Source organism: Ictalurus furcatus, chromosome 11, assembly GCF_023375685.1.
Source record: "Ictalurus furcatus strain D&B chromosome 11, Billie_1.0, whole genome shotgun sequence".
NCBI lineage: Eukaryota > Metazoa > Chordata > Actinopteri > Siluriformes > Ictaluridae > Ictalurus > Ictalurus furcatus.
Genome location: NC_071265.1, coordinates 16,025,171 through 16,155,853, shown reverse-complemented (window position 1 = coordinate 16,155,853; position 130,683 = coordinate 16,025,171). Strand labels below are relative to the sequence as shown.

The following is a 130,683-nucleotide window of genomic DNA, read 5'->3' as shown; positions in this document are numbered from 1 at the left end:
GTGACTTTCTGAACGTGATATATACATACGTTCTACTGAGACAAACGTGAATCAGACATGTGACTAGGTGCAGTGGCTGATGGGAATCATAGTTTTAGTCCTTTTCCCGCTATTTACATCACAGTCATGCCTGCTCTGTCACAGAGAGGTTGCCACTAGCCCTGAATGTCCCATTATGGCTGGTGCAAAGTGTATATAGAAACAAATTAAAACTATATGACATTCCATTGGAGCGCAGAGCACAGTGGCTTAGTGGTTAACGCATTTGCCTCCCAGGGTCAGGGGTTCGATTCCCACCGTGGGGATGTGTGTGCGGAGTTTGTATGTTCTCCCCGTGCTGCGGGGGTTTCCTCTGGGTACTCCGGTTTTCTCCCCCAGTCCAAAGACATGCATGGTAGGCTGATTGGCATGTCTAAAGTGTCCATAGTGTGTGAATGTATATGTGATTGTGCCCTGCGATGGATTGGCACCCCGTCCAGGGTGTACCCCGCCTTGTGCCCGATGCTCCCTGGGATAGGCTCCAGGTTTCCCTGTGACCCTGAAGGAAGGAAGATTAATGGATGGATGGACATTCCATTGGTGTTTTACATCCTACTATAAGCACTCATACTGTACATCAGAGATATCTGTCTGTACTGTTAACTGGAATACATACAAAATATAGGCCATGTTAAGACAAATTGAACACATATCATTTAACTAATACAGCCAATAATGTCACATTTATATATTACTACACTGGATGTATTATAAACCAAGTAGGGTGTAGAGACCTTCACTACTGGGAAGACATCTACAATGTACATTTCTCAACTGTGTCCAATGTGAAATATGCTTCTATGTTTGTAAACTACATTCAAGCTTGTATACTGTAATAGTTTGGATATGAATGTCATGCAAGTAAATGAATGCAGATTTACGGCTGACATGTCTAACCGTATTTGAATAGATAGACCAATTACCCACTCTTGTGGTTTTGCACTCATATTCTATTTTCAAACACACACCCCACCCACACACACACACACACACACGCTTCAAAAGCGAAGAGTAACACAGTATCCTATAGATGACAAGTACCTGCAGTGCCAAGCTCTGTGCTTAGAGCACTAAGTGCACTTGGAACTAAGATTCATTATCTTTTGTAGTTACTTCCCTGGAGTTTAGATTTAATTAGTTTCTCTATGTCCAGCCCAATAAAGTCACACTTTAATTGCAAGTAAAGAGTTTGGATCGTTTAACAGTCAAAAGGGGTTTCCTATGATATGCCTTCTGCATTATACATATTTTTCTGGCAAAATGTCAAGCAAAAACATTAACAAAGTATACACTCACTAACCACTTTGTAAGGAACATCATACTAATACTGGGTAGGGCCCTTTTTTATGAATAGCCTCAATTTTTCTTGGCATGGATTCCACAAGGTGTTGGAAACATTTCTTTAATATTCTGGTCCATGTTGACATGATTTCATTACATAATTGCTACAGATTTGTCAGCTGCATATTCATGCTATGAATCTCTTGTTCTACTACATATCAAAGATGCTCTACTGGATTTAGATCTGGTGACTGGGGAGGTCACTGAAGTACACTGAGCTCACTGTCATGTTCATGGAACCACTTGTGGTTTGTCACATAATGCATTATCATACTGGAAGTAGCTAATATAAGATGGATAAATTGTGGCTATAAAGGGATACAGATGTTCACCACCTGTACTGAGATAGGCTGTGGCATTTAAATAATGCTTGATTAGTATTAAGGGACCCAGTGTGTGCCAAGAAAACATTCCCCACACCATTATACCACCACCAGCCTGAATTGTTGATACAAGGCAGGTTGGGTCCACGGATTCATGCTGTTGATGCCTATATATTCATTCATCCATTCACGTTCATTTACCAGTTTATCTTGGTCATCTTATCTATTTTGATATAATAATGTAGTTCTTACGGACAGCAAAGTCACCTTCGGAAAATTAACAGCACAATGGCAGTGGCACAAATGGAAAAGTCAGGGGGTGGGGGATGGGCACTACTGTGTGAGATCTCACGAGATCCTGCAAAAAGTTTTGCAAGATCTCACAATAGTCTTTTTTTGAAGCCTTTGTTTGTAGTGACAGCTTCAAGATGCTTCCTGTATGAAGAAATTAATCAGCTGCAGTATTCATGTGTGGTTTTGGCCCATTGTTTTAAACATATTGTCTTTAAATCTGAATATTGTTCTCAAGATTCTCCCGGTAAAGGGCTCCATGCATCGTTCCTTCAATTATATGAAGTCTGCCAGTACCGTGCGATGAAAAACAGCCGAACACCATGATGCTTTCACCTCCAAACTTGGAGGTGAAAGCAAGAAATGGCATTGCACATAACCCTTAAAACAAAAAAGTGTTTTAAGGGTGATGTGCAGTGCCATTTCTTCTCCAAACATGGTGTGTAGTATGACAGCCAAAAAGTTACATTTTGCTCTCATCTGACCAGACTACACTCTCCCAGTATTTCATAGGCTTGTCCAAATGAGTTGTAGCAAACTTTAAACAAGCTTCGACATGCCTTTTCTTTCGTAATGTAGTCTTGCGGGGTGAGCGTGAACAGTGGAGTGCATTACCTATTGTTTTCTCTGTGACAATGGCACCTGCTGCCTCCAAGTGTTTCTGGAGCTCTTTCCGAGTGGTCCTTGGCTCTTGGGCTACTCTTCTGACTATTCTTCTGACTCCCTGGTCAGAAATCTTGCGAGGAGCTCCTGTGTGTTGTCGGTTGATGACGGAGTGATGTTGCTTCCACTTGCCCCAATGGTGCTTACTGGAAGATTCTGAAGTTTTGCATCAATATGTTTTGCAACAATAAGGTTCCGAAGATCTTGGGAGAGCTCTTTGCTTTTACCCATCATGACATGATTCTTGTGTGACACCTTGGTAATGAAAAGCCTTTTTATAGACCATCAATTTACTAACCCAGCTGATATTAATTTGCACAGATAGGAGGTATAATTACTTACGGATTTCAGCTGGATCCTTTCCTTACCTTGCCTTGGAGAACTGCTTTTTCTTAGCGTGTTCAATACTTTTTTCCTGTGTCCTTCCATTTTATTACACATAACTTTATTTATGGACTTTAATGTTGTGAATTCTTTATATTTCCAGATTTCTTGAGTTAATACCAAAGTCTGGTGAAAATTTCATGTGAATATCCTCATTGGAAATATATTTACTGGATATTGACGCTTCCAATACTTATTTGCCCCACTGTGTAGCATTTGAACATTAGTCCAAGCATCAAAACAACAACAAAAACTCCAACAATAAAAAAAAAAACATTTAAACTGTGCATATTTGTTTACTATCTCGACCCCATGTAATCAGCCTATATGGGACTTATTGTGTTTGCACTGGTCTAACCCATTTGGTAAACCAAAACGTGCCCTATTTGTCTTTCCCATTTTGAATCCATGCACTCATTACCATTAGTGACCCAACTAGGAGCCACATAGGGAGCCCACCTGTGTACTCCCATGAGGGACCTACTTAGTTGATCCAAGTGGGCCCCAGATAAGATGCTCAGTTTGGACTCGCCCAATCTGTACCCCTGTAGCTCAAGTGTAACCAATGTGGGGCCCACATAAACATGTTGTCTAGGTTTAGTGAACACTGGCGTGTTTCCTGCCGTTGCTCTCTGATTTGGTGTTTAGTTTAAAATTACTCTTTGGAACGAGATCCCACAAAACCATTTTTTTGCTGTAACTAAACAGATTATTATCAGGGATCAATTTATTGATGCTTTTAATAATGATATGGATACTGTGAAGCTGGTTGAAGTTTTTAATAATACTTGCTCTCTTACCTTAGACATTATCGCTCCATTCAAGTCCAGGACAATTACTCTTCAGCCACGGCTTAATGATTGTACCCATGTTCTTAGACAACAGTGCAGGAAAATGGAGCTTAAGTGGAAGCAAGATAAACTGCCTATGATGTCTCTTATGATATTTTTAAGACATGTTTAATAAATTATCAGAGGTCATTGAAAGAGGCAAAATCAAATTATCTCTCCAAATTAATAGCTGTGAATGCAAATAGGCTTAAAGTATTGTTTAATACTATTGATTCTGTGATAAATCATTCTCGGGCTGTTGGACCTGACTAGAGATCAACTGATATTGTTTTTTAATAACCGATACCGGTTATTTGCATGTTTATGTGCTCGATAACCGATATGCAGAACCGATATTTATTTATTGTTTTACTTCTGTTTTTGAAACAATGATAACAACACCACTGAACGGAACAAACCATTTTTTTAATAACAATTTTGTCAATTTCACTTCCTCCTTGCATACAAAACAATACAAAACCCTCTTATTTACACACCAATAAATAGAAGGCTCTGAAAAAGTGCAAAAAAAAAAAAAAAAAAACACAGAGTGCACTGTTGCTAAACTGTCTTAAAAAAAATAAAAGCTTTGATGAGATAAACAGATTACGTGACTCTGTGAGTTTGTCTCTATTTCTTAGTGCCAAGCTGCTTAAACTACATATGAAGCATTTATGTAACACATCTCATTTGTGCATTAATGGCTAATGGCTGTTTAATGGCTCTTAAATAAAGCGCAATTCTCAGAATGGCTGGTGGAATTATCGGTGGATCTGATATTTCAGAACCGATATCCAATTATGGAAAAATGCTTAAATATAGGGAAAAACATGGGTAAAACCGATTATCGGTCGGTCTCTAGACCTGACCCATCTACTGAGTCCTGTGACGAATTTCTTAATTTTTTCATCAGCAACATTGAAGTGATCAGTTCTTGTATTATGCCTCCAAGATTTGATCCTCTAGAGGATACACCTCCGCTCAGGTATTTAACTAACTTTCAACCGGTCTCCTCAGCCCAGCTTTCTGATTTAATCTCACAGAGGAAGTGTTCAAGTTGTATGATGGACGCTCTTCCTGCACATCTTTTCAGAGAGATTTTTGAAACTGTCAGTCCAGTTGTGACAACCATTATTAATAGCTCTTTAGCTACTGGATTTGTACCAGCCAGCCTCAAACAATGCAATCGTGCAGCCTTTGCTTAAAAGACCTTATCTTGGTCCAACTTTACACAACAACTATAGGCCTATATCCATATGGCCTGTTATCTTGAAGCTGCTGGAGAAAGTTGTTTATGCACAGTTATATTCTCATTTGAAATTTTCAAATATTTTAGACAAGTTCCAGTCAGGTTTTTATATCTTTACACAGCACTAAATCTGCCCTGGTAAATGTTACTAATGATATTTTTGTCATGTCTGTCACAGATTTCCCCTCGTGCTAACCACTGGAGCGAGCAGCGCGCTCAACTGCCCGAAGCTCACGTACTTCCAGGTTTTCAGTGACACATGTTTCGTTTTGGTTTATGCCTTGTCTCTGCCCCTTTCTTGTCATTGGTTGTCTTCCTCATGTGTAGTCATTATTCACAGCTGTTTTTGTTTTACCCTTGATTACGTTAAGTATTTAAACCCCTCGTGTGTCTTTGTTCAATGCGAAATATTGCGTGTTTCTTTTTGCATTACCAAGCCTTTGTTCTGTGTTGTCATTTCCAGTTCTTTGATTTTGTTCCCAGTTTCTTGGTTTTCATATTCTGCCTTTGTCCTGTCTACCTGGTTTGCTGATCACCTGACCTTTTGCCTGTTTTATGACCACGTATTTTTAATTTTGATTTGGATTTGTCTACCCATCTCTTCAATAAACCTCTTACTGCACTTGCATCCTTCTCCTATTATCCATTACATGACAATTTTAATGTCACTTGACTCTGGCACTTGTGCTGTGTTGGTCTTATTGGATCTTAGTGCTGCCTTTGATACTATTGACCATAGTATTCTTTTAAATTGCTTAGAGTCTGTGGTTGGTATCGAGGGTCTGGCTTTGCAGTGGTTTGTGTCTTATCTGAAAGATAGGACATTCGCAGTAAACATAGAGAATTTATCTTCGTCATCTGCCCCCTTATCGTGTGGTGTTCCTCAGGGCTCCATATTGGGTCCTCTATTGTTTTCTCTTTATATGCTTCACCTGGGTTCTATTTTTGAGAAATATGATTTTCCTTTCACTGCTGTGCTGATGATACCCAATTATATTTGCTAGTTAGGTCAAATGGCATCAGTCCTTTTGGGTCCCTTTTTAAATGTCTTGAAGACATTAAATGTTGGATGGCTAACAATTGTCTGCAGTTAAATGAAAGTAAAACTGAAGTCATTATTTTGGGCTCCCCTACTGTTTCTTCTGCTCTTGAGGCCCAGTTAGGTGCTCTATCTGTTAACAAATATGTCAAAAATCTTGGTTATTTTTGACTAAAACTTGCACTTTGATAAACAAATCGGTGCTGTTGTTAAGGGAGGCTTCTTTCATCTAAGATCTACTGCAAAGTTAAAACAGTTTCTCTCTAGATAAGACCTAGAAACCGTGATTCATGCTCTTGTTACATCACGGTTGGACTACTGCAATTCTTTGTGTGTTGGCCTTCCTCAAGCGGCCTTATGTCATCTGCAGCTTGTGCAAGATGCAGCAGCTAGATAGGGACCAAAAAGAGGGATCATATTTCCCCTATTCTGGCATCTCTTCACTGGCTTCCCATCAAGTTTAGAATCGATTTTAAAATTCTAATTTATGTATAAAAAAAAGCTCTTTCTGGTTCTGCTCCACAGTACATCACTGACTTTCGTACGATTGTGCGCATACGCTATCGTTAGTAAATGAAGTATACCCGAGGTTTTACTCTCGTACTAGAACATTGAGATCATGTAATCAACTTCTTTTATCTGTCCCCCATTGTCGTACTAAGACAAACGGTGAGCGAGCCTTTTCTGTGGCTGGTCCCAAACTTTGGAACAGTCTCCTTTTTCACGTGAGGTCTGCTCCATCTTTAGCAATTTTTAAATCTTCTCATAAAACTTATTTTTATTCATTGTGTTATAATGTTATTTAATGTGATGTATTTTTAATGTTTTGTACAGCTCTTTGGATAAACTGCTGTTGTATTTAAATGTGCTTTATAAATAAATTTGACTTGACTACCCATATAACCACATAATGTTATAAAACATGAAATGAACTAAATTTCCTGTTCTGCAGTTCACCAGCATCTGCAGAGTAGGCTATTTATGTAATAAAGACATTAACTATGAATTAAGCAAAAGCCTACCCTGGAGAACTGCTGTCAGCAGTATCCTCGCCTGCGTCATTTTGAAACATACTCAAAAGATCACCAGAATACACAGTACAACTACAAAGCATTTTCTGGAAAATGCCTTAGTTGACACTAAATGTAGGAAATTGTCTACAGCAGAAAGCTTTCCCCATTCAGATGTCCAAGTTATGACAAAAATGAAAAATGGAATAATAATATTAAGTAGAAGAAGAAGCATGTTCCTATAGTCAGGATATGATATACTACAATTCCATGCCCACACAATATTATCATTAAAACATGGCCAGTAATTGATGACATTGTATATGTGCACTGGATTTTCAAGGTTTTCACTATTTTTTAATCCTACACACTGCACTCCACTCCACTGGTCAGTGCTTTCATACTTCAGAGCTCACTAGCGCACCAGTTCTTTAATACTTCAGAACTCACTGTGTTTTCTGCTACTTTATGTCAAGTCAAGTATGACTTGTCATTATTAAATCAGAGAAATTTTACATTTTTAAATTACTGATCTTACATGGTTCAGAAATACCAATATCATTACTTAGTAGATTTAGCCTTAAATCACATATATAAATAAATCCAGTTGTGATAAAAGAAAATCTAAAAAATAATCATTAACAAATATTAGCATGACCAAACGACAATGCTTCTAAGACCTTGTTCGATGTACTATGTACAGTGAGGGAAAAAAGTATTTGATCCCCTGCTGATTTTGTACGTTTGCCCACTGACAAAGAAATGATCAGTCTATAATTTTAATGGTAGTTGTATTTGAACAGTGAGAGACAGAATAACAACAAAAAAATCCAGAAAAACGCATGTCAAAAATTTTATAAATTAATTTGCATTTTAATGAGGGAAAAAAGTATTTGACCCCCTCTCAATCAGAAAGATTTCTGGCTCCCAGGTGTCTTTTATACAGGTAACGAGCTGAGATTAGGAGCACACTCTTAAAAGGAGTGCTCCTAATATCAGTTTGTTACCTGTATAAAAGACACCTGTCCACAGAAGCAATCAATCAGTCATATTCCAAACTCTCCACCATGGCCAAGACCAAAGAGCTCTCCAAGGATGTCAGGGACAAGACTGTAGACCTACACAAGTCTGGAATGGGCTACAAGACCATTGCCAAGCATACTGGTGAGAAGGGGACAACAGTTGGTGCGATTATTCGCAAATGGAAGAAGCACAAAAGAACTGTCAATCTCCCTCGGCCTGGGGCTCCATGCAAGATCTCACCTCGTGGAGTTGCATTGATCATGAGAACAGTGAGGAATCAGCCCAGAACTACACGGGAGGATCTTGTCAATGATCTCAAGGCAGCTGGGACCATAGTCACCAAGAAAACAATTGGTAACACACTACGCCGTGAAGGACTGAAATCCTGCAGCGCGCGCAAGGTCCGCTGCTCAAGAAAACACATATACATGCCCGTCTGAAGTTTGCCAATGAACATCTGAATGATTCTGAGGACAACTGGGTGAAAGCGTTGAGGTCAGATGAGACCAAAATGGAGCTCTTTGGCATCAACTCAACTCGCCGTGTTTGGAGGAGGAGGAATGCTGCCTATGACCCCTGGAACACCATCCCCACCGTCAAACATGGAGGTGGAAACATTATGCTTTGGGGTTTTTTTTCTGCTAAGGGGACAGGACAACTTCACCGCATCAAAGGGACGATGGACGGGGCCATGTACCGTCAAATCTTGGGTGAAAACCTCCTTCCCTCAGCCAGGGCATTGAAAATGGGTCGTGGATGGATATTCCAGCATGACAATGACCCAAAACACATGGCCAAGGCAACAAAGGAGTGGCTCGGGAAGAAGCACATTAAGGTCCTGGAGTGACCTAGGCAGTCTCCAGACCTTAATCCCATAGAAAATCTGTGGAGAGAGCTGAAGGTTCGAGTTGCCAAACGTCAGCCTCGAAACCTTAATGATTTGGAGAAGATCTGCAAAGACGAGTGGGACAAAATCCCTCCTGAGATGTGTGCAAACCTGGTGGCCAACTACAAGAAACGTCTGACCTCTGTGATTGCCAACAAGGGTTTTTAAACCAAGTACTAAGTCATGTTTTGCAGAGGGATCAAATACTTATTTCCCTCATTAAAATGCAAATCAATTTATAACATTTTTGATGTGCGTTTTTCTGGATTTTTTTGTTGTTATTCTGTCTCTCACTGTTCAAATAAATCTACCATTAAAGTTATAGACTGATCATTTCTTTGTCAGTGGGTAAACATACAAAATCAGCAGGGGATCAAATACTTTTTTCCCTCACTGTACATATAGAGATAATACAACGCGCTTAACACTCACATTGTTTAGGCTATACTGACCTCTGTTGGTGCTTAGAACGAAGATGTGTACAAACAGAATTCCTCAATGTAGATTACTTCAAGTTTTGAAAAAAAAGATGAATGTTTTTGGTAAAAAAGGAGAATGTTTTCTGTTTATTGTAATTCCTAGTAAATACAAATTAGATAATGCAAAAGATCTCCTCATTCCATTTACACTATTTTGAATTTGTCAAAGCTTTTATAGTAATTAGGCCCAGTGTATCCTACCACATTGCATCTACCTGTCCAATAAAAGACACATTTTTGTATTTTCTCTGCTATATCAGACTAAACTCATCAGATAATACTGAAGATCATGAAGTGAGTCGGGAGCACTGCAGTAGGGAACGTACATTTTTAACATTTGTAATGTATGGAAACCTAGAACTGTATTTAAAAAAAACACATAGCATAGCACATGACATAGCAGCAATATGGGCAACAGTTTGGTGATGTCAGTGGGTTGCCAGATTGATGCAGTTAATGAAAGCAAGGGATATGTGTATATATAACCAAATAATAAGAATTATTTATTTTAAGATGGTTACGATCTGTTCCAATACTTTTGCTTACCTAAAAAGGGATGGTTTTTCACCAAAGTTGTCAGGTTCTAAGTTGGTTAACATCTATTTACCTCTAGATTTAAATATTAGGAAATGAAAGCTGAAATTCTGATCTATTTTCTCATATTCATCTTTTGATCTCAAACCCAAATGTCTTCAGTGTATGGCAAGGACAAAAGAATTGGCCTTGCCATTTCAATACTTTTGGAGGGGACTGTCTTTTGGTTTTGAGATGCCTAAAGCTGCAGTGAAAAGTTTACATAGACCCCGGCGAAAGAAATTTAAACTTTTTTTTTTTCATGTCACCATACATTTCCTGTGTTAAGTCAATTACTACAAAACTGGTGTAACTGTAAGGTTTGTGGGCCTCGTTACTCAGACATGCTTTTTCCTTTCACAAATTGTATATGGGATTCAGGCCAGGACTTTGTGATGGCCACTCCAGTACTTTGTTTTCTTTAAGCCATTTATTTACATCTTTGGAGGTATGCTCAGGATCATTGTCCTCCTGGAAGACCCAGTTGTTTAAACATTTTGGCTGATATTGAGGGTTTGTGTCAGGATTTCTAGATAATTATCCTTCATCTCTTTTCTAAAGTGCACCAGGCCCTTTTTGAGGAAAGCACCCCTACAACATGCTTCACAGTTGGGATGGTGTTCTTCAGAATAAAAGCTTGTATGCCAATCTTTCAAGACATGACGATGTAGGACTCTTTTGATAGTGGATGTACATATTTTGATACCAGATGCCTCCAATTCCGTCACCAGTTTTTTTTGTTGTTTATTTGTTCCTCCTTACTGCATGATGCAGCGTCTATGTAATCCCAAGATTTTTATATTTGCACACAATTGTTTGCACAGCTTCTCATGGTACCTTGAGTTGTTTGTAAATCGCTCCTGTGATTTGTGAATTTGTTTTCTGAGGTCCTGGCTGAATTTCCCATAGTATCAAGGGCAAAATTGCACTGGCTCTAAAGGTAGGCCCTTTTCAGACACAAGTATGAACCCAAATAACTCCTAATCATGTGAACTGCTCAATTAGAAGCCTCTAAAAGTCATTACATCAATTTCTGGAATCTTCCTGACTGTTTAAAGAGAAAGTCAACCTGATGTATGTAAACTTTTGCCCCACTGGAATTGCGATATAGTGAATTTAAGCTGAAATAAATCAGTTGTTTAAAAATTGCCTCTGATTTGAAAAAAGTAAATGCATTAATTGCTTGGCCAAAAGAAATGTATGGTAACATGAAACATGTGGAGTTGTGAAAAACTGATTGCATATTTTTAGCTTAAGTGTATGTAAACCGTTGGCGTCAACTGTCATTTTTTCAAGGAATCCAAGGTTAGGAATAACCTCAAATAACCATACATAATTTTGCAAGCTTATTTTAATTTGCCCATGTTTTCACTTAATTCTTTGGAACAACGTTTAATCGATTTGTTCCCTACATCATCAGATAATTAGAACTGGCCCAGGTAAAAAAATGAAGGTAAAAGACACATGGTCTATTTTAGAAAGAACAGTAGTCTCATCATATTTTGAGTAAACATCAGGATCATGTAATCACTGGCTATTTCAGTATACTGTAACTGCTCTACATTCAATAAACATAGACTCTCTTTGAACATTTTTGGTATGTGGGATAATGAAAAGCATGAAGAGAGACATGTAAGGCATTTGTTCAAACTCAAAACAAGTAACAATACAATGCTAATGCTAATGCAAAGTAGCAATATAAAACAAATGAACTACAGTTCAGTGCAAAATAAGATTACATATGTGTTCCGAATACAGTAAACATCTAGTCCAGAATGACTAGAGCAAACCTGAGATTAAAGGTGGTACCAGATTCCAGTTTCATAGTCATCACATAGAGTGTGACGGCTCGCGCATGTGATGTTACTGTAAACTGTAAAGTGGAGTTAATCTTGTTACAAAAGTGGAAGTTGCAGTCAAAAATGACACAGCAGCGAATTAAATATTATCAAAATCATTAACATCAAAATCTGGCAACATCTTGAAAATTCAACAAAGAATTCATTCTAACTTACAAAATAAAATAAAATAATTAGCTCCCTTAACTATTGTTTCTCTCATTTTCTTTTTTTTTGGTCAGTGGATTTTTTTTTTAACTTCCTGAATCCTTTACATCTGAAATTCATCCTTTGCTTCTAACGTTTGGCACATTTTACACAGGTGTGATTGTCTATGAGCAAGGCACTATAAATGTCTAATGAGCAGATAGAGTTTGGAGTGACAAGTCTTCTGAACCTTAGCCATGCCCATTCAAGGGACTGTGGCATTTCACCTAACATGATGGATTAATGTTGGGTGTTTTAATGTGGGTATTTAATACTTTTGGCAGAATAGTAACTCCATACTGTAAACTGCCAAACTGCCAGTTGTCTTAGTGCCCCAAACTCTGTCCAAATGACATTCTGATTCATACATTCCACAAGTGTCTTTAAATGAACCCCTCAGTGATGTTGGCTGAAGGTTAAGTTTCTCCACTATTCTCCAACCGGTCCAGTGTTTCAGTGCTGTGGCACTCAGGTAGTGATGGAGATGCCCAAGCAATAGAGGGGTATGGGCGTCCTTGCTCCAGGTTAACGTAAGTTACCTGTAGATTAACATAGTGTTCTCCTTCCAACATAGAGTGAATCTCCTGTAAATTCTTCACCAGCATGGAGAAGGTTGGCCTGCAATCAGGCTCGGGGCTCCAACACTTCAACAGGATAAACCAACTGCAATGATCCAAGAAATAGCAATTTACACAGAGCCAGTAAAACAGTTTTTGTTTACATATTGAAAGTACGTTATGCAGAGACACATGGCAATGATTGCTGACGTTATGATGGTTTAAGAAACACAAACTGACTTCTAATCCTGCCCTGAACCTGAACTGACAGCTATTTAATGTAATAACTGAAGAGGTTTTCTATAAATTTTGATAAATGGCAGTCCATGCAAACATTTGGAGCCAAGAAGATAATACAATAGCCCATATGAACAGCATCCTCAGTTAAATTATTATTAATAATAATAGTTCCCTATTCTCTTACAGGGAGTCGAGGCAGTACTGAGGCTGTGGCAGTCGCCGTCCTTGTAAAAGATAAGGTGTCATATCATATGGGTCAACGTCAGGATATGGACTTGCTCCTCTGGTCAGCATCTCCCACATTAACACACCAAATGACCACTAGAGAACACATGAGAAACAAGGTGTCAGATTTATGAAATAAGATAATGTTGTTCACGAATAATAAGATGATCACTATACACCGAACATATGTAAAATAAATAAATAAATAAATAAATGTACTAATTCTTTTTTTTTTAAAGTGCATTAATCACAATTACTTACAAAACCATTACAATTACTTACTACATCAGATTTGGTGGTAAATTTTTGAGTCTGTAAACTCTCAATGGCCATCCATTTGATAGGTAGTTTGGCTCTTTTGTGGTCTTGAATGCTGTAATACTCTTTATCTAAGATGTCCCGTGCCATGCCAAAGTCAGCCACCTTGACTGTAAACGTCTCATCCAGCCTGAAACAACAATTTTGTGAGACTTTAAATATGCAGCTCTGCAGTAGTGTCTGTTTAGTGTATCTGTGCATCATCTACTCTATAACTGTCTACATTTTCATATATATATATATATATATATATATATATATATATATATATATAAAATTATTTTTCATTTTAAGTTCTCTAATTCTCCCAAAGTCTCACATTTTATCGTATTACATTTGAAAAACAAAAAACAAAAAAAGGATTTTTTTTATCCCTTATTTTTTCCTGTCTTAAAGGCAAGTGCTTTTGTTTAAAGATGATGTTCTAGATCAGTGGTCACCAACCTGCGTCCTTGAGTCTACCGCCCTGCAGGTTTAATCTCCAACCAAAATCTAACACCTGTTTTAGCTGATCAAGAACCTCTTAAGGCAATGATTACATTGTCAGGTGGGCATGATTATGGTTGAAGCTAAAGTCTTCAGGAAGGTAGATCACCCAGAACAGGGTTGGTAACCACTGGCCTAGATGCTATTGACACTATACACCAAAAATGTGCAAAATTTTAGTATTTGCATAACTAAATTTGAGAATGCATGCAAATTTCCCCAAATAAATATTAATATCACTTTTGGACTTAAGTCACCGAGATATATATATATATATATATATATATATAAAAGGTTTCAACAGGAGACTGAACAGCACCTTATGTACACCAGTTACGCCTTAACAAACAATCCTTCTTGGTGCCACATTGATAACAATAATATGCACTCACATGCAGTTGCGTGCTGCCAGGTCTCTGTGCACAAACTTCTTCTGTGCTAAATACTCCATTCCCTTAGCAACCTGAAGCCCAAAACCAATCAGGTCCTTTACTGTGGGACTCTAAAAAAAACAAAAAAAAAAACAAAAAAAAAACATAAACATAAAATTGTGTGGATATATTTACAGTATCAACCACTTAAGCAAAATATGTTAAACTGTCTACTATACCTGTATTTACACGAGAGGTCATTTCAAAATAATAGCTAAGAGATAGATTTATTTCAGCTTTTATTAACTAGATCATATTTTCAGTGGGTCAGAAGTTTACATACACTTTGTTAGTGTTTGGTGCAATTGCCTTTTAATTGCTTGAACTTGAATCAAATGCTTGGGGTAGCCTTTCACAAGCTTCTCACAATACAAAAAAAAAAAAAAGAAAAAAAAGAAGAAGAATTTTTGCATATTCCTCCTGACATGACTCAGTCATGTTTGTGAGCCTCCTTGCTCAAATGTGCTTTTTCAGTACAGTCCACACATGTTCAATGGGATTTAGGTCAGTGCTTTGTGGAGGCCACTCTGTTGTCTTAAACCATTTTGTTACAACTTTTTTTTTACAGTATTTTTTCAGGATAATCCTCCTTCCTCATGATGCCATCTCCCGTTTCAGCAAAACATCCCCACAACATGATGCTGCCACCCCCATACTTCACAGTTCGTATAGTGTGCTACAGATCTTCCTCCATAAATAGTGTTGACCACTGTTGGGCCCTTGAGCAAGGCCCTTAACCCTCTCTGCTCCAGGGGCGCTGTATCATGGCTGACACCAGTGCTCAGACCCCAACTTCCTAACATGCTGGGGTATGTGAAGAAAAGAATTTCACTGTGCTCTAATGTATATGTGACCAATAAAGACTCGTTATCATTATCACTATCGCCAAACTGGTTAGTTTATATCATCTGACTAGAAGACACTCCTCCAAAAAGCTGATGATCACTTGAAAACTTCAGTCTGGTTTTTTATGCCAACCTTAGCAAAGGGACTTATTCCTTACACAACAGCCTTTCAGGCCATGGCAATGTAGGACTCTCTGGTAGATGTACATACTTTGATGCCTGATGCCACTAGCTTCTTCACCAGTTCCCTTGTTGTTCTCTTGGAGTTCAATTGAACATACCGTTTATCCCTGGGAGTATCCTTCCTTCCCGCACAATGCAGTATATGTCTGGTCCCAAGATTTTTATATTTGCATACTATTTCTTTTAAAGATGCTAATGGTACCTTCCGTTGTTTGGAAATTACTCCTAACGTGGGAGAGAACTTGTGGAGGTCTACAATTCTTGGAGGTCTTGTTTGAGTGGCTTGGATTTACCCATGGTATCAAGGGTAAAAAGGCACTAGGTCATTTTACAGCCACAGGTGCACTCCCAATTAATCCCTAATTATGACAGTTGGCCAATCAAAAGTTTCTACAAGACATTACATCAATTGCTGGAATCTTCCAGACTGTTTAAAGAGAAAGTTAACTTGGTGTACCTTTGGTAAACTTTTAACCCATTGGAATTATGATATAGTGAATTTAAACTGAAGTAAATCTGTCTTTAATCCATCGTTTTAACATTACCTCTGATGTTAACAAAGTACATGCCATAATTGACTTGCCAAAAGAAATGTATGGTAACATGAAATGTGTGGAGTTGTAAACGTTTGGCTTCAACTGTATCTCAACCAGATGTAAAGGTATAGCAATTTAAGAGTGGAAAAAGGAGAAATTCTAGAAGAGACACATGAAACACATTCACATTTTAGGGATCCTTTGAAGGCAGGAATGTGTGGGATCAAATAATAACTGGAGGACATGTATCGGGGACTTAAATAAATGTTCATAGGTTGTAACACATGCATACCACTTGCTTCAACTTAAAGCTACCTGTGCATGCTGTTAATTTACATTCTTACTGTCCATGGATTGGAGAACTACAGCTGGGCTGAAGAAGTAAAAAATAATCATTTAAAAGCTTGCCATCCCTACCCTTTCTTTAGAGCGGATAAAGTGCCGGAGGTCTCCGTGTTTCATGTATGGCAGGACCACAAGAGGAAGGCCATCAGCAGGTAACAGGATTCCAAGCAATGAGAGAACATGAGGGTGGTGAAAGGCTTTCATAAGGATGCCCTCTTTCAAGAAGAGCTCCACCTCCTCCACATCTGTAATCCCTGTCAGTACAGAGCAAAATCCCTTATACCCCGTACATTATCACTGATCAAGCTATCATCAGTTATCAACAACTAAAAATAAACTTTTACTTGGTTGATATTTATACATTTATAAGATTGATAAGAGGGCAGTGTTAGCTCAGTGGTCTACTGCTCAGAAGGTCATGAGTTCAAACTCCAGCACTGTCAAGCTGCCTTTGAGCAATGCTGTTAACCCTCAATTACTCAGATGTATGAATGAGATAAATGTAAGTCGTTCTGGATAAGGTTGTCTAACAAATAACATAAATGTAAATAAATCAGTAACGGATTTATTACCTTAAATTGTGTATTACTGTTGTTACCTAATTCAGCAAATAAGAAAATTTGTTTTCTTCATGTGTATTATATTGATTAGTATTATAGAAGTGAACGATTTTGAAACCTACTGTAAAACTAATACAAAAAATATAGTTATGGATCATCTGAAGCCGTAAGGTCTGAATTCACTCACTGTTTAATGACTTCACTGCACAGTGAATTTCATGGTTCTCGTTATCTTTAAGGTGGCCATGATAAACTGTTCCAAAATGACCTGCAGATATCAGAGAAATAAAGAGATGGGAAAGGATGTCAAAAGAACATTTAGCATGACAGAAAACTGAAAAAGAATGATGAATCAATACAGTTAGATAAACTGGGGAGAGAGGTCCTAAAATGTTACATACAGATATGTAGACATGTACCTTTCCCAATGATGTCATCCTGCTGAATACTCAGCTGCTCAGGAGAGATCAGCACATCCTTTACCTCCTCCAGCAGCTCAGGCCGCAGGGCTGACAGGGATATGGTCTGAGTTGACACCAGAGGAATAGCAGCAGGGTCTACACCACTGGCATACACCAACCCGTTGAATGCCATGCCCGATCCACGCAAGGTACCAAAGGAGAACTCTACATGGCAGAAGAAACTGTTAACTTCTAAAGTTATGGCTGTAGTCCTCATGTACTGATATTTGTGCTAACGTATATACTAAATCTTAAAATGACAATGTAATGTACTGTTTAAAATTCTAACGTTTCTAACAGTTATTTTAATCATATGTTTGGCAATTTTATTCCACCTTACTCTCATGCCAAAGTGATCCTAACATATTGTATCATTATAAAATCTTTTTGAAAATGATGAGAAATATACTTTTTAGCATTGTGTCAGAATCATGTTCAATTGACTATGAATTCATTATTCACTATGAAATCTAGCAAGTTGTAGCTGAGATCTGAATGACCATCATAATAATGTCTGCTTTACCTCGTCTGTAGTCTCCCTCAGGTGAAATTTCCCCAATGTGAGAGGAATACCTTGACAACCGCTGCTCTGCCTGCATAGCTACAAGTTTTTATATTCTAATTAATATTATCATTATTTATTTGTATAGGTTTGTTATATTTCAATTATTACGTGAAAAAGTTACAAGGCAAACTTGTTAACTTGACTAACAATAACTCCAGCTAGCTGATTTCATTCACTGATTGAAATTTTATGTCAACATTAACTTTTAAATGCATATCTTGGGTCACATGCATATGACCAAAGCAAAAAAAATCGATTTTTTAACATTTTTATATTGGATGGCTAAAAAGCCATACAATTAATAATAACAAAACATGCTCAGAAGATTATTTAACATCATGCAGTAATCACAAGTATGCTGCAGATCCATACATAATTCACCTAAAATCATTAGTAGTTACCAACTCTATAGCCGCACCTTTCTTCCTCTTGCGCAGATGGGTCATTACTATGAATGCGAAAGCAGCCCCTACTGCCAGTGCTGTAAGAATACCCAACACGATGCCAACATGGAGGTTGCTGCTGGAATATATCACCCGGCCAACTTCATATATCTCCCCGTTCACTGACACCTGGGATGACGAGAACAATTATTTTAGAATGAAATAGTAATGTGTTTTTACTTTGGGTTGAATTCAACTGAATGAAAGTAACATGAATCAAGCTAACCATTATGTTCTGTACAGACTGATCCAATTGGTGCAATTTCAGTTACTAACTACTTACTTGACTTTACCGTACTAAAAGAAGAACAATATTGAAAAGTCGTTTTCCAACATGACACTTCATATGCTTCGTTCAGTTTCTCTATTGAATACTTAAATCATTGTGAAGGTTAGAAAATTACTCAAATGGATGAAACATGAATCTAACAAGTGCTGTTTAGTCCCGATCATATGATCATCTATAATTTGCACATATACCTGCTATAGGAAGATGCCCATGTATGTGAAGGGGATTTATATGTCTATTTCCATACATACTGTTTACATTACTAATACTTTGGTTATTACATTTCATATTGTAAACTCTTACAACTGCACTACTGTACAATTAATAGATATGGCCTAAGTCAGTGGGACATCTGTTGCTAAACAGTGAAGAGAGGATTAAAGCTAAATACAGCAGAAGACTAATAGCAGTTTAAGTTGGTTCTCTCACCCTGACTGGTGCCCCCTCTTTGGGGATCTGAATATTTTTAGGGATTCTGCAGAAGATTTCATTTTCCCGAACATGAGCATTGCAGTTCATGCCGTTTATTGTCATGATGATGTCCATGCAATGGCTCACCCTATACAGTCTCTCGTGCTGAGGTCAATAACAACAATCATATTCAGTCATAAGCACTCTTAACAAATAATGGACATGACATTATTCATTACTACAATATACAAACTTGTGCGATTGCTGCCTAATTTAACAAACATTCATAAACAGAAAATAGATGCAAATGGAGACACACATGCAGTGAGACTCTGTCCGTCCCAGGTTCAAGATGAAGCACGTTGTCATCATGTTCAAAGGGGATAGGCTTGCCATTGGGGTAGCAGAAAAAAGGCAGTGAAATAAGATTTTTAGCTCCATCCATGTCCACTGAGAGGACACCACTTGAATCCTCACATGCTGGACTCACACACTCCATCTGCGTTGGGCTCACAGGACCCACACACACCTGAGGGATTTCAGCTGAGTCAATATTGGTGGCAGCATACACAGAACATTATGTAAAACAGGCAATGTGCTAAAACACTTACACTTTGGACAGGATTCGAGTTATTGGGTTTGTAATAAATTGTAGTCTGGGATGCGGTGTCCAGATTTTCCCCCAGTATGATGATTTTGGAACCTCTGCATAAGACAGACAAAAACATATTTAAGAACCTAAAACTCTATGCATTTCAGAGGGCTACTTGATACACTTTTGTGTACACCTGACCACCACAATGATGTGTGGTTCTTCCCCCAAGCTGTTGCCATAAAGTTGGAAGCACACAATTGTATGGAATGTCTTTGTATGCCGAGGTCCATAAAGACACAGTTTGCCAAGGTTGGATTGGCAGAATGCAAGTGGTCTGCACAGAGCCCTGACCTCCACCCCACTGAACACCTTTGGGATGAACTGGAATGCTGACTGCGAACCAGGACTTCACACCTGACATCAGTGCCCGACCTCACTAATGCTCTTGTGGCTGAATGAGCACAAATCCCCACAGCCACACTCCAAAATCTAGTGGAAATCCTTTCAGGAAGAGTGGAAGTTATTATAACCACAAAAGGAGGACTAAATCTGGAATGGGATGTTCAAAAAGCATATATGAATGTAATGGTCAAGAGAGATGCTCAAGTGTCCACATACTTTTGGCCATATATTGTACAATGTATATGATTGAAAATTGTTTTTCTACATACAGTTGCATGCCAAATTAACATTGTTACCCCTTCATGTTGTGGATCCTATGGCAACAAGTACTTATGTGCTTAAGGCTGTTTTGGTTTATGTTTTAGTCTAGTCCCCACCCCATCTTGTCATTAGTTTGTTCATCTGTTTTTAATTTGTATTTGTTTCAAGTATTTGAAACCTCTGGAGCCCTACGTCTTTACCAAATCTTACTGCAGATTGGTATCATGACGTTCTAGCCTTGTTCCTAGACTGTGTTCTGTATCTAGTTCCATGTTGTTGGTTTAGATCCTCTTTGTTAGGGGACCAAGGACCAAATGTGCTGGAATCCTATAAGTTTTTCTTATTCTTATTTTTGTTCCATAAAAGACATAGAGATGTGAAACTTGGTCAATACGTAGTACTACCTCCTGCTACTCCTCTACCCAATCAACTTAATTGGTGGTGCTATAGCTCAACATTTTTTGGCCCTATCTAGAGAACCTTGAGACCTAGCAACAAAAATATTTTTTTTTTTGTCTGAATCGGTGGTTTCCCACTTAAATTTTGAAATTATTTAGTTAACATGGGCAGTGGTGGCTTGACGGTTAAGGCTCTGGGTTACTGATTGAAAGGTTGGGGGTTCAAGCCCCAGCACTACCAAGCTGCCACTGTTGGGCCCTTGAGCAAGGTTCGTAACCCTCTTTGCTCCAGGGGCGCCATATCATGTCTGACCCTAACATGCTGGGATATGCAAAGAAAAAAGAATTTCACTGTGTTGCAATGTATATGTGACCAATATAGACTCATTATGATGTCAAACTTACTTTAGCAAAATAGTCTTTTAGATTTTTGCCATATATATTCAAAAAAAAGTAGTAAAGTATTCAGGAGAATCTGAAAATTAATCATTATGAAAAACATGACAATATTCATAAAATCTTATTTTACTCAAACAGATTTAACTAAGGACCGGTTGCATGGATTGCACAACATTGGAAAGACATACTTAGGAGAAATTCAAGCTAAAATTTGGTTTACTGCATCACAGTGTTAAACTGTAACTGGATTTTTTGATGACTGGGTTACTTCAAAAACATGGCCACCATCAGCCAGTAAGATTTCATTGGGCATTTCACATAATAAACTGAATTTACATATACAATTTATGCAAATATACAGTATAAAAGGCTCAAAATGTACATATGTGTATTTTAAGAACAGCAATATGCAGCATATGAATAGGGAATGATTAGCTATGATATCACATACATTAACACAATACACATACATACATACATACATACACACATACATACATACATATATACATGCATACATACATATATACATACATTCATACACATACACATACATACATACATACATATATACATACATACATACATACATACATACACAATGTTAATCTGGGCCTCACCTGCTGAAGCTGCAGTTAGGCTTCAGCTCTTTCACCTTAGGATTCTTCCTGTAGCTGAATTGTTTGGTTGCAAATATAACTGATTTGTCAATTAGAAGTTTCACATTCACCTCTGTCAGATCATCCACTCCCTCAGACACGAACACTACAGAGGACCAGGTCCCATTGTTGGATGTGCTGTAAAAATGCTTCAGTTCATGATAGAAGGCCAAGAGTAAGGTAAATTCCATAATCATTAACATACTGCATTACTAAAAACCTTTCAACAGGGCAGCTCTTGTCCCCCATAAAGACTGTTCTTGTTTGTCCAGCATCCAGATGTTTCCCTGACAGTGTAATCCTGGTGCCTCCAATCTTGGGCCCAAAGTTGGGACTGATATCGGTGACGACTGGTGTCTGAATATGAGATTTGTATAATACATTTTTTTAACTCAACATCTGAGACACACTGCAAGCTTTGAACAGACTCACAATCATATGAACAAGCGGTAGCACAGTGAATAAAAAAATTCAGCTAGATCTGATTTACTTTCCATTGCATTTTTGTATGGTTTGGGTTACACAGCCTTAAAAAGTCCCTCTCCTTACCACAAAACTGAATCCTTGCACGCGTGCCTGTCCAGAGATGAAGTAACCACGCTCCATTCTCTCCTCATTCACATTAATGTTAATGTCCACATTTTGCGTTACATCTGAGGACTGAGGAAGGATCCTGCATACCACCCTGAAAAGAAAAAAATTATTTTGGATTTATTGTTGTGTGTGCGTGTTTTACTTTAAAAAACAGGAAGTTCATCATAGGTTCAACTAGTTCATTTCCCCCGCCATGTTCACCTGCTGTGAACTTTTCACCTTCCTGGTTAGGGATTTTTGGTGAGACGATAGCAACAGAGCTACTAAGCCACGTGTGACTTTCACTGTTATATCCGATCTTGATACATCAGTGTTTGATTTCTTTTTTTGTATGTACATGTATGTACATGTATGTACATGTGTGTGTGTGTGTGTGTGTGCTACACACTGGGTGCTTTTACTCTTTTCTGGAATTACGATGCAGCTGGTCTGTCCCACAGTGACTTGGTGAGTAGATGTAGTGATGGCAGGTTTCATGGGAGACTGTAAATCGTAGCCACACAACGTAATCTCTGTTTCACCATCAGGTGGTGCCGTGTCTGGAAAAAACTAAACAGGCATGGTAGAAAACTGTTAAAGACAGAATAACAGATTTCGGGATAATTAAGCTGTAGTCCTCACAGCAAAATCCCTAAATAAGAGGAAACATAAACACCAAGGATTGGAATCACAATGACTATCATTGACCATCCTCTGAATTCAAGAATCAATAGCTTCAACTTTAACAACAAAAAAACTTTTATTGTCTTTATACTGTTTTATAAGAGCAACTTCAATTTTGAGCCCTGATACTATATCGCTGAACCAAATTGACTTAGCCATATGATACGATTCACTCCCACCCAACAAGAGCATGATTTTGCAATGCGATGACAACATGGTTCCACCCACTCAATAAGAGCATGAGTCTCTACTGTACCACCAAGTGAATACTTGATTCCCTTTCACTCAGTGAGAACATGATTTCTTCCCCCCAGTAAGAACAACTTTTCCCAATGAGAGCATGATTACTACCCAAGGAAAGCATGATTCCCTCCTAACCAATGAGAACATAATTCCATGCTACATAGACAGTATGATTCCAAGTGAGTTTGATTCCTGTAATCCGCACCCTTCCTAGCCAGTAACACCATAATATACAAATTCGTGGCACCCCTAATGCTGACAGTAACTGTTTTATACTATGCTAAATAGTGCCTCATCAATCGTCTAGTGGTTTAATGCAAATGCATTTTAAGTATCTACATTTATCTATGTGTGAGATGATATGATGAAAGAAGCTACAGGAACAGGACATTTCAACTTCATTGAAATTTAAATACTGTCCTCTTAAACCTGACACTTGGGAGTCAATGAAAGACAATCTTTCTTTGTGTTTCTGTCCCAAACTTAAAAATGTTGGTGCGTATTCTATAAATTTACCATTTATAAATATATCAATGGATGTGGATTTAATACTAATAATAATTACCTATGCTATGTACCATGTATTAACAGCATGATTTCTTTATGTATGAATTCATCTAATATACAGTATCTCACAAAAGTGAGTACACCCCTCACATTTTTGTAAATATTTGATTATATCTTTTAATGTGACAACACCTGAAGAAATGACACTTTGCTAGAATATAAAGTAGTGAGTGTACAGCTTGTATAACAGTGTAAATTTGCTGTCCCCTCAAAATAACTCAACACACAGCCATTAATGTCTAAACTGCTGGCAACAAAAGTGAGTACACCCCTAAGTGAAAACGTCCAAACTGGGCCCAAAATGTCAATATTTTGTGTGGCCACCATTATTTTCCAGCACTGCCTTAACCCTCTTGGGCATGGAGTTCACCAGAGTTTCACAGGTTGCCACTGGAGTCCTCTTCCACTCCTCCATGACGACATCACGGAGCTGGTGGATGTTAGAGACCTTGTGCTCCTCCACCTTCCATTTGAGGATGCCCCACAGATGCTCAATAGGGTTTAGTCCATCACCTTCACCCTCAGCTTCTTTAGCAAGGCAGTGGTCATCTTGGAGGTGTGTTTGGGATCGTTATCATGCTGGAATACTGCCCTGCGGCCCAGTCTCCAAAGGGAGGGGATCATGCTCTGCTTCAGTATGTCACAGTACATGTTGGCTTTCATGGTTCCCTCGATGAACTGTAGCTCCCCAGTGCCGGCAGCACTCATGCAGCCCCAGACCATGACGCTGACACCACCATGCTTGACTGTAGGCAAGACACACTTGTCTTTATACTCCTCACCTGGTTTCCGCCAAACACACTTGACACCATCTGAACCAAATAAGTTTTCTTGGTCTCATCAGACCACAGGACATGGTTCCAGTAATCCATGTCCTTAGTCTGCTTGTCTTCAGCAAACTATTTGCAGCTTTCTTGTGCATCATATTTAGAAGAGGCTTCCTTCTGGGACGACAGCCATGCAGACCAATTTGATGCAGTGTGAGGCATATGGTCTGAGCACTGACAGGCTGACCCCCCACCCCTTCAACCTCTGCAGCAATGCTGGCAGCACTCATACGTCTATTTCCCAAACACAACCTCTGAATATGACACTGAGCATGTGCACTCAACTTCTTTGGTCGACCATGGCGAGGCCTGTTCTGAGTGGAACCTGTCCTGTTAAACCGCTGTATGGTCTTGGCCACCGTCCTGCATCTCAGTGTCAGGGTCTTGGCAATCTTCTTATAGCCAAGGCCATCTTTATGTAGAGCAACAATTCTTTTTTTCAGATCCTCACAGAGTTCTTTGCCATGAGGTGCCATGTTGAAGTTCCAGTGACCAGTATGAGGGAGTGTGAGAGCGATGACAACAAATTGCTCCCCATTCACACCTGATACCTTGTAACACTAACAAGTCACATGACACCGGGGAGGGAAAATGGCTAATTGGGCCCAATTTGGACATTTTCACTTAGGGGTGTACTCACTTTTGTTGCCAGCAGTTTAGACATTAGTGGCTGTATGTTGATTTATTTTGAGGGGACAGCAAATTTACACTGTTACACAAGCTGTACACTCACTACTTTACATTGTAGCAAAGTGTCATTTCTTCAGTGTTGTCACATGAAAAGATTTAATCAAATATTTACAAAAATATGAGGGGTGTACTCACTTTTGTGAGATACTGTATTCAGAGTAATTAATTAAAACTAGTGTTACTTTCTTTGTATGTGTGACATGCTAATAAAAGAGCAACAAGTGTGTTAAATTAACATGAACAACCTGGTTGTTTTGACAGGCCGCTTACATGTTTTCCCAAATCCAAACAAATGCTGGATTTAAAACAACAGTCATTAGTTACCACTGCAACATCAGAATTTAAACATTTGTCCAATAAAGTCTAGCAAATTTATTATTATTGGTTTTGAACTGCTTGAGAATAAGCTGTTCACTCACGACATTCCATCTAGCAACACATTCAAAGTATTTTCATATGGCACCGAGGTGCTTCAGGTAATGTGAGAATTATGAATCACCTTGGTGATAAATGGAGGGCAGGTGTTATTACTCCACTGACCCCGGCACTCAGTCATTGTTGAGCAGACCCCGTCACACCATCCACAGCCCATAAAGCGAGGGGCCTGCATACACTTGGAACAAGTCAGCAGATGTGTGCATCCTGGTCCTTTAGGAGACACAGTCACCATCTATACCCATACAAGCACACAGAGACGACTTACTACAAACACTTACATACATTTTCGCACAGGACAAAAGACACTACATAGTAAGCAAATCTCCACTGAAGATGGAGGAAAGAGTGGGAGAGAGAATGAAAACAGGGGAAAATCTAAAGACATTAAACAGAAGTCTGCATATAAAGCAGACAAAAAAAATCGCATCCTGACCTTTACAGATATGTTTGTCACATAGATATTCAAATATCCAATTGTAAATATTTAAATCTTAGTCATTGTGCGCTGATACTTGCATGCAGGTTAATCAAATTACTTTCAAATCCTGTTAAATCAGTCAGCGTCCACAACAATAAGTATGCAAAAGAGACAGACAAAGAGAGCATGACCTTAGTTTATTATGAGGTTCTCCGTGAGTTAAGAATGCTGAGGTCACAACAGGAAAAGTGACAAAAACAGAGAAACGGCACCTTGTTTCCAACCACGAAGAGCAAAGACTCCTCAGACTGCACTGCAGCAATGCGTGACACTCTCTCTGGCTCTTCCACAAGAGAGTAGTTGGCAAACACAATAGGGCTTGACAATGTCAGAATGACCTGCATAAAAAATGAGCACTCTTAGACACAAATTAATTCACAAAGGTATGAAACATTAAATCAGAAGACTATCCATTTCTGGGGCAATGATGGCATGATCACCTGTAGTAGTCTTCCACGTTCAGTGCCAATATGTGCTATAGTGTCATTACCAATAGTGGTAACCAAAATGGAGGTGAGCAGGTCTGCTATCTGCCCACTGAAGAAGTCTGTTCTAGAGTGAGGAGTAGCCACCATGGTGGGCATAGCTTCACATTCTTGTCTGTTTCCTCGCTCCAGGGAAACATGGAAAACACAATTTTTTTAAAAAAAATCACATCACTCCCAAAAATCTAATAGCAGTTTTACTTTAGAACATATTTAATTTTTTTTTGGTGAAGAAACTCTTGCAGCAAATTGCCTTGACTATTCCCTAATGTATAAGAATTGATGATAATTACACAGTATAAAATACTTGCCCAGCCTCCCAAAATGACAACAATTCCTCCACAAATGTTATAAGTGAACTAATAAAGGGTCCTAAATATTATTTGGTGAGAAAAATGACAAATAAAACAAATATAAGATTGGCTTACAAAATTACTTATATCGTAATGCATTTTTGCTCATGATCCCATAAACAATGAGACATTTTACATGCAAGTGAACAATAATAATTTCTAATGTTTTGAATAGGTTTACATAAATTAGAAGAGTCCTGGGATAGAAAACATGGATAAATTTCACATTCAAGCCAATTGGATAGTAGCCACTAAAACAGGATGAAGCAACTACATATCAGGAAGTCTGCAGATGCCAGCTGGCCACTTTTCAAAACTTCTGGAGTCATAAACCTACTAAGGTGAGGACAGAGTGTATATAACCAATGACATTTATTTTAGGCATTGCAGTATAGGCAGTATTATGTTAAAACCATCCATGGATATGCACTGTACACTGATCAGTCATAAAATTAAAACCACTGCCTAATATTGTGTAGGTCCCAAAACAGTTCTGACCCTTCAAAGACCTCTGTGGTACACCAATCTGACAGCAATAAGTCCCGTAAGTTGTGACGTGAGGCCTCCATGGATTGGCCCTTACGCTTGCCTATTTTTCCTGCTTCCAACACACCAAATTCAAGAACTGACGGTTCACGTGCCGCCTAATATATCCCACCCCATGGTAGGTACCACTGTAACGATATAATCAAGGCTATTCACTTCACCTATCAGTGCTTTTAATTGTATGGCTGATCAGTGCATATTCACCTGTGTCATTACTATACCTTACTGTGAATGTGGTTTTGGAAATACAAATATAGAATTGTTCTTTTCATCTATGAACAGGATCATTTATTTTTTACCTTTTGTGGTATCTGCATCTTAGTAAAAGTTGGTGGTATTGTTTCTGATGTGTAAGAGACAGGGTGAGAAAAGCAGCCCTGTGTTGTGCTTGCAGTAGCAGTCACAGGAAGTACACACTGTCGCTAGAACTGCTTATTGGGCAGAAAACAAGATGTTCTGCTTACTTGTCAAACAACAGCAGCTGGAAACCAGTACTGTGTTAAATATGTACTATAAATATTGATATACGTGTAGATATCAATTTCAACATCCTGTTACTAAATTCCTTCACGTGTTCCTTTTTGGAAGGCAAATACTTCTTAATACCATATAGAATTGCATGCCTAATACAACTGTATATTATTTCTCATCTTTAAAATAAACACAGGAATTCAACCTGTTTTCAACAGCATCGGTCTAGTTGACAAATGCAACTGTATTTGATTCATAGATAAGTTTAATCGGAAGTTTAAAGATGCTTACCCTTAAATAGAGCTGTAACAAATTATTATTTTCATAATAATTCTAATATGTTGATAATATTGTTGATTACTCCCTGTGCCATTTGCAGTAACAAACTTATATCACAGATAGAATCTAACTAAATGACATAATGACCAAGGATACTTGAAATTAAAATATTTCAATAGATTGTGTTTATCTTTCTATCGTCTGATCTAAATGGTACTACATCAGTACAGCCTACACATAGACATTGCCTTACCATTAATCTTAACAAGCAAAAAAAAAAAAAACCCAAACACTACACTGGATAAACTACCACACTACTTTGACCAAACCGTATCAAATTCGTTAAGCCTCTTTTATGAAAGATTATGTAGTTGTGTTCCCAATGGCTTCAGTAGTGTATATATTCTACCCAGATATAGAGGCATGTTGTAACGTGTTCTTTCTGTTGGTTAAGTAAACAATCCGTCAGCTATAAAAATCCATGCTGATGAGCTGACTAATCATTGCAGCCCTATACTTAAGCAGTAAAAAATTCTAAACTGGAATGTTACCATGCAAAACAGTACACGATAGACCTCCGCCTGAAGACCTCAATTTCTTAAGAAACAGTTTCCAAACAAATTCCATCAGTTTTACAAAGAAAATGAATGCTAAATCTGTATCTCAATAATTTCCACTTGCCGTCCACTTTAACATATTTCTTTCCTGTCTGCTTTTGGATTTCATGACCTCTAGTTTAGCATGTTGTATGGAAAGCCATATATTGTTATCAGCCTCAGCAGGTATGGTGCATTGCACTTGACACCACACTCAAATATTAATAAGTCTGACAGTACATTCATAAATCAAACCTGTGTCTGGAAACAATGTTCTAAATGAATTTGACTGCATACATTTAACATAAAGTTATTTACGTTTTTCAAACATGTATCCACAAGGGAAGGTTTGGCATTTAAACACAATCAGTGTACACAGGTCCATATCACTTTAACAAACAATAAAACAAGTGAGTCATTTCCTGGTACCAGCAATTTCCTGTCACAGGTAATATTACACTTTTTTTTTTTCCAAATCTGAACAAATGACTATAAGATCAAGTACCAACTAAGAATGCGGCAACCTATATGGCAGTTGCAGAATCTATGTTAAAAAAACATATATACATTGCCTAATGAATAATTTTAACCAGTGATTAAGAGATCCATTTACCTCACGAGGACAGCTAGTGCTCGGCTGAAAGTGAGACAAACCCCGGGAGATTCGTCCATATCCACTGTTGCAGCATGCATCCAAACCATTTTTGATGAATAGGTTTACATTCACTATGGGAAATGCGCAAAGGGCAGACCTTCTAGTAGGATTTCCCTTTTTATCGGTAACAGTAAATACTATGTACAAGACACTATTCTCTTTCTCATTGTTTATGCCTAGTTCTTTTGCCAGGTCCTTCTCTGCTATGCTGAAATGGGCTGCTTGGGCTACATTGTACAAAACGTTCTCAGAGCTCCTCTTCTTCCGTTTGGGCCTGAATTGGCACTCTAAGATGACCTCTCGATACATCCATGCTTCGCTATCGCCATTTGGCAGCCGTCCGAGATGAGTCTGGAGATCAGAAGTTTTGTCTAAGGGGTTCTCTCTCTGGACAGACAAGAAGTAGGTGTATTGCTGTGTGGAGAATGTATAAATATATTCAATAGGGTAGGGATCCTGGAAACTAGGAAGTACTGTAAGGCCCTTGACATTGGAATCAAATCCATCTTCTGTGGCAAGAAGACGTCGCATTGAGATAGAACGTCTGTCGTAATCTTTTGCAATCGTGCTGTTGATGGTGGCAGCCACAAAGAAAAAAGATGTCTGGCCTTCTTCTACAATGCTGACTTTCGTGCCTAGAGGACTAGCAATGCAATCATGACAGTTTGTGGGTGAGTTACTCTCTTTATTGAAAAGACATTTGACTTCAGATGGTTTTACGTCTTTGTCAACTTCAACAAAAGTACAGCTCCCATACTGATTGCTCCCACATATGTACAGGAACGGCAAAAAAGATTTAGGGTCCAGAAGTAGAATTTGATTATCTGTGTCCACTGATGCATTTGGATCAGCCGTACTAACACAGTGGCAGGTCTGACAATCTGGACTGCCAACAGGACCAGTGTGTAACTCCCATATCTTCTCAAGACTGTTGTTCAGGGCCTCGATCACGTTCTGTGAGGCTATATATATCTCAGACAATTCTTTGTTCGCCACTATGTTCTGGATGGGTTTCAAAGTTTGGAAATGACGCGAGGGATATGGAACAGTAAAATCAACAGCCTTTCGTTGGTCTACAGGACAGGTTTCAGCATTCAAGATCACATGAATCTGGAGCCAGACACATGCTAAGAATGCCCAAGCCCCGAATAGCATCTTTGTGTCTGCTGTCCTTTGTGCAGCCTAAGGAAAATGACTGTCACTGTTCCTCAAAACCTCTTGATCATCACCACGATCTATGAATAAAACAGTAGGACAAAGTCAGTGGAAGGAAATACAAGTCAAGCGCAAGTAGTACTGTTTTTTTGTTTTTTGTTTTCATTTCATAATTTTTTTAAGAATTGTGATCATAAGTCACCACAATATATGAAATAGGGCAGTCAGAAATGCCACTGTCCAAATAGTATTATAATATTTCTACATTACAAAAAGGCAAGCAATACACATTTTTTTTAATGTGTTACTCTTAGGTTTATAGTCCCTTTCCTCAGTTTTTGGCCAAATCACCCTGTTCACTTAGGGACTTGGGAACAAACACTGTAAAAACATTATTTTATTATTTTCACATACATTTATGTATCACAAATGTAAACAAAATAATTTTGTGTCCTGTGACCTAAAACTGAAACTTGTGATATTTTGATATATGTGACTTTAACGATTTCCAGTATGCAACTGTGACTGAATCACACATGACCTTCAATTTGGGGGAATCATTTCGGCTTTTTAAGTCATTGGAAATTGTAATGATATTTTTAAAAGAAAACTGGCAGCCTTAGGGTGAACAATGTCAACACATATATTTATACCTTAAATTACTGGGTTATTACATATAAATCCTTATAAGAGTTCAAAGGAATGCAAACCACTGTATTGTAACAAAATGCTATTTGTGAGCATGCCTTTTAACATTTAGCATTTGTGTGGACAAGATTTTTGTAAGGACATTTCATCTGCCTGTTTTAGAATGAGCTGGGATACAATTTTCTGATTTTAAGAACGTCATATTTTGTTTAAGAAATCTGTTAAATCACAGAGAACATTTTATTTGATGTATTCATTGTTTTTCAAAGAAACAACATTATCATAGTGAAATCACACTGCAAATCATTCAATTTATTAATCTTTAAATTAATGACATTTATCAATAACTGAAAAGAATGAAATTCTTCGTCTTTAACTGTATTGTATTTGTCGATCATTAAAGTACGACGTACGATTGAATATGAATTAACAACACTTGAAATTGAAATGAGTTTAAATGGTGATACTGGGTTTTAAAAAAAACATCTGTAAATCCATTAAGAATCATAAATTGTAAATTACAGTAATTAGGTGAACATTTCCTATATATATATACATATATATATACACACACACAGTGAGGGAAAGAAGTATTTGATCCCCTGCTGATTTTGTACGTTTGCCCACTGAGTGAGAGTGAGAGACAGAATAACAACAAGAAAATCCAGAAAAACGCATGTCAAAAATGTTATAAATTGATTTGCATTTTAATGAGGGAAATAAGTATTTGACCCCCTCTCAATCAGAAAGATTTCTGGCTCCCAGGTGTCTTTTATACAGGTAACAAGCTGAGATTAGGAGCACACTCTTAAAGGGAGTGCTCCTAATCTCAGCTTGTTACCTGTATAAAAGACACCTGTCCACAGAAGCAATCAATCAATCAGATTCCAAACTCTCCACCATGGCCAAGACCAAAGAGCTCTCCAAGGATGTCAGGGACAAGATTGTAGACCTACACAAGTCTGGAATGGGCTACAAGACCATTGCCAAGCAGCTTGGTGAGAAGGTGACAACAGTTGGTGCGATTATTCGCAAATGGAAGAAACACAAAAGAACTGTCAATCTCCCTCGGCCTGGGGCTCCATGCAAGATCTCACCTCGTGGAGTTGCAATGATCATGAGAACAGTGAGGAATCAGCCCAGAACTACACGGGAGGATCTTGTCAATGATCTCAAGGCAGCTGGGACCATAGTCACCAAGAAAACAATTGGTAACACACTACGCTGTGAAGGACTGAAATCCTGCAGCGCCCGCAAGGTCCCCCTGCTCAAGAAGGCACATATACAGTATCTCACAAAAGTGAGTACACCCCTCACATTTTTGTAAATATTTGATTATATCTTTTCATGTGACAACACTGAAGAAATGACACTTTGCTACAATGTAAAGTAGTGAGTGTACAGCTTATATAACAGTGTAAATTTGCTGTCCCCTCAAAATAACTCAACACACAGCCATTAATGTCTAAACCGCTGGCAACAACAGTGAGTACACCCCTAAGTGAAAATGTCCAAATTGGGCCCAAAGTGGCAATATTTTGTGTGGCCATCATTATTTTCCAGCACTGCCTTAACCCTCTTGGGCATGGAGTTCACCAGAGCTTCACAGGTTGCCACTGGAGTCCTCTTCCACTCCTCCATGATGACATCATGGAGCTGGTGGATGTTAGAGACCTTGTGCTCCTCCACCTTCCATTTGAGGATGCCCCACAGATGCTCAATAGGGTTTTGGTCTTGAGACATGCTTGGCCAGTCCATCACCTTCACCCTCAGCTTCTTTAGCAAGACAGTGGTCGTCTTGGAGGTGTGTTTGGGGTCGTTATCATGCTGCCCTGCAGCCCAGTCTCCGAAAGCATTCCAAAGTACATGTTGGCATTCATGGTTTTCTCAATGAACTGTAGCTCCCCAATGCTGGCAGCACTCATGCAGCCCCAGACCATGACACTCCCACCACCATGCTTGACTGTAGGCAAGATACACTTGTCTTTGTACTCCTCACCTGGTTGCCGCCACACATGCTTGACACCATCTGAACCAAATAAGTTTATCTTGGTCTCATCAGACCACAGGACATGGTTCCAGTAATCCATGTCCTTAGTCTGCTTGTCTTCAGCAAACTGTTTGTGGGCTTTCTTGTGCATCATCTTTAGAAGAGGCTTCCTTCTGGGACGACAGCCATGCAGACCAATTTGATGCAGTGTGCGGCGTATGGTCTGAGCACTGACAGGCTGACCCCCCACCCCTTCAACCTCTGCAGCAATGCTGGCAGCACTCATACGTCTGTTTCCCGAAGACAGCCTCTGGATATGATGCTGAGCACGTGCACTCAACATCTTTGGTCGACCATGGCGAGGCCTGTTCTGAGTGGAACCTGTCCTGTTAAACCGCTGTATGGTCTTGGACACCGTGCTGCAGCTCAGTGTCAGGGTCTTGGCAATCTTCTTATAGCCTAGGCCATCTTTATGTAGAGCAACAATTCTTTTTTTCAGGTCCTCAGAGAGTTCTTTGCCATGAGGTGCCATGTTGAACTTCCAGTGACCAGTATGAGGGAGTGTGAGAGCGGTAACACCAAATTTAACACACCTGCTCCCCATTCACACCTGACACCTTGTAACACTAACAAGTCACATGACACCGGGGAGAGAAAATGGCTAATTGGGCCCAATATGGACATTTTAACTTAAGGGTGTACTCACTTTTGTTACCAGCGGTTTAGACATTAATGGCTGTGTGTTGAGTTATTTTGAGGGGACAGCAAATTTACACTGTTACACAAGCTGTACACTCACTACTTTACATTGTAGCAAAGTGTCATTTCTTCAGTGTTGTCACATGAAAAGTTATAATCAAATATTTACACAAATGTGAGGGGTGTACTCACTTTTGTGAGATACTGTACATGCCCGTCTGAAGTTTGCCAATGAACATCTGAATGATTCAGAGGACAACTGGGTGAAAGTGTTGTGGTCAGATGAGACCAAAATGGAGCTCTTTGGCATCAACTCAACTGGCCGTGTTTGGAGGAGGAGGAATGCTGCCTATGACCCCAAGAACACCATCCCCACCGTCAAACATGGAGTTGGAAACATTATGCTTTGGGGGTGTTTTTCTGCTAAGGGGACAGGACAACTTCACCGCATCAAAGGGACGATGGACGGGGCCATGTACCGTCAAATCTTGGGTGAGAACCTCCTTCCCTCAGCCAGGGCATTGAAAATGGGTCGTGGATGGGTATTCCAGCATGACAATGACCCAAAACACACGGCCAAGGCAACAAAGGAGTGGCTCAAGAAGAAGCACATTAAGGTCCTGGAGTGGCCTAGCCAGTCTCCAGACCTTAATCCCATACAAAATCTGTGGAGGGAGCTGAAGGTTCGAGTTGCCAAATGTCAGCCTCAAAACCATAATGACTTGGAGAAGATCTGCAAAGAGGAGTGGGACAAAATCCCTCCTGAGATGTGTGCAAACCTGGTGGCCAACTACAAGAAACGTCTGACCTCTGTGATTGCCAACAAGGGTTTTGCCACCAAGTACTAAGTCATGTTTTGCAGAGGGGTCAAATACATATTTCCCTCATTAAAATGCTAATCAATTTATAACATTTTTGACATGCGTTTTTCTGGATTTTTTTGCTGTTATTCTGTCTCTCACTGTTCAAATAAATCTACCATTAAAATTATAGACTGATCATTTCTTTGTCAGAGGGCCAACGTACAAAATCAGCAGGGGATCAAATACTTTTTTCCCTCACTGTATATATATAAAAGAGCAAAATGAGGACAACCTTACAACCTTCGATGCTTCAATTCTTGTATGCATTTTCAGACACCGTCATGCACATGTGGATCTTGAACTGGACAAAACAAGGCCACCAGAAAACATCTCTAATATTGCTTTGTTTGGAAGGATGTTTCTTTTATCACTCTGCCTACGTTTATTGAGTTCACTAACAGTGTCTAAACTGTATACAATAACATTATTGTTAGGGATTAAGCACTTGCTGGTTATCTTTCCAATCTTGTATAGCTTGTACCAAAGACACGTCTGATTAAACGCATTAGACAATAATGCTTGTCATGTTGACATAGGCTTATTAGAGAATTAAATCCAATCATATTATCAAAACCTCTTGTGTGCTCATGGTATGTGGTGGCAGTTGAGGATGTCATTGTCAACACAACTAAGATTTCTGATCAGTAACAAACGTTGGATATTTCACTATTATGCAAGCAAATAATGATTTAGTGAATTTGTCTCTTGTTGCAAGATGCTCCATTTTAGGGGACCATTTATTGCCTTATCTGACTATACGTAACAGTGTCAAGCTATATTATTAGTACTCGCATTTGTTTATTCCTTTGGTGTCAGCTGGAATAAACATAATACGATAGACAGTCTACATAGAAGTCATTATCCTAATACAGTATGTATTTGACTGTTTTTTTATTTGTTTTTTGTTTCTTTTGGCATTTCAACAGATGCATGTCTTACATTTTTTAAAAACCTGACAAGCGTCAAGAAGCAGTCTGCGGTAAAGCCTAAAGATATTGCTAATTGGGTATTTGGCAAGCTTAGATGGAGTGGAAAGTAAACCTAAAAGTGTAATCCATTATATAATCCATACATCCAATTGCCAGCACTGCACATTCCAGAAGGTCTGATTGCATATGCATCTCTTTTGGTTTGGTTTTGTTTCCTTCCCTCATTTATGTTAATTGATTTTTTTCCACCTGCTTACCTGTTCTACTCATCACCTGTCTCTAGTTAATGCTTGTGCATATGTATTTCTGTTTTGTGTTCAGTGATATTGTGTGCTCTTGTTGGTTTGTCATGTTTCTTAATTCATTAAACAGCTTGTATCCATTGTTTCACTCTGTTGAATTTTTTTTTCAAACAATAATATAAATGTTTTCCTCTTATGACCTGTATTTTTATTAATGCCTGTACTTATCACTACATGTTCAATTTTTATTTTCTTAGACATGATTTACAGTGTATTATTAGAAGTGATTTGAAGGTTCCATGCATCTAGTGAGGAATACTGCCTTTTTTTGTTTGTTTGTTTGGTTTTTTTTGTCAAACTGTCTTCCTTTCTGTTTACTGCTTCTGTAGCATATATATGATGTGAATTTAAAAATGTAACAAAAAATACACACATAAATACACAAGAATTTATCTTGCTGAAAACCAGTTTACTCGTAGATAACCTGTTTGATTACACAGTAAATCTGGTTATACTTATTTTTGGTGTTATATTTATGATATTTCAAATGACAAAATCCTACTGATAAAATGACCGTCAAGATCTTTACTGGAAACAAAGCAGTAGGTCTAATTATTTAGTCCTTTTTTTCCTGAATGTTTACAATGGGTGCTGTTTTATTACAATAATAATCGACAGAATGACAATTGGAAACCATTTTATAAAAATGTAAATCAATGTAACATTTTCTCTCAAGGGTTAATTACCTCAATAATGTTAGACTGATTTTTTCCCCCCATACAGTAAGTTCCTCTAAATTACTGCACAGTTTTCTACTGGCACCCTTGCTGTCAATCTTTTGACCTTTAAACCTTTTGACTGTGATTTTTTTAAACAATTTAGGACAATATAAAGTATATACCACCCTGCTGAAAATGACAACAGAAAACCTCATAGAATGTGTACTGGTTTTAATAGTTACAATAGGAACCTTGATAGTCCCTGCGGGTCTCTCCTGGTAATTTGTGTCTTCTAGTGGTGCCATGATATGTCTAGTGGATACCATTAAGGACCAATAATAGAAAAGGTAACAGTTTTAGCGATTCGCTGATGGTTTGTAATGGAATTCGTAGTGGAAACCATTAGAATTTCTGTGTTTTTCAGTACGGCAATTAAAGGTGTTGTATTAAAAATACTGATGTAGTGTTATTGAATTCTTACAGTTTTACAATTTAGCGTTGCACATGTGTAATCAGTAGAATATAAGGTCATAAGAAATGAATATGTATGTACAGAAATAGGCAGGAATGTATGCAAAAGTGCCAAATCTGTACCTTCGTATGCATGCCTTCGTTTTCTGTAATCAGTAGGCGTTTTTCATTTATTTACAGAATTACAGAATATTTCAAACAAGCTGCTCCAGGATGAAATCTTGGAAGGGGTTCGTAACCAGTCTAAACCGGTTATTAGCCACTCAGTGTGGATTCGGCCTACCTGTTGCCTACGTACTCTAATGATTGGAATTCTCAGTGATTCATATCAGTTCATTTCACCAATAAGAGCCGACTCCCAAACGACTCAGTGCCATTTTGTCCTGAACTGAACCAAGTTTGCGATGTTTTTCGCATAAATGCTGACGTAGGATAAACAAGTCCCACGTCGAAACATAAACCTGGACGACGAGGACACTTGTGCACTGATGTAACAGACGAAGAATGCAAAGTTTATTTGATTTAATTGACGAACACAACACGGCGACCCTGACCAAAATGAAGCACTTACTGAAGATGAACAAATAGTTCAGATGTTGAAAAGACGTTTCCACAGAAGCATTTTAGTTCAGTTACACTGCCAGAAAAACGACATCTACAAAAAATAATAACATGGGGGAGAAAATGGCTCATATAGCTATGTGACTCGACTACCAACGTTCAGCTACAGTATAAGAGTCACATTAAAGAGCCGACTCATTTACAAGCGACACATCACTAGCGTACATTATAACCCTAATAATAAAAAATAATAATAATTTAAAAAAAGGAGCAGGCAAGTCTGTAAAATTCACCTTGGTTTGATTTGTATCCGTGGTGTTATTATGGTTAAAGACCGAACTATATTATTAATAAAAGAGTGAATGAATGAATCTTTGTAGTTTAAAATCAGAGTCTAACTTACCTGAAAAGCACCTACAGTATAACAAAACCTCGCTCTGTTTGTTAGGACACCCTCCGCTTTCACGTCGTTCACGTGCCAATTTCAGTAATATTCCATTTGAAGTGTAATATCAGTCAGTTTAGTTCTCCAACAAAGTTACAAACTCCACAAACTGGCAGTAGTCGACGGTAAAACGTTTCTTCATTCGTTTTTAGACGGATACTCACAACTCATTGACTGGTCCACGCCTTGGCCGAGCTTCATGAGGAAGTAAGACAGAGATTGCGTAATCTTCTTCACCTCCTGACATGTCCCACACTAGAGCACACGCGTTTATTCTCAAATCAGAGCTTTATTATTACATACAGGCTGTCCTGCGGCTTCCAGTGCAATCAAGTTATTCCTAGAGGAATGGTATGTGCTTTGGCAAAGTGGAAAAGAGAGAGAGAGGGAGAGAGAGAGAGAGAAAAAAGACAAGTACATGTACATGGGCGTATCTTTTAATAAAACGTGAATTCTTAAATAAAACTGGCCATGGACAATTTGTATCTTTGATTTTTATACATCCATCCATCTTCTATACCGCTTTATCCTTTTTAGGGTCACGGGGAAACATGGAGCCTATCCCAGGGAGCATCGGGCACAAGGCGGGGTACACCGTGGACAGGGTGCCAATCCATCGTAGGGCACAATCACATACACATTCACACACCCATTCATACACTGTGGACACTTTGGACATGCCAATCAGCCTACCATGCATGTCTTTGGACTGGGGGAGGAAACCGGAGTACCCGGAGGAAGTCCCCGCAGCACGGGGAGAACTCCACACACACAGGGCCACGGTGGGAATCGAACTCCCGACCCTGGAGGTGTGAGGCGAACGTGCTAACCACGTGCACCCTGATTTTTTATACATGTACGTGGTTATAAGTCTTTACGTGACCTGACGTTAACATGACGATTGGTTAGTAAACGTCACGTGTCACGCACATGCTCACACATGCGGTTTTGGGGAGATTCCTATAGGTAATTGGGTCAGTGGCTTTCTCCTTCACTTCTAGATGGGCATCCTTAACTTCTGCAGCCTGGTACATCACAGCTTAACGCTTTTCACTCGACTCTCCCATCTGGTCTCTGTCCAGGATTTCAGAGTGAGACTGACATGGCTTTTTTTTTAGAATAGACCAACGTTGTGTGGAGGCTGAGAAAAGGATGAATAGTTTCTGCAGGTAACCAAAATAGATAGTCACTTCTGGGGGGCTTTTTCTTGCATCAGCTACCACCAGGTTTAAAGAATGTGCTGCACGTGACACAAAAAGGCATTTGGGTTGATTCCTAGCAGTCTGGTTGAACACCTTTCTCATATTTGCCTCATTGTCAATAGTCTGAGAGGGGATGTTGCGCTCCTGCAGTCTCTTTAGAATTAGGGATGAAAGGCTTTCTCCAGTGAATCCTTCAGCTTCAACGAACCTCATAAATTATTCTTTAATTTCCACACTGTGTAACACCACAGTTCGAATAGTAAGTGAGACCTGTTCTGTACGGCTGACCTCAGGGGTGTAGTCCGCAATTAGTGAAAAATATTTTGCCTCTTTGATCTCTGTAAGCCATTGTCTCCATGCACTCTATCAATTCATTTTGAATGATATTATCTAGATATGTGCTGTGGCTGGTTCCAGTTTGAATCAGATCGACGTGATGTTTCAGCACAGTGTCAGATTTTGCCATGAGTTCAACTTCTTTGAAGACGTTTTCATTATTTATGATACAGGGCGTCTGATATTCCTATTAAAGCCATATTTCTCTCTGCCAAAGATTGTATGATGGCTACCAACCTTTTGAGAACCTCATACCACCTATTTCTCTCAGCCTCCATGCACATCATTTACACTTTATCTATTGTTTGTCTTTATCCCAAACAGATCTCCAAGTCCTTCCATGGAGTCATGTGCCTTTTATGTTCTGGAGAACTCTCAGAATTTCAGCACAATTTTTCCAGTCATGCATTCCTTGGGTAATGAGTTTAAGATCTTCTTATTTGAGAAGATCTTACAACAGAAGCAGTAAAGATGTTTTTTTAAATTTAATTATTTATTTATTTATTTTTTTTTTACAATAGACCAGCCAGCTTTTCATTTTCTCCCCATTCTGTAATTTCCTGAAAAAGTAGTGATGGTGACAACCTCTCCCATCTTCTCTTCTAGGGTTGCCGCCACAGTGGACTCACTTTTTGACTGAATGTCATCAGCCTGCAGATGTGTAGTCGTAGCAGCAGGTGCACCACACGATGATGAATTAGTCCCTCATCTGTAAGCACAACAAAACCTGAGTCATACATTTTTGTGAGTGAATGCTACTAGGTCTCTGTGGTTTATCTGTTTACAAAAACATATTTATGACTGAAGAACTTATGCATGAAAAAAGAATAATTTATTTCAGCGAGAAATAAAATTCTTATTAAATCTAGTTTATATCTTCAGGTTTACTTCCGCTCACAAAAACAAAAATAATGTTTGTGGGATAGAAAACTAAAACTTGATGGAACTGAGCTTCTAGTTTTACTCTAAAATATCTAATGAAGATGGTATATTGCTATTCATATACAGATACAGTATAAAATAAAGTATTGTTTCGAATGTTTATCTAAACAATATGTAAACGTTCATAGAAATATCACCCATTCTGTTCTTTGTGTCCAGTGCATGAGTACAACTAATGTACAGTGCAAGACAGCAGCAGTATTTCATATGAGAAACACACACACACCTGCTGATGGTGTAGTCTGGCTGCTTGAATCCTGTGGCATCGATATTGATGTTGTGGCTGTCACTGAGGTGGATGCATGTTCACCTACAGGTTTAATCAGACATAGCATGGGAAGATTTCATTTAAACCCCTTTGAAACTATTCAATATTAATGGGATTGTAATACTTATTTAAGGTGTGCAAAATGAAGCTTCAGTTAATGTTCACATCAAAACATTTGAATAAGGGGGGAAATGTGATCTCAGTGACTTTGGACGTGCTATGGTTGGTGGTGCCAGATGGACCGGTTTGGGGTTTTCATAAACTGCTAATCTCCTGGGATTTTCACACACAACAGTCTATAGAGTTTACACAGAATGGTGTAAAAACATCCAGCGAGCAGCAGTTCTGTGGGCAGAAATGCCTTCTGGATGGTGACAGCCATAAAAACCAGACAACTGAAGACTGGAAAAACATAGTTCTGTCAGCTCACAAGAGTACACTTTACTCAGTTACACTTAGAGGAAATTTACTGGCATGTTTTTGGGAGATGGGAGGACAATGGAGAACCTGGAGAACAGTAACCTGAGCTCGAGAATGAACCAGGAACCATGGTGCTATGAAGCATCAACTCTAACTGCTGCGCCACCATGCCACCCTATATATTTATACATACACATACAAAGATTTGTCAACAGTATGTATAAATTGTGTGTTTATTGATTGTGCCTTGTAGCATAACAGAGCCACATCTTTTTATTTGTCAAACACCTGCGTATATACACAGTATATAGAAAAATTCTAGAGTAGTGCACAGTTGGAGGAGGGTCTACATCTGCTGGTTTTCTCTATTCGTTCTTGGAACCCAGAGCAAGCCAGTGCTCAAACACATAAAATGCATGACTCAAAGCTAGTACTTCTGGTAAACAATGCAATGCCTGGCCACATAAGGCTTGGTAAGTCAGTGATACAGCAATTTATAATCCATCTAATTCATGTGGATCCCAGGAGCCAGGAGAATCACCAAATCACTACCACCTTTAAAAAAAATAAAATAAAATAAAATGGACAAAATCACAGAAAACTATTTTCACATTCTTTTGATAAACTATTTCTTTATGGCTGAAACTGATCCTGATCTTATCTTATCTGTTTAAAAGTATTCTAGAAGTTTCTCTACCAAGTAACTGAATACATCTACTGCTGTTGCAGTGTTATGTGTACTTTAATATCAGTGAGAATGTCTAAGCATATATATAAACACAAACACTAGGATCCCATAGGAGTTTCAGTATGACTGATAAGTAAGTTTCAGTTTTCAGTATGCAAATGCAAATATATTAATTAAGGATATGTGTATAAGCCTGTAATGTAAATAAATGTTATTCTGTATAAGATGAGAATACTATCTAAAGAATTGGGCAAGTTTTGGTTACAATGTAGTGCGAATAAGGGAATAGTATAATAGTATAAAAGTGGCAAAATAACTGAATAAATATATCAGTGGAAAAATTATAGTGCAAGTTAGGAGCCGGTTTTCAAAAGCCAGATTGCTTCAGGGAATAAAGTATGTTGGGCGGTGACATGCACTGGCATTGAACCTTCACTGTGATGTCAGTTTAGGGGAGAGATCACTGACAGGTTGAATGAAAGCTGTAAATGCCTTTATGTCATTAAAAGGTGAGAACAGGCGAGAACAGGTCCATAAACACGATAGTTTTACTTGTAGAGTCCAGATTTGGCTAATCTAGGTTTTCATTGTCTCATAGATGTCTCAGCTACTAGCCTGTAATCAGTTGTTTTGTTTCTTTCAAGGATGTGAACGATGGTAAACAGTTGCAAAATATACTTAATGTAGAGAGTAGTTGAAATGCAGATGTGGGTGTGGCTGAAAATGACTGTAAATCATTCTTTAAATATCACCCCCCCCCCCTTCCCACACACACACCCACACACACAAATACAGAGAGTATTTTTAGATTAAGACAAGCGCTCAAATGAAGCACTTAATGCATAAATAACAAGATGTTCATCATTTGTGAATGTGGTCTGTGATAATAAAAACCTGTTTATGGGCTGAAGTTTAATCTAAAAATTAATGGTATAATTAGACCTTTTTTTAAAAAACAAAAACAAAAAAACAATTCATTCAGTTTTAAGCATGTTAAAACTAATCCTTGGTTTATGTAAATAATAATATCATTTTCAATAAAAAAATTGTCAAATGATCATTTTTATATATTTGAAAGTTTATGCAATTAAATTCAGGATACTAGGTCTGCTTCAGTTTTAATTAAATTGCCCAACATCATGTTATGTTAGTGGATTGAGTTTTATTATTTTTCAAATCTGCTTCATCAAGGATTTTTATAATCTTTGTTACTAAGACTTTCAAACATGCAGTATATATATAAGCATATAGTATCTCATAGCCTCTTCTCAACCAGCCTCAATGTGACTGAGAAGACAGTATTCAGATTAGCACCTTTTGCTGACCACATAATATTCTACCTAAATCTCAGGTGACCTGATGTCAATCCCCCAGCCAGTGTGTCTCTGTCCTTGTTCCTCATTGGCCATCCAACCCCCAGGTGGTCAACCACATCCCCAAAATCCAAAATCCCTCTAAGACTCGAAACAACTGGTCAACTCACCATAGAGAGGGAGCCAGTGTAGGTGAGAACTGCATAGTTGACCACACTTGGTGGGCCTTGGAGGCAAGTTAGTGGTTCTACATTCACACTAACTTTATAGTGAACATGGGGGCTGGGGCAAGCGCCGAGGAAAAACACTCCCGTGAGCTAGAGAAGAAGCTGAAGGAAGATGCTGACAAGGATGCCAGGACTGTCAAACTACTGTTACTAGGTAAAGATCACTGAGCCTATATGCATGGGCATAGAACAGGAACATCCCATGTTTATGGAGATGGACTGGTATATGTAAATATAATACTTACAGGCCTATAGAATGATATAGAAAAATTATGGAACCTAGATATATCCAGAGATTTCCATTGGTTATTGTTAAAACAGCCATACTTTATCTTATCGTAATAACCTACAATGTATACAGTATGTATTGTATCCATCTTAAAAATGACTCAAGACAGGTTATTCCCCTAATTATTATTATTATTATTATTATTTTGGTATTTCATAACTGCATTGAGTTTTACTTTGTGTTGGATCTGGGTCAGGGATAAAGGAGTTCTTGTGCACATCAGCTTTGAGAGGCTTAGTGCTAAAGTAATGATCCTCAAGCTTCTTATTCTAGTCCTGTTGGAGATAGTGATACCAAATTGGATGAGCGGAACAGAGAGGGACTTTTCCAGATTGGAAGAATTCTAAATGATAGAGTCAATATTGTCCCGTATATTTTTCTTCGGTAATACTGAATGAATATAAAAAGTTCCCTAATCACAGTGACCAGAGGAAGCTATGTAGTGCATTGTTCTTTATATACATTCACTGCATGTAAGAGAGACATTTCTGTGTGCACCTACATTTTACTAGATAATCATTACTATGACCTTCTTAAAGTGACTTCCAATCTTTCTACATGAACGACAGTCGAACATTAATGAATGACAAAGCTCTGCTACCTGCCTCACTCATTTAACAGAATGCTCAAACCTGATTATTTGTAGTTTGATTAATGAATTATCACTGACTCAGGGGAATGTGAGGTAACTGATCAAATGAACCAGCAAATCAAACATAGATGGGTTTCCTCCTGTCCTTTACCAAATCACTCAGAGTAAGAACAGTTTTATCATATAGTAGCCCTTAGTGAAACTAAGTGAGAATTAAGTGAGACTTGGTTATTGAAACTGGAACAGCACGAATCTGAGATGTGACATTTTTGGGCCACCTTTATAAATGGACAAATGACCTTGTTTTGTGTACCTGAGACATTTCAGGCCTTGACTCGCAGTGTTTAAACAAACTGCAGCCCAAAATCAACAATGCTACTTTCTGCACAGCTGCATTTACTTTTTGAGCTAACTCTTTATGTTAGCTCCAAACTGGTGTTTTAGTTCAATTAGTTATTGAACTGATTAATAGTAAATATCTCATAAGCATTGATTGTTACCTCTACAAACATCTTTTATATAGTGTTATTTGTACGTCTACATTTGGCCCATGCTGACAAATCTATTATCATTTGTGCTTTTCTCTCCCTCTCCCTCTCTCTCTCTCTCTGTCAGCTTCAGTGAATCTGTTATTAGATGCATTGAATTTCAAATGCCTTCATTGCTTTGTATGACCTTTTCACAGGTGCTGGTGAGTCAGGGAAAAGCACAATTGTCAAACAGATGAAGTAAGTGTTTAGGAAATATGACCAATAATTGTCATATTGTCACTGGGTACTTGGCTCTGATCAACTATAATGTAACCTCAATAATTGTTTTTGCACTGCCTTAAAATGATCACACATTTAAATGTTTTAAATATGTGTCATTCATCTATGTGTCTGTTTTCACTACAGAATTATCCACAAAGATGGTTACTCCCTAGAAGAGTGCCTGGAGTTCATTACTATCATCTACAGCAACACCTTGCAGTCGATCATGGCTATTGTAAAGGCTATGAACACGCTCAACATTAGCTATGGAGATGCTGCCCAGCAGGTATTAGCATGATGTGTTTTAAAGTTTCCTCATTATGATTATACATATTTGTGATTATACATACAGTATGCAAGAATATTCCTACGATTGCATACTGTATTACCAGCTGTGTGTGCATGGGTTTTGTTCCATAGGACAATGCCAGAAAGCTGATGCACTTAGCTGACACTATTGAAGAGGGCACCATGCCCAAGGAGATGGCAGATATTATCCTGCAGTTGTGGAAAGACTCGGGCATCCAAGCATGCTTCGACAGAGCCTCGGAATACCAGCTCAATGACTCTGCTGGATAGTATGTTCCAATGTCACTGTTTAACGTCTAAACAAATAAACATTAAATGTCTTGCAGTGTCTCAAACATACACAATATGGTCAAAAGTTTGGGTACACCCAATCATCACACCAATATATGCTTTTTGAACATCCCTTTCCAGATTTACTTCCCCCTTTTTACTGTTATAATAACCTCCACTCTTCTGGGAAGGCTTTCCACTAGATTTTGGAGCGTGGCTGTGGGGATTTGTGCTCATTCAGCCCCAAGAGCATTAGTGAGGTCAGGCACTGATGTCAGGTGAGGAGGCCTGACCTTGGTTGAGGTTGAGGTCAGGGCTCTATGCAAGCCACTTGAGTTCTTCCACTCCAAAAACTTGGCAAACCATGTCTTCATGGAGCTCATTTGTGCACAGGGGCATTGTCATGCTAGAACAGATTTGGGCCATTTAGCTCCAGTGAAAGGAAATATTAATGCTACAGTATACAAAGACATTTAATACAAACGTGTGCTTCTAACGCTTTGGCAACAGTTTAGGAAAGGCCCACGTATGGGTGTGATTGTCAGGTGTCCACAAACTTTTGGCCAAAGTGTATCCTTTCCCTTACTTTGATTATGTTATAATATGTTGATACTATGTAGCAACTATCTCAAATGTCTTCAAAAATTGGTATCAGTAACATATAAACAATAAATCCCCCTCTGCCCTTCAGCTATTTAAATGATTTGGAAAGGTTGATCCAGCCTGGCTATGTCCCCACTGAGCAGGATGTACTGCGATCCCGAGTCAAGACAACTGGTATCATTGAGACGCAGTTTTCCTTCAAGGACCTCAACTTCAGGTACGAGCTAACAAAACACAGTAACAGTTTTGCTCCTAACCACGCTAACAATGAAAAATAGGTCGAAGGGAGATGTTAGCATTGTCTTTATATAGATTTATATATAATAGCTTTATAAGATCATGCATTGAAAAAACATCATTGACTAGAGAACATCTCTATAACAATCACCTTATATCCTCTGTGTGTAGGATGTTTGACGTAGGAGGCCAGCGCTCAGAGAGAAAGAAATGGATCCACTGCTTTGAAGGCGTTACCTGCATCATCTTCATTGCTGCTCTGAGTGCTTACGACATGGTGCTCGTGGAGGATGATGAAGTGGTGAGATCATGTGGTGCCATGCTAATGCTAGATAGGCCTCTGAGATTGCTATCGGATTTGTTCAAACTTCAGCTGGAACCTCATGGCGTTAGGGACACAATTTCACTCTCCCAATTTTTCTGTTAAAGAACCGAATGCACGAGAGTCTCCACTTGTTCAACAGTATCTGCAACCACCGCTACTTCGCTACTACTTCCATTGTGCTCTTCCTCAACAAGAAAGATGTCTTCGTTGAGAAGATCAAGAAGGCCCATTTAAGCATGTGCTTCCCTGAATATGATGGTAATTCCAGAAAACATTCAAGAAACAACCAAGTCCTTTAGACCTATCAGATGATGCACATGTTTGCTCTAACCCTGCTTCCAGAATCCCCATATACTACATTCAGTGTTTACAAAAGCTTGATTAAGTTGTATTAGAAACCAGTTATACAGCAAAATATAGATGTAGAAACACTGGGCAAAAAGTAAGCAATTGCCAAGGCAATTAAAGATGGAGGTTCCTTCAAGTAACTTGTGTCACCAGTAACAGTCATTTCAAATACTTAGTTGTTACCATGACGTAGTTGTCAGTGCTTCTCTCATGATGTAGCATCTCCTAAAGCATCTATTCTAATAGATCTTTAATCTGATAGTAGGCTTAACACTAACATGGTCAGATATTGATCTACATGTTCTCAAATTCAAACCTGTTTTTAAACGGCTATTCTATTTCTTTTTAGGTCCAAACACGTATGAAGATGCTGGTAACTACATCAAGATGCAGTTCCTGGACCTGAACATGCGGCGAGATGTCAAAGAAATCTACTCACACATGACTTGTGCTACAGACACTGAGAACGTGAAGTTTGTGTTCGACGCCGTGACAGACATCATCATCAAAGAGAACCTCAAGGACTGTGGTCTCTTTTAAACGCGTCCACGCTTGAGAAAAGGTAAGACACTTCTAAACCACTATTCGGATATAACCAATAAGGCAATGTGGCATGAAAAGGAAATTTAAAATGGCTGTACTATTAATCTATTAATGCTATGTTACAAACTGATAATTAGTTCACAAAAAGAAAATGTATTTATATTGTATATTATAAGGGCTGTCGATTTAATACGTTCATTTAGTGCGATTAATTATGGAAAAAATAACTTCCACATTCCTGTCCGAGACTTGAGAAAGGGACACACTGCTCCCTTAATACGTCCATCTCTACAGTGGGTATTACATTTCTGATGGCGAAGATGCCAACATGCATGTAACACCAGTCCCATTCACAAGCTGTGAGATTTTCTCACAATAAAATGACATGGTGAGAAAACAGCTTTCAAGTTCACGAGAACATTAAGTGATCATGAGAAAACAACAAAGACAAAAATAAATAAATAATGCATAGCCGCTTAGGGCTTCCATAGATTGCTGTGGACTGTAGGCCTGTTAATATGATCGAAAGGGGTTGATCGAAGCATTTCCGATTGCATCCTACGATACAACTTAAAAGTTTATGTGCAATAAATTCTATGTTGGATGAAATAAAATAATATATTGCTTTCTAACTCTTTCTGCTACTTTTTGTAATGTCTATTCAATGTTTTTTTTCTTTTCTTTTCATCTAGAATAATGACTTTAAATGATCATTTTTTTTTTATAGGCGGGGGGGGGGGGGGGGTTACTATTATTCAGAATTCAGTATATCCAGGTATCGTTAAATATAAAAACAACCAAACTACACAAATAATAAATTCTTCATCGTGCTGCCAAGATAATATTTGAGCCCTACAATGATCTGCCCATCTATGTTACATCAATGTGATGATTCAAAGATTGTAAGATGTAAAGCTCAGGAAACACTACAAATCTAAACCTATTCTTCTTTCCTAGGCATGAAGATCACCTACATTTTCTCTTTCTCCAAGATGACAAAGTATTCTAAATCTCAAACAAACACCTAGAACTTAGAAAGAGGAACTGGTATATACTGCTGCTGATGTCTTTCTTATTCCAACTGAATAACATAGAAAGATGCTGCACGGTCACATGGTCCCAATAGTGTCTTAAAGTAAAGGAATATAACGATAGCAGCATTTTATCTGCTGCACAATGAAGCAGAAACGCTCTATGGAAATGTTAGATTCTCTGAGATTACGAGAGTTTGAACTATGTGATTCAGCTGTTATAATTTCATGCAGTGTTCTATATATTAGTCTCTGATTTTGGTGCATGGTATCTTTTAAAACACCTGCATATGCACTTCATAAAAAAAATTATTTAAAACATAGCTACGTATGTGGTATTGCAAGCAGCATAGGTCATATTTATTAGCTCATAACTTTTTCCCGTTTTTCAAATATGTTCTTGAATCCAATGCCCATCGACCAGATTGACAAAAAGGACGAGCTTCAGATATAAAATAATATGTTCTAATGATGCTTCGCTCATTAAGAACTGTTTCATCTTACAGTATAGTTTGAGCTGAGACATTGCGCTGGATATCAAGGCTTCCCTTTTGGCTTTATTAAAAATAATATGAAACAGTGACGATAAGAGCATAAGAATGTATGGATGAACAATAAAGCTTCTGTAGATACAAATCTTGCAATATGATTTTCCTTTGAGTATTATTTTGCAAACATCTAGCTGCCTTTCCAGGTTTATAATGTGACACAAATGCAAATCTGTAAAAACAAACAAACAAAAACAAAAAACAGGGCCTGTGTTACATTCTCAAAACATTATTAAAGTAAGTTGGTCAAAGTTAATCACATGCTGGGTTAACAGCAAAAGGTAGAACTTGACAATACTGAAGTTAAAATACATACTCACTGTCCACTTTAATACAACCCCAATTCCAAAATAGTTGGGAAACTGTGTAAAATGTAAATAAAAACAGAATGCAATGATTTGCGAATCTCATAAACCCATATGTTATTCACAATAGAACATAGAAAACATATCAAATGTTTAAACTGAATAAATGTACCATTTTAAGAAAAAAATAAGATAATTTTGAATTTGATTGCCACAATATTTCTCAAAAAAGTTGGGACGAGTGCAGCAAAAGGCTGGAAAAGTAAGTGTTAGTAAAAAGAAACAGCTGGAGGTTATTTGGAAACAGGTCAGTAACATGATTGGGTATAAAAAAATTTTAAAAAGAGTATCTTAGAGAGTGTTTCAGAAGTAAAGATGGGCAGAAGTTCACCAATCTGCGAAAAACTGCGTCTACAATTTGTGGAACAAATTCAGAATAATGTTCCTCAACGTAAAATTGCGAAGACTATGAATATATCATACAATACAGTACATAATATCATCAAAAGATTCAGAGAATCTGGAGAAATCTCTGTGCGCAAGGGACAAGGGTGAAAATCAATATTGTATGCCTGTGATCTTCGGGTCCTCAGGCGGCACCGCATTAAAAACAGGCCTGATTCTGTAAAGGAAATCACTGCATGGTCTCAGAAACACCTCCAGAACTCATTGTCTGTGGGCACAGTTCGCCGTGCCATCCACTAATGCTGGATAAAGCTCTATCATGCAAAGAAGAAGCTGTATGTGAACATGATCCAGAAATGCTGCTGTCTTCTCTGGGCCAAAGCTCATTTAAAATGGACTGAGGTAAACTGGAAAACTGTTCTGTGGTTAGACAAAAAGAGGAGAGGGACCATCCAGCTTTTTATCAGCACTCAGTTCAAAAGCCTGCATCTCTGATGGTATGGTGGTGCATTAGTGCCTATGGAATGGGCAGCTTGCACATCTGGAAAGGCACCATCAATTCTGAAAGGTATATACAGGTTTCAGAGCAACATATTCTTCCATCCAGATTCCATCCCATCTTTACTTCTGAGAGACTCTGCCTCTCTAAGATACTCTTTTTATACCCAGTCATGTTACTGACCTGTTGCCAATTAACCTAAATTGTTGCAAAATGTTCTTCCAGCTGTTTATTTTTACTAACACTTACTTTTCCAGCCTTTTGCTGCCCCGTCCCAACTTTTTTAAGATGTGTTGCAGCCATCAAATTCAAAATCACATTTTCTCCTTAAAATGGTACATTTACTCAGTTTAAACATTTGTTATGTTTTCTATGTTCTATTGTGAATAACATATGGGTTTATGAGATTTGCAAATCATTGCATTCCGTTTTTATTTACATTTTACACTGACTTTTTTGTAATTGAGGTTGTATAAACACTTGCACATTCATCCATTTATCCAATCATTCAGTCATGTGACAACAGCGCAATCCATAAAATATATATGCATCATGCAGATGCAGGTCAAGAGCTTCAGTTAATGTTCATATCAAACATCAGAATGGGGAAAAAGTGTGATCTCTGTGACTTTGATCTTGGCATGGTTGTTGGTATGGATGGGCTGGTTTGAGTGTTTCAGAAACTGCTGATCTCCTGGGATTTTCACACGCAACAGTCTCTAGAGTTGACACAGAATGGTGCAGAAAAAAAAAAAATCATTGAGTGAGCAACAGTTCTGTTGATAAGCGAGGTGAGAGGAAAATAGCCAGATTGGCTTGAGCTGCCAGGGAGGATATAATAACGGATCTAATCACTCTTTACAACTGAGATGAGCAGAAAAGAATCTCAGCATGCATTCAACCTTGAGGTGGATGGGCTACAGCAGATACATTGAGACGGGACAGTTGAAGAACTGTACAATTTCAATGAGTCTGTGCCCATAATATCCTCAGATTCTTGTTCTTGGCTGACAGGAGTGGAACCTGATGTGGCCTTCTGCTGTTGAAACCCATCCACCTCAAGGTTTGATGTATTATGTGTTATGAGATGCTTTTCTGCTCACCCAGACTGTAAAGAGTGCTTATTTGAGTTACTATAGACTTCCTGTAAGTTCACACCAGTCCAGTCATTCTCCTCTGATCTCCTTAATCAACAAGGTCTCAACAAGTTCTTCCTTCTGACCCTCCGCTCACAGGATGTTGTTCGTTTTTCGGACCATTCTGTATAAACTCTAGAGTCTGTTGTGTGATACTCAAACCAGCCCATCTGACAACCATGCCATGGTTAAAGTCACAGAGATCACATTTCCCCCCATTCTGATGTTTAATGTGAACATTAACTGAAGCTCTTGATCTGTATCTGCATGATTTTATGCATTGTGCTGCTGCCACATGATCAATGATTAGAAAACTGCATAAATGAGCAAGTGTACATGTATTCCTTTTAAAATGGATGATGAGTGTCTATATTCCACAATGATTCTCATCCCCAAATATTGTGAAAAAGTATTTCCTGATTTCTTGTCTCATACTAAATTGTTTCAGAAATTGAAACAAAATCTAAGATAAAAAAAAAAAAACGCAACCTGAGCAAGACAAAACAGTTTATCAATGATAATGTTATTTATTAAAGCAAAACCGTTATCCAATACCAACTGGGCCTGTGTGAAAATGGATTTGCCCCTGTAGTTACTAATTGCCCAAATGGGAGAATGTTCTGTGGATTGATGAGTCGAAAGTGGAACTGTTTGGAAGACAGGGGTCCCGTTACATCTGGTATAAACCAACACAGAATTCCACAAAAAGAACATCATACCTACAGTCAAGCATGGTGGTGGAAGTGTGATGCTGTGGGGATGCTTTGCTGCTTCATGGCCTGGGTAACTTGCAAGAATTGAGGGAAACATGAGTTCTGCTCTCTACCAGAAAATCCTAAAGGAGAATGTCCGGTCTTCAGTCTGTAAATTGAAACTCAAGTGCAACTGGATTATGCAGCAAGACAATGATCCAAAGCATAGGAGTAAGTCCTAGTCCTAGAAGTAAGTGAAAGACTGATCTCCAATTATTGGAAATGTTTGGTTGCAGTTATTGCTGCTAAAGGTGGCACAACCAGATTTTAAGTTTAAGGGGGCAATTAGTTTTTCACATGGGTGATAGATGATGGATAACTTTTTTCCCCTAAATAAAAACTGTACTGTGTGTTTACTCAGGTTGTCTTTGTTTTATGTTGTATTTCATTTGAAGATCTAAAACTATTTAATACAAGATATACACAAAAACAGAAGAAATCCGGATACTTTTTCACAGCTCTGTATCTATAGCTCTTCAAAAGAACAAATTTGCAGCATGTAAAACAAATGTTTATCACCTGCTACAAGTGTGTTATAACCTTGAACAACCTTGTGTTTAACCTGAAAACAAACCACAGGGTTAAGTCTTTTTAAAGATTTAAAATATATATATATATATATATATATATATATATATATATATATATATATATATATATATCTTTTATTTTAACTCTTTAAGCAAAAGGTTTGGTCAAAAAACTGTAAATTACAATTAAACCAAATCCCATTGCATTGTTTTCAAACCTTTAATGGAAGGGTTTAAGCATCTAGAAATTGTCATTCTACTGGAATTATCAATTCCATCAAAACCTTGGTTCTTTAATATACAGACGGGTGACATATTAAAGGCAAAACCAGCATAACTCCTGAAGCAATTAAAACTTCTCATTGCACATTTAATCAATTCTGTTTGAAACATCACATATGAATTCCACCACAAATTAATTTTCACATATGTGATCCATCACACCATTCAGTGTTGGTCATGGAATCATTACAATGAAATCAACCCTTTAGTAAATCAAATAAAACCAATCAAGGTAAAAGTCCATATACAACATTAGAGAAGTTAAATTCTCTGAGCAGGTGTTGATCGATAGCCCCTTAAGAAAAACCAAGATCCTGTTTTATGGCTTTGTTCAAAAAACACACAACAGTACAAACCTTGATCAATACTTGCTAGTTGTCCCACAGTTTCTATGTTAGTCATCTTTCACACATCATTCATGTCAGTCTTTGATAGCAAATATTACTGTATGAATACATAATGAAAAAAAGTTGATCCTGAGGACTGTAGGAGCTGTATAAGGCACACAATCGCCCCATGACGTGGCTATTCCATCATCATGAATATGAGTGAGACTTTGGACAAAAAAAATTCATACATCAAAATAATGTAACTAAATTACCAGCAGCATTGCAAAAGTAATATAATATGGGGTAAGGTGAAAAGATGTTCAATTGGCTGCAGCGGGGGGCGTTCACCGTGTCACACGACGCGAGCTAAAATTCATCAGCAATGCACAGAAGAGCACAGAATAACAAGGTATTGCTGAGTGAATGAAGGTCTTGTAAACAGTTTCATTCGCTGCATGTTTCTGGAAGGCACATGGTGCAAGCTTGTCAGGACATCTGAACAGGAAGCTCAAGCTAAGACCAGCTACTCATGAGGAAGCAAATGACAAGCTCAACAAAATGCAACAAAATTGTCCAGGGTCCATTGCGACAATAAAAATTGGCACTGAAATACTGGTTATAAAATCATGGAATAAGAACACTGCTACTCCTAGAGCACCAGTCAGCCCTGAATAAACGTTGTTGTTGTTTTTTTTTTTACACTGAATCAAATGATGGAAACAAGCTTACAGAGATCATCATAATCACATGATGAGCATCTTGCAGGACCTTTACAGATCTATCTTTCGAACTAGTTTGATTTGCAATTTTTTTTTGCATGTTTGAAAAGAACAATGGGTGAGCTGAAGTCTACACTGATGTTGTGTGATGATCCCTCAAATTCCAGGGTATTAAGGATCAAACTTCACTTGAGATAAAACACTGGAATGGCACTTTAAAAAAGCTGACACAAGGGGAAATGGTAAAAGTGAAGCTGACAGTGTGTTAAGGACAGTGTGTTTCACTCCTTAACATTGTGTTAAGGAGTGAAATGCAGCCTAATTTGTAAAATACTAACGGGTCAAACATAATGCCAGCTCACTGTTAACGCTTTTAAAATTATTGGGGAAATGTACCGATTTATATCACATCCCCTGAAGTGTCTCATTGTAAAAGAATGCAGCAATGTCAAGGTTTAACCAGACTAACCAATCATCATAAGGAAAAGATGCTGGACCACTGAGCTGTTAAATGCATCATATGAGGTTCTTGTGCAAAGAAACATAATAATAAAAAATAAAAATAAAAAAATTAGTTTGGAAAGCCACACTGCTAAAGCTCTCCAGAGGGCTGAGTTTTTGGACTAAACTCCAGCTGATGGTGATGAAGTCACGAAAGGCCAACCATGTGATCAATCTGTCTCATGTACACACTCTTCAGGGGAAGACCATAGCGCCGCTCTTCAGGGATCCGCTCGCACTGCAAGACACACATGTACACTTATCGTCTCATCATGAGTGCTTTAACCCTAACACTCTGTTCGGTCTAAACATCACAAATGATTTTTTTAACATAAAATTTATGTGCTTTGATTACATTTTCTCATAGATATTTTTTTATTTTTTTTAAGTGACAGAAATAAAAATGTGATCACTTCTAATTTTCCTCTCACACCTGCAATTAAGAGGATACCCAAAATTGTGAAGGTGATTTGTACATCTATAGCCATTAATACCTTTTATTTTATTACATTACTAATAACTGGATGATGAACTCAAGAAAACATAACCGATAATGAAGTTCAAAACTTCACTCTAAACTATCATTCATGAATACAATTGTAAAATACTATACATACTGCAGATAAACTTAAAATTATTAACAAATGCGGTACAACATTCAATATATTGACAGCTGTAATAATGAGTGCCTGTGTGATTAAAAAGACATAAATCCCAAATCTTATAAGAATACTCCCCTCTCAGTCTGGTCTCTATTGCAAGACAACAAAAGCTTAAAATGAATAGACAAACTTTCTGTTGGGTAATACGATCTAGATAACGCTCTGGGTTAATGTCTTCAAGGAGCTAGCTAATATTTTCAGGACATTTAATATTTCTTCAGTTTTGCATGAATGAATAATGTCTATAGATTTTCCAAATTTTTAAGGAATGTTTTACTTTGTGAGAAATACTCAATGACTACGTTTACATGGACAGCAGTAATCTAATTATTGACCTTACTCTGATTAAGATAATAATGTGATTAAGGTGTTTACATGAGTCGTGTTATAAGAACACGACTCATGTAAACATGCCCGCGTCATTACATCACCGCGCCACGCCGTCCAACGTTCCCTCCAGAATTTCACGTATCGACATATAGTTCGTCTTCGTTATGGTACCTTTTTTATGGTACCTTTTTTACAGTTTTGGGTGTTTTTATAAAAAAATTTTACGAACGCTTTAAGTGCAGTTAATTATTTTTCATGCTGTACGTGCTAACAGACGACTGCTTGAAGCCGTGGGCTGCGTCTCAAACCGCGTACTTACCGTCTATATAGTAGCCGAGATACATGTATTTTTCCCCACTACAGGCCTACAGTTGGCAAGTATGTGGCTTGGGACACAGCCGTGCTCTCTTGTTTGCCGTAAAACTGCCATGTGTGATCGTGTCCTGTTGCAAAATGCGGTGAAAACTCTCACACGAAGTTCATAATGTTATTAAGGTGTTTAAATGTCTGTAATACACGTCCATAATGCGACTAAAACAAAAGTACTCCACACGTCTTAATTCGATTATTGCTTACTTCGAGTATGACCTTAATCAGATTAAGGTAAGTAAAAATTGCTGTTTACATGCTAATTTCTTAATCACAGTATTGTCTTAATCGGGTTAAGAGTGGATTATTGTTGTCCATGTAAACGCACTGAATGTTTTACCTTCATAATAAAACTATAAAATTGCAGGCTACCTTTTGTGTATTTTAAAGCTACAATGCAGGACTTCAAGATCATGCAGACCCCTCTAACTGCAAAATAAATTCCACGGATTCTCCTAGTACATACTTATGAACATTCTTTAAATGTGGAGTATCATGAAGTTATTGAGATTAATTGGATTAATCCCACTCTATTCAAAGAACCAGTCTAATGGGCTAATAGCTTGAAGTACTCAATTAAAATTGATACTAGCTTGATTTACACCACTGTAATTTGGGTGGAAAATAAATAAATAAATCACAGACCCCATGGCTTTGTTCCACTTTGTGAACCACTGTTCTAGCGCACAACACTATGTTACCGTCAACTGCCGGTATTTGAGGGCCAGTGAAAAAAACATGCATGTTAACAAAGAGATCTCATCACTTCATAAACATTTCATACACTGTACTCTTACATTGCTGATGTTGGCTGGAGGTTCCTTATTGAACTCCTTACATGGAACCTGTTCTTCCCAGCTTTTCTGCCTAAAGTGTGGGTCTATGGGCACTACGTGACCTTCCGTCGTGAAAATGTATTTGGTCCCAGACTTGTGCAGAGGGTTGTCTTCATCGAAGAGCTACAGAGAGTCAACACAAATCAGTGAGTAGCTGCAGGCATGCAGGATCTTAAACCGAAAACCTAATCCTCCATCCCAGTTCACTAGCTTTTCATGGTTTCTGAGAATCAAGGCAGGTATAATCAGAAAAATACAAATGTACTGATGAGTTTTGTGAAGAGGTGTAGGAAGGAAAGCACATCAAGATGAAGATTCCCCCGACCCCTTCTCCTAGTTTTTGAATCTGTGAGGTTTTTATAACATGCTTTTATAAATTTACAGATTTACTTTCTTAAATTAGTTCCTAGTCCAATAGGAAAACATGAAAACTATTTGCAGATATTGTTATTATACACCTGTGTGTTACTGTGCATGTGTGGTCATGGTGAGAGCAGGCTATGGTAAGTGTTTTTCATACCTTGACGGGCTAAATCTGCCATATGTATTTTAACATTGAATATCTAAGATAAATTAGCATAGCAATTAACAGATAAACAAAGTGTCTCGATGAATTTTCCATTTAAAATTGAGATTAAGAAAGACAAAAATATATTGAGGGACAGAGAGACATACCAGGTACAGGTATTTACAGGTCTCACTGAGGAAGAAACTCTCCATGCGGTCCTCCTTGGACTTGTCTACAACATGATGGAGTGTGGCATAGCCACATCTGCAAAGAAGAGTCAGATAACATAAAAACATACTATTTATATATATCCAGACATGGATCATTAGGAAAACCAGATTTAAGGACATCACATAACCACTCATGTGTTATAAAGAATCCCAATGACGCAGACCGCTTACTTGACTTTGGTATTCTTTTCAAGGCTCTGAAGTATGTCCATGCCAACATGTAAATAGAAAGGATTCTTAGTGGCCTGTGAGGGAGTACAAAAATAAATCCATCAAATTCATCTTTGCTTCATCTTTACAATTAAACTCAAAACGTGAGACTTGACTGTTACAGTGAGCCAATCAAATCATTGTTTTAATAACTATGCTTTACAGAATTTTCATTTTGTATTTCATTAAACCTACACTAACAAACAACTTTATCAGACCCTCCACAGACCTCACAAGCGATGACAGACTGCTGTTTCATGCTAAATGTTCTGCACTTATACAGTATCTCACAAAAGTGAGTACACCCCTCACATTTTTGTAAATATTTGATTATATCTTTTCATGTGACAACACTGAAGAAATGACACTTTGCTACAATGTAAAGTAGTGAGTGTACAGCTTGTGTAACAGTGTAAATTTGCTGTCCCCTCAAAATAACTCAACACACAGCCATTAATGTCTAAACCGCTGGCAACAAAAGTGAGTACACCCCTAAGTGAAACTGTCCAAATTGGGTCCAATTAGCCATTTTCCCTCCCCGGTGTCATGTGACTTGTTAGTGTTACAAGGTCTCAGGTGTGAATGGGGAGTAGGTGTGTTAAATTTGGTGTCACCGCTCTCACACTTCGTCATACTGGTCACTGGAAGTTCAACATGGCACCTCATGGCAAAGAACTCACTGAGGATCTGAAAAAAAGAATAGTTGCTCTACATAAAGATGGCCTAGGCTATAAGAAGATTGCCAAGACCCTGACACTGAGCTGCAGCACGGTGGCCAAGACCATACAGCGGTTTAACAGGACAGGCTCCACTCAGAACAGGCCTCGCCATGGTCAACCAAAGAAGTTGAGTGCACGTGCTCAGCATCATATCCAGAGGTTGTCTTCGGGAAATAGATGTATGAGTGCTGTCAGCATTGCTGCAGAGGTTGAAGGGGTGGGGGGTCAGCCTGTCAGTGCTCAGACCATACGCCGCACACTGCATCAAATTGTTCTACATGGCTGTTGTCCCAGAAGGAAGCCTCTTCTAAAGATGATGCACAAGAAAGCCCGCAAACAGTTTGCTGAAGACAAGCAGACTAAGGACATGGATTACTGGAACCATGTCCTGTGGTCTGATGAGACCAAGATAAACTTATTTGGTTCAGATGGTGTCAAGTGTGTGTAGCAGCAACCAGGTGAAGAGTACAAATACAAGTGTGTCTTGCCTACAGTCAAGCATGGTGGTGGGAGTGTCATGGTCTGTGGCTGCATGAGTGCTGCTGGCACTGGGGAGCTACAGTTCATTGAGGGAACCATGAATGCCAACATGTACTGTGACATACTGAAGCAGAGCATGATCCCCAGGGCATGATATTCCAGCATGATAACAACCCCAAACACACCTCCAAGATGACCACTGCCTTGCTAAAGAATCTGAGGGTGAAGGTGATGGACTGGCCAAGCATGTCTCCAGACCTAAACCCTATTGAGCATCTGTGGGGCATCCTCAAATGGAAGGTGGAGGAGCACAAGGTCTCTAACATCCACCAGCTCCGTGATGTCTTCATGGAGGAGTGGAAGAGGACTCCAGAGGCAACCTGTGAAGCTCTGGTGAACTCCATGCCCAAGAGGGTTAAGGCAGTGCTGGAATATAATGGTGGCCACACAAAATATTGCCACTTTGGGCCCAATTTGGACATTTTCACTTAGGGGTGTACTCACTTTTGTTGCCAGCGGTTTAGACATTAATGGCTGTGTGTTGAGTTATTTTGAGGGCACAGCAAATTTACACTGTTACACAAGCTGTACACTCACTACTTTACATTGTAGCAAAGTGTCATTTCTTCAGTGTTGTCACATGAAAAGATATAATCAAATATTTACAAAAATGTGAGGGGTGTACTCACTTTTGTGAGATACTGTATATCGCTTATATCCAAAGTGCTTTACACTGTGTTTCATTCACCCATTCACCCACACACCAATGGTAGCAGAGCTGCCATGCAAGGTGCTAACTTGCCATCGGGAGCAACTTGGGGTTCAGTGTCTTACCCAAGGACACTTCGGCATGTGGAGTCACGTGGGCCAGGAATCAAACCGCCAACCCTACGGTTAGTGGACAACAACTCACTCTACCACCTGAACCACAGGTGATATTACCTTTCTAAAATTCACACACTAGACAGTAGTGCAGAGTGCATAGTGTAAGTGCATCATTTGGGACACAACTTTAGTATTTACTCTCTGAAGCATGTTTTTGGAACAGATGTAACATAGTGAGTAAATCTCCCCCGTGCCGTGCGCAGACCAACTAATCCATAATGAGATTCGTTGCCTACGATTTTCATAATCGATTATTACTGATTTTATCGATTAGTTGCTGCAGCTCTAGACATTTTCTTTGTCAATAAACATAAAAATATGTACACCGTTAAAATTACGCACTTTTAATTCATGCACCATAATATAGTGAAAGTATTGTAGCATTTTCATTCAATCGTTTCAGTCACTATAACAAAATATTAAGATCATTACAATAGAGCTGCAACAACTAATCGATAAAATCAGTAATAATCAATTATGAAAATTGTAAGCAACGAATCTCATTATGGATTAGTTGGTCTGCGCGCAGCACGGGGTGTGTTTACTCATCACGTTACTTCTGTTCTGGGAACAAGCTTCGGAGAGTAAATACTAAAGTCCTGTCCCAAATGACGTACTATACACTTACACTATGCACTATGTACTCTACCGTCTAGTTCAGTGCTTTTTGTCTATCCATAAAAAGCACTGTACAAATACTATTACACACACACTAATTTTATATATATATATATATATATATATATATATATATATATATATATATATATATATATATATATATATATATATATATATATAAACTTTTATTTATATATATATATATGTATTTATGCATTACTTTTTATGAATGCAAAAAGAAAGCACTGAATTAAACCACAGTCCTAAATGAATAATATATATTCTGGTGTGTGTGTGTGTGTGTGTGTGTGTGTGTGTGTACTGGGTTCTTTTCAGTCTTATATAATTGGACAAGCAGTTGTGTAAATTTTTAGTCTTAAGTTTATATTTGTAACACTCAGTTTGTGGGATTTATTTTAAATAAACGAAAAAATGGTACTGAAAGTTTGCCCCCCCCCCCCCCCCGCTCCGATTAATAGAAAAAAAATTAGGTGATTATGAAAATAATCGTTAGTTGCAGCCCTACATTACAATATTTAATTTATTTTATAATGTATAATTTTTATGGCAAAAAACAAGGATCCAGGGCTGAGGCCAGATCCTTTATGCATTTTTTCCCAGCTCAGGTAGCTCCTACAGTGCCATTACCTTCCTTAGAACATATACACTGATATTCATGTAAACTGCAATTCATATAGACATTTACACACCTAATTTTCCTCAGCATAAAAGGATGTTGCTGTTTCAGTTTTAACTCATTTACTGCTATAAAAAAAAACAACAAACAAATCGGTGTATGTCCATTTTTCCTCACACTGACTGTGAGCGCGAGCGTTTGGCAGAATTAAGAGCTGTCAGCCAGTAAGACACGAGTATTTCCATGTATTTTCCTGTAAACCCTGTCTGACTGGTCTCGCCTCCGTTCACTGAAGAGATAAAATTACAACACCGACGTCTTCTTTCACTTACGTTCAGTTCCAAGTGGATAATTATTTGGGGCTAACATTAAGGTGCAAATGTGGCGCCTTCTGTGCTTCCCCTGGTAAATTCAGCATCTGGCTCATATTCAGTATCTGGATCATTTGAGGCTACTATCGTGTTCATAATTGGGGCAGTGGTGGCTTGGCGGTTAAGGCTTTGGGTTACTAATCGGAAGGTCAGGGGTCCAAGCCCCAGCACTGCCAAAGCTACCACTGTTGGGCCCCTTGAGCAAGGCCCTTAACACTCTCTGCTCCAGGGGTGCTGTATCATGGCTGACCCTTTCCTCTGACCCCCAACTTCCTAACATGCTGGGATATGCGAAGAAATTTTTTTTTCCACTGTGCTTTAATGCATGTGTGACCAATAAATACCAATAATGTTCACTGACATCTTCATCACCATCAAATGACGATAGCATTTGATTAGAAACTTGTTCTGCAGTAAATCGCTGAACTATGTCAAGTTTTGTAACATTTCTTTTACGTCTGAGGTAATTATGATTGACAGGTTACATCATCATTGTTTACCAAACATTCCCACCTTGAGGAATAAAAAAGAACTGCACTTATTGAACTGTGAGAGATTCAATACTGTTGCGCAGAAAAATGTATGTACACTATTACATACTTCAGGTCGGTAGCGACCCTACAGACTTTTCACAATAAGTTAATTATAAAACAGATATTATACAACAATTTGATATTTTCTTGTTATATTGCTGTTAATAAATAGATTGAGGAGGTGGAGGTCGAATGTAAAAAAAAAATATGAATGAGGAGCAGGGTACTGAATGACATCCCGGGCTGCTAACGACCCGAGGTATGCGTTTAAGAGTCAACTTTAATTACAACTCTTTCTTTAAATTTAATAGCTGTATTCTTTGAAATGTTAAAGGTAGTCCTAAAAGCTGTTGCCATTTTACTGGTGTTATTGGCATGGTGTTAGGGCTTATCTCTCATGAATGATCTGCATCTGTGGTGAAACAGGACGTGCCATATTCATACAATATGCAAATAAAAGACTGATTATTTCCACATGGCCAAACAGACTCACCGTCTGTGTTCAAATCACTGCTTGTTTTAACATATTTTAACTTGACATTTTTAGGGCTCAGACAAAAATTTGTTCATACATTGTTCCCAGTGCTGTAATCTGCTATTTTTAAGGCTCCTTTCATAAATAATGGCCACTGAGAGGTACACAGACGAACTAGAAAATGAAAGCAAGTGTTTGTACCTGGTATAGCAGGTATGTAGACTCAACTAGCTCAGGTCTTAAAGGGTAAAAGAGCACATCTGGAGCCTGCAGCTGCCAGTTGTACCTTTCCGGCAATGCACCGAAACGCCTCCATATTGCATAGTAGAAGGCATGGAGACAAATGGCGTTTTCCACATCTCCATTTAAAACCTGAAAAGAAAAAAAAATGTAAATGGATTAATTGAGGGTGCATAGAGGATGATTGTGAGAACCATTTTGAATTCCCAAAAATGTACTGAGACATCCTCCAGCTCTACAGACTTGCTGGGTACATGCAAATGAAGATCCTCAGACCACAAATTTGCCAAACCAATAATAAACAAATGACCTGCCTACAGGATATCCAAAGGTTGCCAGATTCCAGTCATAATCACAAACCTGTACTGTAAACCAGTACTGTAAACCAGAACCAAACTGCTCAGTTTGGGAACTCTGAATACTGTTGGTGCTGGTTAGAATGCATCAGCAATTATGGTACAGAAGAAGAGAAGAACAGAAGAAAGAAAAACCACTGTCTCCAGTACTCAGAGTAATTAAAAATTTATGCATTTACCATTTATATGCTTCTGTTCTTCTTTTGGACAGAAAATGAAATGACAATTTTGGGCAAAATATATCACTGAACGTTTTCAGTGAAATTTCAGTGCATCCATAGTATGCTAGGAATGAAAGAGAGAATCAGAGTAACACACCTGTAGGCCAGGAAAAAACGCCTGGAGAGAGTCGATCCAGGTGTTCATGATCTGTCCGTTAAACATGTTCACATTTACATAAAGGGGAGGGTCACCTTCTCCTTCATTACAAGCCTCTCTTCTGTACAAAAAAAAACAAAAACAAAAAACACACAATCTTTTCTTTCTTATTTTTTTTTTTAAGAGCCACTGTTTTAATATAGCTGAATATTTGTCGATGAGTAAACACTTCCAACCAAGTCTAATTCGAAACCTACTGTACCCTGGGGTTAGTACGCTATATTGACAACTATAAACAGAAAATCCAACATCTCACAGATCACAAAGGCTGTTATGATAGAAATGTACAATGTGTGTTTCATCCAAATGTTTTAGTCCATCAGCTTCTATCAGGCAAATATTCTGAGGAAGATGTAATTACATAATCAAAGGCAAGTGTGACAGACAATATCTCGACTTACCAGAGGTGATAGCTAGCTAACAAGTTGTAACGGTAACCAGGAAAGGTTTAACTAGGACGCCTCGTTACCATGACAACCGGATAGGTCCATAACTGCAAACTGCCATAGTAATGGCATAATAAGTCTATAGTACCATTTCAAAAAAGCATGCACCGTTCTTTTCAGTCCTTTCCTTAGCAGTCACTGTTTCCGTAGATATTTATCACATTTTCACCATTTTTTGCTTTTTAAAAATATTGGTATCTCTGGACATTCCATTAGTGTTATTATGAGCAGGTGAACGGAAACCCCACTCACACACACATTGTTAGATTTCCATGTATCTCAGGAATCTCAGATTATGCCTTTCAGATCTTCCGTCATACCTTCCAGCCTGTTCTACTACTACTTACTTCTATTAACTTTTAGTTCTGTGCTGCTAGGAGCTAGAAAGTGTGGTTTTCCTCAGAGCGTTTCAGATCTGGGGAGCCTAAGTGAACACAAACTGACACATGCATGCTCACGGAGACGTCCCCAGATCTGAAACGCTCTGAGGAAGACCACTCTCTCTAGCTCATAGCAGCACAGAACTAAAAGTTAATAGAAGTAAATAGTGGTAGAACAGGCTGGAAGGCATGACGGAAGATCTGAAAGGCATAATCTGAGATACCTGAGATACATGGAAATCCAACACACGTGCACTCACAGACACACACACATATCTCAACATGACAGAAGCACATACACACCCTCTCCTCAGGTGGCTCTGAATGCTCTCATAAGCAGCCATGAACATCTTGTAGTCTTCTTTTTCTCCAAAGAGAATGTAAGACTTCAGCAGGTATTCATAGAAAGAGTCCATGCCTGCACCCAGGCCACTTTGCTTCCCAACCCATTGACCCGTCTGGATGTTCACCACATTCCCTATAATGAAGAGAAGGAAAAAAATGAAACACAGAAACCAAACACATCCTTCCCAGCACCACAAATTATACACACGCCCTCTGTGGCAAGTACATTTTAACCGGTAAACCTACCGTACAGGTGCACTGTAGATATACCATTACAGATTATAGCCCTGTCTGTTGTTATGGACAGTTTGTGCCACCCCTATACCTGTCAATCAGTGGAAAGGGAATATCACGGGACCACCACTGACCAGACATTCTTTATATTCTCAGCACAGCAGTAGTGTACACCTAGTGTAGTTTACAGCTATAAGATGGACCAAAAATGTAGGCGTACAATAACGTGACCAATAAGAATATACAGTGCTTGGGGGCTCTTGAGTGGAACAACAAGTATTCACCCTATCATAGGGAGATCCTGATGATGCCACAGCCATCAGTGACCAAAAATTGGCTGTGCTTTCTAGATGAGAGGGATGGCTTCACCCTCTCCCCTGTCAATCACAGTGACACTAGCCAATGGTGGGCATCCTGAAGCTCATGTATACAGAAGAGGGCAGACAGCATTTTCCTCCAAGTGGGTTGTACTGCCCTGTGATGCTAAGCATGAACACCAGTTTGAAAACATCTGTAGGTTGACGTCACATGTCTTGGAGACAGCACATGTTAGTCTTTGCCATCCCTGGTTCGTAGCAGTCAGTGGAGTTAGCTAGTGTGTGCGAATTGGGCACGACCAAACCAGAGAGGAAAAAAAAACTGAAGACACAGTGCTTAAAAACTCCATGCCCTCGTTCCAGCACTACAGAGAGATCTATAATTAATATTTTTGGCACAAATTAGTACACAAATGCTTAAAAGTCAATCTGCCTTTTTGATCACAGCATTTGTCAGAAAACTATTTCAAGGTCCATTCTGTCTTGTCCTACTTTCTACAACAAAAATATGAAAGCTTCACTGAAAACAATGCTGTTTATTGTGAATTCTGAAAACGGTATAACCTGCACTTGGCCTTACCCAGCAGCCCTGTTTGGTTGCTCCTCAGGTTCCAGAGAGCTCGGACAGCCCTCCTTGCCACCCACTCAAACGTGGAGTCGCCAAGCAGACGGCTTAGGATGCCAAACTCAACTAGAAGAGAGCCTGCGCCTGCTGTGCATGTCTCGTTTATGCTGTCAGGAGGCACGCCGCTTTTCAGATTCACCTGTCCATGCAACATGTTTCAAATCGTTTTGCATTAATAGGATTAGTACATCATTCACAAAATAGTAATATAACGTTTGCTAAATTAGTATAATATTACTGTGAACATTGAACTGAATGCTCATAAATGATCCAGTCTGCACACTACTAAGAATAATAGCCAAACAAGGGGAAGAGGAATGAAAAAAAAAAAGATGACCATCAAACAAAATACGGAAATATCTCTAAAGCACACGCACATAAATTGTGTTAACAATACAGACGCTAACTGTTATACATAAACTAATGAGAGATGTTTATATGAACCGAGGTCTAACCCTGGGGTATGGGATGCCAGTGCTGGTGTTCTCGAAGGCAGGTAGCAGCCGCACAGCCAGGTCATGGGCGAGATGTAGCAGCTCGTTATCATAATCTTCCAGCCCCACGTCTCCGAACGGGTGCCAGGGATCGGTCAGAAGAATGTGAGCCGAGATTAGACTGCCCAGAATTCTGAGGGAGAAATTGAAGACCTTCAAATTTGAACCTTATAATAAAAGCAGTGATTTTTGAGGTGATATCAGTCCTTGGTGTAACAAAAGTGTAACTAGGGATGTCACGAGAACCGATACTTCGGTACCAACATTCTTAAAATGTGACGGTACTTGTTTTTCTGCAGTAGCATTAGGACCGTTTATAACGAAAGTACTGGAAGTACAGAGGTTCTGGTCCTGAAGGGGGCAGCAAATATGCGCAAGTGTTTTAGTCGGTCCACAAGTGGTGAAGAAGAAGAGGAACACCTACAAGCACACGGGAAAAACTACAGAAGTTTAGCTTAGCTTAACAAGTTTAGCTCCGCCCCCACTCGTTGAGAGGAAAAGCTAGTATCGGTTTCCGGTGTGCAACTTATGCGATCGTTCATTTCAAACAAAGCGAGGAAACACATACACACAGTCACATACACATTCACACACCACGGACACGTTAGACATGCCAATCAGCCTACCATGCATGTCTTTGGACTGGGGGAGGAAACCGGAGTACCCGGAGGAAACCCCCGCAGCACGGGGAGAACATGCAAACTCCGCACACACAGGGCCACGGTGGGAATCGAACCCCCGAACCCGGAGGCATGAGGCGAACGTGCTAACCACTAAGCCTCCGTGCGCCCTTCATGCTAGTGCCAAAAAACAAACACACACACACACACAAAAAAAAAACAAAAAAAATCACACTCACACACACACACACACACACACACATCTGCAGGCAGAACAGAACAACCCTCCCTGCCACCCACTCAAACGTGAGTAAGAGCTCACACCTAGTAAAGCAGTTCATTTAAACTATGTACAAACCCGACTAGCAGTTGTTCATACAGTTGGAATAGAGGGCTTTTCCCACAGCCTGCTCTCAATATCTGGGTGAGAATATTAGAAGACCGGAAAACACAAACCATTTTTGAAACCACAGCTCAAAATTATTACTTACAAATAAAATAAATGAGTGCAGCTGTGAGAACCTATGCAACGGCAAATAAGTTTGCCACCTTTTCAATGAAGTGACATGGTCTGAGCAAAACTGGCTGAATAAATCCAATGAAATGATTTACAAATCACTGAACGCTTTGAAACTTTTTAATCGAATATGAAAAATGGGTGAATATAAGAACGTTAGTGTAGATGACTGGCTCTTCCTTCATGTATAAAAATTACATCGTTTGCGTCACTGGACTCGTCAGGGATCATTACAACACACAGACACACCACAAAAGTGAGATTATTTTAAAAGCCGATAAAATTCTTGAGAGTAGAAAATTATGGCTCATTCTGTCTGATTGATAACAGAACGGTGTAACCTTCGGTTTAACCAGGGACTTCCTCCTACCTTCTAGGCATAACCACAAACTCACACCGGATGTATTGCACAAGTGCTATTGTTAGTTCGGGCCTGATGTGTCTGTGCATTCAAGCCACAACGCACATGCTCCACACTCGCTACTGGCATGACGGAGTGCTTCTTTTCTATTCAGGAAATCTAACGCCAAAATGTACAACCGGGTCAGTGAAGCACGGAGACAGATCGTAATGACAATAGAGCGCAATAAAAACATGACATGAGACACTGCATAAACAGCTTATTTTTCTGTCTACCCATGAGTACCATTACAGTACAGGCAGTTTTCTATTAACTACGGGTTGCACAATCATGATACTTTTCTAGATTATGATTTTAAATACAGCTCATAGCAAACTGTGATTGTGGGATTTCTGTGGCGTTCACAATTCACTTAAACACACAAGCCGGGGGGGGGGAACCTTAGACATGGTGCAAAACAAGTGCAGAGTGATGCACTGATTCGAGTTTGGTGCGCCTCGGATGAAGCTGATCTGGATTGAGGTACTTGTTAAAATGGCACACTAACTAGCCTGTGTGACACTTACTTCACACAAGTTGGGAAAATAAAAAGCTCATGAAGTATGAAATCGCCTTACGACTCTGAGCAATGCATCACGTTCTGTGTAGTCTCTTTTGCTCTTCAGCAGATAAAATAAAAGTAAACAGCGAATCACCTGATGTTGGCCTCAAACACTTGCACTGTGGAATCCTTGTCAAAGCTCACAGTGTCAATAACCAGCTTGACAGCGCGATGAAACTCTGACACATTCCCAAGCACCTGTAGAAAGAGCATAAGCACAAACTTAAGTACAACTTTATATTAAAAGCATGAGAGAAATGTAGCATCGTTTTAGACATAATAACGCTTCATTAATCGTGTTCCAGCTCAAACTTTTGTGAAGCGTTCAAAATACACACTTCAGAGTGTTGATACTATGAAGAAAATTCTTGAGAGGTAAGATGGGTCAAAATGATAAATTGTAGTACACAGATCTACAGAACTTTAATAAGGATATCAGTTAAAGCCCATGAATATTAATCAAAATAAAAATAAAAAAAAAATCACTTTGTTTCATAACCTGAACTTACCAACAGTGTATCAAGAGTGTCAATTAGTGTCAGGGAGTAGTTGCCAAGGACGTCATTGATGTTGATGTTTGACCTAAAATGAAAGCAGTGGGCATAAATGAAAGCAGTCTAGTCCAAGACGATGAATCATGTGATTGGTTGAATGTCAAGTGTTTTCCTAGATCGAGCGTTAACATGGCAGGGAAAGAGAGGAGTTCTGCAGATCAAACACAATGTCGTCTAGATGCATCATGTAAAGAAAGCATTAAAAAGTCAACTTCCTGCAAATGATGTTAATAAGAACAATAAAGGGTGCCTGTAATCTCGTTTTGCAAAGCTCCAGGGCATGTCACGCACTGCATAGTTTAGTGTGTTCTCTGCTCGAACACTTGAGTCCAGATCAGTCTGAGAACGCCTCGTTTGATCTTCAGTCTGACACAGAACCAGGGCTGGTTAGCTAGTCATGAGCAATAATCAGGTGCGGTAAGCTATAGAGAATGGCGTTTCATCAGGAATACTGTGGGGTTTAATCCCAGATGAGCTGAGGCACAAGTAAGAGCAGGGAAAACACAAACATGTAAACAATAAAAGAACTCGGTAACAGTGTCTTACCTTAAAGAGTTACACTGAAACTGAGATGTGTGATACAAAACAGGCAACAGTGCCATGAACGGTAGGGAAAAAAAAAAGGTTATGGAAAATGTCTTTGTGGTTAATCTCACGCTAGAAAAATATAAAAAACCATTACAAAATGAAAAAGAAAGATATCTAAAACAAAAATAGTCCTTTTTTTTTTTTTAACAAATCCACACGTCACAATTATTGGGCTAGAACAGGGGTGTTCAAAGTCCGCCAACTTTCCTGAATTCTTGAAAGAGTCCTTAATTAAAGTGAATTTGCAACCAAGTATTAAAAATGACAAATTAGGGTGTTTTCACACCTAGTTCGTTTGAGACTTCCAAACACTCTTGGAGAGGTTCAGCGTGCAAATCAAGTGATCTCAGAGAACCAAGTGACCACCTCCGGAGGTGGTCTGAGTACAGTTCGTTTGTGGTTCGATTTCTTCGTGATATGTGAAAGCAACGAGGTCCCGGTCCGCTTTGCGTTTCGTTTCGACATGTGGACCTGGAGGCTTGCCATACCTGCAGCCATGTTCCATCACTGCTGAAAACAACACAGAACTTTTCACTGTGTCAGGTCACGGGGTCGTGTGGTCTCAGGAAATTTGGATATTTGGAAAGAGGATTGCATTAAACACCAACTATCCTCAACACATAAGAACATAAAAGTGTTTCTTTTGTTTTCTCAAAAAAATGAAGGAAAGACATTATAACGGAACTGCGCTACAATGCCGGGTAAAAGTTAAAAAAAACTATAATAATTATGGCAGAAGTACATGAACACCCGTGACAAAACGCGTCGAAGTGGTGAGTCCGCTGAAATGAAAGACTCCTGTCCCTTCTATGACGTCTTGGATGAAATTTCGGGTGCAAGCTGGAGTCTGAGTTCTTATGACGTCTTGGTGTGAACAAGAAAGGGTCTTGAGATTGCTTCATTGCTGAAGAGGACCAAAAAAAAAGAACCGGATTCTCCTATATCGCGAACACCAAAAGAACTGAGGTCACGTTCGGCTGCTTCACTTTAAGTGAACTGGGTTTGGTTCTTTTAAAACGAACTACATGTGAAAACCCCCTTAATTTATGATGTTATGTTAGTCTGTTCAATTGGGCACGGTGGCTTAGTGATTAGCATGTTTATCTTACATCTCCAGGGTCGGGGGTTCAATTCCCGCCTCTGCCCTGTGTGTGCAGAGTTTGCATGTTCTCCCCGTGCTTCGGGGGGTTTCCTCTAGGGAACCCAAGTTTCCTGCCCCAGTCCAAACACACGTGTTGTAGTCTGACTAGCATCTCTAAACAGTCCATAGTGTGCGAGTTTGGGTGCGATTGTGCCCTGCGCTGCGTTTCTACCCTGTCCTGGGTGTCCCCCACCTTGTCCCCTGAGATCGGCTCCAGGCTCCCTGCAACCCTGTGTAGGATAAGCTACTTTGTTCAATTACTTTTGGTCCCTGTAATAGGGTGAACCACATATAAAAAGTGCTGCCTCAATTTGGATGTGAATACTCTCAAATGATTATATGACAACCCTGGCCTAGAACGTTCACCTGAGTGTTCAGGAACTTTTAAGCAGTCAAATCTACAATTAGATGCCACCTCTATGCCAAACGACTATCTAGAAGATGTGCCGGAAGAACGCTGCATGTTTCACCTAACCACAAATGCATGCACCTGGAGTTTGCTTGAACCTACTGAAAGGATGTATGTACAATACAGAAGTGAACTCAAGCCTCTAGTAACCGTTACGCACGGTTGGTGAAACTGTGCTGATGTTTTTCTGCAAAAGGCACTGGGAACCATCTTAGTATACTTAGCATCATGGACTCCAGGAGATTTTAGATCTCCTGAAAATCTGTCAGTCTGTGCTAAGGCATTACAACCAGGGTCTTGGTTGAATTGAATCTTCCAGAAGGACAATGATTCAAACAAAAGATTTGCATACGGACAGTAGGGACATGTCCGTCCCAATATTTTGGGAGGGCAGAATTTGGAGAATTTAGAATCTTTTAGTCTTTCATCTGTTGCTTTATATAAATTGTATTTAAATGTAAATACAGATCTTAACGTAAATATATATGTTATATTTTAATAAACCATTTGGTTGTCAACATTAAACAGTCCTTTATTTTTTTTTCACGGGGTTGTCCCTACTGATATTGAGACCAAACCTACACCCTTGGATTCAAAACACACATTAAAATGGTTCTCTGTTGTAGTGTAAACGTGCAGGGTGAGCCGAGGAGAGAACTGGGACCCCAGAGATATGTAGTAGGACGTGGTGTCAGATTTCTTGCTCTGTATTCTCCAATCTCATTCGGCATTACAGAAAATTCCGTTCTGCACCAAGTATTAAATGAAGGGTATGTGATATGTATGCTTCTTTAATTAAAGATGTCATTTTCGATAAGGGTTTTGTTTCATAAGTATAAAGTTGCATCACTTAAAGGGGAGATTTCACTCACAGTTTACTATGAGATTAACCACAAAGACATCTCCCTTACTCCCATAACCTTTTCCCAGCCATCTTTACCAAGGCCTGCCTGTATATCATGGCTTTTATGGGGAATGTGGAGGGCTGGAAAGCAGTGCCTGACATGTGTTATCCACACAGGGGTTGGGGTATGTCAACTTACGGGTTTAGGACATCTGGACCTCTGCCCTCACAGTCGATAGGATTAAGCTCGTCTTCAGGAAAGGCGTATTTCATGTAGTTGTCATAACCGAAGTAGAACATGTCCCTGGCCATTTCCTTCATTTGAATCTTGAGGGCGTCAGGAAAAGAGCCATACTTCCTATCGTACTCGTCTCTGCTGGCCTTAAAGAAGCTCAGGTATGCTTTCTTAGGTGTGTTCTCGCTGATCTTTGAGCAGGTTCCTACTGGATGTTCTCTGTTTTCGTACACACGCTGCGACCAGCTATTGGTCGTCTGCTCTCCATCTGTCGGAGGCTCTGTGTGTTTGTGCAGGTTGAAGCTGAACTGGAGCGGGAAGTGAAAGCCCCAGCTAGGTCCGAGTCCAAAAGCGAGCCACAGGATGCAGTTCAGGGCCACCCGTAGTACAAGAAGACCCACTACTATTGACCTCCATTGCATCTTTGCTTGACGGTGGCCGTCAGAGTCATAATTCACGTCGACGGTGTTTATTTTTCGACATTCCGAAGCGTAACCTCGTTTTATTTATTTAGCCTTTAAGCTTTTCAAACGCACAGTCACAGTTCCTGTCAACAAACCCAGCCTTCCTCGGTTGTCAGAGCTGATTGGTGCGCCGCCTCTGTCGTCACGAGGGACGTCGGTGATTGGCCGGTGTGAGTGTCAATCAAATGAGAACAAGCTGCATGGGTGTCGTGGCGTTGCTCAGTTTTCTATGGAAAGCCAAATGGGTCATTACATAAATTTAAAAACGCCGTTTTCTAATCTCAATGAGACTTTTCCTGGTTAAATAAAGGTTAAAAAAAAAGAAAGAAAATAAAAACTACAAGACACATACGGACAACAGTGGTTATAAATAAATATATTTTAATTGTTTGATCAAAAGTATTGCTAGGGACAATTCAGTAGCTGCTGGATATTGGATAGGATCGTGTGCGTCCTTATGGACATTTTTGTCTTTGTTTATCATTTTGTCCGTGTTAATGCAAACAGCATAAATGTTGCAAAAGGTGTGTATTTTTACTGGAATTTTAATATTTCATTTGCATTCATAAATCTTTTTTTAAACTAGGTAAACAAAATAGTTCCACTCAGGACCTTAGGGACAAAAATGTCCCTATTGAAACCCATTCAAACTGCAATATTTAACCCCCGTGACGTTTAAGCATAAAATCATGCATTCTTTGTTAATAGGCTTTTATTTTGTTGACAAGGTTTCAAAACATTGTATAACATTGTAAAGGACAATATTCTGAAATGTGTATTATTTTCTCAGGTTTAGCCTCTAGGGAAAATACATGCTTTTCCTTTTTTTCTGATTCTGCTGTATTATAGAGCAGTGGTTCCCAAACTTCTCCAGGGCAAGGCCCCCCAAATGGTATGAACATTTGACCGAGGCCCCCCTTTTGCAAGATGTCTTTAAAACACATTAAAAATACAGACATCTGAATACACCAGCCCCCCCTTTTTATTATTAATAATTACATCTTACATCTTTACATTACATTACATTATGAATTTATTGTGTGTGTGTGTGTGGTTGTCTGAGATTGAGAAATAGAAATCATACTAGTGGGAGGGATGGGCTTGGTGGCTCCGACCAAATTGTTGAGGCCCTCCGGGCGCCCCTTGGTGGCCGCCACTTTGAAAAACACTGTAAAAAGCACTGCAGACCAACTGAATAAATGATGCAGTTATAATTATGTGGGTGTGTTGTGTGGATATCAGAGTTGTGGTATGTATGTGTGTACTGAAAACTTTGTGTGTGTGAACAGTTTGAAAGAAAGAAATTATATTGTACTGGAAATCACAAATAACACCCCATGTAGACTATATGAGTCAAAGAAGGTTATTTTGAATATTGTCGCATTATGTAAAGAAACCAGTGTTTAAAGGATTAAAATTCTGAAAATGAATGAATGTTATGTTCAGAACTGATGCTTTAAAAAAAAAAAAAGGAGGTGGGACCAATTAATATATAATATTCCTATGACAGTTTTTGGACATGGACATTTTTGTCCGCTATGGACCTATGTGTAACTTTTTTTAATTGACGCACAATGATTAACACCTAGCAGCGATTAGAAAACGGCGTTTTTAATCTTAAAATGGCATAACATTTTGGACCAGAGAGAACGACACAACAGGCTCAACGTCTTACGAGATTACACGAGAATGTGAGACTGGGACCAAAATGTATGCTTGAAATATACTCAACCAAAAGTTTGAACTCTACTCCAGATATTTTGGTTAAAGAACTGAAAAATATATATACCAGCAGAATTATTGAGTCCTCCGACATCTTTTTGCCATGGGCTTGAACCTGCTGTATTAAAAAATGAAAAAACTTTTTTGAAAAGATATATAAAGTTAATTTCAGGCTCCAACAGGCCCAGGAAGTAGCTTTGGTGCCTCACAGCTCCAGGGTTCAATTTTGAGCTCACAATGTTCTCCACTTGTCCATGATTTCCCTCTGAGTACCTTTTAAAAACATGCTGAATAAACATGCTGAAAAGTATAAAAAATAAAAGTAACTTCTTAATATGTTGTATTTAAATTTACAACAGGGTGCACGGTGGCTTAGTGGTTAGCACGTTCGCCTCACACCTCCAGGTTCGGGGGTTTTATTCCCACCGTGGCCCTGTGTGTGCGGAGTTTGCATGTTCTCCCCATGCTGCGGGGGTTTCCTCCGGATACTCCGGTTTCCTCCCCCAGTCCAAAGACATGCATGGTAGGCTGATTGGTGTGTCCAAAGTGTCCATAGTGTATGAATGGGTGTGTGAGTGTGTATGTGATTGTGCCCTGTGATGGATAGGCTCCCTGTCCAGGGTGGACCCTGCCTTGTGCCCCATGCTCCCTGGGATAGGCTCCAGGTTCCCCCGTGACCCTGAAAAGGATAAAGCGGTATAGAAGATGGATGAATTAAAGTAAACAATGCCAAAAAATTAAGCAAATGGAGGGCAAGCAGAATATTGAGATAGATTTCAGTTTAATGTTGTATTACTAGTTTATTATTGGTAACACCGTGTTAAGATTCACAAACAGTTATTCACAACATGTATGTAACACCTACAATTTAATATAAGAATGTGTAGGCCGAATAAAACATAAATAACTGTTATGTATAATAAAATGTTATGTATAATTAATTTTGCTGAATAACTGCTTCATTGACAATTTACAGTGCTGTACAAAAGTCAGAGACCACTATTTTATTATTCATTCAAATGACCTTCAGTATTTATTGTTCATTATTTGGTGGCAAACAATAATGATGGGAAAATGTACAATACATTAATTCTATTTTCTGTCAAAAATAGATGCAGTACTTATTTCAATTCAATTAGATTTTTATTTATATAGCACTTTTAACAATGGACATTTTCACAAAGCAACTTGACAGAAATCCAGATATGGATTTAGATTTAGATCCCTAATGAGCAAGCCAGAGCCGACAGTGGCAAGGAAAAACTCCTTGAGATGACATGAGGAAGAAATATGAGGAAGAATCAGGCTCAAAAGGGAACCCATCCCTTTCTGGGTGACATCAGATAGTGAAATTACGAATCATTACTCATCTGCAAATGCATACCACAGAGTCAAGCAATTCGTTTAGCTTTAAGTCTATAATGTCCAAGTGAAGCTATCTACTGAATAATGAATGAGATTTGAGCGTAAAGTATTTTCAATAAGTGCAATCTTCAGGCAATCCACAATAACAACGAGTGATGCTAAGATGAAGACGGCTCTGTAAGAAAAAATGAAGAGGATGTCGAAGATGTCAAAAAAGAATAACTTTATTTACCGCATGGCAGTGACAAAGTACATGAAGCACTTCGGGTTCGTCAAAGTGAACCCCGAACAACATCAGCACAGATATTTTATACTGTGTTCCAAACCAGGTTTTCTGTATGTCATGTAAATTAAGTTTCATTCTAAATATAAATTTAGGATAGCATTTCATGTGATCACTTTTTGTCCTCACATTACGGATGTTGTTACAGGTGTGACCCCCAAATTGTGAGGTGATAGGGTTTATCAGGGATGGTTCTTGCCCACTCAAAGGGTCACGTAGACCTTTGTTCAGGAATGGTTCTTGATGTCCTGCTGCCACTCCCATGCTACAACTGTGTGAATGTCACCTTCTGTGGTATTATACACATATTGCTGAGATTGAAGTGAATCATCCCTTTGATAATTCTGCCTCTTTGGGGAACAAGCTTATCCTAACACATTTGGGGTGGAATCTGCTGAAAGGCAGTCTGTAATTTCTTACAGCTCCAAGCAGAGGTAGAGCATCAGGATGGATCCGGCAGCCAGATGTCTCATCAGGCAGTTATTTATGTAGGTCAATATTAAAGTGATTGTTGGAGTATTTCAAGTGGTTGCAAGAATACACTCATGACTGTGTCGCTTAGCCACACTTGAACGTCATCATTAAGTTTGCTGATGACACCACAGTCATAGGCCTCATCACCAGAAATGATGAAACTGTCTACAGGGAGGAAGTAGCCTTCCTTACCACATGGTGTGCTGACAATAACCTCTCCGTTAATATCTGCAAAAATATGGAAATCATTGTTGATTTCAGAAGAAGGAGGGCCCTATGCATATGGGGCGCTGCAGTGGAAAGAGTGGGCCGTTTCAAATTCCTAGGAGTACACATCACAGAACAGCTCACTTGGTTAGTCCACACCTCACATCTCATAAGAAAACCCAATAACACCTCGACTTTTCTACAGAGACTGAAAAAAGTCGATCTGTCTCCTTGGCAGATGCACGGTGGAGAGCATACTGGTGCATATTGGTATGGTATGGCAGCTCTAGAGTCAACGCCTTGGAGCAAGTAGCAGAAACTGCTTGGGTCATAACCGGAGCCACTCTGCCTCCAGTGTGAGACATGTACAGCAAAAGTTGTCCACACACACCCCAACCTGCTTGACTCTGTGGGCCTCCAGTGTGAGACATGTACAGCAAAAGTTGTCCACACACACCCCAACCTGTTTGACCTTCTACTATCTGGAAAGCGATTATGCAGCAAACAGGCCAGGTCCATGAGATTAAGAAATTGCTTCTTTCCATAGGCAGTCAAGCTACTCAAACCACACACTGTGAACAACATTCCCTACTCTTCCCCCTTGGCAAAGCCACTTCCACACTGTCCAATTTGAACTGATTCTTTGAAACAGAAATATTGCATCTGCACTGTTATACAACTAAGGGCGCATGTTCGCCTCACATCTCCAGGGTCGGGGGTTCGATTCCCACCGTGGCCCTGTGTTTGCGGAGTTTGCATGTTCTCCGGGGGTTTCCTCCGGGTACTCCGGTTTCCTCCCCCAGTCCAAAGACATACATGGTAGGCTGATTGGTGTGTCTAAAGTGTCCGTAGTGTATGAATGGGTGTGTGAATGTGTATGTGATTGTGCCCTGCGATGTATTGGCACCCTGTCCAGGGTGTACCCGCCTTGTGCCCCATGCTCCCTGGGATAGGCTCCAGGTTTCCCCGTGACCCTGAAAAGGATAAGCGGTATAGAAGATGGATGGATGTTATACAACTATGTACTTTGTTTATGTTTGGCATGGCTACTTTAATCTCTTCGAATACATATATACTGCACTTTACATACCTGAACACTGTCAATGACAATCAGATTCCAGCAACCCCAGACTAGACCTGCACACTGCACTTAAACTGTTTCTTGTACTGCGTTAACGGTTAAAAACTGTAAATAAAATACAATTTTAAAAACCCAACTCTCTTACAGTGTTCCTTTATGTACTATGTGCTATATATTTACACCTGAGGATAGCTAAATCCCATTTCATTATACTGTAATACTATATACCCCTGGTATATTGCCCCCTCAGTAAGTACTGGAATGCAAGGCCAATTCTATTGTTTTTGCTATACACTGAAGACATTTGTGTACAAGTTCAAAAGATGAATACGAGACGACAGATCAGAATTTCAGCTCCCCCCTCCCCCGATATTTACATCTAGATGTGTTATACAACTTAGTACACGCCACCCAATTTTTAGGTGAGCAAAAGTACTGGAACGGATAGTATTAAAGTTAATAACACTTAATACTTGGTGGCATATCACTTGCTTGCAATAACTGCGTCAAGCCGGTGACCCACTGATATCACCAAACTGTTGCATTCTTCTTTTGTGATGTTTTTCCAGGCTATTTTGAGGGGTTTCACCCTTCACTGTACTCTACAGGAGGTGAAACCCAAATGTCTTGAGTATATAGCAAAAACAAAAGAATTGGCCTTACCGTTCTTTCCTGCTGATACTTTCAGAGGGGACTGTATGTCACCATCCCAGGAAATTTCCAAGATTTCTTGAAGAATATGCAGAACTACTATCTATGATCTTGACAAATCTCAATTATATATTACTCACTGGAGAGTAATATTTAGGATTTTCCTGCTACCAGTGATTTTGAGGCTACTGAGCTCTTTCGATCTTATACAGCATGCGACAAGCTCTACACACAAACATGGTCATACATTCATACAGTGCCATACAGTCATAAAAGCTAGATAGATCACATTGTTTAGACATTAAGGTAGCAAACACTGCTGTGTCTTCTTCGGGATGTCCATGTCGACCGGTGATAAGAGAGATGAGCCAATAATTACCAAGTGCTATTTAACTGATGATTCCGTTGCAAGTTTGTCTGATCTCATATCCTCGCGTCCATCTCGTACAGACTCCTCTTGTCGTAGCCTAATTGAAAATTTTGTGTCAAGACTCAATGAATGCATCAATACCATTACCCCATTAAACACCAAGAGTCATGTCTTGACATTCTAAAGCCCCATGGAGAAACTCAGGCACCATTTTAGAACTTATAAAAGACTCCAGGAAAGCAGAAAGAAAATGGAGGCACACTGAGCTTACAGTCCAATATGATACTGAGGCGATCGTGGGTGCAGACACACAGAAAACGTTGTTTCAAGTTGAAGACTGGAAAAAGACACGCAGGCCAGTGTAGTGTCCACTAAAGCTTCTCACTCTTTAAAAGTCCTTTTGAATTTAAGCTTACAGTTTGCAGTAATTTAATGTTTCTGATTAATTTTATTTATTTACAGTATTGTTTTTTTATTGTCATATTGCTTGATTTTACATTTCTTCCCCATGATCCAAGTAAGATCCTCCATCTTCTAGTTGGAACAAATCAAAGTTTCCTATTCACCTTCTTTGCCCTAATGTCGTACTTCAGGCATAGCATAAGAAGACATTTTAGAATTCAGGTGCAGAAAATGATGGACCAGTTTGGTTCTCCCATTGCTAGCCACGAGACCTGTGCCCCAATGAGCTGCGTACTGCAAAATAAACTGGGAGAGACTAATCATTTGATTACTCACAACCATGCACATAGGCCTGACATAGGCCAACAATCTGAATAAGAATACACTGAATTTTCTTATGTTCTTAAACCATTTTCTGTGGCGTGTCTATTATTGTTTCTTACAAGCGCTACATCAATTCTGTTAAGAATTTCTGGAGTATTTAATGGGCTGCGCAGGTATTTGGACCGCACTGTGCGGTTCTTCAGCATAGCTCAGTTTGAACCAGCTTTTGAGTTGTTTGGCGTCCCATAGGTTACTGAAGATAAATGAATGGTTGAATGATTTAAAGTATTGACACACTTGGTTGATTTTGAGCTTAGACAGCCATTAAGTGAATGTTTAGTAACTTACACGCTACGAGAGAAAAGTCACATGCGTTTTAACATCAAATGAGATGCCTGGTTTCTTTTCAAAATCGTTTATTGGAATTTCATGTAGTACTTTAGTACTTGTGCCCATCAAGTCACCACCTGATAACCTCCAGAAGAAATCATACTTTCATAAGCAGATTTTACGCAACGAGAAAGCAACACACTCGGCAAGTATACTGATAGTCCTGGGCTCACATTTGTTACAGAGCCATGGCAAGCCGTGCCGTTTGGTGAAGAAGCACTATAAACAGTATGGAAAATTTTGTACCCATCTCATGTGACTTTTTTTTTATTAACTTGTATTTTGATATTCAACATTTGAACGTCTTAAGAGTTATGCGAGACCCTTCGTCAACGTGTCTTAAGAGACTATTAAAATTTAAACAACCTCCAAGAAACACATCTTTAACTGTATAAATTTTGTTCTCCAAGTAGAGGGACATTTAATTTAATGGGACATTTAATTAATTTACAAAATATGCTTTTCTTTCAGATGTCAAGAATTATTTATTGGTTCATATTTACAAAAGTGCATTGATAGTGAGGGCTTCAAATATTTTTCCTTTCTTTACTGAGATCAAAGCAAAAATGTTGTTCATAATGGTACAATAATCTACCTTAAAAGCATGCATATTTTATTCATTTAATTTCTTAATAGGTGAACGGGTTCCAGGTAGACACACCTGGCATACTGTTCCGCTTCAGAGAGAAGTCTGCTGCACAAGGCACTTTGAACTTCGCCGCCTCTCCCTCCCAGCATACCAACAGCAAGACATCACTGAGTTTAAGGAACGACTACACCTAACCCTTCCATACATTCACTTAAATAGATTTCTGTTCAACATAGTAAAAATATTTACGTGATCAATATTTGTACATACTTGTCAAGATATTTTGCTGACTTATCGAATCGCTCCTCAGATAAATATTACAAACTGCTTTCTCAGGAGAAACGTTTTGGCCAAAAGAAGAGAGAGCGAAACAGAGAGAGGCAACAGTCATACGTAATTACATTCTCACATGAACAAGGCCTGGTATACTTTAGGTGGGGGCGGGGGGGGGGGGGACAGAAATGTCTTCATTCTCCCATGATTTGAAAATAGGACTGATTGGAGGTTAAGACCCTCAAGAAAGTGAAGCTAGTTTGTAGAAGCTGCTGAGCTTTTGTTTAAGCAGGTGGGAGATCTTCTCAAAGGAGGAGGAGGTGTTGGCTGGAAACTGCAGGCTTACATCATTTAGCGACAGGTTCAGAAGACTGGCTCTTGGTTATGATGGGTGTGACAGGGACATCAGCAGTGGTGGAAATAGTGTGATGGGACGACTGTACAGTTTCACAGAGTAAGCAGGATGGGGCGTGAGAAGAACATGTCAGCACATGTATCTGAAACATGGCTTTCAACTTCTCCGTGTTTTCGAATGCTGGATGAGCCACTGCAGTGTGATGTCTAGGAGGAACGACAGAAAGAACAGTTACAACAGAGGAAGACACATACAGGCTAAGAAGCCAACAAGTTACAATGAACATGCTAGCAAACATGCTACAAAAGTAACTGCATTTTCAATTATATAAATGCCATTCAGACACATGCCTACTTCATTTTATGCCAAAATTTCAACTTTAATATCACACCAATATGCGCTTGTTGAACATCCCCATTCCAGATTAGTGTTCAGTAAGGTTGAGGTCAGGGCTCTGTGCAAGCCACTCAAGTTCTTCCACTCCAACCTTGGCAACCATGTCTTCATAGAGGTTGGTTTGTGCACAGGAGCATTGTCATGCTGGTACATGTTTGGGCTTCTTAGATCCAGTGAAGAGAAATCTTAATGCTACAGCACACAAAGACATTCTATACAATTTTGTACTTCCACCTTTGAGGCAACAGTTTGGGGGAAGAACCACATATAGGTGTGATGGTCAGGCATCCATATAGTGTACAATAATAACTTATGCAATAAGAGAAACTGAGATGGCCATCAGAAAACACTGATTTTATGTTCCATGTTGATTTGGATGTTTGGATTAATTCTCTTGCTGACAGATCCATCTCTGGCCAAGCATTAACCTCCTGACAGTGGCTACCAGGTTTAGGGCAGCAGTATCCTAGTATCTAGCAGGTATCATGATGCCATCTTTACAAAATCCCCTGAACCAATACCTGCAAAAAGGCCCTAAAGCATGAATAATCCACCACTGTTTCATACAACTACAGTTATATGAGGGCTTCTTCTTCTATGAAGTCAGTTTATTTCCCAAACATACTAATGGCGTGCACTGCCAAAATTCTATTCTGGTCTGACCACAACACATGATTTCACTTGAGGGCTGGTGATGTTTAGGAGCTGTATTTTGTCATATATACATATACATATATATACACATATACATATATATACACATATACATATACATATATATATATACACATATACATATACATATATATACACATATATATATATATATATATACACACACACACACACACACACACACATATACACACACACACATACATGTACACACACAGTATCTCACAAAAGTGAGTACACCCCTCACATTTTTGTAAATATTTGATTATACCTTTTCATGTGACAACACTGAAGAAATGAGGGGACAGCAAATTTACACTGTTACACAAGCTCTACACTCACTACTTTACATTATAGCAAAGTGTCATTTCTTCAGTGTTGTCACATGAAAAGATATAATCAAATATTTACAAAAATGTGAGGGGTGTGCTCACTTTTGTGAGATACTGTGTGTATGTATGTATGTATGTATATGTGTGTATATATATATATACACACACACACACACACACACACACACACACACACACACACACATACATATATACATACATACATACAGTATCTGTAAAAGTGAGACATTTTTGTGTTTTAGGTTGTATTGTCAAGGTGACATTTATTTATTTTTTTACATAAATAATACATCCCGAGCACAGGAGCACCATCTTACCAATGTTGTCTTTCTCTTTGCACGAAATGGAGTAGCAGCAGATCTCCCGGTCTTGAATAGCAGCCAAGTTCCTGAAGCAAAAAAAAAGGAAAATTACATTCAGTACCGGTAATGTAAGTTCCTTTGCTTGAATTTCTAGAGCATGCAGCTTACTGAGACTGGTATTTTGCTTAGCATCACATCGGTGATGCTATTGTCTACATATAAGACTGTCCATAAAAAGAGTCACACAGTTCTGAGGTAAATTGGTCTCTAAATGTATTTTCTTGTTCATTCTATAGATTGTGACCTGTGTACATATTTGCTAAATAAATAATATAAACACAAATAGTACCCCAGTGATTGTGAATCAAATATTGCTCGTGACTTTCTGAAATTTTCCAACCAAAATCCATAGATAAACCCTAATGACCTTACAGAATCACATCCAGAGAGTTCCAGCTATGCATGCCACAAATTTCCTCTATCACCATAGTGGCCACTGTGTTTTGTCTTAAACATTGATTATGTACATCAAGATAAACCTAAAGAACAATCCAAACTTGCCCAACGTTATTAATTCTTTGTTAAATGGCTGCCTGTGTTTCCTATGAAAATGTTTTTAAGGACAGAACATAGGCCAGTTTTACTGAAGAACTGAGGGAAACACTGCCGTGCCACCGTCTTCTTCTGTCTTTTTGATACAGCAGGCTGGAAACCTAGCAGAGTTCAATATTGCATGCAGCCTATAGATGGCAGTACTTCCTTTGAAAATACAAGACTTTGATTATGTGATCAGAGATATGCAGAAGATGTACACAGTGGCTGAAGTCACCTCAGTCTGCATCTTGGTGACATGATCTGGCTGACATCATTCTCACCAATACTTAAATGTCAATGACAAAAGGATGCCTTTTTTTTGTAAAGGTAAACATGTGAAACCTATGAAGCGTGCATTTATTTTCTGCCTTAAATGAAGGAATCTAGAACTGAGTCCCCTAATAAGCATAAATGCAAGGCTCAAATACACAGTTTTATAAGTAATGCATTTACAGTTGTGAGAATGAGCAAAACGTCAGCATTTCTAAAGAAACTATTATAAAAATACAAAATACACATTTATATACAGTCAATGGTCACTGTATTTGATACACCGAGCTTATACCCATTTTCATTTTCAGGTGCGTCTTCCATATAACTGCACTTTGTAAGAATAATTAGTGATTGTAGCTCCTGACTGGAGCACAGTTTGTCAGTGCTCCTCGAACTCCCTCTTTTAGTGGGAAGCGTGATGGCATCTAAGTGTGTGTTCCACTGGAACGTGTATATTAGTACTGCAGCGACCCTGGTTTTAAGCATTGTGTATTCTTAATAGCCAGTTTAACGTCATTTGTTAGTCCACCTTCCTCTTTTCCATGTACAAATTATGCTGAGGTTATGACACTGAGGTTTTTAATAACCTCAACATGACTGCAGTAACTGATAAGAGGTTACACTGAAAGAATGGGAAGAGGGGTACAGACAAAGTGCTTATGACAACAGACTGCAATCAGTGACTGTATACCATTACATTCTGTAGGTATTTCAGTGCTAATGAATGTAGGCATAAGCTGTGAGAACCTAATAAAAGGTGTCCACTGAATGTATACATAAAGCCAACGTTAAAGCTGGTTCAGATTCATATAGAAAGAAATAGTTGAGGTACTTACATTTTTTCAATAAGCTGTTTCTCATCCAACGCATTAGGTAGATCCCTCTTGTTACCAAGTACCAATACCTGACATACAACATTTTAAAGATTAATAGCTTGGCATGTGACAGAATTGTGGGAAATGTAGAACAGGACTTACAGGGATTCCTTGTAACTGTGGTTTGTCTAACAGATTATGCAGCTCGTTCCTGGACGCTTCTACTTTGTCTCGATCTGCTGCATCCACCATGTACCTTTTGTAGGAGAATAAGACATTGTAATGTGTCTGAAGTGGAATTTTTTTTTTAAAAGTACACCAAAGTATTCAACCCCCTGGAACTTATCAGATTTGTTTGAATAACACATGACACAAATGTGTAGTTATCACTCATGCCAGCATTTTTATTTTAGATCAGCAAGTATTTTGAAGAAAGTCAAATACTGAAAAATGCTGCCTGCATAAGTATTCATCCACCCAGGTTCTCCAAGCTCCAGATGAAAGATACTGTCTTAACAAGGACACAATTCCCTTATAATTGGCCTTCACTTGTCAAGTATTAAATCAGCTCCCATTTCCTGTAGAAAAACCACCTCAGATGGACGATCATTGAAGAGATTGTCAGTCTGAAGGAAAGGAGTGAAAATGAAGACTAAGAAGCATTCTAAGGAAATTAAATGTAAGGTAATAGAATTTCATAACTTAGGAGTAGGGTGTAAATAGATCAATGGTAAGGAAGTGGAAACTGCCTCACACCATCTAAGCACTACGTAGACGAGGCCATCCCTCAGAACTCAGCATTAAAACAGACAGAGACTGGTGAGGGAGATCACAATGAGGCCAACAGTCACTCTGAAGAAGTTACAGAGTACAGTGGCTGAGAGTGGAGTGAAGGTGCACCAAACAACCATTTCAGAAGTTCTGAATGATTCAAGAAGAGCCATATGAAAGCACAAGGGTGATGTAGTAAAGATTTTTTTTTTTATACCAAGATCAAGATACTGCATTTGGGCCAGTTTCAAAGCACTATGTGTGGTGCACAGTTAACACAGGCCATACCTAGAATAACATCACCCCTACAGTGAAATATGGTGGTGACTGCATCATGTTCTGGAGATGCTTTTCATGTGCAGACCCTGAGCTTCTTGTCAAAACTGAAGAGAGAATGGATGGAGCAAAATACAGGTGGATATTATGAGAGAAGCTAAAGCTTTGGAGAAACTCCACCTTTCAGCGGTAAATTGATTCCACAAGGCCAAAGTAATGCAAGAGTGGTTTAAAATAAATAAATAAATAAATAAATAAAAATCTCAACCCCATTGAAAAAAATGTCACTCAGTTTGAAAATTGCAGTCCACAAACCAACCTGAAGGACCTGGAGCAAATCAGCCAGGAAGAATGGGTGAAAATCACTCCCAAACAGTGTGAAAAGCTGGTAAGAACTTACCACAACAGAATTAAAGCTGTTATTGCAAAATAAATAAATAAATAAATAAATAAATAAGGTGGTTCTAACAAGTACAACTTTGAATGGGTTGAATACTTTTTTGTTTTTAAATATCTGCTAACAAATAATAAATTTTGACTTTGAAAATTTACTTTAGCAGCACATTGATTTGTGAAAAATATACTGGATAGAACAATCTGTGTAAGTGCCATTTCAGACGATGTCTCTATGTGTGTGTGTATATATTATATATATATATATATATATATATATATATATATATATATATATATATATATATATATATATATATATATATACACGAAAAAAATTTCCAGTTGCCCATTAATGAATCATTGCCAGTAGCACAACAGGCTGTATGCTATATTTAAGAACAGGAACTAATAGGCATTTTTCATTAGGGGCATTTTCTCTGAATATCTCTGAATATCTCTGGGTACCAACGAAAGATTATTACACACCTCTTCTTAGAAGTGTTTTTATTTTCACCATTGTTTTTACATCTTATTAATACGTCAGAATAAGCATTCAGAATGTCTAAATGATCATGAAAAACATACAGTGAAATGGCAAACAATGATTAAACTGAAACTGGTACTGTACAATTCAAGAATCCTAACCACATTTTAAACAGTATATGCATGGACATTAGGGAAGAAAATCAGACACTCACACTATGGCATTCACTCCTCGACAGTACCGTTCCCACATGCTCCTAAACCTGGGTTGTCCCCCTATATCCCAGATCTGGAGAGAATAACAATAAAGATCAGATTAGACTGGTGCATACACATCAGCTTTTACGTCCTAGTCCTGCACATACATTAAAATAGAAATTCACCACAGGAGACAGGAAGTGGGAAACTGTACCTTAATCGTGACATTTCCTTTCGTGACCTTCCGCATGTTGAATCCAACTGTTGGAATCATGTCTTCACTGAACTGTCCAGACTAAAAATTAAATTGAGGAAAAAGGAAAAAAAAAAAACCCTTAAAATACTGATCACAGTTTCCATTAGTCTCATCACTGTAGTATTTACAGTAAGCTGTGTTTATCTGCTGACTTATTTTCATGATTAACTTCTTAGCATTAGACGTAGCTTCTGCAGTGAAGATACTATCAACTGCAAGAGAAAGAGTGATTTGGGTATTTTCAATTAAGATATTTATGTCAGCTGCCCACTTTGATCTGTTTTCGAAGCTGAATGACTATGATCATATCTCTATCCATTTAGCGTAGCAGTACACATGATCAGGGAGACGTCTTTTCATAGTGCTGTAAAAGGTATGCTTTGGGTGATTAGTCTGTAACCACCACACGGCTGTCAGTGCAATAGTAGCAGGGATCAACGTTTTTTGTTCAAGTACCTTTTTGGACAGTTATCATTATCTTTAGAAATACTACTAAACATAGTACACTTTTCACAGTCACATGCACTATACATATTATACATGGCCAAATAGTATGTTGACACCTGACCATCATGTTTCATAACCATAGGCATTAACACAGAGTTGGTCCCCTCTTTGCTGTCGTAACTCTTTTTGGAAGGCTTTCCAATAGATTTAGGAATGTGGCTGTGTGGGGATTTCTGACAATTAAGCCACAGTTCAGCCCAAAAAATGTTCAGTGGGGTTCAGATCAGGCCACTCGACTTCGTGGACCTCACTTTGTGCACAGGGGCATTGTCATGCTGGAACAGGTTAGATCCAGTGAAGAGAAATCTTAAAGTTAGAGCAGAAACTCTAACTTGGATCATTCTGAAGTTTTAAAATGTTTAAATGAACTAAAAAACATTAAATGTTATTCTACAGAACTCACCGAGTTAAGTGAGGAGGCTGAATTATTAGAAACTGCTGCACATCCCGAGGTGGTAATACATCGGTGGTGCATTATTTTCTAATAGCTCAACGGCCCGTCGTCGATTATTTAGGTTGTGTCACAGCTACCACACCTCAAGACACTGTTCAGATGTTTTATTTCAAGACCTTTGTCAGGTTTTTGTCCTTAAATCACTCGTGTGGAACTAATTTATTATAGAGCTGCAACAACTAATCGAGAATAATCGATTATGAAAATCGTTGTCAATGAATCTCATTATGGATTAGTTGGTCTGCGGCAGCAAAGGGGAGATTTACTCATTACATGACTTCGGTTCAGAAAACACGCTTCGGAGGGTAAATACTAACGTTGTGTCCCAAAGGATGTACTATACACTTACACTATGCACTGTGTACTCTACCGTCTAGTGTATGAATTTTAGAAAGGTAATATCATCTCAAATGGAACACTAGCGGGTTTTTACTAATCGGAAGTATAATCCACTTGAAATGTTCAGCAGAAATGTACAGCAGAAATGTTCAATAAAAATGAAACTGGGAAGTATAATCCACTTCCTAGTCAACAGCGCTTGACGTCACACGCACGTAATGTGACACCGCTAGCTTTAGCCTCAGAGTCAACGATACTGACTTTCTTCAGTTTACTGTTTCTGTCAGCGTTATCTTTTATTCCCAACATGACCTCAGTCCTCATCAGATGGAGGCGAAATCGTCACGTGACTGAGGAAGAAAGTGTGCGACCTCTAAGTCCTCTAAGGCAGGGAACATTTTATATTAAACACCGCAGAGAAGAATAATAAACTTTATAAAGCGGAGTTTGTGGAGCATGGACGCATGACAGTGATGCGGTTGCGAGTTGCTTAAAAGGTTTATTTTAATTCCAGTTTATTGTCATTATATGGTGTATTTGCGCGCTTGCAGTGTAACTTCTGTTGTTTATTATAACGGAAGTGAATCGTTAGTAACGAGGCCGTGCTGCTCCTCACACGCAAGGCTGATGCACAGTGTAGCGCAAGTAAGATCTGTCATGTCTAATTAAAGCACTATGATCAAAAGTAAACAAATAAAATAGTATGTCTAAAGGCAGCGAGTAAAAGAAACCACAAGGTCCAGTGAAAGTGAGTTTTTATTATTAATTTAGGACTGTAGTTTAATTCGGTGCTTTTTGTGCATCCATAAAAAATAATGCATATCTATCCATCTCTCTCTCTCTCTCTCTCTCTCTCTCTCTCTCTCTCTCTCTCTATATATATATATATATATATATATATATATATATATATATAGTTTATATTTATATTGTATATAAGTACTTATGCATTATTTTTTTATGGATTCACAAAAAGCACCAAATTAAACTACAGTACTAAATTAATAATATATATTCTGGTGTGGGTGTGTGTTGGGTTCTTTTCTGTTTTGGACAAACAGTTGTGTAAAGTTTATATAGTAGTCTGAAGTTTATAGTAGTCTGAAGTTTATATTTGTAACACTCAGTTTGTGGATTTTATTTTAAATAAACAACAACAAAAAAAGGCACTGAAAGTTTGCCCCGCCCCATCCGATTAATCGATAAATAATCGGCCAACTAATCGATTAGGAAAATAATCGTTAGTTGCAGCCCTAATTTATTACACATCCCATCTCAAGTCTCTCGATAATTCCAAAACGTCATTTTATAGCTAGTAACGAAGGCTTGATCCATTTATATGCAGTAACGAGAGAGAGAGAGAGAGAGAGAGAGAGAGAGAGAGAGAGCGCACAGGGCTTTTTTTCCCCATTTCATCTTGATAATATAAAAATAGAACAAATAAATACATATCGATAAGCCTACTTGTTCACAGGGTTTTTCGTTTTTTTAAAAATTATTATTACTGTAGAAAATACAACGAATAAATAAATGAATATTCATACTTGTTCACCGGCTTATCACATGTGCTCTCTCTCTCTCTAATAACTGCATATTAATGGCTCAAGCATCCGCTTCGCCTCGTGGCCACATTACCACCTTGTGTGCACGTAATTTTTCGAATAATTCAACGGCCCGTCATCAATTAATACTTACTTATTTATTTCTGGAAAATCTCATTTTCTGTCATTTTGTTTGTTGTTAGCGCATTGTGCTGTGGTGGACAGTAGGCGAACTTTTCGGTTAGTTCGGTTCACTCTGCGAAGTGTACTGCAGTCAAGACCTGACTGGAACTACTGTAGCTGTGCATTTACTGAAAAATAATTGCACACCTCAGAATTCAGTAACTTTTACCTCAAGTGACAAGACTAAAGGCAGCAAGCTGAATGATGCTGATGATTAGAGTGGTTTCCCGTCATAAACTTATAATCAGAGTGTTGGTGTCTTTCCAGTGGAGTTTGAATGGAGATTTTAATTCATATTTCTTCCCTTTTCACTTTTGGGGGGTAAACAGACTTTAAAATACTAAAACATTACTTCTGGTTGGCTACATGCAAAAAAATAAATATATTTGAGTTCAGCAAAGCAATGAAGCTCAACAGAGTTCAACAGAGCATAAAGCTATACATTTGCCTGCACTCGTGCCTGTACCGCTTTTCCCATTAAAGGCAAAACATTTTCTCTATACTCCCCGCCCCCACGCAAATATGCTTGGTATGTGGCCAAGATTTCAGAGAAATCTGTCTTTCTAATCACAAACATGACCAAGTGGTTTCTTTGCAAGTGTTCATATCTCTGGTAGATGGTGGGACTGCAAAAAAACAAGATGTGGGTTTTAGTTAGGAGAGGCATTCATCTGAGTTTTTTTTCTCTCCATGTTATCAGCACAAAGAACAATGGTACTAACAGCAGTGTGTATTTTCAGAGAGAGATATCTCAAGCCACATGACATCTAGATATACACTGTAATCTGGAGTGACTGAAAATTAAACGTCCCTACTAGGGCTGCAACTAAAGATTATTTTCATAATCGATTAATCGCCCGATTATGTCTTTTGATTAATATTTTTTTATGGATGCACAAAAAAGCATTGATAATCAATGTACAGTCCCAAATTAATAACAAAAATCTCATTACAAATGTTATTTGCGCTCCCAATGTTTATCACCACGGCTCCAATTTCAGTGAGGAACAATGCGGTCTTGTTACTAATAGATCGCTCCCGTTGTAATTAATGACAAATACAGCATATAATGACAATAATCTCAAGTTAAACTGAACCTTTTAAGCAACTCACACCAGTTTCCCCAAGCCCTCCACACAGTGGAGCATTTTGGATATTTGAACACGTTTGTGCTCGTGCATCACTGTCACGTGTCCGTGCTACACAAGCTCCGCATTGTAAAGTTAGCATGTTACAGTCTTCTTCACGGCATTTAATATAAAATGAGGACTTGGAGTCTGAAGTAGTCTGACGTTTATATTTGTACCACTCAGTTTGTGGATTTTATTTTAAATAAACGAAAAAATGGTACTGAAAGTTCCCTCCCCTCCATCCGATTAATCGAAAAAATAGCCGGCCAACTAATCAATTATGAAAATAATCGTTAGTTGCAGCCTTAATGTGTGTGTGTGTGTGTGTGTGCGTGTGTGTGTGTATATATATATATATAATATAAATATAAATATATACACACATTAAATGACTTACTCCCTGTTGTGCGGAGATAATGAGTCACTTTGAAAGTTGTCCGGCTTGATGAGAACATCATACTGTATGTACCGAGTTTGGTGACTGTAGGTAAAACTGACCCCATCACTTTAGTCAAAAGGGGGTGCTACAGAGCCCCTCCTCCACACCCATGTCTTATGCCACTGGAATACTACGTTTTTTTTTTTGTTTTGTTTTTTTTTGTTTTTACACGTACACTAGCGTATGCACACAGTCGTATGCATAGCCTGTCAGAGTGTACGTGTTTACAGGTGGTTGACGTGTACGCATTATGACAACTTGCACTACCCCTCCTGGCCTACAAGAGTCAGTACAGAGCAGTAAAGCAGGTCGTTTGGTATGAAGGACGACACCGAAGAAGAAGCATCACAACACCACAAAGAGCAATGCTTGGGCAATCTCTTGCCAAGATTAGCACCCATATACACTTATACTCTTTAAGGCTAGAATTATACAAACGCGGGTACTTTCTCACCTGCACTCGTTTCCATCTCTTCCATTTATTCTTCAACTACCTTGAGAATCAACGGCCCTGGGTCACTGTTGCCACCTTGTGGAACAACTAAACAGTGCAAAAGAATTAAATGCGCATGTGTGACCTGCACGTACAAAGTACGCGCAGTTAGAAAAATCGGGCAGCGCGTGTACTCTACTGATGACGAAATTTGCGTCACACATACTGTACGCTGCTCCTAGCGTTCGCGTAAAAAAAATGAAGCATACTGTCTGCTTTAGCGTTTGCCTACTCCTAACAGCCAACAACTCTGACGTGTGTGCCGACTTTTATGAAATTTTAAGCATGCCAAAAGCCTCAAAAACACAATAAGTATATGAATGTTTGATGCATTACCATGGCAACACTATTTTTAAGATATCAAAATCCTGTAACAATTTTACATCAGCCGTGTCTTGACATTATTCTGACTGATTTTGAGGCGATTCAGGTAAATATAAGAGGATTATTGCAAAGTCTGTTGTAAGTCACACACTTCCTGCTGCCAGTTGGTGGCGCTATGACCGTGACTCACGATAGTCACATCCATGTGATCAGCCCCCAGTACCAAACATACAGCTCAAGTTTCATCTAAAATCACTCAATGCACTCGGAAGATACGAGACACATTGTTCCCCTTTTTTCGCCATAAATTTTTTGCCTTGCCAATAGTGAAACCGTTCAAGATATAGAAAATTTCATGTGTTTTGAGCATGATAAGGGCCCCCAAAAAAATCCTTAAGAAAACAATAGGGCCCTGCACACTTTCAGTGCTTGAGCCCTAATCAGATATAAATAAGTATCATATAATACAGAGGACCTAACAACCCAGGAGACTCATGCATAGTCCCGCCTTGCTAAACAGTACATCGTTGTAGTCCTTTCGCGTTAGTGGTAATTACTGCTCGTCATATAGTTCCCCTAGTCTGCATAAAGATGTATAGCACACTATAGTTTGGAACTCTGGCACTTTGAAAGCATTAATATGTCAGAAGAAGAAAGGTCTGTGGCTATTGCTATTTTGCTATATACATTGGTCTGAATGTAACCTAATGTATGCATGTACACATGTAAACGTGCACACACACGCACACCTACGTTAAATCCTGAGATTTAAGGGTACATGGTGTGATTGAAATAAGTTGTACAGTACACAGTACTGACGTGACATGGGAACATACTGACCTGCATTATTCTGACGGGGGGGGGGGGGGGTGTTTAGGTGAAGGTCAATTTTGTTTTACATTTTCATCTTCTAAATTGCTAGAAAGAGTAGTAATGGCCTTTCTTTTTAGTTATTTTACAAAACTGTTCCTCAAACCAGTCTTGTAAATGTTACAGTGCAATTCCCCATAGGGCAATAAGCCACTACAGTACTACAATGCTAGATCATACAAGTCAAGTGGTGTCATAGTCAGGTGTTTTGTGGTAGAATTCAAGTCATTTTCCCTTTGCAAAAGAGGAAGATTGGAGGGACCAAAGGGTATGTAAAAGACCAGAGTTGCTCTAAAATCATTTCACCATGCAGGCTTGTTTCCACACATGACACAATATAACAGGAACTAGTCACTAATACTCACCCTCAACCAAATGTCTTCTTAGGATATGTAGTGACATGATCGTAGCATTGCACAGGGTACTGAAAGAATCAAATCTTTTCAACACTACATGGCAAACAGTTCAAGTAGGCTATATAATATCCGATACTTTCAATGGGGGTTTTAAACAGATCGACGCTAATCTGATGCTGCATTCTGTCTGCAGATGAATCAGAATGTGCATGTTCATTTGACGTTCTTGGTTGGAAACACGCACACACAAAACATTTTTTACAAAATAATAATGGCGTCAAAGAGTGAGATTTTCCACAGATTTGGGCCAACGCCATCATCATGACGTGCATTCATTCAAAGCCCTCTTCGATTCATGTGCCTCGAACATGAGTACAACTAAAAGGTCTGACTATCATTGTATACATACATGCTAGACTAAGCTGCCTTGAAAGCAGCCATTGAGTGCATTTATTATAAAAAAAAAAAAAAAAGTGGTTTGTTTAACACACCACTTCTGTAATGCACGCATTTCAAATTCTGATCACAATCATACAGATGCTTAGACATTTTGGTTCTGTATGATTTTTAAGGTGGTTGTGTGTATTGTACCGGTGTTCTGTCCTACCAATGGTTTCTCTTCATGCACTGAACTTTTTAATGTTGGATGTTCTGAGGATAAGATTCTTATATATTCTCTTTGTGACAAGACAATTTACAGACTAAAAATATGCTGCCAATAGTTTTATACTAGAAGAATTATCTGGCAGATGTACGCTATGGTCGGATTGGGGCTGGGCGATATACCAATAAATCACGATACTTGAGGTCATTTCTACAATAGATGATGCGTATCACAATATATAATCTAGCTGACAAAACTGTCTGCAAAACAGTAGTACAATAAATAAAAATAAACGTTAAACTGAGCTTGATGATACTTTTCTTTAATGCCTACAAAGACAAGGAAGGTTAAGTTTTTTTTTAAAAATTGTCAAATCAACAGAATCCATTCAGTACCATTCAATTTGTAATTACTGAAAACAAAAATACATCATCATACCAATGATATCTAAGAAGTGTGTTTCATGTAACCATTTATCATGACACTGATATTATATTGATACAGTGCCCTCCACTAATATTGGCACCCTTGGTAAATATTAGCAAAAGAAGGCTGTGAAAAATTGTCGTTATTGTTTAACCTTTTGATCATTTGTTCAAAAATATCACAAAAATACTCTGTTCTCATAGATATCAAACAATTGCAAACAACACAGGTTTATCAAAAATTCTTTTTAAAATAAAGTATCTCACAAAAGTGAGTACACCCCTCACATGTTTGTAAATATTTGATTATATCTTTTCATGTGACAACCCTGAAGAAATGACACTTTGCTACAATGTAAAGTAGTGAGTGTACAGCTTGTGTAACAGTGTAAATTTGCTGTCCCCTCAAAATAACTCAATACACAGCCATTAATGTCTAAACCGCTGGCAACAAAAGTGAGTACACCCCTCAAGCAATTGCTTGAATGGTAGGTTCATTATTATACTTAATGAAAAACACAACAACAACAAAACAGTACAAGGACAAACTTGCGTATATTAAACAAAGAACTTTTTAAACCAAATCTTCCGCCATCGTCTTGTCAGTCAGCTTGCCTCACTCGTTACGTGATAAAAGAAAACTGATCAGTTCTGCGACTCGGACTCATTCGGCTCATGCTGAATTGAGCAGACGCGTTCAGTTTTTAATTGCAGCGTCCGTTCTCTAACTGAACTAAATGATTTTTATTACTGTAAAAAAGCAAAACAACAGTGGGGGTGGTGCCGCGGTGGGCAAGTGATGTAATTGTTGTGCGGCCGAACACCGTGTAATACTGGGAACACTGACTATCGCAGCAAGTCTAATCAGGCATTATAGGAGAAGACTCAGAACTGGTATCTTTGCAAAGGGAGATAGCACAAAGTATTGACTAAAAAGTAGGGCTGGGTATTGCGACCAATTTGGCGACTTGAGTCGATTCTTATTTATATGGTTTTGATTCTATACCGATCCGTTATCAACATTTCATTAAAAATGTTATTTTTGCAGACATGGAATCCATATTTTAATATAAATGCTGGTAAACTGAAACCCTCCCACTTAGCTATATTACCGAAATACACATTTACATTAACAATAGGGTCCACACAATTATATTTAATTACTTTTTAGTTTTACTTTGAGTAGTAAACAATGTGACAAGAAATCATAAATATGTGCACACAAGGTAAGCACAAACTGCATATTACTGTAAAATTTAAATTTAATAAAATAAAATAGAAACGTTCTAAATGTACAACAGTGAAATTCATGATCAACTTGAAGCACGTTCAAGAAATGAAACAGTTTTCAAAATTCAAAACGTGAAAGACATGTTCAGGAACGAGAGGCGAACTACACATAATATTCCCGTCCTCCCGAGTAAAGCACGCGCATTAAGAATCGATTCTGGGATTTCCCAAATCGATATCGTTTCGTTAAACTGAAGATCGATTAAAATCGGAGAATCGATATTTTTTACCTAGCCCTACTAAAAAGGTGCGAATAAATGTTGTACATCTATACTTAAAGTTTTTTTTTTTTTTTTTTTAAATAAACCTGTGTTTTGTTTTGCAATTGTTTGATGTACATGAGAGCAGAGTATTTTTTATGGATTTTTTTTTAAAACAAAAGATTAAACAATTAAGACAATTTGTCACAGCCTTCTATTTACCAAGGGTGCCAATATTAGTGCAGGGCACTGTGTATCGCCCAGGCCTAAGTCAGATCATTTCTTTAATGAAGCAGGACAAATCTTTAAACATCAGAAGCAGGATATCTCTCCCACTGTGTGAAGGTATATGGATTGGATGATGACAGATTTGACTTTGCACCACACTCCAACACTGTTTAGGATCTAACAGCCTTGGCAGTGCTTTAATTTGACTCAATGTACAAGGTTTTCAAACTGGCAGGACATGTTGAGTGTGTGCAAAATTACCAGTGTGTGATACAAAACAGGGACATGGAAATCATAAACTTAATGAACATTACCGAGGTACCCTGGAATAACAGGGACTTTACGCCGGTGAACCTCTGCAGCCTGTGAATTACCCGTGATTTTTAATTTCCTAGCAAACCCTGGAGAGGTCTGGGCGGTTTAGTTTTCTTACACGCTTCACCACAACACACTTTCCGTCATCGGGACGAATTTAACATGCCATGACATGAATTAACAATACACTTACAGTAATGCAGCTGTATCCAAGGCCCTGTATGATCACATTTAAGATTAGCTAATCAGCTACATGACACTGCCTGTTCGAAGCTAGCTAACTAACCTACAACGTCTAGCTCGGTACTATCTGAATAATATCTCATATCGGCATATAAATTAACTACTAAGATAGCTTTGGATACAACACGGTACATGTTTGTTTATTTATTTTTTATTTTTTAAATATACACACATACATATATATCGCCGCTGGCAAAATAACAGCTACAAAGTTTATAGGCCACAGATAGCTAAGCTAGCTCGCAGGCTAAGGCGAGTAGGTTAACTAGCTTGTAGCTAAGTGTTGCGCCTTCTTTCCTTACATTGAGTAGTTATCCTGATAAAGTTTATAATCTTAAACTTTTTATATATCTGGTTACATTCATGAAAACCTCAATGCCATTCGTACACCTGTATCATACAGCAGGTTAACACAGGCTAGCCAGCTAAGCTACATTACAAAGAGTGGGTGATAAACACTTACAGCTATCACATTGACAAACGTGGTTTTGCCTGAGTACTGAAGCCCAACAAGCGTTAACTCCATCTCTTCCTTCCAGAACAGGGACTTAACCCAGTCTAGGAAACGGTTAATCAGCGCCAACATTTCTCCGAGTGATAAATTCCCCCACTTTGGCTTTGTTTGTGTGAACGCACTCGGGCTGTGAGCAGCAGCAGGATGTTTGGGAGGAACTGCCCGCTTGTCATATGACCGTGATGCGATTACTATTACTGCTTCACACTGCTGCTCATTACACGCCTGTAACGAACACACAAACAGCTACACGGCGTGGAAAACAGTTACACGAAATTCCTTCTGACATAGAGAGCAAATACAAAGGAATACAAACCGGTACGAATCACCTGTATTTAAAGTAGATCGAATAAAACTTGTGGCTTTAACACAATATAAACAATATGGTGCATACAGTGACTTGCATAAGTAGTCACCCCTTTTTCTAGTGGATATGGGATATGTCTCCATCACAAGACTCTTAGAGAGAAGCATGTTTACATGTACAGCAGACACCCTTATCCAGAGCAGCTTACATTTTTATCTCATTTATACAGTTGAGCAGTTGAGGGTTGAAGGCCTTGTTCATGGGTGGACGGTGGTAGGTTGGGAGTGCTGGGGATTGAATGTCTGATGACTAGTCAAACATCTTAATCACAGAGCTACCACTACCACATATACATTATCCATCCATCCATCTATCCATCTTCTATACCGCTTTATCCCAGGGAGCATCGGGCACAAGGCGGGGTACACCCTGGACAGGGTGCCAATCCATCACAGGGCACAGAATCAAATACACATTCACACACCCATTCATACAACAAGGACACTTTGGACATGCCAATCAGACATGCTACCATGCATGTCTTTGGACTGGGGGAGGAAACCGGAGTACCCGGAGGAAACCCCCGCAGCACGGGGAGAACATGCAAACTCTGCACAGGGCCACAGTGGGAATCAAACCCCCGACCCTGGAGGTGTGAGGCGAATGTGCTAATGTGAATACATTATACGTTATAGTACGGTGAAAATATTTGATTCCATGATATGGTGTCCCTAGATCAGAAAGGGTTAAGGGCCTTGCTCAAGGACCCAACAGTGGCATCTTGACAGTGAATCCCCAACCTACTGTCAGCACCTTTCAGCCACTGAGCTACCACTGCCCTCAAATAAATAATAATAATAATAATAATAATAATAATAATAAACAAAAACAAGGAAGAGCATGAATGCAGTCCCCCATGACCAGAAATGATGCAGTCAAGATTCCCACATTTGGGGAATTCACAGGGGTCAGCACAACCAGAGTATGAAATGCTGCAGAATCAGCAAACATTTCATGTGATTTTATGATGAGACCAAAATTGAACTTTTTGGCATTGGCACAAACTTTTGATGGAAACTCAATATCCTGAGAGCACTATCACCACAGTGAAGCATGGTGCTGGTAGCATCGTGTTTTGGGGATACTTTTCATCTTGCAAACTGGAACAGGTTTTCTGGTGGAAAAACTTTAACTTCAATGCTGACTCATTTCCCTGACCCTGCTGATTAAATCTTTCTTGTTTTCATGACTATACGGTGAGACCAGAGAGGCTGGAAAAAACCCACACAGACCTATAGAGAACATGCACAGAAAAAAAACAACAACAAAGACAGTGATCCTGGAGTTGTGAGTCAGTAACATTACCCACTGCACCACCATGGCACATACTTTTTGTTATGGTGATGTCAGCAGGATGTTTAAAGGTTGAAATATTTCTTTTTACAAGCCAAACCCTGATTTATATTTATACCAAACCCAGAATTTTGTCCTGGAATTGTTTTGATAGCTCATTGGACTTCATGATGCTATTTGTTTAGGTATATTCTCCATCAACTCTGGAGTCTTCCAGTAATAGCTGTAATTAATAGTAAGAACACATGACACTTTATTTGCACACAGGTGCACTCAAGTCATCTAATTACAGTGGGGGAAATAAGTATTGAATGTGTCAACATTTTTATCAGTAAATATATTTCCAATGAGGCTATTCACATGAAATTTTCACCAGACTTTGGCATTAACTCAAGAAATCCACACATATAAAGAAATCCAAACATTAAAGTTCATAAATGAAGTTATGTGTAATAAAGTGGAATGACACAGGTAAAAAGTATTGAACACGCTAACTGAAATTAATTTAATACTTAGTGGAGAAGTCTTTGTTTGTAGTGACAGCTTCAAGGTGCTTCCTGTATGAAGAAATTAATGTGCCGCAGTATTCAGGTGTGATCTTGGCCCATTCTTCTAAACATATTGTCTTTAAATCTTGTTCAATTGGATTCGAGTCAGGTGATTGACTGGGCCATTCTAACGCCTTGATTTTTTTCTCTGAAACCAATCGAGAGTTTCCTTTGCTGTATGCTTTGGATCGTTGTCCTGCTGGAAGTCCACCCACGTCTCATCTTCATCACCCTGGTGGATGGCAGCAGATTCCTCTCAAGAATCTCCCGGTAAAGGGCTCCAATCATCGTTCCTTCAATTATATGAAGTCTGCCAGTACCATGTGATGAAAAACAGCCCCACACCATGATGCTTCCACCTCCAAACTTCACTGTTGGTGTAGTGTTTTTAGGGTGATGTGCATTGTCATTTCTTCTCCAAACATGGTGTGTAGTATGACAGCCAAAAAGTTAAATTTTGCTCTCGTCTGACCAGACTACACTCTCCCAGTACGTCATAGGCTTGTCCAAATGAGTTGTAGTAAATTTTAAACAAGCTTCGACATGCCTTTTCTTTGGTAATGGAGTCTTGTGGGGTGAGTGTGAGCAGTGGAGTGCATTGCCTATTGTTTTCTCTGTGACGATGACACTTGCTGCCTCCAAGTGTTTCTGGAGCTCTTTCTGAGTGGTCCTTGGCTCTTGGGCTACTCTTCTGACTATTCTTCTGACTCCCTGGTCAGAAATCTTGCAAGGAGCTCCTGTGCGTGGCTGGTTGATGATAGAGTCATGTTACTTCCACTTGCAGATAATGGCCCCAATGGTGCTTACTGGAAGATTCAGAAGTCTTGAGATAAATCTGTATCCGATTCCATCAATATGTTTTGCAACAATAAGGTTCCAAAGGAGAGCTCTTTGCTTTTACCCATCGTGAGATGATTCTTGTGTGACACCTTGGTAACGAAAAGCCTTTTTATAGACCATCGATTTATTAACCCAGCTGATATTAATTTGCACACATAGAAGGTATAATTACTTACAGATTTCAGCTGGTTCCTTGCCTTGGAGAACTGCTTTTTCTTAGCGTGTTTAATACATTTTTCCCATGTCATTCCACTTTATAACACATAACTTTATTTATGGAATCTAATGTTGTGAATTCTTTAACTTTCCGGATTCCTTGAGTGAATACTGATGTCTGGTGAAAATTTCATGTGAATAGCCTCAATGGAAATATATTTACTGAAAACAATGTTGACGTGTTCAATACTTATTTCCCTCACTGTATTTGACTTCTAATGGCAACTGATTTCACAAGAACTAATTCAGGCATGGGGGCATGGTGCCTTAGTGGTTAGCACATTTGCCTCGAACCTCCAGGGTTGGGGGCTGAATTCCCACCTCCACCCTGTGTCCATGGAGTCTGCACATTCTCCCTGTACTTTGGGGGTTTCCTCCGGGTACTCCTGTTTTCTCCCTAAGTCCAAAGACATGCCTTGTAGGCTGATTGGCATTTCCAAATTGTCTGTAGTGTGTGTGATTATGCCCTGTAATGGGTTGGCCCTCCCATCCAGGGTGTCCTTCTCCTTGTGCCTCAAGTTCCCTAGGATAGGTTTCAGGCTCCCCTGCAACCCTGTGTAGGATAAGTGATACAGAAAATGTATATATATGGGTAATTCAGATGTTTCACAGCAAGAGAGGATTTTAATTGATTTTTTCCCCCTCCACGTCAGTATTATGGGTTATTTTGTGTAGTCATTACATGTAATCACAATGAAGTCCATTTCAGTTTGTAAAACTATAAAAAGTGGAAAGGTAAATACACTGTGCACTGTAGCTGCAAAGCCAGCATCAAAACATAACGAGAAATGCTTTAAAAATGTTAATAATAAGTATTGAAAGTGTCTGTGAAAAGTAACAAGAGTTTATTACAATACATTTTTTTATTATTATAGTCACAGAAATCACAGAAAAACTGACAAAAAAAAGTTTAATGAATTTCTTAAATTAGGGTTTAGGCCTTCATCCTTCATCCAATATTTACATATTTATATAGAAATCTCAAGTGTTTTTAATGTCTTTAACATTTTGTTTTTTTAATGGTCATTGCACATATTCTAGGTAATAACACTACAGCATTTAATAACACCACATTTATTCCAGGTGTTGTCAGAGTAACTTTGTCCTTGGTAATTTGTTGAAGCCTGTGAGGGAATGTGCAGAGATGAGAAGTTCATTTCTCCATTGCAGATCCAAGAGTGAAAAGTCTGGTTTAAGGACTAGTACCATGGAACCATCGGCTGCTGTTTACTTGCATTCCACAGTTCCTAAAGCTTCAGAATCACTGGTTCACTATTCAGACTGTGTATCTGTCTCTGAGTTGATGTACCTGAAACTGTTAAGGTTACACTTCTCCTATTTCTTCTTTGGACAGCTTGCAGCCACATTCCTCAGAGGGCACATTCAGGGAACTTGAGGTTGGAGGGTATTCTGCCAAATGAAGTCAAACATTCCAATAAATTATTTTATTTTATTTTATTTTATTTTATTTTATTTTATTTTATTTATTTATTTATTTATTTATTTATTTATTTATTTTACAAATTTGCCTCTGATTCAAACAGACATATTTCCCTAATGGTATGACATTTTGTGGAGTAACTGCTATCATGCTACCATGCTAAATATGTTTCCACTAATCTCAAAAGCACAACCTCTATTTTTGCAAGAAAGCCTTATACATTTCAATAATAAATGCCTGCTTTCACAGAAAGAGACAATTTGATTGAGACAATGGCAGATGACTATCCACAGACCGTTTCCATTAGTTTGTCAACAAACACGAGATAACTAATTGCTTTACACTGATTTTTTAAAAAAATAAATAAATAATAATTTTGTAAAATTCCATGAACTTTTTTTTGGTCCAGTTATTACTTGCTCCTAAAAGCTTACTGTGTCATGCTGCTCATAATTTTGTTTTTCCATCTAGAAACCAGAGCATGGATGTTCCATGGATGTTGCAACTTGCACGATCCTGAAGACTACGGCCAGAAAAGTGTGCCAAAATATACAAATGGCCCACATCTACAGCTGAAACTACATTTCCACTGAACAATTTGAAAAACTATCCTGAATTTGAGCTGCACAGTTAGTGGAATTTTTTTTTACATTTCAAGTGCCCATCATACCATAAAAATGCAAGCTACAGAATGGCTAAGACATTTGAGCACATGGTAAAAAGTGTAATTTACATACAGACTAAAATTAGAGTACACAGAATCGCACTAAACACTTCATCTATAACCTCGAGTGACCCAGAACTGATAACATTTATAAAATTGTACTTACTAAGTTTCTGTGGTATCCAAGATGTGCCCTGAGGATACAGTATATTGTATAGTCTAATAAATTCAAGTGGACAAATAAATGTTTGGTATCACTTACTTTTCTTTGTTCTCGGTTCTCTGGTCCTTTGAATGCAGACATAAATAAGAATTGCCAGACAAGCCAAACCAGTGATGACTAAACCCATCACTACGCCATTATGAGTCACCAAGTCATTATGGTAATTGACTGTTAAGACAGGATAGTTAAATATGAGACACAGAATATATATATCAAACAAAAACACTGGGAAAGTACATTCCTATGTGTTCTCAGGTGGACTAAGAATCTGAAATTGACCAAAATCTGGAAATGTTTGTTGCATACAAATGGTTAAAGCATTGACTTCCTTGCTTAACTGACACTGACTATGTTTACATGCACAGCAATAATCTAATTATTGACCTTATTCTGAATAAGACAAGATTGTGATTAAGGTGTTTACATGAGTTGCTTTTAGAATACTCCTTTCATGTTCCCGTTTTACATGTTATAGAACATAGATCGATTAGCGGCACATGTCATTACGTCACCGCGCCACGTCGTCCGATGTTTCCTCCAGAATTTCACGTATCGACATACAGTTGGTCTTCGTTATGGTACCGTATACAGTTTTGGGTGCTTTTATTTTTAATTTTACGAAAGCTTCAAGTGCAGTTAATTATTTGTCATGCTATACATGCAAATAGACGACTGCTTGAAGCCATGGGCTGTGTCTGAAACCTCGTACTTACCTACTATATAGCAGCTGAGATGCATGTATCTCGCCTACTATATAGTAGGTAAGTATGTGGTTTCGGACACAGACGTGCTCTCTTGTTTGCCGTCAAGCGGTTGAGCGCTGCCGTGTACGTACGTGTCCTGTGCCAAAAAATGCAGTGAAAACTCCCACAGGACGTTAATAGTGTGATTAAGGTGTGTACATGTCTGTTATGCATGTCGATAATACGACTAAAACAGGAATACTCCACATGTCTTAACTCGATTTGTGTTTACTTCGAGTATGTATATTGATGTCCATTTAAACGTATTGATTGTCTGCTGGTATTATACAACTGCAACATGGGAAATATTAGCAGATATCTAGTTATCCACCTAGTTAACTGCTGGTAAACTCTCATTTGTCACAAGTTGACACAAGTGGAATTTCAGTATCACAGTATTTGCATCATGATATTCTAAATTCTTTATATAACAGTCATCATGTTAGCTAGCTATGCTAATTAGTTTAAAATACAATTTGTAAATAGAATTTTCCAGTTAGCTTACTGTTTCATTTAGCCAAAAAAACCCCCACATATATTATATATTACATTGTCATAATACTTAAAGTACAAAACACAGGGTGGTTGTTTACTTGAATTAAACTGTGCTTACTTGCGTACCAGATAGGCTATACCTTTAAAATGACTTTTTATTTCTGCAAGAAAACATCTTGATAATAGATACTAAACACAAAACATCTGCAGGATCTATATCTATTATAGGAAATTGTGATGGTACAAGACTTTGCTGATTGATTGATAAAAGGTACCTACCTTGGTAACCGCATCTTGCATTGTGAGTCCTGTTTCCAGGAAATATTACAAGCATGCCAATTTCGCTGCAGCTGATTTCAACAACACAGTATCAATGATAAGAATATGAAGGAACTTAGCAATTTATCTAAATTAGTTACAATTTAGTTACATTTTGGTAAATTGACTTACTCCAGTATAGGCTTGCACATTTTGTCCTTCTCATTGTAGTATTTTTGATTCGTACACACTCCACAACTATATCCAAATTTAAACGAACCTATCAACAGTGCAGACATTATTAACATTTCTAAACATTTAGTTATTTTGTAATTGTTTGATTGACTTTGAAACGAAATGTATTTTTTTAAACTTCACTTTAAACTTCTTATATGCTTCTCCATATACCCCAAGTATGGTATGACTCAAAAAAGTTTCCATTTTAAACCACAAATTACAGCCTGACCACAGCCTTATGGGCTTAAACACCCAGGCAGTAGAAAGAAGTTAGAGCATGATATAAAGTTGTGAGGAAAGTAATCGGTCTGCTCTTACCTGTTCTCTTGAGTTCTTCTCCCTGTTTGCACTGTGGATTGGTTGAACATTTAGAACATTCAACATTTTCACACAAAGCATTATTACAGAAGCAGTGGTCACTTTTTCCCTTGCACTTCTCACATACACTCTGACTGTTTTCACTGCAGTGTTGTTTGGGAAATTCACCTGTAAAAACCACACATAAATCGCAGATGATCTGTACTTAAAAATGATGATAAATGATAAATGATTGAAAATGCTGACTTATAGTAAGAGTGAAATTTAACTGAAGGGTTTAATTGAGTGTTTTGGTTTAGTATAATACAAACATAAATAACTAATAAGACACACTTTAACCTTCTACTGTAACGGGGAAAAAAACAAGAAATACTGAATAAATGTTACTAAAATAATTATTAACTACCATAATAATCAACTCATAATGTAGAAGACAATGTGAACAGTATTCATATGAACAGTATTAATATTTTACAAATATTATCACTTTGCCCTAAAATAAGAGTAGGATTATAATAATTTTAGTGGACTTACCTGAAGGGCAGGTTTTACAACATCTCCCTTTGTATTCATATTGTGTCTTCCAGTTACAGTCTAAAGCCATGCACATGGACAAGACACAGCCTGTGGCAAACAGTATCACATAGGGTTTCACTTTGTCCATTTCAGCAACATGAAAGGAAACGTTGTACGCTGCTTATATTGAACTGCGTCACTGGTGTGTCAACCCACAGGGCTAGAGATCTGTCAGGAACTAAACTGAGAGAGAGAGAGAGAGAGAGAGAGAGAGAGAGAGAGAGAGAAAGAGAGAGAGTCAGGTGTTTCTGGGTGGGGCTTATCAGAAATATAATGGAATTTAATGGCAACTAAAATGTAAGTGTCTACCAGAGAAGTTTGGAAGCTTGGAAGTGTACTTAAACAAATGACTGCGAATAGCTACAGCAATGAGCCAATTAATGTAAATGTAAATCAGTGGTATGTAGCAGAAGCCAGAGCTAACTTTAGACATAATTCAGAAAACAAAGTACACTGAATTTAAAACAAGCTGGAAGTCACTTCCCAGGAAATAGTACGCATGCTTGTTCTTATGTAGATTTTGTGGCAAATTAAAATAAATAATGTATCAAATACATAAAAATGTTTATTTTAATGTATCAATGCATATATATATATATATATATATATATATATATATATATATATATACATAATTTTTATTTTTCTGTTTTACATTAGTAGTTTATATGTGGTAATAGTGAGTCACTTTGTGTCAGAATGGCAGTACTACACTTGAAATAATCATGATAATAACTGTTAGAAAATGTAGAACATTAAAAAAAAATTTAAGTTGAAAATTTGTTTTATTCTATTTTTATTAAAGCAGGAATGATATATGTGCTGATTCAACACGGTGTACTGGCATGCTCAGTTGATTCATACAGCTTTTTAACCTAGCTATAAGGTGGAGGTAGCAGGCGAGTGCAGCAAAAATGCACAAAATCTTACCTGATTTTGCTGCTTTATGCCAGTAACATGCTGCAAGAAATGTGTACAAAATACACCAATACACCATACATCATTCATGACTAACATGTAAATTCAAAAGTGTTGTGGAAGCGCTACTCTCATTCCAACAGGCTAGTAGTTTCAGGCATGAGCATTTCATGAGTTGTTTCTGTTGTCATGGAGACACTGATGTCAATTAGTGCGATATGACTTATTGTTATGTATTGGGGCTGTATTTTAATTATATTTTGGATTAAGCATTGGGACATATATGGTAAATATATGTGTTTGCTGTACAGTTTGGTATATGCTAATGACATTTCCCTGTAAAGGCCAAAAGACTTTCATACACACTTACCTCTTGTGTCACGTACCTCAAGAAACCACAAGTTTAACACATTACCTAAGTCTTTTTTAGAGACAAGCAGGGAATACCCAAATGTTACAGATTACTAACTTTGCAGGTTCTTTACAGTTTGTGGAAATTCTACTCCGTCAAGGATTTTTATATTGGTTTGGGTTAAATGGTAGTTGCACTGCAAGAAAATATTTTTATATGCATATAAATTACTGGTCTGTCAGCTTCAGGTTGACTCAGGGCTTTTTTTTTTTACAACCACAGTTAAAGACACTGCTGTGTGTGTTTGTGTGCGTGTGTGCGTGTATGCATGTGTGCGTGTGTGTGTGTGTGTGTGTGTGCGTGTGTGTTGATATACAGTTTAACACCAGTCGCAAGACTTCTTGTAAACTGTCATACCTACTTGATACATTATTTAACTTGAAAATGAAAAATGTTCTAATGTGCAAAAACACGAGAATGCATAGAAGACCGAACATAGGAACAAGATTTATAAATGATCTGTAAATCTTGGATTTCTAAAAAATACCCACAGTACCCTAGTAATACAAACACTATACCTATGTGTTAGTACATGGAACTATCTCATATGTCCTGTTTGGGTCCCTAAGATCACAAAAACTTTTTAACAGCTCACAAGTCATACTTAACATTTTTAAATCAGTTTGATATTAACAAGAAAGTAACTGGTGAAGGAGTTGGAGTCATCAGATACCAAAAGCATGTACTGTACGTTCACCATTAAGAGAGACCGACATTGCCATGGACTTAAAGGCTTCTGTGCTACTACTCCAAGACCAGCATAAAAAAAGCAAGACTAAAGTTTGTTTGTTAACACAACAAATGTATGATAACAGTATAGCTGCAGTTATGGAATGCAAGCACTTTCTGTGTTATGAGTAGTTTTACTTGTGAATTATAGCACCCACTAGTGGGGCTAGTTTTAGTTATAGTTTTAATTATAGTTTACGTTTGGCGCCCACCAGAGGGGATTTAGACAAAACTTCTTGTAGTCCCTTAGGACACGGTCATTTAGTCATCTACAAAGTTTTGTTAAAATACATTAAATAGTTGATGATATGTGCCCTCACTTCGTGTTTGGTGGCTTCATCATTGAATTCCAGATGAACCATTCATCATATCAAAAATCTGAGAAACAACTGTTGTTTGGGTTGGTCTCCCAATGCTTTCTTCCAAATTTCATAATTGTTCGACAGTAGAAAATTCAAAATGGCCAAATTCCTGTTTGAGAAATCACAAATTGCTTAGATCACCAAAACTTGGAGCCTTCATGGGAATGACTAATGTTGAGTACTGCAAAAGTTATGAGCAGTTTTACAAATTTGCTCATTATAGCACCATGTAGAGGTGAATTTAGACAAAACTTCTTGAGGACCTTTAGGATCTACAAAGTTTTCTCAAAATACATCAGTTGCTGAGACGCCCTCATTTCCTGTTTGACAGCTTTGCCATCAAATTCATTTGCACATTATGATCGAACTATCCTGTACATCAAACTTGTAAGTAACAACTTTTTTTGTTAGTCTGGTCTTCCATTATTGCATACCAAATTTGCTAATGATAGAACAAAGTTTGTAGGTGAAGAATGCAAAATACTTACCTACTGGAGGCACTAGAGAGTTTCACTGGTGTATACTAAAATTGCTGTGAAGGTAGCCGAGACTGTCATCTATAACTGTGCCAGATTTTGCCATCTAGAGGTGAATTTCACAAAAGTCAAGTCAAGTCAAGTCAAGTGGGTTTTTATTATCATTCCTCTATATAGCTTGTATACATTGGAATGAAATTTCTTCAGGACCGTGGTGCAACACATAACAGTATGCAAAACTACATAAAGTGCAAATACACAACAGTGTGAGATGAGTGCAAGGCAATAAATACACAGGACAGTAGATGCACAGAACATGGGCTGTAAACTATTATGTAATGTAGCAGCACAAGTATAGCAGCAATATCGACAGCAAAAGCAAGTTCCATACTATAAAAGTGACTGGTGCAGATTCAAGACCCTAAGGATGAGGTCCTTTAGTGGTCTACCAAATTTGGTCAAAATCTGTCAGAAGGGTTGCTGAGATATGCTTTTATATTCTGTTTGACAATTTTGCCATAAATTTCATTTGCCCATTATGGTTGAACCATCCTGTATATCAAAACTCAGAGAAAGAACTTTTGATTGAACTGGTCTCATAATGCTGCATGCCAAATTTGTTGATGATTGAACAAAATTTGTAGAAGCATAATAAATGTTTGGAACAAACTTCCTGTTTGAGAAATCCACAATATCATCACCTTCAAGGGAATCAATAGGAACAGAATCTTGATTTAATGTTGAGTGGTTAAAAAATTATGAGCAATATTACAAATTTGTTAATTTTGTTAGTTTGGTCAGAATATGTCACACCATTGTTGAGATATGCTTACAGTTCCTGTTTGGCAGCTTTGCTGTGAAATTCATTTGTGTGTTATAGATGGGATAGTCTCATGATGTTGCAATTCAAATTTAATGATGATGGAACAAAGTCTGTAGGAAAAGAAGAGAATAAATTGTTTTTGAAAAAATTTCAAAATGGCAGAAGCTAACATTGACCCAAAGAATGGGAGGAAAATGGAATCGCTTTTCTATTACATTCCGTTGTAGAGTTATTATTGTAAATGTCTACTAGAGGGCTTGAGTGGAGTATACCAAAATTGCTGTAAAGGTAGCTAAGAGTATCCTCCATCAGTGTGCCAAATTTAATAAAACATGTGTACAAAGTATTCTCTTGGCTGCCATAGAATCCCATAGGAAGTATAATAATAATAATAATAATAATAATAATAATAATAATAATAATAATAATAATACTTATTATTATTATTATTATTATTATTATTAGTAGTAGTAGTAGTAGTAGTAGTAGTAGTAGTTTTAGTAGTAGTATTAAAGCTGCATGTAGCACTTTCAGGGGCCAAACACCCAGACTCGGTGAGCTGCACATTCACAGATGCACTACTATTGTTTCATAAACAATCACAGGAAAGCAGAGCCATAACTATCAGCAAAAGGATTCACGAATGATTTGTAGTTTCATGAATTTGCTAGTCCATTATGGGAGAATGGTTTTGAATATCAGAGTTTCTTTGATCTCAAGATGATGAGCCAGATTTTGTGACAACTGGATAAAATTTGGAGGAAGATAGCAAAAATGGCACTTAGATAGAAGCATTTTTTGCATGTTATTGTAACTTTTGACCAGTAGGTGGCGCTGGCACAAAATTTGTTGCAACGCCTCAGGGCATGGTCCTGAAGCTGCCTATCAAGATTTGTGTCAGTGTGCAAGGTTGTTGCTGAGATACAGACTCATGTCCTGTTTGATGGCTTTACTGTCAGATTTGTCAGCACATTTTGGGCAAACCAATTGGAATATCAACATTCTTTTCATAATTTTCATCCAGGTTGGTTTGAATATGATGTATGTCAAATTTGTGTTGACTGGACATAAATTGTAGGAGGAGTAGAGAAAAAACTGTTTTTAACTAAATCCAAGATAGTTGACAGCAAGCACACTTGAATTTCAGATGTTGGTGTGTGTTCACTTCAGCATACTCCAGGGAATTATAGGAAAAATGAGCTGTGAATTTAGCACACATTCTTCAAATGATATAAGGGGAAAAAAATGAAAGTTGTTACAGTTCTTGACCACAAGGTTGTGCAGTCATGGCATTTCTTGAGTACATTCAGGAAGAGTTGCAAAAAAATAGTTTATGAAAAAAAATTAAAGATGATCTAATTAGGTGCAAATTGTCATAATAGGATTTGTTGAACTCGTCGTGACCCAGGGAATCTAGGAATGCCTGGCTTTCACATATTGGACACATGGTTATGACCATAAAAATAATGCCAAATTAGGTCAATGGTGGTGCTAGAGCATTGGCAGCACTTGGCCCAAATTTGGTCAGAATGTTCCTTAGACCCTCCCCAATCAGTGTGCCATATTTCACAACTTTTTACCTGGCGGTTCTATGGGCTGCCATAGACACCCTAGCCAGAAGAAGAAGAAGTAATAAAAAAAGACTAATAAAAAGAAATGGTAGAATAATTATAGGGTGCCTACGCACCTTCAGTGCTTGTCTCCCTTATAATAAGAAAAGGTAGAACAACAATAGGGTGAATAACAGGTGTATGTAAACTTTGGTCGTCGACTTTGTATGCCTGTGTGTCTTGTAGTGAGAGCAGAATGCCAGAAATATAATTGGTGGTGATCAGAAGCAAATAGCATCATGCTGAACCTGTGTGTCAAGCTTGCCTCCGTCTGCTCTGTTTTTTTTTTGTTTGTTTGTTTTCGGAGTTAAAAAAAGTAATGTGGAAAAGCATAAAGAAAAAAAAGGAAAAAATAAATATACTGTAGCACCATTCTTTCTCTCATGCCTTTCATAATAAAGCAGATTCCATCCCTCAAAATATAAACAAACTACTAGCTTAATTTAGCCTACCACAACCCTGACCAAGCGGTTACTAAGGATACTGCAAATGCACCACATTCATCCCATAGAATGAATGACTTTGTGCCATGAACTTCATATCTTACCACTCCCTCATGCCCACATGTGAACCATCCTGGCATGCTTTCTTTAAAAATGTGCACGTCCTATTATTGTCTGTATTCATATCCATTTAGATCTGTTATATCCATCAATTATGAATAATGCATTAATGTTCCGTTACATCTCTAACCCCTATATACATCCATCCATCCATCCATCCATCTTCTACCGCTTACTCCTTCTTCAGGGTCTCAGGGGAACCTGGAGCCTATCCCAGGGAATATCGGGCACAGGGCGGGGTACACCAGGGTGCCAGTCCATTGCAGGGCACACCCCTATATACAGTAAATGCTAAATGTTAAATTTTCTCTGAATCAAAAATGACCAAAATTTTTATTAAAATCATCCAAACAGGTAAAATCATTAAATTCAACCAAGAAGTTTTAATAACAGGGCCAGGGGGATAACTGCTAAACAGAATGAGGGTAACTGATACACAAAACTCAAACCTGATTAACAGGACTCAAGTCATCACCAGTAAGCAAAACAAAGGGAACTGTGATTATTAGCACTATTAGAATTATTAAGAAGAAGTCATAACTGTTAAAAAAAAATGTTGTCAGTCAAGACTGAATTATAGGACACATGACTGATTAAAAGGTCATTAGTACACACATCAGAATACTTGAATCTTTTGTGAAATCAAAAAGGGAACTACTCTCATAAGTATTATGACCAGTAGTTATATATCTGCTCTACAATACTGAAAACTGAATATCTGTCATCTACACCTTCAGACTGATCACTGCTAAATTGTAGTTTGTTTCTAAAAAATTCAGTCAATAAAACATTTTACTTTGAAATATTGACCAAACCTCACAAAATATCTTGCATTTCTTTGCCCTTACAATTACAGTATTTAGCTCAAAATGTTTTTCAAAATGAAATTTAAATTCTTCCTTATTCATGTATCATTTGAACCTTGCTTATCCTTTGTCAGTTATGTTCCTTTAGTGTTAGGATATGAGAATCTTCAGGTTATGATTCTTGAGAAGAGAGAAGGAGAAAGTGCGCAAGAAAGAAGGTGCCCTCGTCCTGCCACACACTTCCCACACCAAGGCCTTGGGAGAGTTTGCCAAATGACACACAGACACACAAAATTCAAACGGCAAGGTCTCTCATTTATTCAAAGAAAGGCAGAGTGTATATCATGCTTGATGGGTTAACTATTGATTGGCTAGGTGGAAGGGCATATTTGCATAATAGAGAAGTCCTGCAATGAGAGGAACCACCGGGTCACCCTGCCATTTTAGTCTTTGGCCAAGGCCATCCACTGTAGGGGGGGCGTGGTCAATCACCAGGTAAAGTGTCAGCTTGCCAGATAATACTGGAGTTCCTCTATGGCCCACTTTATTGTGGGGGCTTCTCGTTCCATGGCAGCATATTTCTGTTCAGCTGGGGTCAGTTTTCTGCTGACATAGAGGACTGGTTGCTCGTCACCTGTGAAAGTTTGGGACAGGACGGCCCCCAGTCCTGTCTCGAAAGCATCTGTGTGCACAGTGAAGGGTAATGAGAAGTCAGAGTTCCGGAGGACAGGCGAGCTGCTGAGGGCTTGTTTGAGGGCCGGAATGCTCTGCTTGCTCGGTCCACCGCACCCGGTCCGGTTGGCCTTTCTTGGTCAAGTCTGAGAGGGGGGAAGCTACAGAGGAGAAGTTAGGTACGAACCTCCTATAGTACACCCACAGCCCCAGAAAAGCATGTACCTGCTTCTTGGATGTGGGCCGGGGTACCCTCTCACGGCAATCGCTCCTCCCCTTTCAGGTATACAGCGGTGGTTCCTCTGCCTCCCGGCAGATGATACTGACTCCTCCATTCTAACCGGCAACCGCTCCAGCACCACAGTTCCTCTGCGCCATGATCCTGCCGTAGCCGCAAGGGCTCTCCAACAGCACGTCTTCCTTCCCAACGTTTAGGCTCCAACGTATCATGCTTTAAAGGTGGGAACCAGCTGAACATAAACGCAAAGTTTAACCCTTAAATGGTCGTTAGCGACTTGGTCGTTAGCGACTTGGGATGTCATTCAGTACCTTACCTCTCATTTATTTTTTCACATTAGACATCCACTTTAGTATTCCTCAATCTATTTATAAAATATAAAATTGCTGAATAATATCCATTTTATAATTAATTTGTTGTAAATAGTCTTTAGGGTCACAAGTGACTAGAGGTAGGGCTGCATGATTATGGCCAAAATGATAATCACGATTATTTTGATCAATATTGAGCTCAAGATTATTTTTCACGATTATTCATTGATTTTACGGACAACATATTTTTTTTATTGCACTTTCACATTTAAATAAACAGACCACTGCTTTCACCTCCATGTTGTGCTACTGTCATGTATCAAGGAAGGAACTCTGGACTTAATTTCCCAGCAGCCACTGCACCGTACTACATCATTGTCACATGACCACCTGCACCTGTATCGTTTAATGAGCACTCCTACATATAGCCACTGTTTGTACTGCTTCCTCATCTTACATATTGTTTAACTTGATCTTTGTCCCTGTACCATGTTTTGTTTCATAGTTTATGTTTAGCCTTAGCCACAGTATTTTGCCTAGTTGTTTTAGTGTTTTTTGTAGTTTGTTGGGTTACTTGTTATTAAATGTTCGGAAATCTGCGATTGCTTCTGTCTCTACCTTTGAAACGTGACAGAACGTAAGACCTAAACCTCGGAAGCAGCAGATGAACATGAAATACCTGGGCTTCACTCTGCCACCTATGTTCGCGGAGAACTACGCTACTCTACGCCAACAGGAGGAGGAGTACCAAGCTGTGCTCCTACCCTCCCTCCCCTATTATGGATCTAGTACAGCAAATGGAGTCAGCAGAGAACATAAGTCAGCCTCCTTGCTCGTCTGAGGACGCCGCTCAGCCTTTCGGATCAGCTGAGGACGTCGCTCAGTCGCCCTGGTTGGCTGAAGACGTTGCTCCGTGTCCCGACATACCCAAGTGCTCCCCTTTGTTCACCAACCCCGCGCACAACGCCACTGTGTTTGCCTGCTCCGCTGAGGAACTCACCCTGCTTTTCTGCACTGCTGAGGGCATCGCTTGGCCTTACCGCTCCATTGAGAAAGGCACTCCGCTTTTCTGCCTGGCTGAGGACGTTGCTCTGCCTTCCTGCTCCTCTGAGGACTTCGCTCCGCTTTCCTGCTCAGCTGAGGACGTCGCTCTGCCATCCTGCTCGGCTGAGGTCATCGCTCTGCCATCCTGCTTCGCTGAGGACGTCACTCTGCCTCCATGTACCGCTGAAGATGTTGTTCCTCTTCTTTGCTGCGTGCCGTATGTCACTCCCCCTTCCTGCTCCATGGAGGGCATTGTTTCCCCCTCATGCTTCGCGGAGAGCATCGTCCCTCCCTTTGGCCTCACGGAGAACCTCTCTTCCCTCTATGGTCTCACGGAAATCTTGGAGCTTCCCTTGGGCCTTGCGAAGAACATCGCTCCCCTCTCCTGTCGTGCTGAGGAAGTTGTTCTGCTGTCCTGCCCTGCAGAGGACGTTGCTCTGAGCACCAGCCCCGCTGAGGACATCACTCTGCTTGCCTGTTCCGCTGAGGACGCCGCTCTGCTTACCTGTTCCGCTGAGGACGCCGCTCTGCTTACCTGTTCCGCTGAGGACGCCGCTCTGCTTACCTGTTCCGCTGAGGACACCGCTCTGCTTACCTGTTCCACTGAGGACACCGCTCTGCTTACCTGTTCCACTGAGGACGTTGCGTTGCTTTCTTGCTCCACTGAGGATGCCGCTCAGTCTCTTGGTTCAGCTGGGGACCTTTTGCCCAGGGGGCCAGGACCGCTAGAGGGAGGGAGTGCATTTTGGGTGCTCTGGGAGAACGCCCTTGGGAGGGGTTCTGTCATGTATCAAGGAGGGAACTCTGGACTTCATTTCCCAGCAGCCATATTACATCATGACCACCTGCACCTGTATCACGTTTGTTTAACAAGCACCCCTACATATAGTCACTGTTTGTACTGCTTCCTCGTCTTACGTATTGTCTAACTTGACCTTTGTCCCTGTACCATCTTTTGTTTCATAGTTTATGTTTAGCCTTAGCCACAGTTTTTTGCCTAGTTGTCTTAGTGTCTTTTGTAGTTTATTGGGTTACTTGTTATTAAATGTTTGGAAATCTGCAATTGGTTCTGTCTCTACCTTTGAAACGTGACAGCTACATTCCAGCTACTGTACAAATCTTTGCATCAAATTAGACTGGTCCTTAAAGTGCGTCATCTCGTAGAAGCAAAATATAAATAAAATTGTACCCAAAATATAGGATAAACAGGAAAACGGAAATAAACAGCTAACCGTATCCTACAAATGAACTACACCGCGGTCGCTTGACTTCAATGTCACCATCACCAAATGTCTGACAAACTTTTCCAAACTTGATTTAAAACATTTTCCATAATATGGATTTACTCTGTGGATGAATGTTCATCCACATTTTTTGTGAGAATTGTTCACAGCATACCTGAAACAGTTTATCTGCAAAGTTTTTTCCTGTTCAGCGTGATGACGTTTAATATCACTGACAACCTCTGTAGTCCCATTTAGCAACATGTTAGTGTCATCATTTCCCCTCGCACAAGCGATGGAGCTCGCAGCGCGCTCTTTTAGTGACATTGACTTTGTTTACTTTCTACATTAGCATATTGTTATGATTTCTGTCTTGTCTCTGCCCCTGTATTGTCATTGGTTGTTCCCTTATGTGTCATCATTTTCACTATTTTAGTGTGTGAATTAAAAGTGCATAATTTTAACGGTGTACATATTTTTATGCTTATTGACAAAAATGTCCAAATATAAAGAAATATGCTGTACTTTATTATTTTGTATTTGTTAATAAAATATTAGGACAGTTTTATACTATTGGGGCAGTTTAGAGATCCATCCGCATTAGATATAAACTCCGGGTCGCTAATGACCCCAATATGTAATAATGATTATGTAAACATGCATGCATTTAAAGGGTTAATAATAAACAGAACTCAAACATATCATAAAACACACAAACATAACTCTAACACAAAGCGCACGTGCGCCTCTCTCCCTCTATGGCGCTTCCTTTATCACTCTCTCCCACTGATTATACAACTCACTGCCAGGCATGCATCTTCACAGCCCTGCTCGTCCCTCCTCCTTGTCACATCCAGGTCTCTGAAATAAGATGTCAGAGCAGAGTTCACCTGAACACACTATGCACACTCTACACCACTCTAGCCAAGTAGAAGGTGTAGTAGCACTGACACACACCCAGCCTCAAATCACGCCCCCCTCTCCCATAGTTGCCCCCATGGTCGAAACAACCGCTTGAAAGTGCCCTGTACGGTGCCCACATAGTAGATAAAACATTATAAATTGCCTTTACAGTGGAAAAACCATGATGAAATGCCCTAATGCCCACTGTCTGTAGTAGATGCCCTTTAATTTTTTTGAACCGCAGACAACCCATGTTCACCCCTGCACTACACTCATGGGGTCTGATAGTTTATGAGAACTGTTTCTTATGGAGTTGTTAAAGAGAATTTGAAATGTTTTGGAAAGCAGGTGCTGTACATAAATATAAAATTTCTTAATTTCTCCCATTAGGGAAAAAATCGATATCTTGTGTTTTTTCATACTATAATAACCCCAATAGGGTTTTTAGACTGGTGTTACTCTTAGTCATTCACCTAGTGAACCTTCAGTAGTAGTAAAGAGACATTTCTTAGCTCTGTGAACCATACTTAACTTCAACCCTCAGATTCTCTCATGCTCCAACCACAATACCCCATCCCACCCCCAGTTGATGACGGTCTTCCAGTCACACAACAGACTAAACCACAAACAGTAAGGGGTCGTGACTAGAAAAAAAACAATATTTTGACATACATACTGTATCTGTCTCTCCCTTATTTTCACTAGAGTGGGTGAATGCAGCTTGGTTTTTCTCCCACCAAAGCCAGGTATACCCAATTCAATTTACATAATATGACTAGGCAAACTTGCATATTTACCACACTTCTAACAAGCAGTGCAGCTTTCATACTTTCATGATTTGGTGAGTCTGAGATTTGGGTAGCAATTATATGTTATTCCATTATATGTATGAATCAATAACTGAACAGTATATGTCAAGCTTTGCCTGTAGTATTTAGCTATTTGTAATTCCTAATCTGTATTATTTAAAATATGATCTGCTATATGCTCATCTTCTAAATAAGTAGACATATTGATACATGAATATACATTTCGATCACTAGCCTTAACAAAAAAGTGTTAGGACATTCCTACATCAGAAACCAACAATTCTGACATGAACACCTGAGACCTGATTCTTTGAAATAGCAGACAAACTCATGAATTGCTCCAAAACAGCAGGAAACAGTGACACCATTATGGAGACTAAATTATATGAGGAAGTATATAGTGCTGACTGTACTTGATGCTTGAACGTCAAATAACAAAACACTCGTCTTCATGACTTTGTCTTTTGTCTACCATAAACTATTTGACTGTTGTTTTTGTGGTCTAATTGTAGAAGTAACTATAAAACCACTAGACATAATGAAACTTCAGTTGCTAATGTCTACTAATATGGCTTTTATTTATCTGCCCTTATGTGTATTACCTAGAATTTCTGATTGTTTTTTGTTTATTTTTTACTGTGATAATATAATGTGCCTGTTATTAATTAAGGACTTATTAACCTTATTGATGCATGCCAATTTTAGAATTGTTGTACCCTTGATGTATTAGCAATTACTATATAGTCTACTGACACATTGTCCTCATATATAGTATACTTGATTTATTAAGGAAAACCTTTAAAAAAATAAATAAATAAAATAATAATAAAAAAAAACCAGCACTGTTGCATGAACAATTGGCCTTCTATTGGTTTAATACTTTATGCCTTGTTTTTGTAGAAGCTTTCTGAATTTTAACTGTAAAAACAACAGTAAAAAGATATATATGAGTTGCAGTAGCATAGTTGTATACTTCTGATGAAAGAATGTCAAATAAAATAATATATATTGATAAGCTGTGCCGTTTTCTATCAAATCAACATTGGTAAGGTGCTTTGTAGGCTTTATTGACTTCACCTTTGGAGAGAATTTGATGGGTTAGGTGATCTTGGGTGCTTCATGAGAAGTGCACACTCATTCATATTTCAACATTCAAACGTGACCACATATGAGGAAAATTACGAGCAGGAGATCTAAAACCGTGATTAACTTCTTTTCTACGGTTTTGAAAGAGGGAGGTAATTAACTTGAAAAGAATTAGCTGTAGGAGGGGATAATACCTGGAGAAGTAGAGCACTGAGCCTCCCACTATTGCTTAGAACTCATTTTTCTGCAGGGAAGTTGAGTTCAAAATATGGCTATGCAGACATTGAAAGAGATATGGAGTTTTGGGTTGTATGTTTAAAAGGTAGTGTGGTCTTCCTAAGAATATTTCTATTTAGGACTTTCAACTTTGTTGTTAGTGTAATCTTTTCCCAACCAGTTCTTTTTGAAAAAGTTTGTATTCTATTGATTTTCACCAGTCTCCTTAAAGCACTGCACTCCAAATCATGTCCGAGTTGTTAGCATGTTTCACAGAAAGCTACAGATATGCAACTGCTCACCAGCTCCTCTTCTGACTTTGTAAACCAAAATGTAGACCCCTAATGTGTAATAGACTCTAATAGTTGCAGTAGGGAGAGGTTTTCTAAACTGACAGGCAAGCAGAAACAACTCTTTGCCATGATTGGTTTGATGCTATAATGGCCCACAAAATTTTATGTTTTGTTTACAGAACCTGGGGCTCCACTGAGACCAGATGTTTTTCTCTGAGCAGATATTTTACTGGCATGTGATCAGAATCAAAGGATGTTTTAATTTATTAAAACACTGATAAAAACACCTTAAAAAATGGCCTGTAAGTTTACCCATTTTTAGTACCCAGCTAATTCATGAGCTATTTATGAACAGTATATCAAGACGTTAACATTAGATCAAGTTTGGTGGGATAACAATGTTTGGTGGTTTAGTCATTTTTGGGGCACCCATATATTTTGCCTATCCTATACATATAAATGCTTCAAGGAGAGATTTAGGAACCAAACTCGTGTTTGTCACATGTTTATCAATATGTAATTTCTATCCATTTTCTATACTGCTTACCCTACAGGGTCGCGGGAACCTGAAGCCTATCCCAGGGAGCATCTGGCACAAGGCAGGGTACACCCTGGAGAGGGTGCCAATCCATCGCAGGGCACAATCACATACACACATACACACATTCATACATTCATACATTATGGGCACTTTGGACATACCATGCATGTCTTTGGCCTGGGGGAGTACCTGAGTACCAGCAGCATGGGGAGAACATGCAAACTCCGCACACAGAGGCCGCGGCGGGAATCGAACCCCCAACCCTGGAGGTGTGAGGCAAACGTGCTAATCTATGCCACCATGCGCCCACTAATTTTCCACAGTACAATATCTATATTTTATGTTAATGTAATGTGATTGCTATTTCTGCGATTCCACTGATTCTTAACATGACTTCTCAAAGCAAACCTTTAAGAGTTACAACCTGTTTGAACCCTCCATACTTTAAAATAAGCCTTAATAAAGGAAACATGTGTTGACAGTCTAATAAGGAAAATGATTGTTTAGCACATTTAAACACAGCAATATACACACCATATTTTAATGGGTTTTTAATAAGAAATCTTAAATAAAAATAAACATCTGTTTTGTAGATAAACTGTAAAATAATGTATACATGTCAGAGCAATAACTGTGCCTAACTCTCCACATAACCTACCTATTTTTGAACCCATTTGTATTCTTAAACATTTATACATGTCTATTTTGCAGGAAGAGTTTACTAATATCCTTATCCACATAATGAGACAAACAAACAAAACACTACAAATGGAATAATCATTCTCAGTTTGTCCTAAGCCCACATGTTATCCAGGTTTGGTATCTCCGGAGTTTATGAGTCATCACAAGGCACAGACTCATTTTGTTGGTAAAATAGAAGGTCATTTTGGAAACACCAGTAAAAGGTCATGGCTTCACAGTGATATTTTTTCAGCAGCTACACAGTAGTTTCGAAGGTGACTAACAGTCAACATCTTTCTATAAGGTCTAATGCCCAATGCATTTCTAGTTATATCTATATTTAATATAAAAGACAAACAAATGACTTTTTAATCAAAGAAAAACAGACTGCATACAAAATAATGATCCAATGCTAATCTATAATTCAAAATCATTCCATGAGCACTGTGTCATCATAACTTAAACATGACATATAAATCATTCCTATAAAAGGATAACATGTAATCATAATGTCTCAACCAGCCCCAACAAAAAGATCAAGAGAGACATTTAAACGAAGTGGGGAAAAAACCACCTCTATGACAGTGAAGTTTCCTTAAATGGGGCATCTGATAATCATATCACTCAGTTTCAGTTTCTTTTAGTCACAGAACAGATTCAATGTACCAGGGCTACAGCAATGTAAGGTGCAGTAAAAATACTGTGGCTCTCAATGGTATATAATACCTACTGCTGATTTTTTTGTCATAGCAATTTTACAGACTGGCGTGTGAATGAAGAAGAGGATTAGACAGGAGGAAGGAATTTCTCGCCAGATTCCTCAACTGGCTTTCCACATGCACTACCTAGAGAAACAGACAGATAGAGAGACAGTGGGAGACTGTATCTGATGTACACACACGCACACACCATCTTCATTCAATTCGCCAGCACAGTGGTTCCCTACCTTGTCGTACTATGTCTGTCTTCTTCTTAGGACACCGGCTGAGCTTTAGTATCAGGATGAGAAGCAGAAAAGCTGCGAGAGAGGCCAGCCCTGGAATTGAAAATTTACCATCAAAATTCACTACTGAAGATTCAGCATCGTAACACATGAGTGTATTTCAAAGTGTTGTTAATGTTATAGCAGTTGAGTGGTGAAGGTTACAGAGGGCATGCTTCCTGCTGTCTTGGGACACAGGAAAGGAGGTTGTGGGGGTAGAGATGGAGTTTCTGCTGGTGGTTAGAGTCATGGTTGATGTGCTGGTGGATGTGGAAGACAAAGGCAAGGAGGAGGAGGGAGGTACTACTGATTCCGCTTCATTTCTGCAATTGATGTCAGAGGTGACATTTCCTGGAATTGTCTCACTGCTCTGAATGCACCTAAAAAGGAAACCGCAAAGGTTCAGATGAACATGTAGTTACTAGATTTCTCATAATGTTGTCATGCACATAGGCAAAAAATTTTAGTCCTGCACCTTTTGGTTTGTATAATGTTAAAATGACTTACTGTGGCAATGGTTGACATTCAGAGTTAATTGCATCAGTGAAAGTGTTAGGCGGACATTTCTCACAAATCCTCATTCCATTTTCTTAAAAAACAAACAAAAACTTCATGCAAGCAAAAAGCAATGGGGTGGAAAAAAATCACCATATTTCTTGCACTGTAAATTCACTAAAGTAAAAAAGAAAATCATATATTGGTGTGATATGATAAGTATATAATTACCTAAATGCTTTATCCCTGATCCTACACGGCAAACGCATATTTTTTGTGGTTTGTCCAAAGGGGTAAAGCCGGCAAAGCAACGACACTTAGTATTACTTGTTAGTGTGCAGGGTGAAATTTCAGAACTATTCAGTTCTAAAATAGAGAATCAAACATAGTGGAAGCATTAGTGCAATAAATTTAAAAAAATCATGGAAACAATATTTTACTATAATCCAAATTATTATTACTGCAACTTTAAATAACAATGTCTTACACAGACAAGACATTCTCAGTGCTTCTGATATGAGCTTGTATTTGCTTCTGTACTTGTAACAGAAGCAAATACCTGGCTTTAAGTTTTACATTAAGATAGGTTTGTTAATTATAGGCAGTTGCAGTTATTTCATGTTTAACTTCAATTGTAACTCATCTGGGAAAAATTGGTGCCACTTCCTGGAAATTAAAAGGATTACTTACCACAAGGATCACAGTTTTGACACTCTTTACTTTCACTATGTTTATGGTTGTATTGGCCATCTGGACAAGGTTCACAATTGGTCTTTGAGCGCGTGGCTTTCTCACCTACATGACACACATCCAATCAGTTAAAACAACATGAGGAACAGCATCAGAGTTAATAACAGACCACAACTTATCTAAATTGTAGCACACATTTACCTGGTTTACAAAGGATTCCGGATGAAACATGAATTTGATCAAGCCATAACAAGCAAAAGAAGCTCCAGATGATGTAAAAGCTTTGCCAGAGCATGGCAGTGCTGGGTAAGTTACACGCTGAGTGTAGTCACAGGTGTGCTCCCTCTTTCAAAAAATAACAGTGAATCAAACCTGTAGATGCTGCACAATGAATGATCACGTCCCTCGCTCTTTAGGGAAAGCATCAACAGTTTTCCACCACCCACACAGAAATATTTTGCTAACTGTAATTAAGTAATTACATTTAATGCATGTTTTAGTAATTCACTAATGAATTCATATTTTTAAAAAGTGATTAATGTTACCTAATGAAAATAATTTGAATTAGATACAGGATGAAGAAAATAAAAGAACAGGCTCTTGAATCATTCGATACCAAAGGCAGATAATTGAGAAACCAGTACTGTTTTTGATTACGTGTACATCTGCTTACTGACACTAGTTCAAAGTGAGTTCACCTAATTATGCTTTTGCTTCTAGATTGATGAGAGCACACAACTTCTCTTGCCAGCTGACTGAATACATGCACCAGGATGTGTGTTCTCCTGCACTCATTCAATCATAATTCATTTCAAAAATGTATTTCTAGTGTGGCTAGAAATCTGCCTCATTTTGATGATACAGTACTAATAAGAAACATTTTTTTTTTGTCATTTGATGATACGTCTAGGAACATTTGCAAAAATGAATGACTTTCTGGCGTTGCTAAGCAATAAAACCTGAAATACATACAGATTATTTTTGGATTACAGAATATGATGACTCATGAATGACATCATGTTCTTTTGAATGCAAATTTGTAAAAGAGAATTTCTCAATGTTTCCACAACCAATAGGTTAGTATTCTGCCTTTGATAGAGTGACACATTTGTCAATTTTATGCAAAATTCAATATAATCTGCTAGTGCTAATGGAATTTTAGATTTAAGTGTTGTATTCAATTCTCATTCCAACACAGAAGAAATCTTCAGCACTCAGAAGAAATTGTGCATTATAGTAAAATAAAATCTTAAACAGCATATTCACCACTTGTGAATATGTTGTGAAGCTTTTAATATATGGGTATGTCTGTAAATTTTTGGTGTCAAGATATGGGCATTTCCATTTTGAATTTTTCTAACTTTAGCTAACTTTAGATGTTTCCACTGTATCCTCAATAATAAAAATAACATTTAGTTAGTTCATGCAAGTAACACGCAGAGTACTGGAAAAAAGAAGAAAAACACGCCTCTTTAACTCAAAACAGGATGACATTATGAAAGCTGCACTCTTGCAGAGCTTCCGTCCTTAGCTTTTATGGTGGTTAGAAATGATTAGAAAATTTAGAACAGTTTTTAACAGGTTACAAATGTTGTGTAACAGTATATATTTCTTAAATTCATATTCAAAGTTTACACTAACTTATTGTAGCTGCTAATGTGTAGGCTTTTCATGGTGGAAGACAAAAGTTGGTTATCAGAAATGGAAAACAATGGTTATGTTTGAAGGGGAAAACCATTTAGGTTTGGATGGATTAATATATCCTCATCGTTGTAGATTTTATCTGAAGAATTATTTTCTGTTCCACTGCTAAATGTTGAGATGAAGCACATTCATAAAAACTACATAATAAATACAGAACATAATATAACTATTTTGGTTACAGTAAGAATAAAAAAATGTTTTGTTAACAATAGCAAAATATTTCTCACACAGTCATAGACATAAGTTCACAGTTTACTCAGTGTTTCAGTCTTGATTGTAAAGTTGCTGAAACCTGCAATTCCAGTTTGTTACAGTTTCTCAACTATAAATACACATCTGTGAAACCAATAATTTGCTTTTTCACTTTGAGGTACATTGATTCTGGCCTGTTAGAGGTTGTGTCCAGAGCAGTATAGCTGCACAAATGGTAAAATATTACATGGTGTTTTTAGTGCAATATTGTTGCGGTTTTACAAAATTAAAAAAAAAAAAAAAAAAAAAAGCCATGTGATTGAACATGGCTGAAATCACATTATGGTCTGGATGATTAATCATTGAATTACCCATATAAACATTCTGATTAGTAATTGATGGCATACTCTTATAAAAATTGTCCTTTGGAAAGTTAAGTACTTTAGCTTACTAAAGGGGTTCTACTTGGAACCATCTCAGATTAACACTCTGTTAGGGTTCTACAACACATAGAACCTTTATGCTAGGACAAAATAAAGAAGCCTTAAGGGTTCTAGATTTAAACTTTTAATCCCCATTAGAATCCATTCTATTCGCATAATGATCATAAGTTTATGTACCTGTCTGGGGAGTTTTGCATGTTCTTCCCGTGTCTGCATGGGTTTCCTCCAGGGTCTAGTTCCTGATCATTGTCCAAAACATGCTGTAAAAAAGTTTTAGTTTTTACTACATAAAAGACAAAAGAGCTCTTTTAACTTTTATAAATATTTTACCATTGTGTCACTAACTGAATATACAGTGGCAAGAAAAAGTATGTGAACCTTTTGGAATTTCATGGTTTTCTGCATAAATTTGTCATGAAATGTGATCTGATCTTCATCTAAGTCAAGGGTATTGACAAATACAATGTGTCTAAAATAATAACACAAAATAAATTCTGATCCCTCATGTCTTTATTGAACACACTCATTCAACATTCAAAATGGCAGTGGAAAAAGTAAGTGAACCCTTAGAATTACTTCCTGTAGCTGTGGATCAGACCTGCACATCGTTCAGGAGGAATTTTAGCCATTTCTTCCTGGCAGAACTGCTTTAGCTCATATTCTTTGGACGTCTCATGTGTATGGATCTCAAGTCATTCTTTGGCATCTCTATTGGGTTGAGGTCTGGGCTCTGACTTGGCCACTCCAAAAGGCAGATTTTGTTTTTCTGAACCCATTCTGTTGTGGACTTGCTCCGGTGTTTTGGGTCGTTGTCCTGTTGCATCACCCAACTTCTACACAGTTTCAGCTGACGTACAGACATTCTCACATTATCCTGAAGAATTTTCTGATATACTTGGGAATTCATCTTCCCCTCAATGATTGAAAGCTGGCCCGGCCCTGATGCAGCAAAGCTGGCCCAAATCATGATGTTTCCTCCACCATACTTTACGGTTGGGATGATGTTTTCATGATGATATGCCATGCCCTTTCTACACCAGATGTAGTGCTGTGTGGTTTTTCCAAATAGTTCAATCTTAGTTTCATCAGTCCACAAACATTTTGCCAATACCGCTGTGGAGTGTCAATGTGCTCTTTTGCAAACTTCAGGCATGCAGCAATGTTCTTTTTAGTAAGCAGTGGCTTCCTTCGTGGTGTCCTGCCGTAGATACCCTGCTTGTTCAATGTTTTACGTGTTGTAGACTCATGAACAGAGATGTTAGCCAGCTCCAATGATGCCTTCAAATCTTCGGCTGTCATTCGGGGTTGTTTCTTTACCTCGCTGATGAGTCTTCATTGTGCGCTTGGTGTCATTTTGACTGGGCACCCACTTCTTGATAGAGTAGCAACAGTCCCAAAGTGTCTCCATTTGTAGAATGTTTGCCTAACTGTAGACTGGTGAATTTCTAAAGTCTTTGAAATCACTTTGTAACCCTTGCCAGCTTTATGTAACTCATCAATTCTTGATCATAGATCCTCTGAAAGCTCTTTTTGGCGAGGCATGCCTACATAAGCATGTGCTTCTTGTGCGGTGCAAACTCCAAAAGTTTGAGGGGTTTTTATCAGTCAAAGTAGCTGTAGTCCACGCCTCCAAACTCATTTTCTTAATAAGACTCCAGGTGTGCTAAAACCTGACTCCAATTAGCTTTTTTGAGGTCATTAACTCAAGGGTTCACATACTTTTCCCACAAGCACTATGAGTTTTTATGAAAGATCAGAATTTTTTTGTGTTATTATTTTAGGCACATTATATTTGTCAATACCCTTGACTTAGATGAAGATCATATCACATTTTATGACAAATTTATGCAGAAAACGATGAAATTCCAAAAGGTTCACATACTTTTTCTTGCCACTGTAACTCAAGAAAATCTCAGGATGTGTAGTTCATTTAACACCTATTTGCCTGATGGGAGTCAGAATTAAAAAGCAAATATTACATCTCAATATTAAAACTCATGCAGTGACTTAGAATATAGCTTAAAAAATGCTAAAGACCTTACAGTATAATCTAATACCATTCTCACAATAACCCATAATTATGCACGTTAGTAATATAACGATTACATGATTTTTTTATTTAAAAAAGGTAAATTAACCAATAGATATCCAATTATCCAAGTATTAGTTAAGTCAAAAAAAAGCATTTATATTTCATTTACACAATTTGAGTTGCACACAGGATTCATTAACAAATCACATTTCTGATATCTGAAATCTTACAATATTTTGAATAAGTAATATAATGAAAAATACACTAAAAAGAAATCATAGGACTCCCTTAAATTTAAGTTGGAAAGTCTACAAAGAAATTGTGCAGTGAAGCATCAGGACAGCCACATTTAATAAATAAATAACTTTCAGTCTTACTACTAATTGGTCCAGTAATATAATCATAGTCACAAGGTTACAGTGGCACATAACCATCACATACTGTATCTATCATAATTTTATATGATAGTGTGCATTATAATGTGATAATTAATATAAACATAGCAATGTGTCAATGTCTGGGAAGCATGCATCGTATTGAATCAGTAATGTATTTCTAAATGTAAAATAAAATTAACACGCATCTCCATAACACACTCACAATATGTGATGCTACCCCAGTCTTACAAATACAGTCCCGTCTGAAACTGTTGGATCAGCAAGGTTAATTTATTTTATTTGTGTTATACACCAAAGACATTTGGGTTTGAGATCAAAAGATGGATATGAGATGAGAGTTTAGGATTTCAGCTTTTATTTCATTGTATTTACATCTAAATGTGTTGAACAACATAAAACATAGAACCTTTTGTATCAGATCACCCACTTTTTAGGTGAGCAAAATTATAAGAACAGAAATATTTCTTACTTGCAATAACTGTATCAAGCCTGCAACTCATTGACATCACCAAATTGTTGGTTTCTTCTTTTGTATATAGCCTCTTTCAGCTGTCGTTTGTTTCAGGGGTTTCTCTCTTCAGTCTCCTCTTTAGGAGGTGAAATGCATGCTCAATTGGGTTAATGACTTATATATACTTACATAGCACCTTTTAACATTAGTTGTTCTACAACACTTTAGGCTGTTTTTCATTCACCCATTCACATACACACACTCACACCCCATGCAAGGCGCTAACCTGCCATCGGGAGCAACTTGGGGTTCAGTGTCTTGCCAAAGGACACTTTGGCATGTGGAGGGTCCGGGGATTGATCGATCGGCGGGGCCAATCCTGCAATTAGTGGACAACCTGCTCTACCACCTGAGCCACAGCTGTCCCACAATCAAACAGGACGCACATAGGTAACAAGAAACACCCGTCACCTGTTCCAATATTTTTGTTCACCTACAAATTGGGTGGTCTGATGTTCTATGTTGTTTAACACATCTACATATAAATAGAAGGAAATTAAAGATGAAATTCTAAACTCTCTTCGCATAATCATCTTTTAACCTCAAACCCAAATGTCTTCAGAAAATAAAATAATAATAATTTAGCCTTGCTGTTCCAATAGTTTTGAAGGGGACTGTATGTCATTTAGGGAAGCCTCTCTCCATGACCAGTTCCACCTCTCTCTACCAGCTAACCTTACAGTAACAGTGCCCTCAGAAAATTATACGTATTCAGATACAGCTTATGCTGAAGTCAATTTTCTGGGCTCCTCATTCAGATTATGCATATTACTGGCATTTACTGATGGTTTATACAGTGTCACAGAATAAGGAAAAGTTCAAGACAACCTCCCATACTGCAATGTGTTCATTGGCTGCTGAATCATTACAGTGCTTTGCTACTTCCTGATGTCTCTGTCCATGTAACAAGATTCCTTTTCATGTCCTTCTTTTTCCCCCTTCTTAGGGTACAGCACAGAAACCACCCATGTTCATGTCTCTTTAGTCTTCTTTCTTCCTGTTAATGTATAGCTCAGAAACTATCCATATTCGTCTCCCTTGTTTCTTCTTCTTTTTTCTTCTTAAGGTATAGCTCAAGAAGCATCCATAATCTTTCTTTGTGTCAAGGTCAGACCAGGGACAGCCGCATCGGAATCATTATGACAACAGCCGGAGGAATAGGCTTGTCTCCATTGCCTACGGCCTTTAATTTTTTTTTTTTTTTTAAATATAACATGTCACTTTGTTCTGAAATCTGCAGGCAAAGCAACCTGCAGATCTGATGAAGGAACATGCTTGTGTGCGAGTGTGATGCCGTGTGTTGGTCTGGATCCAGGGAGTATTCCTGCCTTGGTAGGAGGGGGGAGGAGTGGGTGTGTTTGGGGGATATCATTTTGTTATTTAATTATGGAATCAAGTAAGATGAAAAATCCACTGAAAACAATTAAAATAACATGCTAGTAACAAACCTGAAAGTTCCCCCTCTAGCTACGCCTCTGTGTTCCAGTGTTCCAGGAATAAGCTTTGAATCCACCATGGTCATTATAACCTCAGCAGTTACTGAACTAATATAACACTTTGCAGACATTTAAAAAATATTTTTTTTAAATGTGATGAGTTACATCTTAAGCACAAGATTATGCATTGGAACAATAAACCATTGTTAACAGCACAGACCATTATGCTGATAAAGAAACATTCAGATTAAAAAGCATCATAAATCACAAACAGAGGGCAATACTATCAGGTTACTATTTAGGTTACCATCAAAATAAAATTAGAGAAGCCATTGGTTTGACAAAGCCAACATACTGTTCTGTTTTATAAGCTTCTTATTTTTGTTATTATTATTATTATTATTATTATTATTATCCTGAGACCCAAAATTTCTCAATGCTACTCCTCCCTGAGCATGTCTTTGGACTGGGGGAGAAAACCAGAGTACCCAGAGGAAACCCCCACAGCACAGGGAGAACATGCAAACTCCACACACACACACAGGGCAATGGTGGGAATCAAACCCCCCCACCCTGGAGGTGTGAGGTGAATGTGCTAACCACTAAGCCACCGTGACTCAGCACATGTGTTATGCATATATAGATACTGGTTTAGTAAGTGAGTTTTCTGTGCGTTACATGTAGCTTGCAACTCTGACGTTGCCAGATCTTTGTGTCATAGATGGTTATACATTTTTCAATAAATCACTGCCTTTAAATTCAAGTAGATGCTGTCTCTTCCAGTACCCTCAGTGCAAAAAAGTGTTGTGGACTTTAAAGCAATCATACTATTGAATGAATCATTAATAAACCAATTAATTAACTAAGAAATTATTTTACAGTCAACTGTTTTCTTTTTCAAATATGACTTTCATAGATGTTGATGTGTCAAAGATAGCTTCCATCAGAATGACTTAAACACTCAGAGCACACTCAGTTTGTATGAAAACTAGTTAACTAGCTCTTAAAATGGCGGATCATCCACACAAA

At 38.5% G+C, this 130,683-nt stretch overlaps 6 protein-coding genes across 9 annotated transcripts; 1 reads left to right on the top strand and 5 right to left on the bottom strand.

The window, feature by feature from the left end:
• Positions 1-9,464: 9,464 nt before the first annotated feature.
• Positions 9,465-39,424, bottom strand: mst1ra (macrophage stimulating 1 receptor a). The gene is made up of 21 exons (XM_053636228.1): positions 38,350-39,424; positions 29,628-30,904; positions 26,725-26,895; positions 26,497-26,622; positions 25,868-26,038; positions 22,767-22,927; positions 22,334-22,469; positions 22,005-22,141; positions 21,746-21,922; positions 19,682-19,775; positions 19,390-19,599; positions 19,089-19,235; positions 18,346-18,499; positions 17,886-17,963; positions 17,321-17,527; positions 17,089-17,169; positions 16,414-16,595; positions 14,394-14,503; positions 13,480-13,645; positions 13,157-13,293; positions 9,465-12,838 (listed from the first exon to the last, which is right to left on the bottom strand). The coding sequence occupies exons 2-21, from the start codon at positions 30,822-30,824 to the stop codon at positions 12,592-12,594; spliced, it is 4,089 nt and encodes a 1,362-aa protein (XP_053492203.1). The 5' UTR covers positions 30,825-30,904; positions 38,350-39,424; the 3' UTR covers positions 9,465-12,591.
• A 4,301-nt stretch (positions 39,425-43,725) lies between these two features.
• gnat1 (guanine nucleotide binding protein (G protein), alpha transducing activity polypeptide 1) lies at positions 43,726-48,247 on the top strand. Its single transcript, XM_053636788.1, has 8 exons — positions 43,726-43,941; positions 45,354-45,396; positions 45,565-45,706; positions 45,841-45,998; positions 46,691-46,819; positions 47,011-47,140; positions 47,269-47,422; positions 47,862-48,247. The coding sequence occupies exons 1-8, from the start codon at positions 43,836-43,838 to the stop codon at positions 48,050-48,052; spliced, it is 1,053 nt and encodes a 350-aa protein (XP_053492763.1). The 5' UTR covers positions 43,726-43,835; the 3' UTR covers positions 48,053-48,247.
• A 5,352-nt stretch (positions 48,248-53,599) lies between these two features.
• On the bottom strand, positions 53,600-73,351 carry edem1 (ER degradation enhancer, mannosidase alpha-like 1). The gene is made up of 12 exons (XM_053636589.1): positions 72,608-73,351; positions 69,382-69,454; positions 68,967-69,070; positions 66,735-66,906; positions 66,235-66,418; positions 65,062-65,236; positions 63,873-63,993; positions 63,160-63,330; positions 58,199-58,272; positions 57,965-58,061; positions 57,251-57,412; positions 53,600-55,330 (listed from the first exon to the last, which is right to left on the bottom strand). The coding sequence occupies exons 1-12, from the start codon at positions 73,063-73,065 to the stop codon at positions 55,241-55,243; spliced, it is 1,881 nt and encodes a 626-aa protein (XP_053492564.1). The 5' UTR covers positions 73,066-73,351; the 3' UTR covers positions 53,600-55,240.
• Positions 73,352-80,385: 7,034 nt separating this feature from the next.
• On the bottom strand, positions 80,386-98,023 carry arl8ba (ADP-ribosylation factor-like 8Ba). The gene is made up of 7 exons (XM_053636305.1): positions 97,786-98,023; positions 87,340-87,420; positions 87,143-87,216; positions 85,164-85,257; positions 85,023-85,090; positions 83,335-83,405; positions 80,386-81,799 (listed from the first exon to the last, which is right to left on the bottom strand). Exons 1-7 carry the CDS (start codon positions 97,906-97,908, stop codon positions 81,750-81,752), a joined length of 561 nt encoding a protein of 186 aa, XP_053492280.1. The 5' UTR covers positions 97,909-98,023; the 3' UTR covers positions 80,386-81,749.
• Positions 98,024-98,988: 965 nt separating this feature from the next.
• tnfrsf18 (tumor necrosis factor receptor superfamily, member 18) lies at positions 98,989-108,193 on the bottom strand. 4 transcript variants are annotated; one of them, XR_008387092.1, is made up of 8 exons: positions 106,986-108,193; positions 106,014-106,238; positions 105,480-105,647; positions 105,117-105,204; positions 104,946-105,016; positions 103,468-103,596; positions 102,410-102,510; positions 98,989-101,653 (listed from the first exon to the last, which is right to left on the bottom strand). XR_008387092.1 is itself a non-coding variant. In XM_053636303.1 (8 exons), the coding sequence occupies exons 2-7, from the start codon at positions 106,141-106,143 to the stop codon at positions 102,425-102,427; spliced, it is 672 nt and encodes a 223-aa protein (XP_053492278.1). In that variant the 5' UTR covers positions 106,144-106,238; positions 106,986-108,192; the 3' UTR covers positions 101,945-102,224; positions 102,410-102,424. The 4 variants fall into 4 exon arrangements, 3 of the variants coding, with proteins under 3 accessions (XP_053492278.1, XP_053492279.1, XP_053492277.1); XM_053636303.1 differs by lacking the exon at positions 98,989-101,653 and adding an exon at positions 101,945-102,224 and having other exon boundaries at positions 106,986-108,192; XM_053636304.1 differs by lacking the exon at positions 98,989-101,653 and having other exon boundaries at positions 101,945-102,510; positions 105,480-105,510; positions 105,607-105,647; positions 106,986-108,192.
• An 11,591-nt stretch (positions 108,194-119,784) lies between these two features.
• si:ch73-361p23.3 (tumor necrosis factor receptor superfamily member 3) lies at positions 119,785-123,854 on the bottom strand. The gene is made up of 8 exons (XM_053637006.1): positions 123,637-123,854; positions 123,140-123,283; positions 122,939-123,043; positions 122,480-122,614; positions 122,261-122,342; positions 121,919-122,133; positions 121,718-121,807; positions 119,785-121,616 (listed from the first exon to the last, which is right to left on the bottom strand). Exons 2-8 carry the CDS (start codon positions 123,231-123,233, stop codon positions 121,558-121,560), a joined length of 780 nt encoding a protein of 259 aa, XP_053492981.1. The 5' UTR covers positions 123,234-123,283; positions 123,637-123,854; the 3' UTR covers positions 119,785-121,557.
• Positions 123,855-130,683: the final 6,829 nt, after the last annotated feature.

What these genes read in the sequence shown, in the direction of transcription:
- tnfrsf18 (XM_053636303.1), bottom strand. Translation starts at nt 106,143, where the DNA reads ATGGACAAAGTGAAACCCTATGTGATACTGTTTGCCACAGGCTGTGTC. An exon ending in TTGTAAAACCTGCCCTTCAG is followed by an intron (nt 105,648 to 106,013) that starts GTAAGTCCACTA and finishes TGGTTTTTACAG; the next exon opens with GTGAATTTCCCAAACAACAC. An exon ending in AGAAGAACTCAAGAGAACAG is followed by an intron (nt 105,205 to 105,479) that starts GTAAGAGCAGAC and finishes CACTGTTGATAG; the next exon opens with GTTCGTTTAAATTTGGATAT.
- arl8ba (XM_053636305.1), bottom strand. Translation starts at nt 97,908, where the DNA reads ATGTTGGCGCTGATTAACCGTTTCCTAGACTGGGTTAAGTCCCTGTTC. An exon ending in CGTTTGTCAATGTGATAGCT is followed by an intron (nt 87,421 to 97,785) that starts GTAAGTGTTTAT and finishes TTTAATTTTTAG; the next exon opens with TCTGGACAGTTCAGTGAAGA. An exon ending in CAAAGAGAAAGACAACATTG is followed by an intron (nt 81,800 to 83,334) that starts GTAAGATGGTGC and finishes CGTTCCTCCTAG; the next exon opens with ACATCACACTGCAGTGGCTC.
- mst1ra (XM_053636228.1), bottom strand. Translation starts at nt 30,824, where the DNA reads ATGCTATTCGGGGCTTGGGCATTCTTAGCATGTGTCTGGCTCCAGATT. An exon ending in GAAAAGAGTAAAAGCACCCA is followed by an intron (nt 22,470 to 22,766) that starts GTGTGTAGCACA and finishes TTTTCTTTTCAG; the next exon opens with GGTGGTATGCAGGATCCTTC. An exon ending in TGCAAGGATTCAGTTTTGTG is followed by an intron (nt 22,142 to 22,333) that starts GTAAGGAGAGGG and finishes TCTCATATTCAG; the next exon opens with ACACCAGTCGTCACCGATAT.
- edem1 (XM_053636589.1), bottom strand. Translation starts at nt 73,065, where the DNA reads ATGCAATGGAGGTCAATAGTAGTGGGTCTTCTTGTACTACGGGTGGCC. An exon ending in GAAAAGAATACCAAAGTCAA is followed by an intron (nt 58,062 to 58,198) that starts GTAAGCGGTCTG and finishes TCTTCTTTGCAG; the next exon opens with ATGTGGCTATGCCACACTCC. An exon ending in CTCCAGCCAACATCAGCAAT is followed by an intron (nt 55,331 to 57,250) that starts GTAAGAGTACAG and finishes TGTGTCTTGCAG; the next exon opens with TGCGAGCGGATCCCTGAAGA.
- gnat1 (XM_053636788.1), top strand. Translation starts at nt 43,836, where the DNA reads ATGGGGGCTGGGGCAAGCGCCGAGGAAAAACACTCCCGTGAGCTAGAG. An exon ending in CTCAATGACTCTGCTGGATA is followed by an intron (nt 45,999 to 46,690) that starts GTATGTTCCAAT and finishes TCTGCCCTTCAG; the next exon opens with CTATTTAAATGATTTGGAAA. An exon ending in TTCAAGGACCTCAACTTCAG is followed by an intron (nt 46,820 to 47,010) that starts GTACGAGCTAAC and finishes CTCTGTGTGTAG; the next exon opens with GATGTTTGACGTAGGAGGCC.
- si:ch73-361p23.3 (XM_053637006.1), bottom strand. Translation starts at nt 123,233, where the DNA reads ATGCTCTGGCAAAGCTTTTACATCATCTGGAGCTTCTTTTGCTTGTTA. An exon ending in CGGAATCCTTTGTAAACCAG is followed by an intron (nt 123,044 to 123,139) that starts GTAAATGTGTGC and finishes TGTGTCATGTAG; the next exon opens with GTGAGAAAGCCACGCGCTCA. An exon ending in CAGCAGGAAGCATGCCCTCT is followed by an intron (nt 121,808 to 121,918) that starts GTAACCTTCACC and finishes TTTCAATTCCAG; the next exon opens with GGCTGGCCTCTCTCGCAGCT.